This window comes from Podarcis tiliguerta, assembly GCF_965153285.1.
Source record: "Podarcis tiliguerta genome assembly, chromosome: 3".
Lineage (NCBI taxonomy): Eukaryota > Metazoa > Chordata > Lepidosauria > Squamata > Lacertidae > Podarcis > Podarcis tiliguerta.
Genome location: NC_139536.1, coordinates 41,285,687 through 41,429,865, shown reverse-complemented (window position 1 = coordinate 41,429,865; position 144,179 = coordinate 41,285,687). Strand labels below are relative to the sequence as shown.

The 144,179-nt window shown below is 40.8% G+C and overlaps 4 protein-coding genes and 1 long non-coding RNA gene across 9 annotated transcripts in view; 2 read left to right on the top strand and 3 right to left on the bottom strand.

The window, feature by feature from the left end:
• Nucleotides 1–35,212, top strand: part of CNST (consortin, connexin sorting protein) — a 41,903-nt gene extending 6,691 nt beyond the window's left edge. For 2 of the 3 annotated variants that reach the window (XM_083432178.1, XM_083432179.1), the window contains exons 3-13: nt 6,496–6,904; nt 10,353–10,534; nt 11,720–11,750; nt 12,793–12,879; nt 13,618–13,732; nt 19,238–19,259; nt 19,418–19,514; nt 22,814–23,691; nt 28,937–29,060; nt 29,880–32,469; nt 32,838–35,212. In XM_083432178.1, coding sequence (XP_083288304.1) covers nt 6,550–6,904; nt 10,353–10,534; nt 11,720–11,750; nt 12,793–12,879; nt 13,618–13,732; nt 19,238–19,259; nt 19,418–19,514; nt 22,814–23,691; nt 28,937–29,060; nt 29,880–30,085 — 2,097 coding nt within the window. In that variant the 5' untranslated portion in view covers nt 6,496–6,549 and the 3' untranslated portion in view covers nt 30,086–32,469; nt 32,838–35,212. The remainder of the gene's footprint in view (nt 1–6,495; nt 6,905–10,352; nt 10,535–11,719; nt 11,751–12,792; nt 12,880–13,617; nt 13,733–19,237; nt 19,260–19,417; nt 19,515–22,813; nt 23,692–28,936; nt 29,061–29,879; nt 32,470–32,837) is intronic. The other variant, XM_083432180.1, reaches the window with a different exon arrangement.
• Nucleotides 35,213–45,976: 10,764 nt separating this feature from the next.
• SCCPDH (saccharopine dehydrogenase (putative)) lies at nt 45,977–59,401 on the top strand. The gene is made up of 12 exons (XM_083432248.1): nt 45,977–46,443; nt 50,284–50,396; nt 52,050–52,130; nt 52,509–52,638; nt 53,330–53,379; nt 54,127–54,257; nt 54,492–54,609; nt 55,161–55,280; nt 55,363–55,419; nt 56,869–56,980; nt 57,643–57,724; nt 58,409–59,401. Exons 1-12 carry the CDS (start codon nt 46,257–46,259, stop codon nt 58,512–58,514), a joined length of 1,287 nt encoding a protein of 428 aa, XP_083288374.1. The 5' UTR covers nt 45,977–46,256; the 3' UTR covers nt 58,515–59,401.
• Nucleotides 59,402–60,726: 1,325 nt separating this feature from the next.
• LOC310673610 (kinesin-like protein KIF28) lies at nt 60,727–89,831 on the bottom strand. The gene is made up of 23 exons (XM_083432148.1): nt 89,649–89,831; nt 85,667–85,858; nt 84,415–84,618; nt 83,818–83,853; nt 82,179–82,403; nt 81,385–81,539; nt 79,396–79,507; nt 78,295–78,362; nt 76,946–77,088; nt 75,392–75,513; nt 73,392–73,482; nt 72,834–72,888; nt 71,631–71,754; nt 71,276–71,420; nt 70,323–70,441; nt 69,288–69,395; nt 68,680–68,954; nt 66,786–66,920; nt 65,805–65,971; nt 63,845–63,951; nt 63,070–63,220; nt 61,438–61,628; nt 60,727–60,908 (listed from the first exon to the last, which is right to left on the bottom strand). Exons 1-23 carry the CDS (start codon nt 89,700–89,702, stop codon nt 60,747–60,749), a joined length of 3,141 nt encoding a protein of 1,046 aa, XP_083288274.1. The 5' UTR covers nt 89,703–89,831; the 3' UTR covers nt 60,727–60,746.
• Nucleotides 89,832–90,320: 489 nt separating this feature from the next.
• On the bottom strand, nt 90,321–141,074 carry AHCTF1 (AT-hook containing transcription factor 1). Of its 3 annotated transcripts, none has more exons than XM_083432075.1 (36): nt 140,273–141,074; nt 129,344–129,470; nt 127,602–127,855; nt 123,005–123,185; nt 121,416–121,623; nt 121,084–121,200; nt 119,316–119,400; nt 116,979–117,129; nt 116,604–116,736; nt 116,328–116,509; nt 115,383–115,444; nt 113,682–113,810; nt 112,806–112,896; nt 112,629–112,718; nt 112,340–112,480; nt 111,673–111,777; nt 110,898–110,991; nt 109,882–110,005; nt 109,746–109,802; nt 108,149–108,295; nt 107,372–107,556; nt 106,936–107,080; nt 106,650–106,781; nt 103,761–103,908; nt 103,530–103,680; nt 102,994–103,095; nt 102,389–102,581; nt 102,080–102,280; nt 100,340–100,763; nt 99,152–99,269; nt 97,774–97,880; nt 96,711–96,880; nt 94,231–96,307; nt 92,703–92,836; nt 91,687–91,793; nt 90,321–91,168 (listed from the first exon to the last, which is right to left on the bottom strand). In XM_083432075.1, exons 2-36 carry the CDS (start codon nt 129,462–129,464, stop codon nt 90,967–90,969), a joined length of 7,068 nt encoding a protein of 2,355 aa, XP_083288201.1. In that variant the 5' UTR covers nt 129,465–129,470; nt 140,273–141,074; the 3' UTR covers nt 90,321–90,966. The 3 variants fall into 3 exon arrangements, with proteins under 3 accessions (XP_083288201.1, XP_083288199.1, XP_083288200.1); XM_083432073.1 differs by having other exon boundaries at nt 96,705–96,880; nt 140,273–141,072; XM_083432074.1 differs by lacking the exon at nt 140,273–141,074 and adding an exon at nt 139,642–140,139 and having other exon boundaries at nt 96,705–96,880.
• Nucleotides 124,251–125,058, bottom strand: LOC310673688. Its single transcript, XR_014509192.1, has 2 exons — nt 124,986–125,058; nt 124,251–124,548 (listed from the first exon to the last, which is right to left on the bottom strand). It is a non-coding gene; the product is annotated as an uncharacterized lncRNA (long non-coding RNA).
• Nucleotides 141,075–144,179: the final 3,105 nt, after the last annotated feature.

Here is a 144,179-nt window from a genome sequence, read left to right as displayed (position 1 = left end):
CTCTTCTATGTCTGCTATGTTCTTTGGGTTAGTCAGATCACACAGTGCAGGCCTCAAGAACAACAAATGAAAGTACCTTTGTTCCATCCCCCCAGATCATCACCAGTATTCTTGATGGCACAAAGTTTGCCTTTCAGTAACTGTGGACCTGTGCCTCTAGGTGCTCTGACAACTTTCGTTTATGCCTATGATTCCAAATCCTTGGATCATGCTGAAATTCTGGAAACCTGCTCTGTTTCTCCCTCTCCTAACATGTAATTATTAGTGTTTCGCTCCTTCCATTTCTGTGCCAATTTCTTAAATCTAACTATCTTTCAGCTCTCACATGGCCCAAGCCTGTGCCTTTTGCAATCAGGCATTCCCCAGGTGTGTCTAATGCCACTTTCTGTTTCCTGCAGCAGTAAGACTTCTCCACCCTATTTCTGTCTCTCTTTGTGAGAAGCAATGCTAGCAGACAAAGGGTAACCATGGGCTGGGGTCCCTCAATATCAAAGGACGCCGCATGTGCAGACACCTCGCACCTTCTGGAGAAGCTGGTGCCTCTGTCATCAGTAATTACTGAATTCGAGCAATTCAAGCTGCATTTCACTCCTTAAAACCAGGTTTTCTATCACGTGTTTCCCCATCTCTACCCCATGGTCCCACACAGGGGTTACATTATGCTGCCACTCTTGGTTCAATGATTGGGAGCAGACCATAGTATGATAATGCTCCTTCTTAATGAATTCTAATGTTCTTCCCTTGTTCATTGTATAGCATTGTGTCTGCATCAGCGATAATATCTACATGAATGATCTGCAGAAGTTGCACTTCTACAAGTGTCATGCAGTGTCTGTACTACGTTCATTAGGCACCACACTTACTTTGGAACTCCTAGCTGACATTAGGCAGGTGCCGTTGTTGTATTCTTTAGATACTTGCTGAAAATATTTGTGTTTTGGCCAACATGTTCAGACACATGATTGGTTGCATTCATTTATTTATGTGTTTATAAGCTGTATTTTGATTTTTTTAAAAAGTTTTGAATGGAGTATAACATGAAAATAAAATGTTTCACTGTGTTTGATTGTTTTTAGATGTTTTTATTACTAAACGACTAAACAACAACAAAATTACAAATATATTTGCTGCCTTTGGGAGGGAAGGCTAGGATGTAAATTTGATAGATAGATAGATAAGGATTATGTTTGAAGATCATATGATTTTCATAGATAAACAACTTACACGTTGCACAGTTAGTATAAAATGTATTGCTGCATATTTTCTACATGTTGAAGGGACCTCAGAATTTGTATGCTCAGTTCAAGCTCAGGAGAAGGGGAAGTGAAGAAATAAGGAGCTTACTTCCCAAAGAGCTTACAGAGCAGTATTTTTACTCTCAGCACATTATTTTGTGGAGAGAAAACATCCAGCTGACATAAACAGTCAAGAGGTTAGATTAAGGAGATTTTCTGATAGTGAGCCTACTCAGTAATGAGATTGTACATAACACAATCATCTCATGATGAGAGAAACTACTAATGAAGCCGCATTGTGGGGCAGTTGCACTGAGTGGCAATTATCTCTGTTGGAAAGTTGGGCTGGAAAGAGATTTTGCATCCTAAATACTTCTTCCTCTGTCTCTCCCCCGCAACCCTAAGCAAAAACATCTGGAGTAATTCCCATTGAATGTCCTTGTCTTTATGATGATGATCTTGGTTTATTGGTTGTTGAGAATTATTCTTAATTTACGAAGGTGGCATTGTGTGTTTTTAAATTATTATTATTATTATTAAACCAGTGCAAATGTTGTATGCTTCATTTATGTAGTGCACATGCTGTGCAATTTAGTATAAATGAGACCTTATGGGTTAATTGTATTTCAGATTATTAGCCAGAATAATCTGAGAATTTCCTCCTGAATCTCTAAACCAGTATTGGGCTAAGCAAATGATTTGTTAGTAGCCTGTTGACGATATATGGATTAACTTGCGTATATTTTTACCTTGATTTTGTTATGTGTAAAATAGGGACAGCACTTGATTTTTGTGGTCTTTAATCCGCATATGAAACAACAGGTGTCAAATGTTAGTCAAGCTTCAGCAGTTTTGCCATACAGCTGAGAGACCAAGAGCCAGATGTTTATTTTTCTCCCCATATACTCTCTTGGGGTTCCTTAGCCTAATCTGGGTTCAGAATGCAAAATTTCCTTAAATCCTTTGTGCACTTTAATCCATAATCAAGCTATTCCCATTCGTATAAAAGTGTTGAAAAGAGAGAAGGAGTTAAAGTATTTGTTTTAGTGAAACACACTTAATTGCAGGCCTCCTCAGAATACAATATCACTATTTTTCTTCCATCATATGAATAGCCCAGTAATGAAAAACCAACCCTGCCTCTTACAGAGCATTATAATGACTGATATTGTGGAGTTTAATTCTTCAGGGTGCAATGAAGAACTGCTCGGTATAATTAGGCTAAAACAGAAAAAGGTTCATGCCACATTGCAACCAATTGAAATATCACAAAGTAATGAGATTGTCTTCAGATTAGATGTGAAGGGGAGGAACTGAGAGGGTACTGGTGGGTGAGATTTTTAAAAAGCCCAGTCTGCAAATCTGCAGCCATTTTAATATGGAATAGAGGTGCTCTGCAGACTGAATTAGGCCGGATCATTCCCGATGCAAAAAGAAGTCTTGGGTCGCAGCTACTTATTTTATTTATTTTATTATTAGATTTATATGGCCATACAACAACACATGTTACCTGGGCGGTTTTACAAATAATTAAAATAATATTTTAAAAGCTACTAAATGCAGGGTGGAAATCTTTCTGGTACAGTACAAGTTACACATTAAAATGCAACTGATACAGTGAGATGTTTGTTTAAAATTGTTTAAAACCTCTGTGTGAATTGTTTAAAACCTCTGTGTGAATCAAAAGCCCTTCTCCTGGCACCAGGGTCAGCCCTTTCATAAGCCACATTGAGCCATGTTCTGTAGGTGGTGAACATGCCCTCTCATATATCGCCTACAGGACCATCTACCACAATGGATGTGGCACACTGGCCAGCAGTCAGGTGGGCTGGCCGCTGCTATTACTATTTTACTCCCCTCCCTCCCATTTCTCACATAATATCTGTGCCACCACTATGTGCCATAAGATTTAAAGGTAGTGAAAACATGTAAGTGACCTAAAGCAAAACACAGTATACCCATACCACAACCCCTCTGCTGGGTACAATAGTGAAGAGGTGACAAGTTCTTAGGTGGCACATTCCCTGGTGCTGAAAATAAGACATGTCAGACCACTCTGAATTCTTTTTTTCATGGAATCACAAACTTGGTGGATCAGGGAAATGCTGTGGGCATAGTGTATCTTGATTTCAGTAAGGCTTTTGACAAAGTACCCCATGATATTATCGCAAGGAAGTAGGCAAAATGTGGGTTGAACGAGGCAACTGTTAGGTGGATTTGTAGTTGATTGACTGACTGAACCCAAAAAGTACTCATTAGTGGTTCCTCATCAACCTGGAAAAAGTGCCAAGTGGGGTGCCACAGGGTTCTGTCCTGGGCCCATTATTGTTCAACGTCTTTATAAATGACGTCAAAGGAATTGAGGGGATGCTCATCAAATTTGCAGGTGACACCAAACGGGGGGGAGGGGGGATAGCTAATGCCGCAGAAGATAGAATCAGAATTCAAAATGACCTTAACAGATTGGAGAACTGGGTGCAAGCTAACAAAATGAATTTCAGTAGGGACAATCGTAAGGTTCTGTACTTAGGCAGGAAGAACCCGATGCACAAATATAGGATGGGGGACAGCTAGCTTACTAGCTGAAAAGGATCCAGGGGTCTTGGTGGACCACCAGCTTAACATGAGTCAACAGTGTGATACAGCAGCAAAAAAAGCTAATGGTATTCTAGGCTGCATCAACAGAAGTATAGTGTCCAGATCAAGGGAAGTAATAGTACCACTCTATTCTGCCTTAGTCAGACCACACTTGGAATACTGTGTCAAATTCTGGGCACCACAATTTAAGAAGGATGTTAACAAGCTGAAACATCTGCAGGGGAGGACAACCAAGAGGATCAAAGGTCTTGAAACTAAGCCTTATGAGGAGCGCTTGAAGGAGCTGGGTATGTTTAGCATGGAATAGAGGAGACTGCGAGGAGATAGGGTAGCCATCTTCAAATATCTTAAGAGCTGTCACATGGAAGAGGGAGCATGCTTGTTTTCTCCTGCTTTGGAGGGTAGGACTCGAACCAATGGCTTCAAGTTGCAAAAAAGGAGATTCCAACTAAACATCTGAAAAAACTTTGATAGTAAGAGCTGTTCAGGAGTGTAACAGACTCCCACGAGAGGTGGTGGACTCTCCTTCCTTGGAGGTTTTTAAGCAGAGGTTGGATGGCTATCTGTCATGGATGCTTTAGCTGAGATTCCTACATTGCAGGGGGCTGGACTAGATGACTCTTAGGTCCTTTCCGACTCTATGGTTCTATATTAATGTTGCACCAGCTGCTTTAGTGAGCATGTTTGCTGGTATTTGCTCATGCTCAATCATCCTTGTTAATAAGCAAAAGAAATTTACCAAACAACACCCAAGTAGAATAGCTTGAGCAAGTTCGCTTAGTAAGCTGCTAGTGGTTCAGCAGGAAATGTTAGTCTCCCTTAGCTAACTGGAAAGCTTTGCTGGAACACTACAAATATACTAGAGGAAGTAAATAGGAAGAGGGAGGTGAGTTAGATACAGTAAATCTAAAGGTACAATAGATAAAAGATACAAACTGGATACTATCAGCTTCAGTTTAGAAGTCAGAATATCGGTTTTTAAGTAGTGTAAAATGTGAAATAATTTAACTGAATTAAAAACTACTTCTTAGATCCAGACTAAGCTCCCATTGGCAGGAGTGTCCCATATCTGCTCATATAGCTCCCTGTATGCTGGAGTAATGTGTTTTACAGCACCGCACTGGTAACAGGCAGTTTGTCCCATTCTGCTGTCTTGTTTCCTGAACTAACAAGCCTTGGGTGGATGGGTGAGTCAGCAAATAAATAAATAAATAAATAAATAAATAAAGTTTTCTCGTTTATAGAATATATCCCACATTGATCATATTCAGAAAAGACCCACCAATATCTATTGCTTTCGGTAGGTTTGCTCTGAATATGACTTGGTTAAATATCACCCATTTCTATGTGAAGTAGCTGTTCAAAGATCACAGATGTTCATTTGTTTAAGTACAGTCTTGCCTGATTTCCTCTTTGTTAGGCAGTCATTTACCATAAGTATTTCTGCTTCATTTTCCTCCATTGTAAAAAAAAGGGGGGGGGGTGAAAGCCAATGCCTGCTTATGGTAGCAGTTGTGATGTTTAAGGTTTGCAAAGTGCAACACAAATGTGTAATTCATTTAATTGCTAAATGTTAGGGCTGGTAGGACAATTTTCTTAATTATACAGAGGCCCCTTTCTTTAGCTAGTCGTTTTGTTGTTAAATAGCAGATTTTCAATTAGTGGGTGGATATAGCTAATCTAGGTAATTTGTAGTTTTAACAAATATACATCTGCATATTTCTGAGTGTTGAGCTTTTATTTGAATTTACTACTCCACAAAGTACGGTGCTGGTATTTTACCACTGAATGCTACCCTTCTTGGATTAAATTGCCAGAATGATATGTACAGCAGAGGCGGATTTAGGGGAGCTCAACTGGTTCAATTGTACTGGGCATGGAGCCTTAGAGACGCCACAACTATGATATAGAATGACAAGCGAGAGGTGGGGACACTGAATATTCTCGTCACACAGAGCCCCACTGAAATATGGAAGCCGTAAAGTCTGCCAATGCACACAGTTTAGTTTACTCTCATAGAATCATAGAATTGTAGAGTTGGAAGGGGTCCCAAGGGTCATCTAGTCCAAACCCTTGAACCTCTTTGACTAGCCTTGTGGAAAAACAGAATCCACAAAAGTTAAAGGCCTGCAAAAAACATTGCTTGCCTCTGGAGGACAGTCAGCACCTGGTTTCCGTGGGCAACTGTCCTGTGCTGATGCCTGCCGTGTTCCCACTTTAATTCCCCCACAGCCTGGCGCTCTGAGCAGCACAAGACAACCCCTTTTTATTTTCCACAGTGTGCCATACAGTGTCACTCTGGGGCATTGTTGGGAATCAAAATGGTGTCAGTCCCCTCAGCTGCCTGGCTCTGCGGCCAGGTCAGCCCTTCAGGGCCCACTGACAGAGGAGGGAGCCCATCAGATATCACCCTTGCTGAGATCTCTGTGCTGCTTGTCTGAGGAGTACTGGAGGAATGACAGAGCTCTCGTCAGTCCTTTGCGAACCTGTTCTCGTTGCCTGGGTGGAATACCATGCACTCGTTCCTGATTACCTATCCTATGGAAACCAGGCCAGTGCTTAATTACAAGGCTGGACTATATAATCTAATATAGCTAGGTGGTCAAAACATGACTTGGATTTTGATTATTATAAATCTCAATGCCTTTTTTCCCCTTTCTAGAGCTGAAGATCATTTGTGCTAAGTGGATATAAAGTTCACCCTAGGAACGCTCTAATGGATGACAGGGAATCTCCTACAAATGACCTGCAGTTAAGTTTACAAGGCTCACTTCGTACCGACACACTTGTGGAAAAGATCAAAGCTTGCTTAGCTTCTTCACCAGATGAAAATGAAAATCAGCTTAATGGAAGCAAGCACGATACTCTGAAAAGCAGTGACGACACAATGGGAAAGGTTGAGCAGGACAGCATTAATAATAATGAGGACAGTGGAGACTACACGTCCTCCTGCCAAGAAGATGAAAGTGATAAGCCATCTAGAAGCTTCGCTGCAGATGAAATGCTCATTTTAGAAAAAGGTGACTCTGAAAAAAGGAGTTCAAGGAAAACAAAAAGTTCCAGCAGGAAAGGTACAACAACTTCCACAATATACATTTTGTTTGCTCATAGTACAGGCCTTTAACCTATAACATGACTTGGGTGTATCTCCTTCTATGATTACTGTTCTCAAAAAGTGTGGTCTTTCTATATCTTCTCTACAAGGCCACTACCTTCCCAGCCAATTCTGCAATCCTGGCAGGTGAAGCATGCACCTAGAATGCATTCACCTAGAAGGCAAATGTTAAGCCATTTTCTTACAAGAGAAAGTAGTGTTGTTTGAAGAGTAAAACGTAAAGGGACCCCTGACCATTAGGTCCAGTCGCAGACAATTCTGGGGTTGCGGCGCTCATCTTGCTTTATTGGCCGAGGGAGCCGGCGTACAGCTTCCGGGTCATGTGGCCAGCATGACTAAGCCGCTTCTGGTGAACCAGAGCAGCGCACAGAAACACCATTTACCTTCCCGCCGGAGCAGTACCTATTTATCTACTTGCACTTTGTGCTTTCAAACTGCTAGGTTGGCAGGAGCAGGGACCGAGCAATGGGAGCTCACCCCGTCGCGGAGATTCGAACCGCCGACCTTCTGATCGGCAAGTCCTAGGCTCTGTGGTTTAACCCACAGTGCCACCCATGTGTTTGAAGAATAGATGCTATTAAAAACTAATTTTTGTTTTCGATTGATAAAAATAATAGGAAGGAATTTCGCTCTGTCAGTGCAAGCATTTCTGCTTGCCAGGTAGAGTTTTCTGCCGGGAATCTGAGCTGAGATGCCCATGTAGCAGAAGTTGCCCCCAGTTCTAGTTGCCACACAGAGGCAGCTTAAGGTCCAAAATAGTTTATTTTATGGCCCAGTTCACACACCACACTGAGGTCTGTGGTTTGCTGCTCTCCCAACAAGCCACAACCAGTATTCAAGCTTTGTGACTGGTTTACAACTTGTAGCTCGTTTTGGGGGGTGGGTAGGCAGTGAGCCTGGATTCAGACAAAATGACAGGCCAAACTCTGGCTTTCTTTGTTTATTGTGCAGTGGCAGCAACAACAGGGGAAGTGTGAGGTGGGAACTCTTGAGCAGCATGCTCCAACACATTGTTCACCTTAAACCGTAGTTTGCTTTAAATGTGGTTTAATGTGACCTATAAAGCAGGCCATACAGCAAATATAATAAATGTAATGTGTCGAATACACCTAAACCTTTGATTTTGCCATCTGCAACTCCCTTTCACAATACTTCTTCCATGAAATCCGTCACACCCTCTTTCATAAGGTGTTAGTTAACCCTTTTTATTTTCTGCCTCTGTATGATTTTCTACACTGTATGAAATGCATTCTGTTGAACTTTTTTTTTTTTAATAGCAATCACTCATCTTCATCATCTGGTTAGATGGCATTATCATATTAAGAAGGACTGAACTTGCAAATACTTGGGATGTATAGAAATGGGTGTATGATAAGTTCATATTTCCATTTTGAATACTGTCTTGTGTATACTAAGTAGAAAGACAGGTAATAAACTGCTTAAAAAAGGCAATTTAGGTTTGCATAGTTGAAGACTGAAAAGATACTTTTCATACAGTCTAATCTCTACTACAGTGACAATTTAAATGTTAAATTTGTTTTTTTTCTTGATTATTTTAAGGAGATACAAACATGGCAGAAACACACAACGTAAGGATTTGTTGTGCAAGCTATTTCATGTAAAACAGAATCTAGCGTAGGCCTTTTTTGCTTATAATGGATGGGGAGCTTAGGTTTGTACTTTGCCATCTTAGGTTCACACTTTCCTTCCTACCACATGGTTGGTAGAAGGACTCCACCAGCATTCAGTTTCCCTGTGTTAGCTTGGCCGGTCATCTGAACTAGGAATCGTAGATTATAACAAATTCTGGTTAGTTTCAAAGCATGCCAACTTCAAACTGATATTTCTGAAGCTGGCTTCTTAGCCAACACAGAGGGTTTAGTTTTGCTCTAATTAATACATTCTTGTTCATTTCACCTGTCAATCTTCTTGTTCTGAGTTTGTTTTTCACATATCAGCTGTGGTTTCTGTGACCAGATAAAAATGAGATGTCACATTTATGCATGGAAAGGCAATGCAGGTTTGTTTTCAGGAATGTAGAGATTTCAAGGGAGGGCAGTGTTTGCACAGTGTAATAAATAAGTCAAGGGTTGAGCTGAGCAACAATCTTCTGTAGTATCTTTTCCTAAGAAAGAATAATAGTGTTGTCTTACAGATCTATCTTAGGAACCTAATTGGGTCAGTTCCATTCTGAGAATTCACGTTGACTCTTAATTCTTACTGTACCAAAAACAATTTTCGGCGCTGTTCAACAAATGCTGTATATTTAAAATGTAAATGTTTATGATGTGGGTAAAGAGAAACAGATATTTTAGTCTTCCAACAGGTGGAACAATCAAGTTAAAGATTAAGCTAGTGATTGCAAAGGGATTAGATGTAGAATTCAAAACTGGTGATCTGTGGTGTATGTTGGGAAACAGAAACAAGAAAGGAGGGAACTTAACAGGTTCTAGGAAAGAGTTTGTAATGATGAAATGCTTTCGTTCTCTGTATCAGAAAATGCCCAAACAATGAGGGCACATGTTCTTTTGTCTTGTGCTGTAGGTTTGTGTCTTCCAAGGGGAGGTATAGGTGCTTTTTGTATTCTGTTCTTTTTATCTGTGTTGGTAGTGGCTTTTATAACAGAATAATTGTAGTTTTATAATTGCATTGAAGAGCCTAGCTTTTAGGTAGTGGTCCTGAGTAAGGGCCATAAAGGTGGTACTGCTGAATTTTTTCAGCCTGAACTATATTAATTCAAACAGGAGCGACTTTGGGGAAATGGTTGTAGAATTTAGTCAATATTTGCACAACAACACTGTGAAATCAGTTTCCCAGAAAGTTAATTTTTCTCCCTTCCATTTTAAGTTGATTGGTTGGTTTGTTTGAATGCCACCTCCATTTTTATACGCAACACTCACAATTAGCTTTACGAATGGCTTTGGAATATCTTTCAGATAAGTGCAGGATCTTTCAGATAAGTGCAGGATAGCACTTTTAAACAAATGGTAATTTGGCATGGCACAAACATAGTGAAGGTCACACGTTGCCATGAAATTAACCAATTCTTTTGAAGGTAATCTTTTTATGCCATCTCTAATACAATATTTTATAGTTTATTGGAATAAATCCCGGCTCTTGTTGCTTTTGCCCCCAAAGGAGCATTAGTTAAGAAGTACTATTAAGCTATGCCCATTTTGTTGCCAATGTGGCCTCTTTTGCTACAGCCCGTTTCCCTTCCTAAAAGGCCCTTGACCCCCAGAGTGGCTTTCCATGGGCTCAGGGAGGAGAGATGGGAATCCCCCTCCCTGAGCCCATGGAAAGCCACTTTGTGAGCAGATGTTTGCTCATGCAATTTTGAACAGAACCCTATATGTTGAAATGTTTCTGAGACTCCACAACTGTTCTTGTTGAACACTTCGCAGCAGCCAAGCAAGAGAAGACTGGCATTACAGCAACAGGTTCTACATCAGATGAAGATGGAAACAAGACCAATGCAAACTTTCCCCAAAAGGATCCAACCCAGACTTTGCAGGCCCTCTTCTCTCTTCTTCGAGAAGAATTTGAGCAGATGGATTCAAGAGTCCTCCCCCTGTGCCTCCATGAGGTAGTAAAAAAAGACCTATCTTGGTTTCTCTGTGGCCATACTATGAGAGATTTTATCAGCTGAAATAATGAAAAGCTACTGCCAGTCATTATGAGCAGTACTGAGTTAGAGTGACCAGTGGTCTGACTCAGTGTAAGGCAGCGCCCTATGTTCCTAGTCCCATTGATTTATGTGGGAGCTAATTTAGTCTGGATCCAACCCATTAGATTATTGAGGCACCTTAAAAACAGGGAAGTCCATCATGCCATAAGCTTTTGTAGGTCAAAGACTGTGATGAAATGTGGATTGGTCCATAAAAGTTTATGGCACAATATATTTGTTAGTATTTAAGATGCCATAGTGGGACGCGGGTGGTGCTGTGGGTAAAAGCCTCAGCGCCTAGGGCTTGCCGATCGAAAGGTCGGCAGTTCGAATCCCCGTGGTGGGGTGCGCTCCCGCTGTTCGGTCCCAGCGCCTGCCAACCTAGCAGTTCGAAAGCACTCCAGGGTGCAAGTAGATAAATAGGGACCGCTTACTAGCGGGAAGGTAAACGGCGTTTCCGTGTGCGGCTCTGGCTCGCCAGAGCAGCGATGTCACGCTGGCCACGTGACCCGGAAGTGTCTTCGGACAGCGCTGGCCCCCGGCCTCTTTGAGTGAGATGGGCGCACAACCCTAGAGTCTGTCAAGACTGGCCCGTACGGGCAGGGGTACCTTTAAGATGCCATAGTAGTTAAATACCCCAAGTATTTGCTTTACAGGTGTGTGGGTATAGAAGGTTATAATCCTGAGGACTATAGCAGAAGTTCTTGAAGATGTAGAGCTGGAAAGTATATAAACTTTGTGGCTATAACTATTACTTCTCTGTCTGTATATGTGATGCTTTGATAAAATGAGTAGAAAATAAATTTAGTGCACTCATCTATACACATTTACTCAAAAGTGTGGTCCACTGTGTTCACTGGAACTTAATCTCAGATCAGTGTGCCGAGGACTACAATCTTAATTTATTGCATATATGAAACGTCCAAACATATATAATCTCGCTTCTCACAAATAGTATATTCAGCCATGGTTCAGGGTACAACATTCATGTACGTTTTTGGCAGGATATAGATTCTCAGGTGGTTTCTGGAGGATGATATAAAGGGTGATAATGGTATAATAAATATCTGAAAATGTTAGTTGCTTCTTTGCTTTCTGTTGCAGATTGCTGAAACGTATTTTCAAGATGGAGAATGTATCCTTTTTGAAATCAAGATTGATTTCTATGCCATTGCCCTCAGCATATGGCTGAAGGTTTCCAGCAACAGGTCTGGTTAAAGCCAAAGTGGAAAAATTATGATTATTTAAGTGCAGTTATTCAGATTTCTTAATTTCCAGGGGACACACTTATAAATATTAAATTGTTATCTCAAATGTGTAAAGAACAGTGTAAAACAGTGTCTGCAAGAACAGTGTAAAAACAAAAAACAAACCACTAAGGTATTGTTCATGAACCATAAGTGTACATGAGCTGGTTCAATCTAGCATAAGAACTTGAATCTAATATAGGAGGTGCTTGCATTTAGTCAGGCTTTGCATAGATTCACTGTGGTATAGTGGTTAGAGTGCTGGACTAAGACCAAGGAGACCAGGGTTCAAATCCCCACTCCGCCATGTCACATAAGATGTTTATAGCTGCTTTGATTTTCCTCTTTTGCACTTGCAGTCCGAAGAGATTGATTATGTTGGTGGTATTTGCTAGCTTTCGCCCCTTAATTCTAGATGTGCAATCAAAAACTGAGAAGCTTTTACCCTTGAAAGAGAAATTTATTTCATTTTTGAATTTGGTCATTTGAAGAAATAAGAGCTTCCAGGTGGTACAGTACTTGGTTGTATTTTTTCCATTAAACTGAGCAACGTTAAATGTGAATGGCAAATTACTGCTGGAAACACTCATCCTAGAGAATTCATTGCCCAAAAAAGGAAAACTTTCTGACTGCAGGGGGGAAAGATTAAGAGAGTTGATTATGGGGTCCATGTAGCACATACATGCCAAGTTTTGAGCACAATTATACATTATATCTATGCTGTGCTTTTTTCGGGGGGGGGGGGGGTATGCGCAGGGGTATGAATACCCCTAAACATTTTGTGAATCTAAGTTTGGCCTCATTGAGGGACAGTATTTCAATATGAGTAGGAAAATGAGAGTACCCGTAAACATTTTTTTTTAGGAAAAAAACACTGTCTATGCTCGACTGTCATTCGGTGTCTGCATTTTCCTTTAGTTTTTCATTCAGACGAGAAAGCCATGAAATTTATTCAGCTTGAACGGTTATATCATGAGCAACTACTTGCAAATCTTTCTTCCATACAACAACAGTGGGGTAAGTTTGTCATATAGTTGGGAAATCTCTTGTTTTTATTATAATAGAATAAGTTTTGGGTTTCAAAATAAAAATAGCTGCACATTTCCCTAGTGGTGACTGTTGTGTGTAGGCACAGTGATCAGTGGTTGTTATTTATTTTATCATGATATATTTTCTTTGAAAGGAGACGCAGGTGGCGCTGTGGGTTAAAGCCTCAGTGCCTAGGGCTTGCCGATCGAATGGTCGAAAGGTCGGCGGTTCGAATCCCCGCGGCGGGGTGCGCTCCCGCTGTTCGGTCCCAGCGCCTGCCAACCTAGCGGTTCGAAAGCACCCCTGGGTGCAAGTAGATAAATAGGGACCGCTTACTAGCAGGAAGGTAAACGGTGTTTCCGTGTGCGGCTCTGGCTTGCCAGAGCAGCGATGTCACGCTGGCCACGTGACCCGGAAGTGTCTTCGGACAGCGCTGGCCCCCGGCCTCTTAAGTGAGATGGGCGCACAACCCTAGAGTCTGTCAAGACTGGCCCTTATGGGCAGGGGTACCTTTACCTTTACCTATTTTCTTTGAAAAGGAACATCATTATTTTCAGTTAGGTTTCTGGCTTTTAATGGACCATTGCAGTTACTCTGTGCTGTAATTTTTGTTTTTCCATTATGTTGAATCCGCTTTGTCTAGAGACTATTCAAAACATTTTGCTTTTGAAGACACTGAAATATTTTTAATATACAAAAATATAAAATGATTGTGTGTTGTTGCAGAAAAAAAATGGAAAGCAGCAGCATCTAATGAGGTTCCAGCTCTAAAACGTTCTGCTAAAGTCCTGAATAATGAAGAGTTAGACAAACTTGCTAAACTTTGCACATCACATCAAGAGTAAGTAATAAAAATAATACTGGTTCAATTGGTTCAATTCTCTTTTTGTGTGTGTTTAGGTGCACTCAGGGATTGTCTTTGAAAAGCAGAATAAAGTGGTTGAAACTGTTCAGATTTTCAAAAGCCATTTGTCAACTTGGCACAAAGAGCTGATGTTCAAAGGGAGAAAATGAAAAAAAAAAAAAAACAACCAAAACACTAAGCATGAATTCTGGACTGTGACTGGATTTTTAGATTAATTACTTTCCTTTGTTTGCTTGTTATACTTGTGCATTGTTGTATTTCTTGATAAGAAAATTTAAAAATGAAATTATTAGAAAATGAAATTGCCAAAATCTTCATGGTCTCAATTCAAATATCATGTTAGGAATCCTCCAAAACAATGGTTTGGAAGAATAAGGAATATACAAGGGGCTCTCTTTTCTTTCCAAGGTTGCCTAACCATAGTTTTGCTGTGACAACTGAATAGTGCAAACTGTGTTTAACATCAACCATGGTTTGTACATCTTAACTGATTACTATGATTAGTGCTAACCAGAAAGGAGAAGATGAAATAGTCATGTGACAGAGGGGGTTGGATCACATGGTTTGGAAGATCATTTACCCAATCTAACCTAATTGTTTACCCAAATTAACTGCTGAAGATAAATGTTTTAAATTCAAAGTTTGGTGCCTGAAGTATTTCAAAGTTAATCAAACGTGAAGGAGACTTTCACAAAAGCATGCTTTCCTTCGCCATACGAGCATACTAATTTTATTTATTTTTATTTCATGTGTTCTTATACCACTTAAGACTGTCTCTGATGAGTTAACAAAATAGAAAATACAATATGAATATGTAAGAAACAATCAAACTGAGAAACTACAATATAATATTATATAATACAACGCACTGTAATACAACTACAATATAAAACAATAAGATGCTCCCAAAATAAAATCATAGCAGCACATTTTGAAAACATCTTAAGATCCAGGGATCCTTTTCCTCTTGTCAAAGGCACATTCTAGCTCAAAACACGCAATACTCCCCCCACAAACGTATCACACCCAATTCTGACTCATACAGGTAACTTGCAGCTTGCACACATTTAGCTTGTGAGCATTGCGATTTACATGCTTGGCAGGGAAAAAATGGAAAGGTGGGTGTGTCTGGGGAAAATGACTTTGGCAGTCCCACCCACCATTGAACTCAATGTGTTTTCACTATACGTGATTTTGGCTTTACGCACTATCTCCGGAACGCAACCCCCACGTATTTGAGAGTTGCCTGCATTTACAGAAATCATGTAATGTATGTTGCTCATTCAATATCATTCTATTTACACCCTCACACACATCTATTGGTACACATAAATATACCATCTACCCAGTTTTAATCTCTGTTCAGTATGGTTCAGAGTCGGTTTCCCATTATTTCAGCTATAATTGTTCCTGTTTCTTCACTGTCTTCTAGCCCAAATGCTTGCACCCAGAGAGTAAGAACTCATTGGAAGCACTAAGTTTCCAGGCCAATCCTAGAGTGGAGCAGATGATCTTTGCTCCAGGGGATGAGTTAGTCACCGGCACACAGTTCTTTTTACAGACAGCTGGCTTGAGGCAGTTGGAATGCTCACAGCCGCCAATGTCAGTAGTGATTCTTGCTGGCTGTGCCTGCATGGTGGTCTTGGTAATGCACACCAGGTCACACTCAAATCCAAGATCAAAGTGTGGATTATATTTGCTTGATCAGGAATTAAACAGCTGCAGACTTCATGGGTGACTGACAGAACTTTTTGGGTACAGTGAATTGAATGAAAAGCCAGAAGAGGACACAGGCACTAATTGTCTGCACAGTCCCCTTCTTACAGGTACCGTCCAACTCCATACTTATTACATATTGGATCATGTTACTCCTTTTCTGAGTCAGTTACATTGGCTGCCTATTAATTTCCAGGCCTATTTCAAGGTGCTGGTTTTTGTCTTAAAAGAATAGTTTGGGACCACATTATCTGAAGGATCACCTACACCTGCATGAACTTACGATAATCATTGGAGGCTCTGCTCACTGGCCTCCCAGCAAGAGCCATCCATGGTGGTCCCACATCTTTAGGTGTAATAATAATAATTTATTATTTATACCCTGCCCATTTGGCTTGGTTTTCCCAGCCACTGTGGGCAGCTCACAACAGAATATTAAAAACACCATAAAACATCAAACATTAAAAACTTCCCTAAACAGGGCTGCTTTCAGATGTCTTCTAAAAGTCAGATACTTGTTTATTTCCTTGACATCTGATGGGAGGGCGTTCCACAGGGTGGGCACCACTACCGAGAAGGCCCTCTGCCTGGTTCCCTGTAACCTCACTTCTCACAGTGAGGGAACTGCCAGAAGGCCCTCGGCACTGGACCTCAGGTGTAAGGCAGCTTCACATATTTAACAATGCAGAAAGGGTTGAACGCTAATATTGATTACCCCAATACCAGTGCTGGGAGCACACACCAAATTTGCTAAGGGGACTGGGCGGAGTGGAGGGTCAGTCAAATAGGCCAGGAGAGCTTATGACATTTGAGGAAGTAAATATACAGGAATCTTACTTCCACAAAGGGGAAAGGTTGGTACAAAACCTTTTCCCCACCTTCCACGTTTCTGCTTGACAGGTTGCCTATCATGTCTCCTATATGCCACTTTGATTTTGTTTCCTTCTATTACCCTTTCTCACCTCCATCATGTCCCTGTCCTCCCCTTATTACCTGCCACTGTTCCAGCCTTCCAACATTCCTGTTAAATTACCTTTCTCTACCCTAGTTCTCCGGTCCCCATACTTTACTCTTATTGCTGTATCCTTCACCGTGTCATTCATTTACTGGCTGAACCGTCCACTGCTGCCTTCCCTACTTCCCCACCCCCTGCTTTTCTACCATTATTAACACTGTCACACAAACCCCCAAGTAACTATTTAAACTCCAGCCCATGTTTAATGAGAATTGTATTTTTAGCTATTAGATTTCTGGCTGCCCCAGAAAGCCTCATCTTCTCCAATGTGAGGATTGTTAAATTGGGTTAAGGGGGGGGGGGGGAAATACCCTGTCTGGTTTTCTGAGTTCCATTCCCAATTGCATGAGCACTGGAGATTCTCCCTCTTCCACTCATGTCCTGCCTTCCCCGTTGAAAGCTGTTCTGGAAAACTCACGCTGGCCAAAATTATGTCCTTGGCATGACTTGGCTTCTTTTGTGCTGCTGCTATGAGGTAGACTTTTTCCACTGTTCTTTCTGTGCACTACAGTACTGTAGCATAAAAGCCTAAGAGTGACGTAATATAAATATCACCCTGGCCAAAAATTCACTAGGCGGCTTTCAGACAAACCACTCCCAACGCCTGTCTAAAGTGTGGGGATAATACTGGCCTACATTACAGGATTGTTGTAAAGTTTAATGGGATAGCATGTGTTTTTGGGAAATAAAAATATCCAGTTTTGAGCCTTCTGTAATAGTCAGTGTACTGATCTTTAGCTTTCTGTGTGTTGTAGATATCCACTGTAATGTGGCGGGCTTAGAATGGGGAGATGTGGGTTTAAATCCCTGCTTTTCCTTGTAGCTCACACACAGAGCAATCCAAACCCCCTTGTGCCAGGCAGGAATGGGGTAGATTGGGTAGAGATACCCCTCCAGCCTGCTCTCCTGGCCTCTGATGGCTTCATGCTGGCTACAGAGTGATGCCAGTGTCATTCTGCTGATGAGGGGCTCCCCTATCACCTGCCAAATGTGTGGGCTGACAGATGTGTCGCTGCCAGCATCCCCGCTGGTGGCAGGCAGCAGAAAGCCCCAAAACAGGATATTCCAAGGGTAAAGAGAAGGCAGGGCTGAGCTGGCTGGGGAACCACCTGATCCCAAACTGGCCCTCCTGCCATCACATGACAGCATAGAGTTCAATCTCGTTCTGATCGAAGGGCAAGCTGCCTGCCCTTCCACTTCAATCATTATGCACAGCAGGGCTATGGATGCAGTGCTGGTCCTGGCACCCCCATTTAGCTCTGCTGGGAAGATGGGGTAGTTGAGATGGCTCCCTTAGTATCTTCCCCAAGCTCACCATCTCATAAGTGAATCACTGTCACAATGCTGTAAGGATAAAATTGCTGGGGGGAAGAAGTTACGCATGCTGCTCTGAGCTCCTTGGAGCAAGGGTGAGATAGAGAATTAATAAATGAGTCAGTGTGGACGGGGCATTGTTATTATGGATCATAAAACTGTTATTCAGCTAGTTGCGCTAAGATCCAAGAGCATGGCTGTGTTTAATGTTATTCTACTTACCAGTCACAATACTTTAAAAGTAAGTGTTACAGGTCTATAGTTGCATTTATCACATCAGAGGCTCCAGTAATGAGAGGCTTCTTTGTCACATGCACCAAGAATTGCTTCCAGAACATTTAACTCCCCCACCTCCACCCCAAAAAATGAAATCTCTCTTCAGTGCATTTGAAGCCGCTTCCCACTGTTTCAGAATTTGCTTGTCAAGTGCCATCTTGAGGGAGAGAATTCTTAGAGTGCCAGTGTGGAGTAGTGGCCAGAGAGCTGGATGCAATCCAGAGAGACCTGATCTTACATAACCTCTTGGCCATGAAACTTATTGGGGATCGTGATTGTTTGAGGACGCTGTTCCGAGCTGCTTGGTGGAAAGGCAATGTAAAAATGTGATATATAAGTGACAGTAAAATGAAGGTGCTTGGGTGTCAGAAGCACTGCTTTGCATGCAGAACTCACCGTGCAGCTCTGGACTGCATTGTGGACAAATTGCTTCTTGTCAATGGTAAGAATTGTGTGCAGTTAACATTTTAATAATCACCTATGTTTGTCTTTAAGCTTTTATTTTTACTTTGTAATTTGTTTTATTGGAAATAGGCTCTTGAAGTATAAAGCACAACATTTAAAAGGTTGAGCTGTCCTGCCAGTGTTGTGATTTTTATGGTTTTATTCCACTTTTGATATATGTTGCTATTTCTGTGGAAGACTAGAAGATTGAGCAAAATGGGGAAACTGAGTGTGCTGCCTATGTGCTGCAAAATATTAGGAGAGGCTAGTTTTTCACAGCTTCCCATCCACTCCTAACTCTCTTGTGTCACTAGAAACAGGAAGTAGTGCTATTCAGGTGGTACTTTCAGTGATCTAAAAAGCACTGTTAATTCCTCTGAGTTGGTCGATTTCAATTCAGGACAATTTTTTGAAAGCTGATACGTTTGAATAAATACATTCTATAAGAGCACTTCTTGTATTGATTTCACCACTTTTACTGCCTTATGGGCCATTAAGTAATAATTGGCAGTTTGTAATGACGTTAGCATATGGTCTGGCTCTGTGCTTTAAAACTATGCTGGCACAGATAGTGTTTCAGTGTTGGAAACTTCTGTGCTAATATTAGAGCATGGAAAGAACTAATCTGATTTGTCGTCTAGTTTTGATGATGTTTTTTGTGAATAATATTTTGGTGGAAGCAGCTGTTTATTTTGTGTTTTCTTTTTTGGTTGCAGGCCGCTGGTCTTCCGAAGCAAGGTAAACTGTGAAGTTTTTTCTTGGCATAGTTTTACAAGTAAATGTCTGGGTGTTCTAGAATGTGCTAAATGTAATGTGTGGAGCTTACACTGCATGATAACCTGTACTGCATGAAATGAAACAAAATTCAGTAATAGGAATTCTGTTGTGTTTTTCAGCTAATAAGTAAAGAAAAATCCCTGAAACGTGAGAGTTTTGTAGGGTTAAGGATATCTGAAGATCTTAAGGAAAGAGGTGCTGCCGCATGTGATTCAGGTATCCCTCTTGTAAATCTTTTCACTTTTATTTTTAAAACATGTCAGTGTTTAGAAAGCTTTAATTTAGAATAGCACTAGCTAGGCAATTTTCTAACAAGAGTAATATAAGAAGGTGATTACGTTTTTGATGCCTTAGACTTCTCTTAGAAAACAGCAGAACATAGGAATGAGAGTAGCTCAATTGTTGCAGCATGAAACTCTTGATCTCAGGGTCGTGGATGCGAGCCCCACATTGGGCAAAAGATACCTGCATTGCAGGGAGTTGGACTAGATGATTCTCATGGTCCCTTCCAACTATATAATTTTATGCTTCTGTGTGAGCAGTGACTTCAAATAATAGACCTCATTTCCCTAACATTAAACGCTGTCCAACTTCAGTACATCCACCACTGTTGCTAAAATTAGCATGGAAATATAAAAAGAGGCTAAAGGTGGCTGTGGAGCAATCGGCTGCAGAGATGTTGTCTGCCTGGATGTGTACCTGCCTGCTGCCTACAGATTTTAGCCTTCTCCTTGCTGGTGTGTGGCATGCTTGAGGGTTGAAAAGACTGTATAATCAAGGAATCCTATACCCAGTATAAGAGTCAGCCTCGTTGCCGTCATTGGGATTTACTTCTGAGTACAGGACTGCGTGGTAAATCAGTTGTGAATTCCAACCACAACATGGGATCATTAGCAAACAGTGGTTTTCTGCTTGTGAGTATAATTAACACCTTTGGTAAAGGGACATGGCCAGTGTGCCTGTGATTGTCAGGTGGAAGTAAAACTGGAGCTTTTCCAGTTAGCGCAAGGAAGGCTCTGCTGATACCAAAGTGCCCTAAAATCAAATACAGTGGTACCTTGGTTCTCAAATGGCTTGGCTCATGAACGCCACAAACCCGGAAGTAAGTGTTCCAGTTTGCAAACGTTTTTCGGAAGCCGAACGTGTGACGCAGCTTCCGAATGAGTACAGGAAGCTCCTGCAGCCAACTCAAAAGCCGCGCCTTGGTTTTCGAACCGTTTGGGTGTCAAACGGACTCCCAGAACGGATTAAGTTTGAGAACCAAGTTACCTCTATAACCAGGGAGACTTTGTTGAATGCCTTGGTATCAACTTATCTTCATCAACACAAGCAAGTTGTGTTAGATAATTCTTGTTTAGATGTGTCCCTCTGCTAGCTTTTTCTCTGTGGCTATTTTCAGCTCAGCTAGTATACAGAAATCTAAGCTTCTCCCTATGCTGTCCTCCAGTACTGAGGTCATCTAAACAAAATGGTGGTGCCAGCAAAGCAGTATATTTCAGCAGGACAATGTATGAATCCTAATCAATCAGTTCACTAAAGATCAGGAACATGTCCTCTCACTACGATCACATTTCATCTCAGGCAACCTCTTAGCCTCTTTGACCCCTTTAGTAATATCTTGTTTCGTTTCCTTGTGGTCTGTGTTCTTCAGGTCCTCTCTTCACGCCTCATATATGTGCCCCCTGGTAATGTCATCAGCGGTTAAGTTACATATATTTGTCTCATCACATTAGCAGATGTTTGTTCCCAAGCAAGCTCTGATCTGCTGATTGCCACATTGTGTGCAGAAAAGGTTTTTGCTAGGCAGTGCATCCCCTTAGCATCCAGGCCTCCTGGATCCTACAGTCCTACTAAGGAGACCTACAGTCCTACTAAGGAAGTTTCTTTTGTCAGTGCCTTTTGGTGCGCTGAAGGAATGACTACTTCACACTATAGAGGCATGACCAATGATTTTGTTGTGCAGATTTTCAAGTTTCCACAACAAAGCTTCTAGTTGGAAAAGAGACTCTTCAAGTGCATTTTTATCTTTCTACATAGAAAATGTCAAAATATCTATTTGTTCTTATTAATAATTATGTTGTTCTGAGAAATCTTAATGGTTCTGTCCTCACGTGACCTTATAGGAAGGTAGCCAAGTTTTTGTGCCTGCATTTCTATGTATCTGTTGCTCTAAAACTTATAAGCTTTATCTAAATATGGTATGGAAACTGAGCCTAGCATTTTATTCCCTGAGGTTTCTGGTTATGCTTCGCTGCTGAATTTTTTTTTCTCTACATGAGAGATCTTTTTGTTTTGGTGGTACTTTTCATTCTATGAAGGTTGTTGTTTTTTGTTTCTAAAAAGTATTTAAAATAACCATGTGAGACAGGTTGCATCAATGACTAGGATTCTGAGCTGTTTATAGACCCCTTGGATGGCATGTATCTCCATCATCTCCTCCTTGTTCTGTATCTGTCGATGCTACACAGGTATCCTGGTGTGATGTACTACACCAGGAGCACTGCAAGCATTGGTTCAAAACATGAGATACTGTTATCACTTAAGATCATCCCCATCCACTCTATCAAAGTAAACTTTAAAGGAGCCATCCTATGGCTGATGGCCTAGTTGTAGCAGAAAGTTCCTCTGCCAATTCTCCTTCACTGCTGATGGCAATAAGAAGTGAAAAGGAACATGTTGGGTAGACCAGAAGATGCTGCCCATTCCCTTGACACACATACCTAAACCAAATAACTAACCACAGAGCTGGCGTAGTTAATTTGTTTAGAGTCAGTGGGAGGGAAATTAGGAAACATCTGTCAATAGCAGCAGGTGGGGAAAGAACAAGCAGCTCCCACCTGCAAGCTGACAGGGCTTAGGAATCAGTGGCTTCTCTGCCAAGAAATCTTCCTCCCCCCCCCCCTCCAACCTTTACTCTGCCCAATAACAACCCATTGCATAGTTAAATATAATTTTTTAAATGGTACCTATGCATACTTAGTGGTGCATAGGGCTGCAGCAGTAAACATCATGGAGATTTTATAATCTTTCATATGAAGGTTTTTTAAAAATTTCAGTAAACAGTATGGTTTGTACCTTTTTAATTATAGTTACTGAAGCTACCATTATATTTTTAGCAACCAATATTCATCACAGTTTCCCTTTCCTTTAAAATGTTTAAAGCAATTTGTAATTTCTGTATAAAATACTTGTGAAATCAAGCCACTTAGTGCCAAAGCCAAAGGAAAACTTGCAGATATGTAACTAATCACACCCTTGTTCAGCAGGGTATGTAGAGGTGTTCTTAAGTGCTCTAAAAGTCAATAGAAAACAAGTTAGCTGCTTCACTTTAACTATGATTTGCATTTTACACATGAAAATTAGTGGAGCAGAGCGACTGCTGCCAGACAGGAATTCAGTCAAAACATTAACGGGTAGTGCTATCAGGTTGCTGATTTTTCTTCTTCTTCTTTTTCCTACAATGCTGAAGTATTGAATCACTTCTAAATGCTTGAACTCTTTCCCTGTTGCATTAGATACTCAGACTTGGCCTGGCGCTGAACCAAAGAAAGAGAACAATCGCAAAGAGAGTGAGAGGTGTGAGAGCTTCCAACCCGAAAAGCGTCATAGGCTTGAAGAGAAGGCAAGTCTTCGGCTCTCTGTGGGGAAGCACCACATGGAGGAGGAGCGCTGCAGTGATGAATCAACACTGGAGCCAGCCACCCAGCCCACAGAGACACTGGGCACGCCTCAGCCAGGCTGTTTATCTACAAAGGATGCTAGTGAAGATGACGGTCTGCAGCCAAGAGAAGAGCAGTTCTCTGAGGATGTAGCAAAAATAGAAGCAGCTGCTGAGGAGCCTGCAGCAGAGTGCTCTAGTGAGCCAATGGTAGACACATTGGTTTTGACAGAGGCCGATTATATGCCTCCTGATCTAATTCCCTCAGATGAAACTGTTCAGTCTGAACAAAACTTACTCAGGTCAGCTGGCTCTATTGTGATTTCCAGTACTCCGTTGGGGAGCAACGTATTAAACAAGCACCAGCAACAGACAGCTTACGGAAGTGATAAGAAATCTGTGCAGGGCAGAACATCAGACATTACCGGGGATGTGCATGCTGAAGGTAACATGCCTGAACTGGACAGTGTTCCATATGAAGGGATGCAGGAGGAAACAGCAGTACTGGAAGAGGAAGGGGAAAATGAAGAACCAGAAGACCTCTTTGATCGGTTTTTAAATGGTTGCATAACAGACAGAGAGGAGTCCCTTAAATGCCTAGCAAGCCAAGGGGACTCCGAAATTCTTCCACATATGCCTCCTGAACAAGCACTTTATAGTTCACCGGAAGGTTATTCACTGGATGAAAGCTTTTCTTCACTTGATGAACTTGCAAAACGAATAGAGATTGCAGAGGTAAACACTGGCAAAAATAACTTCCAACACTGTTGGCACTATTTGTGGTTTATATTATTTGTGTTCTCTAGCATGAAAAAAGTAGTGTTTTTTTTCCTGAAAAGAAGCCATGTTTAGGAGGATGTGTTGTTTATTTTTCCTTTCCAAGTTTATTGATTAAGTTTTAGGTAAGTAAAGTTTTCTTTATGAAAAATAAGAGGATAAAATAAATAAACTTATGCATCTTAAGAGGCCAAACAGTAGCAAAAGTAATCATGAGGAGGGGGTGCAGAATGAAAAAAGCTCTCTGGGGCATTTGTAAAAAAATACTTGAATATTTCAGACCTTTTTGCTTTACCTCAAACTGAGGTTAACAATAACATTTCAGTTATTCTAGTCATGGCTGGCTGATGAACAATCGTGAGTGTATTTTATTCTCTTTGTGAGAATATATTTGGTTCTACCATTGCTGTTTTAAGTTGAACAGCAAGAAAATGGGCAGAATGTCTTAGCAAAGTAGTTTTAAGCTATTCTGATTGATTTAGGTACCGTTGGTAAATGAAAGGCCTGAGGATATAATGGCTTATCCTTTATACTGCTGTTCCAAAGCACATAGTGCCAGCATCAGAAGTCAGAGATTGAGACAGAACACACCATACTTTTATAGCTGACTGACATATTTGAGGTCACAGTGTACTTCTGGGCATGCTAAATGAATCATCTAGAATATTGTTCACCAAAGGCCATCTATTATGCACTGCTCTGTAAAAGGTTGAAGGAAGAGAGCCCTCTGTTTAGTTCTGCCTCCCCCCCTCAAAACTCTTTTGTAGGCAAGATTGATCCCTAAGGCTAACTGTCAGAAGTAGAATAAATAAACTTGTCTTCAGTAGTCAGTCATTTCCATTTTCGTCCAGTAGCAGTGACACAGTTTGTTAACTGGAACAGCACAGCAAAGAGATGTGTTTGAACAGTGTTTGTTTTTGAAGTTTATTAGCAATATTTTAAATATCCTTCTTATAAACCTTCAGTCTTAATACCTAGTTTATGGGTGAGGATTACAATTGGATACATTTATTATCTTCTCTCATTTTTTACCATGTCTCAAGGGAGTATTGTATACAGCAAAAATCTGCTCCAAAATTGCATCAACTTCTATATTTCTAAATACTTAAGAGGAAAGCCATCTTTCATGTTACACTTGCTAAACTTCAGTATCCGTAAACATAGTGAGCCCCGCACCCCATGTTTATTTATTTTTTGCATTTCTAAGTACCATTTGAATGCCATTTGTTCCTACTTCCCCTCTTCTTATGTTTACTGTAAGAAGGCAAAAGCTGATGATACAGTGTTCTTATGGGAAACATTATGTAATTCCTAACTTAGGTTTGCTGTTCTCTGCGCTCTGACTTCTTTGCAGGCAGACTTTGGTCTCTGAAGAGGGGACAGAGAGTACCTTGCATCATTCAATAGCAATCTCTCCAGGCCAAATATGGAGTAATATTGGCTCTCTCTAGAGGGAGTTTGTTCCCTAGGCTGTGTCAACTGGAGGCATGTGTTTCAGAGATACATAAATCAAGGAAAAGCAAGGGGGTGGTGTTGGAGTAGGGCTATATCATGTACTATGTAAGACTCTGTAATGTTCTGGCTTACCTGCCTTAGCTATGCATTCGCAGGGGGAGAAAGAGCAATCCAGTAGTTTTATTAGGTTTCCTGTTTTATTCTGATCAGATTTACAAGCATCAGGACTGGAGCTGGTGTAGTTGGGCACCCGCCTAGTTTCACATGACCCCCAAAGCCTTCGTCTCGCTTTTGCAGTCTGTTCACCTGCTCTCTCCAAGCATGTCAGCAGTGACAAGAGCAAAGATCAAGAGAAACCTCCACTTGCTTTGCTCTCTTTTACAGGCAGTGATGTGATTTGGGTACAGGGGGAGTGAGAGGGACAGCGACTAGGTAGGCCCATTTAGAGATGGGACCCCACTGAGGGAGTCTTAGCCAAGGACCCTCAAAAGCTGATAAGAATAATTGGTTGAAGCCTATGAGTGATCAGCTGTTCAGTATTCATTGTTTTTAGAATTTGACCTTTGCGTTGTTTAGTTCGTAAAGACAGGAATTTTCTTGACTGTAGCATTAAAAGTAATGTCAGTAAAGCTTCTGTTGACATTTTAACACATAATTTGACCTTTGACCCACCCTCATGCTTGATCTGCATGTGTGTTCAGCATGAAGCATTGAAATATGCTGTATCAGGATAAGAATAATGTGATGTACAATGACACCCCACTCAGCTAATCTATGGAAAATAGATTATTGTCCACATGTAATGTTCAGAAGGGACGCGGGTGGTGCCTAGGGCTTGCTGATCGAAAGGTCGGCGGTTCGAATCCCCGCGGCGGGGTGCGCTCCAGTTGTTTGGTCCCAGCGCCTGCCAACCTAGCAGTTCAAAAGCACTCCTGGGTGCAAGTAGATAAATAGGGACCGCTTACTAGCGGGAAGGTAAACGGCGTTTCCGTGTGCGGCTCTGGCTCACCAGAGCAGCGTTGTCACGCTGGCCACGTGACCCGGAAGTGTCTTCGGACAGCGCTGGCCCTTGGCCTCTTTGAGTGAGATGGGCGCACAACCCTAGAGTCTGTCAAGACTGGCCCGTACGGGGCAGGGGTACCTTTACCTTTAGCTTTAATGTTCAGAAAGCAAATCTTTGTGTGAAACTATTGGTGTGGGGGAAACCAAAAGCATGTCCATACATTAAAACAGTCTGCAAGATATATATGCACACCCCTTATTTGCTTGAAAGTAAGACCCATGATGTCCATGGAGGCTTACTCCAAGTTAGCAAGCCTTCATTATTTATATAAGTTATGGTTGTCTATTGTATGCATGCTCATGCATTGCACAATGCAATTCCAAAGTCAAGGCAGGGTAACAGCAAATTACTAGGAGCTGAAAGTTTATTTTCAGATAAATGATACATGTTCCAAGTTGCTTGGAATATGCAACATATTATGAAGCCTTTAATATTGCCAGTTGCCTCCATATCAACAGCTAATACTCAAGGTCGCAATTTTCCTGTTAGGGTTTATATTATTATATAATACAATCAAAAAAACAACGATCATTGTTTTGTTTCTAGCCTGACCACATAAAATTATAATAGCAGTAGCATGTGCGCAGCAGCGGCCTTGAATGTTGAATAATTCATAAAGTATTATTAATGGTTTTGCCAAAATAGCACAAATAACTTCTCCCTCTTCAGAGACAAGCTACTAACATCTCTGCTCTGCGTACTTGTGCTTTTAGAAGTTCAGCTTATTGATTTTCTCTTTTCAGATAGAACTAAAACTATTAATACCAGACGTATGCATTAGAGACATTATAAAAATGTGCTTTGTAATTGTGCGTTTTGCTTTCAAGATTGCGCCCATTCTAATGCTCTGTTACATTCCCAGCATCTGAGCAAGGGGGCACTTGTGGGGCGAAATAGCTTCCAACCTGTGCAGCAGTAGCCTGTATGCATCACAGAAGAATCAAACTGTGACTGAATTTATCCACACAGCCAGCTGAAAGTGGGCCCTTCACTGGTCTCGCTCTTTCCTCAGTCTGCCTCACTATTCTCCTTTTATTGCTGGATGATATACCATCATAGCAGGGAATGACTCTCACCAACTATGTAGTCTCAAAATAAAGTGTCCGGAAGCTTTTGAGCACGCCCAAGGCAGTGAGTCCATCTCAAGTCTCACTACAAAATCTGAAGGTTTGCTTTGTGGGTGGAAACTGAGAAGGGTTGTCTTCACACTTTATCATGAGACTAGTCACTTTCAACTCTTCTGTCAGCCATTTCTTTGCTTAATGAGCTTTGGTGTTAGTCACAGTGTGGTAGGGGCTGATGTGATTGTATCATTCATGAGAAGTGATGTTGTTAGCATTATCCAGTAAGGAATTGTAATACTCATGTGGTCATTTTCCAGACAGCAGAGAGTTACATTGTGATTTGAGAGTTGTAGTAAGTACAACAGCCCTTAAATCAGGAACCTATGCCCTCCTGATGCTAAACTTGCTGAGATGTACGCTGAGCTGAGTGTCTAACTGTATGTGTAAGAGAAGGAAACCCCTTTAGATATATAAAGAGATTGCAATCAAATTGAATAAAGGCAACTTTTCAGCTAAGAAAAAGCATAAATATTTTTCATCATAAATAAATAAAATAAAATAAAATAAAATAAAATAAAATAAAATAAAATAATAAAAAATATGACTATCCAGACTATATGTTACATTGTAATCACAGTATAGCACTACCTTTACAGTTTATGGTGATTTAGGGGGAAATTCCTTGCGAAATAACCCGTTAATTATAAGTTCCAACAATAGCAAAGTTTAGAAGCAAATGTCATAGTTTAGTAATATAAATTATATAATGCTGCATAATTATTGGAATATATTGGTGCAATTATGTAGCCAATGAAATGCAGTGTTACCTCTGGTTACGAACTTAATTCGTTCTGGAGGTCCGTTCTTAACCTGAAACCGTTCTTAACCTGAAGCACCACTTTAGCTAATGGGGCCTCCCGCCGCGTGATTTCTGTTCTCATCCTGAGGTAAAGTTCATAACCCGAAGTACTACTTCTGGGTTAGTGGAGTCTGTAACCCAAAGTGTTTGTAACCCAAGGTGTTTGTACCTCAATGTACCACTGTATATAAAGCCAAACATAGTGGCCTAATTTGCACATCAAGGGAAAGACAAACCACAGTTTACCAGGACCACACAAACGTGCCAACTCCTAGAGAGAAATTCACATGTGCTTTGCTCCTCCCCAGTTCCTTTAGCACAGCTCAGTGTACAGCTAAGCAGCACCAGATTTAGGGTGGTACAGGCGGTTCTCCTGCATAGGGAACTGAGCTGAAGGGGTGCAAAATTGAAAAGATAAATAATTGAGAAGATCCATTGGGGGCGCCAAATTTGGAACTTTACAGGGCACCATATTATGAAAGATTACCAAAGTCCGCCCCTGAGCTAAACCAAGGTTGAGGTCTCCTCATTAATCATGATTAGTAACCATAGGACAAAAACTTGCCTATTGGTCATAGGTAAGGAGGAGATCCCTTAACCATACAAGATGCTGTTCTTAAAAGGACCAAGGAGGAGCAAATAAGTATGAGCTCTTCTCTGGGAGCCAACAGTAAACCATAGTTTACTATATTGTGATGTGCAAGGCAGTCCAGTCACTTAATAGTCTGTCATTAAAAGCACCTCTTTAATCTTTCCTGTTAGACTGTTCCTGCGGAGGGGCTTGTGTCAATATTAAAGAAGAGAGACGACAGTGATGCTCAGATCCAGCGGAGAGAGTCTAAAAGAAGAGTAAGATTCCTAGAAATGGAAGACACATTTGACCAAGGTACCCTGCTTTTGTTTCTCACAACCCCCCGCCCCTGCGCCCCAAATTACACAATATGAGTTGCAGTCAACTAAGGCATACTTGAAATCTATTGAACAAGGGATCGTCGTGTGTCCTGCTTAAGGATGGACACAGACTAGTTCTTGTTTTCAGAAATGGAAAATTAGCCATTTTATGCTTCTCGTTCACAACAGGCACTGGTGCAAACTGCTACCCACATAGCCCTATATAGCATCCTTTGAATGTCTACTACCCCATTTCATTGTAAGACTGTAAGATACAGATTCCATAGCTTCAGCCTTAGGCAAAATATTTTTGTCCCTCTCTTCTCTCCCCACTCCATAGTTGCTGTGTTTACCATCTAGCCTGATGAACAATTCTGTAGAACTAAAAAACTTACACTGTATTCAGTGATGTTAGGCATTGCCCTACATTTTAGCTACTCATGACATAGATTATTATAAATTGTTCTCTTCCAATTTTGTTTCTATATTTTTATTCGGGGGGGGGGGGCGACATACACAGTACATTCATTCCATTTCATGCAAAGTTTCACGAAGAGTTTCCATTTCACGCAAAGGCATGTTGACCATAGTAAGGCAATGCCTTTGTTACACCAACCCACGTGTCATAAAATGGTGAGCAAGGTGCTTTTGAGTCCTCCAGAACTCATCATCAGGCTGGGTGGTAAACGGAGGGGGGTGGAGGGTCTTGTAGAAACAAGTGATCAAGCTATGCATCTTTATCTTGTAAGAGTCCAAAAGTAGTTCGGTTGCCTGCGATTTCAACAGCTGTGTGTTATGTATCTTATCTTTGCAGAGGAAGTTGGAGGTGGCTCCTGTGTTCTGCTGATCTTATTGTGCGTAGCAACTGTGTTCCTTAGTGTTGGAGGAACTGCGCTGTACTGCACGCTTGGTGACACAGAATCTCCTGTATGTACTGACTTTGCCGCCAATATGGACTTTTATTATACTCGAATAGTGCAGGGTGTAGAGGAACTTAAGCACTGGCTATCCTTCACATAGAAGAAATTGCTGACAGCTCACTGACAATTGTTGAAGAGAGAAAAATATTTCAAGCTGCTTGTACCATGGCACCTTCAGAAAAGTTACAGTGAATGACATAGGAAATACCTCTGCTCAGGAGATACTTTCCTGTAATCAGGAGTGCATAAGTGGAATTCATGCTACTATATCATGAGGCAGCATGACGGACTGATAAACTGCCCTACTGTTACCTTTGTGTGATGCTTTCAACAGCAATCCACCAACCTTAGGAAATGAAGAAGAGAAAAAGTTTTATCACCTACCCTACAGTTTCCAGTCCCCACATAATTGTATGCAATCCGTGTAAACTTAGAGCAGGACTATATTGTCTTTCTGGCTGATCATGCAAAGATGTTGTCTTCAACTATCATGCAATAAGTCCATATTTTATGGAAACGTACCTTATTTGGGTTTAATTACTGTTTGTCCTGATTTTTAATTGTCCTAGTGAGTTTTGTAATTTTATTGGAGTGGTGCAGCAGAAATCAGAGCCCTCAGCCTAGTTGTTAATTAATTTGTCTTGCATTTCAGATTGTAGCAGCTGTAATGAGTGGATGCCTCCATTGCTTCATATACAGCTTTTTAGTTGTAGATTCCTTAAAAGTGGATTTTTAGAAAACGTTTGCCGCAACAATAAAAAAATGGCATTTTAAATAATTTTTACAGCCAATAAATGGTACCATCTGCATCCCTTGTAAAGGGCTATGTCAGAAATTTCTTTTTTAGATATACAACTATTATGTTTTAAGTGTACATCTAAGAATGAAAACAACACTTTTGCAAACACCACTATCATGTCCAGGGAGCCATTATCAGCTACACTTCCCCACTGAGTCTATGCTCAGTGGCAAATATGGTTTCTTCTTTGTAGTGAGCAAAATAAGCCTCAGTATCAAAACTGTCTTAGCTTTAATAAAGCAATTGATTTCTCCTTGACCAAATTATGAAGGAAAAGGGAAAAAATAATTAAGAAAGCTCTGAAAAAGCTTGCATATCAGCTTAAGAATATCTGATATATATTCTCTCACCCATGAAAAAGATGAGCTTCAGTCTATCTTGTGGTGAGAGTACATTCTTAGTTTTCCTTTTAGCTGAAAATTTTGTTAATTCCATAACTGAAAATGACAGCAAACACCGGACTCATGACTGACACCTGCCGAAATCTGTTTGGAACTTGATTCTTATTCAGTGTCAGTAATTTTTTCTTTTTAAATATCCACTGCATGCTTATTCCTTCTAATCTGCATTTCTTAAGCTTTCTGATAATGATATGTGAGACTAGAGAAAAGTTGGATAAAATCCCCAATTCTCTCCCTACCAAGAAGAAATTGCTTATATAATAATCAGGCATAAGAGCCTGCTGGATTAGGCCAGTGGCCCATCTAGTCTAGCATCCTGTTCTCCTGGTGGCCAAGCAGATGGCCGGGGGAAACCCCCTGCCATTTCTAGCAACTGGTATAAATATACATTTGTACTGTAAAACTGGAATATAATGTCTATTTTTTAAATCAATGGTATAATCTGTTAGTTGATAATGAAATTAAGGGCTTGATTGAAGCTCTCAGTCAACAGTTATGCTCGTATTGGAGGAAGCAGGTGGGAAGGCAGTTTTTGCTAATCTCTCTCTCCCCTGCAGTCTTCTTTGTCCCCTGAAAACCTGTCCAGAGTGTTGTGGAATCCTCTGAAACAGGGTGGGAAGTAGCTTTGGGGGCAGAAGACAAAAGAGGGAATTGGCGAAAATCACCACCACCCCTTCCTTCATGGGCAGCCTCTGCTGGATCCCAGTTCCCTCTCTAAAAGGAAGGAGCCCTTCTGTTCACAGAGGGGCAAGTATGGATCCAACCTTATTTTTTTAGAAACCAGTCTCCAGGACTCTAGTGCATTCCACTAAAGGTGTGTGCAGAATATTCTAGTGGTGTATGATGCAGAGTGTACCAATATTAAGGCCTTGGCTGTGCAGAAAACAAAAGTGCAATGGCAGTGAGAGTTAAATCGTGAAAACGGTGTTCTGAATGTTAAACTTCACAAGGGAAGGCTTTGGGGCATTTGAAAGGATATCCATCTTAATGTGAATTGGTAAGAAAAAGATTCGTTTTTATATCACGCTTTTCCTTCAGAAGAATGACATGTTAACTACACTGGTAGTTGTCCCCTCTCTGCTAAGTGGCCGGTGTTATGCAACTAGATCCCCCCCCCCCCCGTCTCTATCTATGTGATGAGAAAGAGAGAGAGTGCACACTTGGCACACCTGTTTAATTAGCAGTCTGGGTATGTCTGTTGGATTGGATCTCCTCTTTCTTCCCAACCCTTCTTGGAGAAGACTCTTTTGCATTTTGACCTCTGGTGCACCAATCCCAATTACAGTGGTGCCTCGCAAGACGAAAAGAATCCGTTCCGCGAGTCTTTTCGTCTTGCGGTTTTTTCGTCTTGCGAAGCAAGCCCATTAGCGGAGTAGCGCTATTAGCGCTATTGGCGATTTAAGGGCTAAAAACGGCTTTTTAAGGCTTAAGGGATTAGCGGTTTTGCTGCTAAAATGCTTTTAGCAGCTTAGCGATTCAGAAAAAGGGGTTTTGGAGCGAAAAAACCCCCCGAAAATTTTCGTCAATTTTCGTCTTGCTAAGCAAGCCCATAGGGAAATTCGTCTTGCGAAGCGCCTCTGCAAACGGAAAACCCTTTCGTCTAGCGGGTTTTCCGTCTTGCGAGGCATTCGTCTTGCGGGGCACCACTGTAGTTCCATTGGCTGGCCAGCCTGCAATGTTGGCAAATCAGTTAGTTGTAGAGTTATGCTGGCATAGCTGTTGGTATACTCCAGCCCATGGTTAGGATCCAAAGAGCTCCTTAGCTGCCTATGCACAGATCTTTCCACATTAGTGTTGTCCTCTCTACCCCTCACCCCTACCCCGGCTACAGTTTCTCACACCTCGCCACCAGAGATTGCTCTTGCAGTTCTCCAGGGTATAGGAAGTCTTTTTGGTGGAGAGGAAACAGCTTTTGAAACTAAGGATTCAGAAGCACGCTTGTTCCCCCTCCCAACTATACTGTACTTGGATTTCTTGGCCTGAAGATTTATGTGCTGACAGAGCAAGTCTTACAATGGGGTAGTTAGCAATTTTATGTGTTTTGTGTCTAATTGGGGGGGGGGGACTTCGTTATGTCTAAACACAGTTTTCCATGTGCACTCCAAAGGCCTTTTGTGTTCCACTCTAGCAGTGCTTGAACCTTCTAAAAGGGAGGCATGAGTTTTAAACCTGATTACTGGCTGGTTCAGTACATCACTTTTGTCTGCTCTTATTAAGTTAGCTTGATCTGTAAAGGAATTTTCTTATTATTTTATTTTGTAATTTTCTGATGGATTGTTGATGAGCATGCCTTCTGTAGCTATAATGTTGTATCTATAATTATGTAGTTACTATATATTTTGGGGTTTTGTAATTTTCAGTTTGATGTTCTGTTGAATATTAATGTTTAAAGCAACCACGAGTTTCACCTCTGTTTTAAATGTTTGTGCTCCTGATCACCAAAAACATTGAGAATGATAACTTGAATTATTATTTTTTAAGTATGCCATCAAGAAGCCTTGTACTTAGGTTCATTTTGGCAGAAGTAATGTTAAAATTATTTTTATTGCACATTTAAAAGAGAAATACAACGCAGATTTTAAAATATCTCACTTTGCACTAGGGTTGCCAGATGCCCCTTTAAAAAAATATATAATTGTTTGATTTTAGATCACAGCAGTACCATAGAACAGAACTGATCTCCTTTATTTTGTAACACCCTGCTCCACCAGACTCTGTATATTTTTGAATTTTTACTATGGCAATCCTATCATTATACCACCTTAAACTGACATACTCTGCAGCCACAGAGCCCAGGCCACAGCACCTATTCTGCCCTTGTTTGAGGTGGAGGGCAACAGAATAGGCAGGTGTCCTGAGCTGGGTTTAGAGCAGTCTTATGGTTGATCTCATTTATTAGCACTATATACGGAAGCAGTCTCAAATTTTTGACATGTTGCATGTGCTGCTTCATCTCTCTGCTGATCATGTGATCCTGACCTGTAGCTAGATATTCCAGTTGGTTCATATAAGAAATTAAAACATCAGTAAAACGTTGGTACTAATTCTTGTTTGGTATGATAGTTCACATGCTGTGTGGTGACCTTTCAGATGGTTGGCTGCGTAACAAAATTTGCTCTACCTGGCCTTTAAAATATGCTGAAAGTTGCTCTCCATAGTATCTCAGGCTCTGATTCTGCAAACATTTTATGCAAATGTGACCAATTTGAAAGAGAAGGCTCTTGTATAAAGCTATGTTGGGTCTCAACCTCCATGTTGAAACCGCTCTAAATGAAAAGCGCATCTCCAAATTGCTGTGGAATTGAGAGGAACTAGAAGGTAGGAAACAGTTTTTCTCTTTCATTGTAATTCATGTATGCAAAAGGCCTTGAGCTATAACCCATTTCTCATGGTTGTTTCCTCCTAGTTGTCAATGGCTGGGTCTTGTAAATAAAGCTAAGTGAGAGAGAGCAGAAAGCTAGGACAATACAATTAGATTGTTCCAAATTATACATGGGATGTGGAACTTTTATAAATTTATATATAAAAACAATTGGCTGAATATTAAGCTACATTTGTTTAAAAGAAAATTCTAGTTGCTTCTACTTTAATAAGGCACATTTCGTCCAATCACTGCCTCCCAGCTTGCTAATCTTTATACAGTATATTGTACATGTGTGTGATTGTGCCTCAGTGGATGTGCAATCAGTTACTGCCAACAATGGGAATGCCTTAAGCTTTTTTCAGTAAAACGCAAGTGAAAATCCTAAAGCCAAATTGGGTATCAAGTTGAATTTTGTTAGTCTAGCTAGCTCACATACTATTGAACTTCCAATAAAAGGGCTGTTACACTTGTAAGAATAAGAAAACATAGCAATTTAACTTCTGCTACTGTGTAAAGTCAAGGCAAATCAAAGTCAATAATAGATGTGATAAATCAAACCTTAGCTACTAATAACATGGGAGGAAATTACTATTTGAAAGCATCATCCAAGCTTGTGATTTCTAAATATAACGAACAAAAATAAAGTGTCCCTGAGAAAATGCATTGAGTCTTTTGAGTGCTGTTATTAATAAAGGATGTAGACCTTAATAATGTGTTCTGGATAACTACTTGCCATTGTTCTCAAAAAGCATTTTAGTAACTCTGTTATTTTGCAGTGACTTATAAGGAATTACAAGCAGACCTACAACCAGGCCTTGGAATGAACTTGTTCATTTGAACAAGGTTCACTGAACTACCCATGAGATTTGTTACCATAATTGCTAGGTGAATTAAAGGTGAATTAAATTTATTTTGGGATAACTCTGTGAATGATTTCTTGTTCATCTTCATGTTCCTTCCCTTCCCCCACCCCCTAGCACTCTGCAGTGGGGAACTCTCAGACCCAAGCACTTACTCTTTAAAAATGAAAGTTAAGCTGTTTTTAACTACTTAATTCTATGGAATTGTGTGATTTCTCTGCCATTCCTAGCCCAGTGCTGCATGTGCTTCAGCCAAGAAATGGTGGCCCCATTCCCTGCTCCTATTGGAGTGCGACAAAGATTTTCCATACAATCACTTAAGAACAAAGTTGTGATTTTGTTCTAATTAAACTATTTATCTAATCTGGAAGATCATATTTTGTCATGTTTTCCAATATGCTGCAGTTTCTGAGAATTATTATTATTTATTTTATGAAGACATGTAAATACAAAAGTTGAACTGCAGCAGATAGTACTACTTCAACTTTCGTTTAAGATGCAACTCTGACAATGTGGGTGGAGTTCAGCTGAAATTGCAAAGGGAGTGTTACAAGAGGAAACTAGTGCTATGGAAATAATAATAATTGTTCCACCATATGCTTTAAATTTTCTGTTCCAGTATTTCCCCCCCTAGGCATGCACTTTGCAAAGCTTACAATCGATAAGCTAAAAAAATAAGGAGCCTTACTGCCTGGAAGTGGGAAATACAAAACCACACAAATGTTTTCTCAGTCTGCCCAGTGTTTTGACTGAAGCCTTTACTGATTGGCCTGGTTTGCATGTCTCATTAAACCATTGTGACAATAAACTATAAATATCCTTGTGTAAGGCCAACATATAGCCAACCCTATGAATACCTTCTTGGAACTAAGCACCACTGATTTCAACTAGATGTTTTAAAACCAAGTAAATGTGCATAGGGTTACATTTGGAAATGCACCTTCCTATAAATTAAGCCCACCTGGAAATTTAAGATCTAAACTAGCCCTGGTTAATCTAGTCCAGTACTAGATTGTTTTCTTCTATCTGACAATCCTTCCTGTATCTAAGGAGTACTCCCATGTTTTCCCTCCTCTTCTTCAGGTTAAATGTATCAGCTCCTTTCAACCTTTCCTCATAGGCCTTTTCCCCCACATCACTGGCAAACTGTGTTGCCCTCCTCTGAGTCTGTTCAAATTTGTCTCTGTCAGGAATGGAGAACCTGTGGCCCTCCAAATGTTTTTTTACTCAAACTCCCATAAGTCCAGCCACCATGGCCCAATGGTCAGGGATGATGGGAGTTGTAGTCCAGCAAGATCTGTAGTCCAGCAAGATCTGGAGGGTCGCAGGTTCCCAATCCATGGTCTTAAACATCTCAGGACCACAGTACCTCAGGGACCACTTTTCATATAAACCAACACAGGCTCTGCAATGATCATCTGAGGCCCTTTGTGTGCCTCCTCCATGAGAGGTCCAGAGGGTGGCAACATGAGAACGGGCTTTTTCTGCAGTGACTCTCTGTTTGTGGAATGCTCTCCCCAGGGAAAATTGTCTGGTGCCTTCACGATATATCTTTAGGCACCAGGTAAAACCGTTCCTCATCAACCAGGACCTTGGCTGTTTAATATTCTGCAGCCTTCTAAATGTGTTTGGTATGTGTGTGTGTTTTTGTTTTGCTCTTGTTCTATTATTTGTGCTTTTATCCTGTATTTTTATCTTGTGATCTTTGGGTGAAGGGTGATACATACATTTAATAAATAAAATAAATAATAAAATAAAATAAAATATATCCCTCTTAACTATGATGCCCAGTACAGTACTGGACATAGATGTATTCTGACTCATGCAGAACAAAGTATAATTATTACCTCTCATTTACTTGGAAACAATGTTTCTGTTAATACAGTCTAAGATCCCATTATCCTTTTTTTCAGCCAACATCACATTGCTATTATGTTCAGCTTGTGATTGATTACCATTCCAAGATCCTTTTCACATGCACTCCATTCTAGAAGTCTACATTCAATTTTTCATAATTATATTTTGCCTAAATGCAAAGCTTCTACATTTTTCTCCACTGTATTTCATTCTGTCAATTTTCAGACCAGATTATTTTTGGCTAATCTATAAATTAACCCCAGATACCATTATTATTATCTATTATTATCGAGAAGGTTCGCTTTGGCAAACAACTTACATCTATTTAAAAGCGAACGAAAGATATTAGGAGAAACTGCTTAAAAATAACATCAATGTCTTCAATCCAAGATGGAGGAACTGGAGTACCTTGTGTAAAAGAAAAACAACCACTACCCAAAACTTTGGAGGAGTCATTGCCTCTGAGTGGTGGACTTCCTCTTCTCCAACCACCTCAAATGGTAGTGGCTTTTTAAAACAATGTTAAGTAACAATGTGAGGTTTGCTTCGAAAGCAGCATGCAAGTATCTTCAGTGAAAAATGAATGCATAACATTTGTTCTCAAACTATTTAATTTATTAATGTGATTGCAAAATAGCAGGGTGCTTTATTCCCTCATGTTCTCAACTGCCGGTATCAGCATATCTATTTTCCCCCCAACAGAATTTTGCCTTACCTAATTTTCCCCATACGATGGGAACCTTTGTACAACCTTTTCCTAGTTGCATAAGAGGACATACCTCTTTGTATTTTAAAAAGCAGAACTCCTGAGAGGGTCAGAGGAATACAGTCACATGGTACTATCAGCCTTAGACACACATTCTCTGCACAATAAGTGAAAACAATGCCATAGTGCCACCTAGTGACTTTAATTTACAAAGTCACTGTCCCATCTCCAGTCCAATCTATGGTCAGTATTCTTGCAGTATAGAATTTCAAAGATGGATATGTCCAAATTCATTTGCCACAATGTCCCAGAAAAAAGAAGAATGCTGTTTGTGTTTTCCATATCTCATTGCCTGTCCTGTTCAGAACTGTCTAAGAACCCTGCTGGATCAGATTGAAGGCCCATCCAGCTCAGCATTCTGTTCTTATAGGGGCCAACCAGATGCCTATAGGAAGCCCACAACAATCATTTGTTTGTCTATTGGCTGTTAATTTAATTTAGAGGGGGAAAGTAGTTTGTATAATAAATAGTTCAGGGGAGCAAAACTGCATGCAACTGTTCCTCACATTTTTAAGTTTTGTGTATTTAGCTTTTTGGCAACGGATGTGTAAGTGTAAACAATACATGAATTCAAACATTTGTTGTGGCTTAATTTCTAAATAAGAGGTATGATGTCATTCTTTACATATATAAAATATTTTTAATCGATTTGCAACAAAATATGAACCAAACATTAAGTTTTCTCCAGTTCCACCCCCCTGGAACAGAAGAGTAGGAATTTATCAGATTTTACCATAAGCCTGGTGGGTGCCAGTCTTCCAAGTGTTCATTCAAATATTTATAAAGGGGCACCGTATTTCAATAAAATCATCTGCATTGGGTGTGTTGTTCAAGGCATGCACCCTTTTGGTCAATTTTTCATCTACGGCAATAATCTATACATTCTGTCGCCATCATGTGATATTGTAGGTGTTCAAGTCCTTTCCAGTTTCGTGCTATGAGTAACTGTGCTGCCACCAGGAGAAAAATGATGAGTTGCTTATGAAGTAAATTGAACTGATCTTCTTTAAACATCTTTAATAAATCCATGCTTGGATTGCATTGTACATGCTGATTTGTAATCACTTATTTCCACAAATAGTCTTTCCCGTAATGTCTGCACAAGTTCACATGACTGCCACCTATGGAAAGGCGTACCAACTGCCTTACTTTCTCCCCAGCACATTGGTAGGTGTTTCGTCTATGTAACTGTATCTTAAAGGTGTAAATGTCATGCATAAATTAACTTAAAATAATTCTCCCTTTTGCGAATTAACACTGATCTTAAAGGGTTTTTGGCCCATAAATTGTTCCAGTCCATCTCTTCAGTGCTGGCACTTAGGACTGTTTCTCATAATTGTCTGGTTGCTGAGCATCATCCTTTTTTTTTTAGAATGCTCAGTCGTATTCAAAATAAAATTTTCAAAGGGTGTCAATGCACAAAGACCATGGAACTTAACTGCTGAGCTTGAAATAAGATGAGCAACTAGAAAGACAAGTAGCTATATCACATTTCATCCTCCAATCATTTCCATAATTTGGTTTTGCTGTGAAGTTATTTTCAGTAAAAAAAATCATTTCGATTTCTTACAGGTGTGTAGAAGGAAGGGTGCAATGTGAGTCATTCTTGTCTGAAAATCAAACCTGGGCCCTCTTACTTGGAAGCTTTTTCTTTGTCCATAGCTGTTCAAAGAATAACCTTTTCAAGAATGGGAGAGACAATAGCATTCTGCACAGTGGCAGAGCTTCATGCTCCGGCACCGGGGGCCGGAGAGCAAGCAGGGGCATGGCTGGCGCACGTCTTGGGGGCATGGTGCCCAGCGCAGGCAGGGAATCAGCCACAATGGCACCCCACCGGAATCGCACTGCCAGGGGCGGTACGCTCCCCCGCCCTCTTCCTCCGCCAGTGATTCTGCACATGTGTAAAGGCATACTTTCCTAAGTAAGTGCTTCACAAGCCCTATTGTGATGAAGACAGCAAGGTTAAACACTGTAACCCTACCAAGTCAAAATGTTACCAGCTGCCACTGCCTGCAACCCCCACCCCACAATGTTTGGGAGAGGGGGCCAACCTTCCAGAGCACCCTTCCTCTGACAAAAGCATCCTATGAGTTTTGTTCACAGGAATTCTGAACCCAGCCCTATAGAAATAACAGTAGTAAATCGGTCTCTAAGAATACAGGAATACCTGTATGAGTGTTTTTGTATGCAATGTTTGGGAGGAAATAAGATGGCAAATAACAAACAACAAACTAAATATTGATGTATGTAATTTTTATTTCTTAATTATATTTAGTGGTAGTATGGCTGTATTGTTTTTTGTAACAAAATCATTCAATAATTATTATTTTTTAAAGAAGAATACAGGAATACCTGCAATAACCAGCAGAGGGTGTGGTTAGGCCTCCATAGATTTCACTGCTTATGTACCAGCTTTGACTATGCATTCAGGATTTACGCTGCTTCAATTTTCAGGATTAACTGCTTTTTTTTTTTACCTTAATCTCTTCTTTCAAGCTCTTCCACACATTCCTGTTCTTTATCAAAGTCTTCCCTGAACGACTCTAACCTCACCTTTCTGATCTCTCCTAAATTAATTCTTCATATTCCACTGTTCCTCTTCACTAATCCATGAAATCTCTGCCCTTCCCATGCCAGTCTTTTCAGTCAGCCCTCTGGACCAGAACAGTATGTATTAATGAGCTGTGCTGATTTGTCCCTGTTGGTGATAAACATTTAGTAATAGTAATATTGCCAAACGCACAAAATGCTGTATTACTGTCGAAATACTAAAGATATGTTAAATGCCTCTGGCTTCAGGTGTATCTTTTTCTCACACTTTGATATGTAGGAGTGAGCAAAGTCAAAGAAGATATGGTGAATTAAAGGTGAAGTATTTTTAAAGTATTGTTACACACTACCCCAATATCCAAGCGGTGTGAGATTCCAGGGATTGCAGGCATTTAACCCAGGATCTGTTTTCCCTTTGGGGCAATGAGGCACAACAGAGATTGTGATGTCTTTAAGATATATGGTTTATTTACACATATATACAACCTAAATCCAGTGAAGGGGTCTCCAGCATTACATTCCAAGGGGTTCTGGCTTCTCCCAAAGCCACAGCACTGGATTCAAAACAGACATCAGCATCTTGCTTTTTGACTCTCTCTCTCCAGCCACTGCTTAGTAACTCTGTTTCTTAACTCCTAACTGTCATTCTGAACTCTAACTTCCCTAAATACAGTGGTACCTCGGGTTAAGTACTTAATTCATTCCGAAGGTCCGTTCTTAACCTGAAACTGTTCTTAACCTGAAGCACCACTTTAGCTAATGGGGCCTCCTGCTGAATCTAAAGCTTATCTAAAGCTTAAATACTCACTGGGATTGGCTAATACACGAATCTAACACACATCTTAAGCCAAACAGGTTTGACATCCCCATTTACTGAAGTCAGGCATTTGGCACCCTCAACTTATAATAATATTAACTACTAGGCAGCTGGGGTGGAAAGAGAGGCTGCCTGCGAGGAGGAAGAGTCTGTAGTGGATAAATTTCCACTTCCTAAATTCTGCTACACTCACACCAAACAAGGTGGAATGGGGAAGGTTGCCTTTTTCTTTTTTCCCACCCATCATAGTCAAATTTTCTCTTCTTTCCTTCAGTTGAACAGTGTAAGTAAAGAGGGTGTGTTGGAGGAATGGGAGGGCTTCGGATCCTACCAATCCAATATTTCCTCCATTCAACCCCGAATGGAATCAGGGCAACTGGTGGCAGAGCAATAGCAGTGATGGTGTCCTCCCAGCAGCAGGCCTTCCTCTCCAGTCTATCCCTTGCTCAGAATTTTAGGATTGCTCTGTAACGATTGCTCTGTAAGCCTAAACAAATTTGATACTTAGTCAGTTCGTAAACGGTATTGTACTAATGTTTTAAAGAATAACTCTGAACATTATGTGTTAAGTACCAGCCGTGCAAAATTTTAACAACTTTTTCTGTGGTTGCTGCTGATATGGATTTGCATGGCACTTTTGTCCACAGTCTATTCCATGCCGCCTCCTTCAATTTCTAAATCTCAATTCAGCCCCCACCACCTTCTCAAATTTTGCTGAAGACAAAATCAAACCTCTCTAATATATTTATACAAAGATGATATTAGTCCTTTTGTTATAATTTCTTCCACTATTATTCTTTTAATATGTTGACAATTGTCTTGTGGCTTTGTTTTTAACCTGGGAATTTGTTTTAAAGGACCTTAACTGGTAGCCTAATAACTATGGTATCTGAATATTTTCCAATTGAATTTGCATCTCATTAGTGGTAAGTGGTTGTCCATCTTTGTAAAAATATTTCAAATAATACAACTATTTTATTTCCACATATCTATAATTATAGGCTCTATATTTATTTTTGAAAACCGGGTAGCAGTGTTTTCTATTACATACACATTACATGGGGTGGGAGGCCTTGAACCATAACCTATTCTCATTTTGTCCAAATCTTGAAAGTTGAGTGTAAATGGATTTGTAAGCCAGTGTAAAGAGCACAATTTATTTTATTTTTTTAAAAAAGTTATTACTTTTATACGGGCACCATCTATTTTCAAGTTCTCTGATGTGCTCCATTGAGTTCCCTTATTGCCAGACATTAGGTCTGTCATGTTTCTGAGTTGACATGCATTGTAATCAATGGTTGGGTGAAGATACAGCAAAAGTTATTTTAATGTGTGAGATAATAATAATAATAATAATAATAATAATAATTTATTATTTGTACCCCGCCCATCTGGCTGGGCTTCCCCAGCCACTCTGGGCGGCTTCAAAAAAAAAAAAAAATTAAAATACTCTAATACATCAAACATTAAAAGCTTCCCTAAACAGGGCTGCCTTCAGATGTCTTCTAAAAGTCTGGTAATTGTTGTTCTCTTTGACATCTGGTGGGAGGGCGTTCCACAGGGAGGGCGCCACTACCGAGAAGGCCCTCTGCCTGGTTCCCTGTAACTTGGCTTCTCGCAGTGAGGGAACCACCAGAAGGCCCTCGGTGCTGGACCTCAGTGTCTGGGTAGAACGATGGGGGTGGAGACACTCCTTCAGGTATACAGGACCGAGGCCGTTTAGGGCTTTAAAGGTCAGCACCAATACTTTGAATTGTGCTTGGAAACGCACTGGGAGCCAATGTAGGTCTTTTAAGACAGGTGTTATGTGGTCTCGGCGGCTGCTCCCAGACACCAATCTAGCTGCCGCATTCTGGATTAGTTGTAGTTTCCGGGTCACCTTCAAAGGTAGCCCCATGTAGAGCGCATTGCAGTAGTCCAAGTGGGAGATAACCAGAGCATGCACCACTCTGGCGAGGCAGTCCGCAGGCAGATAGGGTCTCAGCCTGCGTACCAGATGGAGCTGGTAAACAGCTGCCCTGGACACAGAATTGACCTGTGCCTCCATGGACAGCTGTGAGTCCAGAATGACTCCCAGTTTGCGCACCTGGTCCTTCAGGGGCACAGTTACCCCATTCAGGACCAGGGAATCCTCCACACCTGCCCGCCTCCTGTCCCCCAAGAACAGTACTTCTGTCTTGTCAGGACTCAACCTCAATCTGTTAGCCGCCATCCAACCTCCAACCGCCTCAAGGCACTCACACAGGACCTTCACCGCCTTCACTGGTTCTGATTTGAGAGATAGAGCTGGGTATCATCCGCATACTGATGAACACCCAGCCCAAATCCCCTGATGATCTATCCCAGCGGCTGCATATAGATATTAAAAAGCATGGGGGAGAGGACAGAACCCTGAGGCACCCCACAAGTGAGAGCCCAGGGGTCTGAACACTCACCCCCCCCCACCACTTTCTGAACGCGGCCCATGAGAAAGGAACGGAACCACTGTATGACAGTGTCCCAGCTCCCAGATGTCTGATAAAACATGAATTTGTTAAGTTTTGTTTGCCATTTGGACATATGGTCTGGTGGGAGCCAAACTGGTAATGTTTGAAATTAATACTTTTGGAACAAGTGTCATTTTAGTTTAGTTCCATAACAGAAAGTTTCATTTTGCTCCAGCGTTGTATGCCCATATTTATTGTTTTCCATACTTTCTTTAATTTGTCTGATATGATTTGTTTAAATTATAAGTAATCTGAATACCTGAAACTTTTTCTAGCTATTGGTAAAATGTTGGGAGATTTCCTAAAGTTGCAGGGGAATATGAAAGAACATTACTTCCAATTTTTGAAAATTTACGTTAAGTTGAGAGACATTTGAAAAACATCTTCAATTCTATACCTTCTAGCATTAACTGGGTCTGATTTATATAAAACAATACTGTCAGCATAAAGTCCCAGAAAGTATTCCTTTCCATTGAAAGTTACACTATTTCCTGGCAGAATTTTGTGTAATCTTGTTGCTGGGGGTTCTATAATTAAAGCAAATAATACCCTTAAATCTTTCTAAATTGTCTGAACGAACAGGCCATTCCAAAGTGAAACTTGGCAACTGATAGTTAACCTGACAGCTTTGTAATGTACTGTAATTCTTTACAGCAACCCACGCACTTCCCACATATTCATGGGCTGTAATTCGTTGCACCACCATCTTATTAAATATAGAGACGTTACCCCTAACATTGTAGTTAATTAGTCTTTTACATTTTGAAACTCGTCCCAAGAACACTACTGTGAAACTTGTTTGGACTTTCAGACGCATGGTGGATGTATCAGTACATTGCACTTACCCCTGAAATAATGTTTTGTTTACACTGAAGTAGAATTTGACTTCTTTGGCTCAAGATTTTAAAAGCACTTTAGAATGCAATTGCGTTTTTTATTTTGGAAAAAATGAGTGCAAGGTTATAAGTGTGCAGTTTCTGTCATGCTTCTCTACCCTTGAAATCTGCAGTACAGAGAATATCATATTGGGCAGGTTACTAATACTCTGTCCTCCTCTCACTGAGAATATGATCACTGGACCATGGCTGTAGAGAGGATACTACTCCTGCAAAGTGGATACTCTCACGTAGGAGTACAGTATTTTACTGTATTGTTGTGTTATTGAGGAAATTATTATAAACATGAGTACCAGACACAGAACCTCCTAGATGTGTGATTTTTGGGGGGAAATCCTCTAGACGGGATTTTTGGAAATAATTGAATGGAAAAATTTCCTACACAAATGATTTGCAGATTTATAAACTACTTCACAAACACAAGCTACGGAAGCAGTGTGTAAGGTAAATTAGGCTAATGCTGTCTGTCCCAGCTTGTTACTGAGTAAGTTAAGTAAGCGACAGAGGTTGCACCCCTCCACCAAAGATGTTTTGGGCTATCCCAAGAATACAACCCCCCCCCCCCCACTACTGGGAAGCTGAATCTCATGATACAGCCTGGTATTATATGTGGTCCAATGCTTCATTTTACAAAAGTCTTTACCTGGCCTGCTGCTTCAAACCCAATTACTGCCCGTGTGGGCCTAATTCCAAGACAAACTTGTAACATGGCTCTAGACATGACCCTTGGGCACACTTTCTGTACCATGCACCCGAGCATAGCTGCCTATTGGTGCATTAGCTTTTAGCCATAGCTGTCAACTTTTCCCTTTTCTTGCGAGGAATCCTATTTGGAATAAGGGAATTTCCCCTTAAAAAAAGGAAAACGTTGACAGTTTAAGCCCATATTTCCCGAGGTGTTTCCTGCAGAGGGTCCCCAAGAGAAGAGAACAGCTGTTGTGAATGCACTGTATTATTGTTGTTGTTGTTATTGCCCTCAGGAAGCGCAGCTCTTGCTTCAAGCCCAACATGCAGCCCTTTTGCCTATCGTCCTCCATTTCGCGCGGCTATGCCTTCTGCTAGGCTGGGCTGGCGAGGATTTGCAACCATGCGGCTCGGGCACGAGCACGCACATCGCCAAAGCCTGCACGTCGCCTCCCAACGCGTGGAGAACGAGACTCTGCGAATCCACTCCTGAAAACAGGCCTCACGGGGCGTGGCAGCGACGGGTGTGGAAAGAAACAGCCAGGACCAGCCGAGACTGGCGAAGACGCTGCGCTGGAAGCGTGCTGGGGGCGGGGGCCTCTCACGGCGGAGCCGCTGGTGGGCGGGGCGCTGGAAGCGAGTATTGGTCACGTGAGGCTGGCGCGAGACGGGACCGTTGTCCGCGGCCCCGCCCCCTCCCCATCGGCAGTCGCGGGTTGCCAGCCGTTGCGCAGCGCCTCTCCGCTTCTTCGCCTCGCGCTGTCTGAGCGCGGCGCCTTCTTCGCGTCCCCATGGCGACCGGGCGGCCTTTCGAGGTGGTGGTGTTCGGGGCGTCGGGCTTCACGGGGCAGTACGTGGTCCAGGAGGTGGCGCGGGTGGCCGGTGAGGATGAGCTGCGAGGCTCGCTGCGCTGGGCCGTGGCTGGCAGGAACCGAGAGAAACTGCAGGCGGCGGTCGATAAGGCGGCCGAGAAGCTGGGTAAGGGAGCGGGCGAGTGGGGGGGGGATTGCTCTGCTTGGCCCAAGGGCTGCTACTTCTTTCCCTCAAAATGAGAAGCGGAGTCAGGGGAGGCGTCGCTCCAGGTTGCCCTTCTCGGAGTCAAGCCCCGCCGCGTTCAAGCGCGCGCGAGAGAGAGAGCGCCCAGGATGGCGACGTGAGACATTAACTCAGCGACGTGGCCCCGGACCCTGAGCTTAGCCCGATTGCTTCTCTCCAGGGTGGTGGAAGGGAGCGAGCGATAAGGGTGTTCCTAGTGCAGGCGTGTCCAAAGTCCGTTTCGGGGGCCTAATCCGGTCCGCAGGTCGGTTTAATCCGGCCCCTGTGGCAGTTTATTTCTTGGGGTGAAATCCAGAAAAACCTTAACAACTCCAACCCTAAAAAAAGCTCAAGGATTTTGGGGTAAAATCATAAAAAAGCTCAGCAACTTCAATCCTAAAAAAAAACTTTGGTTGGCCCTTATGGCCCTTCACTTCATCAAATCTGGCCCTCTTTGAAAAAAGTGTGGACACCACTGGGGCTAGCTGCTCACTGCAAAACGGCCAGGTTGCCCATGTCAGCAGCCTGTCAGGTGCCAGGAAGAGCCCTGCTAGACCAGACCGAAGGACCACCTAGTCTGGTTGCATCTTGTTTCTCTGCAATGGCCGGACAGGTGACTGCAGAAGCCCACAGGCTTAGAGCCATGACATTCAGCTGTCAGGACCAGAACTGTAGCTAGGTGATCTTGCACCCCTGGCAGAACCATCCAGATTGCGCCCCCTAGCCATGGACAAATTAGCTCTTCTTTTCGCATCTCCTCCAACTCCCCCCCCCCCCCATTCAATTCACTCTCTATTTAAAACCATTTCTTATGAGGCAATAATCAATATTTGTATTTATGGACATATTTTTAGCTGATTTCGTGCCCCCCCATCACCTTCGCCCCTGGTGGGGGCCCACCTCACCACCCCCTTGCTATGGACCTGGTCATGACCAGTAGTTGCTGATAGACAGGATGGGCCCATGCAGGATAGGCCTAATTCTCTTTTGGAGCTATGTGAACGAGTGGTGGCTCCTCCCATCTTACTGATCCAGGGCAGGTGAGTGTGTAGGGAGCATATCACTGTGCAGCCGTTCTCTCCCGAGTTCAAGCAAGCAGGAGGATTTCCATCCCATTTAAGGGCAGGGGTGATGATAGTAAACTATTACAAATCTGATCTAGATAATAACCCTTCCAAGTCCAAAGGGCTTTACAGTTTTTATTGTGTTTATTCTCACAGCAACTTTAGCTGGGAAGTTGCCATTGTTTGCAGAAGGGTATTGGCAGGGCGACCCTAACCCCCAACAAAGAGGCCTGTGTATCTCCTGTGTTTCCTAACTGCTTCTAGCAGGGGTGTGGGCAGGGTAAGCCTTACTCTTAGATTTTTGTGGGGTGAATTAGTTACACCTTTATTTTTGGTGCTGTAAGTTACACTGAGCTCAAGCTCCAAGCTCTATGAGCGAGACCAAATGAATTAGGATGCTTTGCAATTTTCCACCCTTAACATACTCCTTTGTGCCTTCCACACCAGCTTTCCTTACTCCAGCATAGCTTTCTCAGTCTATGTAAATTGTTACTCCAGGGTAAGCCCATCAGGCTATAGGAAAGGAAGAGATGGGACTGCACAGTGTTCTCATCAGCTCCTAAATAAACAGCAACTTCCCTCCCCCAACTATCTGTCAGGCTGTGAGAGAGAGGGGGAAATGTAACTGCAGATCCTCTCCATTAGCTCTGCTGAAAGAACAGCAACGTTTGACTCCTCGCCAAATGTTTCAATTCTTGCTGCTCATTACAGGGTCTCTGTAACTAAGAATTATTGCCTGAGCTTTTTTCCTACTCCTTCCCAGCCCCTTTTCCTGTTGTGTCATGTCTCTTTGATTGCGAGCCTGAGGGCAAGGACTGACTTTTCTTTGCAAGCCACTCTGGCATCAAGAGAGTAGGATAAATATGCTTGATAATAATAATTTATGCTCATTTATGGCTGGCAACTGGGGTGATGGGAAGATGCACAATGTGCTAACCTCTCCCACCCATTTTACCTGTGGATTAGGCTTGCACTGTGAAATCAAGAATTTGTGATACGGCCATAGAAGAGGGGGATATTGAACCCAGGTTTGCCAAACCCAGATGGATGATGCTGTTTGTGATACATACCGTATTTTTTGCTCTATAAGACTCACTTTTTCCCTCCTAAAAAGTAAGGGGAAATGTGTGTGCGTCTTATGGAGTGAATGCAAGCTGCGCAGCTATCCCAGAAGCCAGAACAGCAAGAGGGATCGCTACTTTTGCTGCGCAGCAGTCCCTCTTGCTGTTCTGGCTTCTGGTATTCAGAATATTTTTTTTCTTGTTTTCCTCCTCCAAAAACTAGGTGCATCTTATGGTCTGGTGCGTCTTATAGAGCGAAAAATACAGTATTTTTCACTGCAAAGGGTTTTTTGTTTCCTTTCCCCCCCTGACTAATAACTGGAATGTTTCCATGACTTAAAATTGTAGCTTCAGGGAGTAATTCTAGCACCCATCTGGGAGCAGCAGGACTGGACTCGGCTGCAAAGCCATAACCACTTCTGCAGTTCTGCTACTTATGTTCGCAAGGGCAGAAGCAGCTTCATTACATGTTTTCCTCTGTTGTCTTTAGGCAGGCATTTCAGTTGGGCGCAGGTAAGGTCTATTGCCTGTAGCTGGACCAGCTTAAAATCTAGTGGATCATTGGCCAGCACAACCAGTCCTCTTTCCCACTCTAGAAGAGTTTGTTTCAGGGGTTTCTGCTTGTTGGTGCTAGCAGTGATTTCTGTCCAGCCATGGTTTTGATAAGGACCTCTGCGGTTGTGGAAGTCCCCCACCAATGGAGCCAGGCAGCGCTAAGTGGAGAGGCACCTCTGCTACATCCAAACATCCTCCGCAGTGTATTGGGGCCTTGTATCACCATGTTAGTTGCATACATGGGCCCATTTCTTGTTTAAAATGTCAGCTTTTTTGTGTTCTTTGTCATTTTGTGATAGTGTGAGTTCTTTAGTTCTTGCTGTTTCAGACATTGTGCTTCTCCAACTATTAATTGTTACTTTGTCCTGACTTGTATATGCTAGCCTTTTCTAGTTAGAGGTTCCCACGCTTGGTCGGTATAACTGAGCATTGTTTCAGATTTCTTAGCCCACACAATTTTTATTGTGAAAATGCTTGTTGGTTCATTAATGTGTTTCAGTTGACACTTGTTGCATTCTTTTGCTTTATAGCCCAAGGCCTTCTGGGGCTGGGAAAATGTATTGGTTCTGATATTGCATGAATAAATGCAGTCTTGGGAAAAGGTTGTGTGGTGCTGAGGTTGCTAAGTTAAAACGTGCGTAAGGGGGTAAACCTTATTGAAACTTATCTTTAAAACCAGAGTTGTTGCTCATTCTAAGCCAATGACTAAAATAAAATGTCATGGTGATAATCTTGTGACACGCACTTACATGGTTGACTTGCTGCATTGTATTTCTCTTAAATAGTTTTCAATAATTTCTTGAGATTTTTCTGGTCATCTTTTGTGGCAAGAAGTCCCATCTTCGGATTTGCACAGTTGTTTTATACTGAAAAAGCATATTTGGGGGGTGGATGTTTGAATTCGTATCAGAACAAAGTAACCTATTTTGCAAATGTACTGTAGTTGAAAAAATAAAGGATTTTAAAATGGCCTGGGTTTGATCCATTCATCTAATAATTCATAACTAAATAATGAAGATTAAGAAAAAGCAATGTGTATATTAGAGAGCAATTATTATACAGTGCCAGGCTTCTTTTATAACATTTCTCTTTTACATTTTCAGGAAAGACAGAGCTGAAGTCAGAAGTTGGCATAATACTGTGTGATGTCAGTGATCCATCCTCTCTTGCTAATATGGCTAAACAAGCTGCTATTGTTCTGAACTGTGTAGGCCCAGTAAGTATTTTCCTCTTTTGGAAAATGAATAAGTAAAAAATTCCCATGATACTAAAAGCTTTAAAAATGAAGATTCAATATATTGCAATATTTTTATTACCTTAGCAAACATTGAAAAAGAAATCTTTTCAAAGTATGTAAACCAAAATATTTTCTGGATGAATAAAAGTTAAAGGGGCAACTCTGCTGTCTGCCATTGTGAAACAAAGGCATATATTAATCCTAGATTTTTACTTATTAATTTATAATGTTTGTATCACTCTTCTATAGTGGTGATCAGATATTAAAAATAATTATGAGGCAGTTGTTATCAGAAAGGGTTGTAATTTGATAGTGTTGTTTGGCATTTGAAGTACAGTAATCTCTCAGTTTACACAAGGGGTCAGTTCCAAGGATTATATGTGTAGGCAAAAATTGTGTATAGTCAAACTCATGGAGCTGCCCCACAGCTAGCAGGTGAGAGGGAGAGGGAGCGCACCCCCAGTACTCCCAGAGCCTGCACACTGAGCAGGTCTTGCCCAGCAAGCAAGGCCAAGTGCTTAAAAGCTCTTTTCATGTCAGAGTGCTTGGGTTATTCAGTGTGAAAAGAGCTTTCAAACTCTCTGCCATGCTTGCTGGACAAGACCCGTTCTGTGTGCTGGCCCTGGAAGGGTAGTTCATGCAAGATTTTGCGCCTGCACGCCCAGCAGGCCTTGCCCAGCAAGCCAGGCAGAGAGCTTAAAATCTCTTTCTGTGCTAGGTAACCCAAGTAAGCCTGATGTGAGAAAAGCTTTTAAGCTTTCTACTTTGCTTGGAACTTGACTTGCGTGATTTCACTCAGCCCACCTTCAGCTACAATGGTTGAAATTGTGCAAGTCAGATGTGCATAAAATGAGGGATTATTCTAGTTTGACCTTGTGAAATAGGCTTATGCCCAGCCCTCATTAGCAGATATTAAGACGGTGAAGTAACTTCATTAAATAGGTTCGAATGTGGGCAGAGTGATTCCTAGTTTCACCATTCCACCACTACATATTTGCAAGCTTAGAAATCAGCAAGAAGGGCCTGGCAGACCTTCGAGGCCATTGTAAAATGTACAAGACTGTATTAATAATAGCAGCTGAACCAGTTCAGTTTGTTTCTTGACTCTTAACCCAGTGTGTATAGTGAACATCTAAATAATTCTTGCCATAATTAATTTCCCTCTATTTATACCAATTATACTTGCAGTTATTAAGTAAAGCAAATAGCTGACAAATTGCTGTATGTGGAAAATATGCTGCTGCTTTTCCCCAAAACAGTGCCTATTGCAGCTGTGTGTGGTGAGGCTGTGGGAAGGCAGATGAAGAGGAAGGCATTGTTGCTTCATTCTCAGTTGCAAGTTCTGCCAGCTCATTAAATCTAGAGCAAAGGTTAATAACTGAAATGTGCATGCTGTAGTTGTGGTAGAGGAGGTAGGAAAGGATTGCATGCAGAGGGAGATGTTTCTTAAAATCTGAATGCGAATTAAATAGTTTTAATCATTGTGTTTATTGATTAAAATTTCATTAGAAATTAAAATTGCTTTACATAGCCTTGTTCAAATATGTAAACATAGTGAGATAACTTACTGTCTTTATTAAAGTAGCATAGTATAATTTATGAAAGTAGTAATTGTTTTATTTTTTCTTATAGTACAGGTTTTTTGGTGAGCCTGTGGTAAAAGCTTGTGTTGAGAATGGTACAAGCTGTATCGACATCAGTGGAGAGCCTCAGGTATGAGAAACTGAGAAAACAAGCTAGATTCGCAATTGTATTAAGATATTATTCATATTTGCACATCTTACCATCATGCAGGATTTTATTTTTTGTGTGTCCAACTTTGTGATACTGCCCTTGAATAGCAGCTCCTTCACCATCCTAAGTATCAGCAGTCAGGGATGCTGAGTTTGCTTGTGGTGGGTCCCCCTCCCTGTCATCCATCTCAATAAATGTTTTGATAATAATATAATAACCTTATGTAATGTTGCAAAATGGAGCATCAGCCACTGAATATAGCACCAGTGACACGGCTATGAAAATTATCATCTTTGCTTGAACATTGAGAGAGAATATTATCTATTTTTCAGTACAATGTTGTTTCATTTCTTTCAGTTCCTGGAAGGAATGTATCTGAATTACAATGACAAAGCTGCAGAAAAGGGAGTGTATATTATTGGAAGCTGTGGCTTTGACTCTATCCCAGCAGATATGGGAGTATTGTACACCAGAAACTCTTTGAAAGGTGACTCTTAAACTTAATGACAATTTTGATATGTGGTGCAGAAATTATTTTCCTTGTGGAGGGTTAAAATGATATTTGAGTGGTTAGGAACAATAATATGCTCTGCATTCTGCTTCTTCTGTAATTCTTCACAAGGACTGATGTTGCTACAAAATATTTGTTATAGTTACCAGAATCCTGCTGTATTAAGCTATGCAGTTATAAATATCTTCAGTTACCATCATCTTAAAATAATGTACATCAATCAGTCTTTCTGTTGCATTAGCAAAAAACAAAAACTTGGAGCTTATGCTCTTTAATGGAATGGAGTACGGAGCTAGAAAGGGATGTAGAAATAACACAGACCGCTCCATTTCTGTAGTGAGTTGCTGGCACACATCCCAAGTAGAAACAGGGCTTGTTATGGCCTATGGAGATTTTTCCCACGTCTAAAGTGTACTTGATTAGAAGTTGCATAATTCTGGAAATACTATCATTAAAATAGGTTGTATGTGACTTAAAACTAGGTGGCAGGTTCAGTACTGATAGAATCTCAAATGAAATGATGAGCAAGCTGTTGCTCCTCAGTACAGGATTTCCAATGTGTCCTGGTATCTTCATTTATCTGATGCCATGACAGCCTGAGTATAAACTGCTGTTTAATTCTTTGCTACAACCACACTTAATGATTAATTCTCCCCCCCCCCCAAAGGTACATTAACTGCAGTTGAAAGTTTCCTGACTGTAAAATCTGGACCACAGGTTGGTTGATTTCTTGATTAGCTAAGTTTATTGTAGGTACTTATCATATTATAGGCAATATAAAAATAAATTATTACATTGGCTGTTGTATTGGTAGTGGTAGCCTACAAAACTGTCAGACAGAAGAACATCACTCTTGAATGCTTGTTCTGTTATAGCGCTTCTAGTACTCAAGTAATGCAATACCAGTTTGATAGCCTTACCTAAGCATATGCTTTCTGTTAGGTGGTAAGAAATTGCTTTATTGCTGTTGTTGGGTAGATAGCTGATGTTGGGTAGATATTGCTGATGTTGGGTAGATTTTTATAACACTGTTGGAGGAGGAGTAGATGCAATATTAAACTCAGCCCAGTCTAGTAAGACACATCCTTGAGCAAAAACAGGTTACTTTCTGTCTATGCAAACGGTTTTTGTGGGGTGAAAATCCTGCAGACATACATGCTGTGTTCTCATTAGTTCTTCACACAGCTAGCCAGATTAGTCTAGACATCACTAGAATGCACTCACACTCCTGCTTCCTACAGCAGACGATAAATGCCATAGGAGCAGACACACTAATCTTTGTGAGGGGACAGGAGAGGTGAAGTGAGAAAATGGTCATGCTTAGGATCAAGTATATAGCTTTCAGCTGTACTTTGATTTAGTCACTGAATCAGGTGTATAAGTAAGGCATGTTTTCATTATTGTGGCTAATGGTATAGATGTGTTGTGAGTATAGTATATTGAATTAACATAACATTTTAACAGGGTTCCTGCATTCATGATGGGACCTGGAAATCAGCTATACATGGCTTTGCAGATCAAGGCAGTCTGAAAAAAATTCGAAGGCAAATAGGACACAAACCCCTTCCAGTGACTGGAAGAAAGCTTAAGAGAAGGTATACTACTTTTGTGGATTAGAATTTATTGTTTACGTAGCTCAGAAGATGTTTCCAGAAGGAATGTAAGGTAAGGAAAATTGTAGGTGCCTTACATTTTCATGAAAGGAAGCATTCTGGTAGAATTTCTTTATACAGATTTATGTGCTTGAAAGGACAGGTTTTAGATAGTGCCTTGTCTGAAACACACTTTGCCAAGCTTAGTTTTAATTGTCCTGGCTTCTGTTTTTGCAGAGGTGCACTGTTTTACAGTAACGAACTTAAGCAATATTCCATTCCGTTCATGGGATCAGATGTCTCTGTAGTAAAACGAACTCAGCACTATTTGCACACAGACCTGAAAGAAACACCTGTAAGTTTACTTAAACATCTATTTTAAAGAATGTCCTATCATCAGTGAAATCTTTGAATCTGATAATGTGAAACTTGCAATAATATGCATAGGTGCCTGAGGGGAAATCATATTGAATTCATGTGCCTAACACTGCAAAGATTGCAGGCCCGTACTACTTTATGAGCTTCTGGAAAATCTTGTTACTGCTGAAAGTCTGTCACCACTGCCACTTATGTGGGAATATTCATGTAGCTCTCTGAAATGGGGAAAAGTGTCAAACAGCAAGGCTGTCATCACTCCTTCTGCAGTGGTGCCACATGATAACGTATTTGTGTTACTGTAATTGTAGTATTAAAAGAAAATTGTATTTCTTTTAATGCCTCCAGCTGCTCTTATAGCGCCCACAGTTAAAGCTAGCAATCATATCTAGCCTATTTCTGGATTTATTCTTTGTCACCTAAGCAAGGCTTGGTTGTTTGTGAATTGCTGTTCTTTAAGATCCGTATTCTGGAATAGTTTATACATAAACTGACAGGTTTTCATTGATATAACATTTCTCTTCTTTTCAGGTGCAGTATGCTGCTTACGCGACTGTGGGTGGTCTTGGAACTGTTATTAAGCTAATGTTTGCTGGCCTTTTATTTTTAATGCTTGTGAAATTCAACTTTGGAAGAAAGCTCCTGCTAAAAGTAGGTTTTGTTTTAAATACTTTGGAAGTTTGATTTTTTTCTTCTATTATTCTGGAATTTATTATGGGTTGTCTTATTTCAGTATCCCGAATTTTTTTCTGGGGGACATTTCACAAAGGAAGGACCAACAGAAAAACAGGTAACTACTTTTGTTCTTCGGTGATTGTATTTCTGATGCGACCGTTTTCTACATAATTACAGTGTCACAGGAAAATTTCTATATGTGTAAGTAAGAAGCGGCTGTTGTTTATGTATCTTTTTATTATGCCTGATATCTTTGTGTGTATGAGTAGTTTTCTCCTGTTTTTAGTATTGTTTATATTGCATGAGGTACCGTAGTATATTGTGACCTGTGGACTAGCTTACTAATTACAGCAATGGAAAATTCCTTAATTCTATGTGAGATTGTAGTTTAAATACTGGGGAAATTGTGGAGGAGGAGGCATCTTGGGGTCTTTCAAGCGGAATGGGTAAAGGAAAGGGTGATGGGTAGTCTGATGTGGAGTATAATAAGCCCACAATTTACGCTGAGGTTGCATTCCAAGGATCGTGCATGAAGCCAAAATAGTGTACAGTCAAAACCCATAGAGTTCAATGGTGGGTGGGATTGTCAAAGTCATTTTTTCCAACCCTGCACCCTTTTCATTTTTTAATAATTATTTTGCCAAGCGCATAAAGCTGAATATGCACAAGTTTAATGTGCTTAAGTTGAGGGCTTACTGTTCTAATATTGGGACACTGTGAATATTGAAGTAAACGTTCAGCAGACATGTTTAACCCATGTATAGCAATAAATTCTCAGGTGAGCACTAGGAGAACAAGCGAACAGCAGTTCTGTTGCTTGAAGGTAGGAAAATGGTATCACTCCAACAGAATCTTTGACCCACCCTTGTCTTGGGGTGACATTTTGTTTTCCTTCCTTGTTTGAAGTGGGACCTATCTTGCTTGTGCTATTCTGGCCTTCCCTTTTTGTTCAACGGCTTGTGAAATTTTGTGGAGTGTATGTTGGATGAGTGTGTGTGCTGTGAATCTTTCCTTGTGTTGGATCCAGTGCTTACAGTCTTCAATGAAAGTTGACTGGAAAAAAAATCTCAGCTTAAATCTGAAACCCATATCTACTCTATTCAGACTATGAACCTTTTCTACCTACTTTTGCAGTTTCTTATTCAGAAGCTAGCTTAAAAGCAGTATTTGAGACCAAACATGTGGCAGGACCACTGAGATAATTTTAACTTTATGAAGGTTAAATGACAATATACGAGTGCTGGATTGGATTATAGCAAAGACAGTCTGAAACCTCAAATTTATTTTATGGGTGGTAAATACCACAATTTTTGCAGTGCAAGTCACACTGTATTCAGCCAAATCCACATTAGTACTGTGAAGTACTAATAACTGGCTTATTTTGCATAACATTTTACAATGGGTTTTTTTGTACACAAACTAACTACTCCCTCAACTTTGGTTGTAGTTCACTGTAGTTAAACTGGGCTGAAATTCAGTGGTATAAGCAGTAATGTGTGTTTGATAGAAACTGTGGCATTGCTAGAGATTTGATGCTGTTTCTTTCTTGTCTTTTGAATTACAGATGGAAGAGTCATCCTTTGAAATGACTTTTTTTGGTGAGGGATACAGAACACAAGAAGATTTACAGCTGGGCAAACCAAATGTTAAAATCTGCACCCAAGTAAAGGGACCAGGTATAGCAAATTTTGTTTAACAATATACCTTTGCTCAGATGCCCTTCCTGTTTAGGGGCTTGTTGAAGAAGGTTTGGCTGCTTTTTATGAAATGCTTTCAATTTAGCTGAGCACATAGTGGTGCTGTTTGATTCTGATTATACTGTGATTTGTGACTGAAACAGGCAGATGATTGCTTTATGTACTGCTCATAAGGTTATTGGGAGATTTAAATTGTGTGTTACTGTTGCATGCTTATTTAGTTTATATACTTGCTGAAAATAAAGCAAATGGTACATACATGTACAGCCCTGGGGGGCATGCTAGCTAGATGGTACTGGCCCAGTGTTTAGGGAGATGTTTAATCTTGAATCAAAGGTAATTCTAGAAATGATAGAAACAGAAGTAATTTTATTTGTATGCTGCCTTTCCACAGTTCAAACCACACTCAAGGCAGCTTACAACGTGAAAAAGTATATAACTGCAACATAACAAAAGTAGTAATAAACAATAAATAAGCCTTGCTGAACAATTTCCACATTATCTCATAAGCTCTAAAATTAAGATAGAGAAAACCAACAGCAACACCCCCCCAAAAAAACACTCTCCAAACAACACCCCAGCCCAAGAGTCAAAATGATGAGTGTAATTGAAGTGTTTCCCCCTCCTGCATATTTTTATAGAGGCTGGCTATGTTGCTACACCCATTGCAATGGTTCAGGCAGCTGTGGCACTTCTGAAGGACAAGTCTTCTCTTCCTAAAAAGTAAGTTTTAATTTTCTTGATGTGAAATAGCTTACACTTTCAGGGTTCCTAGCAGCCTTTAAATTATTTGGCTGTAACAGTACTGTATCTGATTGCTTTCTTTTTTAAAAAAATCTTTGTATTCTTACCATTTCGTTTGTTTGCCATTCCCGACTCTTTGGGAGGAAGGATGGGATACAATTGAATAAATAATATATTAGCATGAAAGTAAGCATCAAAGTGATTGAAAGCACTGCACAGTTCTATGGTGTAGTAACTTCCCTTTCTCTCACTTTGTCAGCCAGCATTTGCATTAAAAGCATTAAACTTTCTGTCAGTTGAGTTATTGCAAACATGTGAAAAAGTGCTTGAGTGATAATGCCATTATATCTGCAAATGACCTTAATTCATGTTGTAAGGTGCAAGCTTTAGGTCATTTAATGGTTTGTAAATCACAGTATTTACTAAGAAATAGTAAAATTTCATCTCAAGTTCAGTATTAAAAACTATAACCAAGTATTTCAATCAGTTACATTATTAAGCTTTTCTATGCAAAGTTCATGAATTAACTTAAACATTTGTTGAAGGTTCACAGTGGGGAGTGGAACTTAGGTATCCCATTTTCAGTAAGTATTTGTTCATAATAAGTGTTAAGCTTGCTTGCAGCTACATGTCACTAACCCCAAATGTGTGGCTGTTTTACAGGGGTGGTGTCTATTCTCCTGGGGCTGCATTCTCCAATACAAAACTTATTGACAGGCTCAAGCAGCATGGAATTGAGTTTTCTGTCATTAGCCAGCCTGAAGTCTGAAACAAGAAAAAACATCCTGAAGGCTGCATGACCAACAAATCTTTGTATGGTACTTGTATACCAAAAAGATCAGCTACAAATGGTTGCTAAATTTAATAAAATACTGACATAATCTTATGTAATGTGAAAACATGTTTCATATTGTTGCTCAAAATGGAAATAAGACTGAACTTTTACTACTGGAAATGTGCACAGTAGCACAGCAATAGTTAAATGAAAAGAAAACTATATTAATATTAATAGTGCTAAATAATAGTGCTTTTTAGAATCAAGGGCTTGATGGAACTAGCTGTGGTAACTAAAAAAATCAGTAACAAATTACAACTGCAGTATTTTTATTCAGAATTGTGAAAGTTGACTTTACTATAAAATCTGTGCCTTAACCAATTAACTCCCTATGAATATCAGCAATGAGAAAGCAAACTGAAAAACAAAAGGGTGTCTTCAGTAAGTTTGAGTAAGTTGTGTGGGCATTCCTTCAGACAGGTTTCCCTAGCCTTCTATACCTTGTCACAATTAATACTGTAATCTACACTCTTAAAGACTGGGATCAAGTCCCCTTGACAACTGCAATTTCTGTGATTAAACATAGTTCTCTTGTCACTAATGGAACCAATTCATTATGCTTAAGTTAGGTTTCATGGTACTTAGCTGGACTCTGCCTGCAATGTTTTTTCAATATGAACTTGGTGGAGGGGAGCGTAGTAATATTTTTGCTTGAATCGGTAGCTTTATTGCATACCTGATCAGTTAACATTCCTTTCCTGTGTACTGAGACATCCTCAAGGCAGGGGAAATATGTCATTGTGAAAGGAAGAAAGATTTCTAGCACTTATTAATTCCCTTTGTTCTCATTTTTCAGTGTAATAAAAGAGGGTTATAAATTTGCTTGGTTTCTGTTTAACTCAACACAGATCACTGTACTTAAAAGCCAACCATTTTAATAAGCATTATCTAATGTGTTTAGAATAAGCTATGCCTTAAGCAGTAATCCACTGTCATTTTTAGTAGACCATGGAATGGAACAAGAATACAAGTTAAGTCCCTCTTTTAAGCCCAAATTACAGGTAGGGTGCTAAGGGTATTGCATGTAACAGCAAGGGCCCTTCTGTGTAAATGAGTTTCTGCTTTTCCCTTCTAGATGCTCTAGCCTCCCCTCCACACATTGCTACTTTCAGGAGTGTGGGGCTGTTTTAAGGAACATAAGAGGACATCCAGGTGGCGGTTTGTTGGAGGACTGCCCAGGTATTTTTAGAAACCAAAAAATACTGTGATTTTTAAATGGCTCATGCAATTTGTGAGTTTGGACCCATGACACCAAAAATCAGGTGAAGTCATATTTTGGCCCAATAGTTGGAACAAAATTGTGCACAGCACCCAAACAGTGACAGAGACCACCATCTGCACCTCAGGAACCCTTGTGCTTGAATTTTGCAGAAAACCTAGACCAATAAATGTCACGCCAAAGTCACATTTCAGTCCGCCACCTTGATTCAAAATGGTACCTGATGTCCAAATAACCTACCACCCCCCCCCTCAAAAACCCTTGTGCCACGTTTGGCACCCCTATATCGAGAAGCGTCCTAACATAGAGAGCAAACAAGTGGACAAATGACTTTTCCAAATACTGATCAGTATTCCAACGCTGATTATTCTGAATAAGGCATTAGTGCACAAATTTGAAAAAGTGTATAAACATTCCTGATGGAACAATTCCTCCTATGTCAGTGTGAGAAGAACAGTACAATGGTCAATGGAACTGTCACTCTCCTACCACAGACACAGTACAATGCCCGAAACTGTCCAGAACTGGCAGACCCATAGCTGTTTCCCATCTACTTCCTTCTTAGGAGTTACAGCAGGAGTAATTTACACACAGGGAGCTTAGGAACACTTTTGTAGAGGTATCAATGATACATAATGACCAGCACATTCTAATACTCTCATGCACTGTTACTTCTTTTCTTACATTTCTACCCCACCTTTCTTCATCATGGGTCACCCACTCAGCACTGACCAGATCCTGACCTGCTCACCTTCAGCAAGGAGACTGCCTCAGGCGCCTTCAGATCATACCCTGGAACTAGATTATTCCCCTCCTGCGGCTGTGTCCAGGGTGGGTCTGGTAAATACATAAGTTGTGCTCTTAATTTGTAGTGACACAAAACAACATATGCTTTAGCACAGTTACAATTATACTGAAACACTACTGTTTTATTTCGTACAATGACTTTATGGTTTGCTGCAACCTAGCCTCTCCCGTTTCTTTTTAACTATCAAAGCAACATCATTTTTCAGTTTACTTATACTTGACTCAAGTTGCTCTCCAAAGTCCTTTAACATGTGTGACTGTCTCTCAGCAAAATTTCGAAGTAGTTGCACATTATCTTCTTCCTGGAAATGAAATGAAATACAGAAGCTGCAATGTGAAAAGGAAAGAATAGCTTACACCAGCAAATGGGCAACTTAATTCAGCAAGGAAGAACACACCCGAGCAACAGTAAATCCTAAGTGGGAGGTGAACTATGAAGACAGTTCTACAGCTTTATTCAAAAGCTCTTCTAGTCTCGACAATGGAAGTGAAAGCAGAGACGCACTCTGCATTCCTGTGTCCCAGTTTCAGCCTTCGTAAATAAATAAACCCTCTCACTGGACACAAGGTGCATGTGCCCTGCAATAAAATAAATTTACAAGTTTGGAAAACATTAAGTACTTCATTATTTGGTTCCTCGGTGTGGGGAACACTTGGGCATTCTTAGAGCTGTACAATTTAGAGAGCAGCAAAAGAGGAAAGTTACAGTCCTGGGAGGGTTTTCTCCTGGTTCACTAGATATTTTCAAAAGGATTGCACTGATTATTATTGGGGGGGGGATTAAGGATAGATTCAGCCTTTCTTTTTAAGAATCAGTTAAGATATATATACCGGAGCTCTGCAGTGCTTTATTTTCAAAAACTGGCCTCTGATCACATTCATATTCTGGTAGAAGGCTTTGAGGGCTTTAGCAAATTCTGCATCGCAGCTCATCCGAGAATTGCAAACTGGGCGAGAATCCTTTGATGCTGATTGAGTTACCTTAGCAGCTTGAGGTTTTGTAGGAGATTTTAAGATCTTACCTAAAACAGGAAGATGTGAAGATTAGTATCAACAGACAGAAGGAAAGAGCCACTTACGGCCAGAATTTTGGTGTTCTTGCTGGCCCCCTCCAGCAATCTGTACAAAAAGGTATGCGAAAGCTAAATGCTCCATACTCAATGGTGCTGAGATTCCTGGCTTTTAATTGCAGCTCTATTCTCATTTTCACTGCCTCTTAAAACTTTTTTAAATTTGAAGTTAGACTTTGGCAGTCAGGGGCAATGCCAACTTCCTGTCCTGAGTTTCAATCAATAAATGTAAAAAACAACAATCCTGTTTTTGATCAATTATAATAACCAGAACATCTTACACAACAAGTGTAAAACATTTTTACATAGATACATCAATGCATGTATTAATGCAAAATTTGTTTGAGACCTTGAGGTGGGCCACTACTACAATAAATCAAGCATGATAATCTCACCTGAAACCTGCCAGCTGCCACCTGTCCCAAAATGTATTAAAGTAAATATGAGCAGTTAATGCTCTACGGCTGCAATTCTATGGCCCTGGGAGGGCATGCAAGAGGACATAGTATACACTGGTAGTCCCTTTCTCTACATAAGGAAGGGGAACGTCCCTGCCACCAAGGAAACCTCCAACACCCTGAGCCTACCAGCATTGGAGCTCTGACATCTGTAGGCCCAGTAGTGAGCATGTCACAGGGAGAGGAAGAACCAGATAATGGCTTGAATTTGAAGGATCCAAAGCTGCCTCAGCCATCTGACATATCTCCAAAACAGAAAGACACTTAAACTAGCTTAGGAGCTGATGTAAATATATGTCCCTTGTATTTCCTTCCTATTAGAACCAAACTATAGTTTCGTTTATAGTTTAAAAACAAACTATAACATGGTTGAGGTTGAATATAATGGTTGAATATAAGAATGCTCCTCCGTCCTCAGTTTGACCCTGTTGGAAAGAGCCCAGCAGGTCTCAGGGTATGGAATTAAACAGCCTTCAGTTCCCCCTCTCCCCCCCCTCAGGATTGCAGCCAAAGAGGGTCAAATTCAACATAATTAAAGCAGAAGTAAAAGGGGTTGTGTGGAGCTGTGGTCTAAACCATTGAGCCTCGGGCTTGCCGATCGGAAGGTCGGCGGTTCGAATCCCTGCAACGGGGTGAGCGCCCGTTGCTCGGTCCCAGCTCCTGCCAACTCCTAGCAGTTCGAAAGCAGGTCAAAGTGCAAGTAGATAAATAGGTACCGCTCCAGAGGAAAGATAAACGGCATTTCCATGCGCTGCTCTGGTTTTGCCAGAAGCGGCTTAGTCATGCTGGCCACATGACCCGGAAAAACTGTCTGCAGACAAACATCAGCTCCCTTGGCCAGTAAAGCGAGATGAGTGCTTCAACCCCAGAGTCGTTCGCAACTGGACTTAACTGTCAGGGGTCCTTTACCTTTTTAAAAGGGGTCAGGTGCTTACTTTTATGGGTTTCCATCTCGCACGCTTTCAATTTATCCTTCAGAAGTACATTTTCTTCCCTTAGAGCTCTGTTAATATCTCTAAGCAGTTCAGTCTCTTGTTCTAGCTTTAACAGCTTTTGGTAAAGTTCAGCAATCTGGTTTTCTGTGTCCTAAAAATACAAGAAATTCTTATCACAAACAATTGTGTACATATGCAATAATGTGTACATATGGAAATGGTATTGGTTTCATGGCACATTTGGCCATCATATGGCTGCATAGCCTCCAGCTGTCCCCATGTACAAGGAAAGCCCCTATTGACTTGAATTTGTCCCTAGTAATAGTTATCAGTTTTTTGTCCCAAATCTGTTTCTGGGTTTTTAAAGATCTTTTTCAATTCTCAACAGCAGCGGAAAAGCAATTCATGTTAGCAGCAAAAAAACACTTGCCATATAAGCTACAGTGGTGCCTCGCAAGACGAAATTAATTTGTTCTGCGAGTTTTTTCGTCTTGTGAATTTTTTCGTCTTGCGAAGCACCACTGTGTATTGACGGTTTCCCATAGGAATGCATTGGCGGTTTTTTAAAAAAGGCGCAAGACGTTTTCGTCTTGCAAAGCAAGCCCATAGGGAAATCCGTCTTGCGAAGCAACTCAGAAAACGAAAAACTCTTTCGTCTTGCGAGTTTTTCGTCTTGAGAGGCATTCGTCTTGCGAGGTACCACTGTACGTGAAATTGGGACACTGCTTGGTTATGATCTTTGACCACATGCAAGAATACCAAAAAATACACTTACCAGACTGGTGTGTCTCAGAACCTCAGCTCTGGGATTATCAATGATAATAGAGCTCTCCCTTGTTAACGCCATGTCTTGCCGAGAGGAATCCAGTTGCGCACATCCTTCTGTATTATTGGGAAGATATTGCCATTATAGATTATACCCCCCACATTCCCATTCTATATCACTTTAAACACTGATAACAAAGAACAGCATGTTCCTAGAAAGAGCATCATCAGCTCCCCTTAATTACACCTCTTTCCCCTAAAGCTACCTTATTCTGCTGCTTCAGGTGTCTGCTGCCACTCCACTCCTGTCTAACATGTGCCATTATGATACTGCACATGCAAGGTATCCTAGGGAAACAAGGGAGCTGGATACAGGCGCCAGCATCTCCTGGGAGAACAAGTGCACTAGACTAGTGATTGGTCCTAGGTGGGGTTAGAGTGTGGCTGCTGAGTAATGTAATTAACTTTAAATGCTTTAAATATAAGATACAGTAGGGCAAAGCCTTGTAGCTGCCGTGGTCTCACAATGAACAAGCAGAATCGGCCAGCAAGAGTTCAAAATGTTTTGTGTCAATAGTTCAAAGTGTAAAGAAGAGCCAGGGGGGTTTAAACTCAAGGTCTGCCTAGCATCTCACATAACTGAGCACTCTTTATTCCTATCATAAAGGGCCCAACCACACATAATCAAGGTACAGTGGTACCTCGGGTTAAGAACTTAATTCGTTCCGGAGGTCCGTTCTTAACCTGAAACTGTTCTTAACCTGAAGCACCACTTTAGCTAATGGGGCCTCCCACTGCTGCCACGCCACGGAGCACGATTTCTGTTCTCATCCTGAAGCAAAGTTCTTAACCTGAGGTACTATTTCTGGGTTAGCGGAGTCTGTAACCTGAAGCGTATGTAACCTGAAGTGTATGTAACTCGAGGTACCACTGTACAGGGCTAAAAGTCAGCATGACCTACTTGCAGCACCACAAAGCTGTCCAAACCTTCGATTCAGTTACAACACATACCATTAAATCGGGGTATATGAAATTAACATTAAATCAGGGATGAACTGCCAATCACTTGATGTCAGATGATGTGTTTTCAAGCCTTGATTGTCAGGACTTCAGAATGTAGCATGGGACTGTTTGAAAGCCCTTTTACAAACAGCCCCATACTGCTGTGTAAACATGCAAAAGCTGGAGGTTCAAGGAGAGGTGCAGGGCAGCTTGAAAGACCTTTTGCTTTCACCATGCCATAGTCTGCTGCTTGTAATGCAGAACAGCAACTAAGAGCACAGGTTTGGTTTGACAAGACGGGAGGGTCAATACACAACAGGGTGACTGGTGAGTAGGGAAATAAAGCTGATAGGCTGTGAAGAGAGGAATGGAAATAAATTCTGTAAAGAACTTCTCTCAGCCCTACTCACTTCACAGAGTGTTTGTTGTGGGGGAGGAAGGGAAAGGAGAATGTTAGCCACTTTGAGACTCCTTAGGGTAGTGATAAAGCGGGATATCAAATCCAAACTCTTCTTCATGGGGCAAGGAAAGGGAGTTGGCTGTTGATTACAGCTGATTAAAAACTTCAGGAACATTTCCACACACTGTCCAACAGGAATGGGAAAAAGGAAGTGCCATGAGTTGGCCACCACAAAGAATTTTGGGATAGTAGGTAGAGAGACAGGAGATGGTGGAAATAGCCAGGGGGAGGAAATGACTCAAGGTATGATGAAACAAAGGTTTGCTTGACTGTCCGTGGGGCAGCTTATGGCTTAATAAACTATTACTGAACTGTGGTTTAATGAGATGTACATGCCATGCCACCACAAGTTGGAGGAAGCAAGCCTAGGCAAGAAGGATCAATCGTGTGACTTTGTACATGGCAGCTTTATGTTATCTTTCCAAACAAAAGCCATGCTTTTAGATACAAAGTACTGAATATAAAGGTGTATACATAGCTTTATCAAGATAAAAAGTCAAAAGCATACCTTGAAGCCCCCACAAGTCAACAATTAGAGCATTTTTCTGTAGATAGTTCAAAAAATCATGGGACATATTAAGGGTTGAAAATTTTACTAGCTCTTCTATCTTCGGGTTCACATTTTTCCAAACAGGCTTTGTGTATAATGAGCATGGGAGATCATAAAATTTATATCTAAAATAGTAAAACAAACGAAGACCCAATTAAAAACTAAGGTCTGTGTCTAAAGAGATCAACTGCTTGAAATAACAGAAATATGACAATCTTGAAGCAACATTTCAAGGTTAGATTTTCCTTCCTACTTATTAATTTTTAAAAAATTGTCTGGCATGCCCAATAAATTTCATGAAATGCTTTCTTAATTTCTTTATGGCAGTCATTTTTAATACTGTTTTTCGGCCAAAAATGTCACAATTTCCAAAAATACATTTCCCTTGAAGATATCTACAACTCAGTTCTAATCTTGACTACTTGACCTAGCAGGCATTAGCATCCACTGGACACAGTTCACTAGGAAGTTCTTCTGAACAAGCTTCATTGAAATCAGGGGTGGGGAACCTGTGGCCCCTCCAGATAATGTTGGTCTCCAGCTCCCATCATTCCTGGCTACTGATGATGAGAACTAGAGTCCATTAACATCTGGAGGACATCCTATTGCCTACTCCTGGTTTGCAGTGCTGTGCAATACTAGGAGTTGAAAAAAGCACAGGCTGACCCTGAAACAACCCATGGAGTTGCCGTGGAGATCATTATAATCTATTATTTATAAAGCTAAATTATTTACTAAATCAGCAACAACAGGAAAGAGACCAGCAAGTCAAGAATGGATTTAAGTGCATAACTGAAGAAATTCAGATACCCAACATTATCTGAAAAGATTACTATCTTGGGTAAAGTTTACATGCAAAAGAAAACTCAGTTGTGAAATTGTTATTTACTCTGGAGCCAAACTGAGAATATTTCACAGGAAGCTTTAAACTATCAATACCCAATCTGAATCCCTCTCTGTGCCACTTCTTTTATCCATTTGACTCCAAGGCATTGTAAAATGTGAATTTGGAAATCAATTCTTTTGCCCAGCAATTCCAAAGGATCAATGACCATATCGTCCTCTCCAAAGGCTCTATTTGAAAATAAAATGGGGAAAATGGGAATTAATATGCAAGATGGTAGTGATTTTGATCTTATTTGGATGTAACTCTAAACCAGCACTGGTTTAGTGCTCTGGACTATAGAGCTAGTTAGGTCCAGCAAGGGTCCCAATCTAACTTACAATACAGTTTCTCCCCAAACCATACCCATTTCTCCCACACCTGATGTCATACATGTCATCAGATGTGGGGCATGTAAAGATCATATTGGAACTTAAAGTATACCTTGAATTAATCAGCTGATTAGTGCTGCCCAAGCCCCACTGATATCAGTGATGCTACAGAGTTGCTGCACAGCCAATTGGGTTTGCTCTCAGCTTGTCAGCTGATCAAGTCCAAGGCTAGTTTACAGACCAACAAAGTCATAGGGTAAGAGATGGCAAACCTGTGGCCTTCCAGATGTTATTAGGCCCTATCTCCCATCAGCCTTAGCCAGAATGGCTGATTGTCAGGGATTATGGGAGTTGCTCCAGCAGCATTTTGAGGGCCATAATTTCCCTATCCCTGGACAAGGTTAAAACTGATCTAAGTATGACCCTGCTCTATGACTTGGAGTTGAAAAATGCTGCACAGATGTCAGAGGCAGGACATTGTTGGTGATGGACTTGCACTTGTGGGTCTCATTCCTTGTGGAAATCCATATGGCTCCATATTATTAAAGGTAAAGGTAAAGGGACCCCTGACCATTAGGTCCAGTTGTGGCCGACTCTGGGGTTGCAGCACTCATCTCTCTTTACTGGCCGAGGGAGCCGGCGTACAGCTTCTGGGTCATGTGGCCAGCATGACTAAGCCGCTTCTGGCGAACCAGAGCACCGCACAGAAACCCGTTTACCTTCCTGCTGGAGCGGTACCTATTTATCTACTTGCACTTTGACATGCTTTCGAACTGCTAGGTTGGCAGGAGCAGGGACCGAACAACGGGAGCTCATCCCGTCACGGGGATTTGAACTGCTGACCTTCTGATCGGCAAGTCCTAGGCTCTGTGGTTTAACCCACAGCGCCACCCGCGTCCCATTATTAGCTTTGTTTAAAATAGATTTTTATTTCAATCTGCAACTTATTCATTGCCATTTTGGATCAATTTCTACAGTTTAATGGGTGAATGTTTTAAACAGATGGTTTTGTTTGTTTTATTTCACAGCTGTGCACCACTTTGTGAGGGCTATTATGCCCAGAATAGTGGTTTAGAAATATTTATAAACAAATGTATAATTAATTTATACCTAGTCAGACTTCAAATGTTCTCTGTCAGTTAAGAATTTTTATCTGCAAGCTTCAGAAGAGGCAGTAAGAAACAGGGTTGTCAAGTTTCTGCCTCCAAGTTGTTAAATGTATAGGCATGTTTCCCAGGTAGTAGGAAAGATACAGCCCCCCCTTCTTCTGCCGATTGCTTCATCAGCCTCTGCCCATCCTAAAGTCGTGTCTGTTGCACAACAAATGGGAGAGGAAAGTAAGCAATGGGGCTGGTAAATCAGTGAGGGAAGGGGAAGGCACAGCAGCTGCATAATTTCTTGGTGCATCACAGCTTTTAAAGCAGGCGTGGCTGACCTATGCACCTCCAAGTGTTATTGGACTACATCAGCCCATGGCCAATAGTAGAGGATGATGGGAGTTGTAGTCCAACAATGCCTTAAAACCCACAGGTTAGCAACCCCTGTTTTAAAGGTACAGGCATAAATCTTCAAGTTAAGCCCAAGTAGCCTTTCAAGAAAACCAACAGCAGATGCTCACCTGCCATTTGGAGAGCATGGAATTATATTGATAAGAATGATGGCTTCCTCCATTCCTTCAGAATTCAGGAGTTCTGTTTGTTCCTCAAGTTTCATGCAATAAGCAAGGGACTGGAGCCAGATGTGAGCAGATCCTAAATGGATTACTTCCACGGGATCCCAGAATGGATCGCTTTCTTTGTCAACCTGCACATCTTCTCCATCTAAGAAACGCTGATAGAGCTCTTCCATTAAAAACTTTCTGTTGATGAACTTGGGTTTTGACCAAACCCATATCTAGAGAAATGAGGTAACTTGAATTATTCTAATCATAAGGTTCATACTGTAAAAACTAAGTTGTATTTCCAAAAAGCTGACTTATGGGCTGCACATGTCTTGAACAAAGAATACAAAGAGAAGGGGACAAACTTGGGAGACCAGATCTCGGGCTTTGGCAACAGAACCAGCAGCCTCCCTTGTCAAACTGGAACCAGCCATTGAGACAGTAGCAGGGAGGACTTTGGATGGGCAGGGAAAGCCCAGCTGGTGTAAAATAGAGTAGCCTGTGAAGTGCGCACCATTGTCTTTCTCAATACAACTTGCCATGACTAATGGTTGAGACTACTTTACCTGGTTTGTAACTTTGTGCGCCACTTTAACTATGATCTCCTTTTGCAGATCATAGCCTCTAGAGTCAGAGGAAGCCAAATTTTTCACTTTCAGTTCCAAAATTAGGTCCTGTTAAAAAAAAGAAAAGAAACCACACCTTATCAAAAAAGTTTTTTTCTGTAGCTGACTAGGTTTCAATTTAGAAAGCTAAAATAGAGAAATGTCTCAAGAATCATTAAAATTGGGTATATATGCAAAACACTATAATGCAAATTCCTTTTTAATGGTATAAGAAGTAACTGACATGCACAGTAGGTGTTACTAGGTAAGATAGATAGATAGATAAACTCTCTTACAGTTTAAAGAATGGGACTAAATCACAGCAAAGGCAGTTATCTTGCAAAAAAGAAAAAAGGGAGATGCCAAGTAGTTCTTGTGGTTGCCTTCTCCTGTCTAATAATGTAGTTTTATTTTCTAGGAGAGACAAAATCATAAATTGTGATCTTTCAGATATTTCTGAAATTGGAGAAAAATTCCACCATCTTCCACCAACGGACTTCCACTATCTCCCCCTCAAAAAAAGAAAAGTAGGCCTCATCCTGCAACACAGTACAACGTAGTACACATTGAACAATGCAGGCAATATAACCCATCAAGGGAATGTAGCTATGCAGATAGCTGCAGCACCAGCACAGGCTGGAGACCCAAACGCAGAGAGACAAAAATAATCAAAGGCACTGGACAAGTTAGTCCAACCCCTGAACACACTTTCGGGAACACATATTGTTAAATGCAGCCCCTCTCTATTGTAAGAGGCATTCACTTTATGTATTCCTCTTGTTTCACCATGCAGTACAGGGTTGAGAATTAGGCTTGCAAGCTGTATTCTCAGCCCTACAGGAGGAGCCTTTTCTCCTGAAGAAAATAAATTTGTTATTTCCCATAGTTCCATGTGATGATCTCTGGTTTGGACACACAGAATTACCCCACAGGTGTAATCAGTGGACTATCAGGATGACTTTCGCCTGCAGTAAACAATGGCACACGCAAACTTACCTTTCTCAGCTCCACACTCATTTGATTGGCTTCAGCAACCAAAGGCATTAACTTAAGATAATCATGGAACACAGCAAGGACACTGGGATCTGGCTTGCCATCCTTCCTGTTTGCAGCACCTGAGGGGGAAAAAAGCACCTTATCATCAAGTCTAGGCAAGAGCAGTTTTCATGGTTATGGCAGAGAAATAAATGACTAGGTTATTGAAATTTCAGCTGCTGTGCAACTGAACATAAGTTGGACTTGTGCATTGTTGAAACATACAATAATCATGCTAGATGAAGATTGGTTGAAGTCTTGGAACTGTACTAATTGGCAGGGTTGGACTACCCAGAAAAATATGGATATTTATAACACAAAGATACATCACTCTGATTAAAGGAAGCAAAATTTGATGCCTATGATGAAAGCACTAGGTCCCCTTTTGCAGTCATTTTATGCCTCCTCCTATATCTGCAGAACAGTCCATGTGAGCTGGTGACCAACCCGTTAGGAAGTGAGCAAAAACAATGAGAAGTTTAAAATATGAAACTGCATGTGCTTGAAGTATTTTATTTTTTGCTAATTTTATTAAGGGGTGTGTGGGTGTGGGTGGGTGTCATCCACGAAATCTTATACAGTAATAAATGTGTTAGTCTTTAATATATTTCAAGATGTATTCTCGGATACCAGTACTTTATTTCTTGCATTCCTTTTTGGGGGGAGGTAGGGGGTGCCTTCTTTTGGGAACTGCATTAGTGGCCCCAACCACCTTAAACCAGATTTGTTCATAGCATATTAATTGAGCACCATGTTTAATTTGTGTTGGGATTAATATGTGAACCATACCTTTCAATCAAGTTATCAGGGTAGGTAGCTTACCATGAAATATTAAGGTGTAATAAAATAACAAATAAGCCAGGAGCAACAAATCTAGAAAATCAACAAGAAAACTAATATATTATAGTGCTTACCAAGTTTATCTACACTGAAACCTTCTGCTGCTGCCAACTCTGATTGAATGAAATCATAATCGTATCTGGTCAGGTCCTCGCTGGTGCGATCTGAAGGTGGTCCAATGTAGAGATATGCACTATTTGACCCCAAAATAATACGGTCCTGAGGGATTGAGTATACAGGGCTTGCTGAAAGCCTTTCTACTGCACAATTGGTTGTTAAGCTTTATATTTAATTATATTTTCAGAGCCTGAGAGCTGTCTTCAGAAACCTGGTCTTTACACAACAAGAGTTAGTGTAATAACTAAGAAACTGAGCTATATACACAGTACACCAAAGCATGGGGAAACGGTTAACAAACAAAGAACTTACCAGATGCTGCAGTTTAGTTTTCACAGCAATGGGGACACCATTAACAATGACTTTACACTTATCCCGAGGTGTTATAGTAACTTTACCATCAGCATTTGTGAATGTTGCATGCTTATCCAAAATGCTGAAAGACAGTTGTAAAGCAAGCTATTCAAAATCGTGGCAGACATCTTTCACCGCACCACCAGAGTAAAATTAGCATTGCTTCATTTCTAGTAAAAATAGGGAAGGAGTAGTAAGGCACCATTTGGAATAAGACGCAAGGAGAAGTGGATGGAAAGGGTCTCAAGCTCCAGCTGCTTTCCAAGACACAGGTCCTAAGCTGGATCCTTCATTATCTCCAATGAAAAGATCTCAAGGTTCATTAAAAAATCTGCCTAAAACCTTGGAGAGCCCCTACCATATGGAACAAACAGTTAAATGGGTTAGATAGACAAGTGGTTATTAATATTATTAATGCAAAAGTAGGCATTAAATAGGTGTAAAACCCCAGTTACAATAAGCAGAAGAAATGAGGTCCCTTGTGTGTTTGAGGCTGCATTCAAGTTTGTTTGGCATTCCCACTTCTCAACCGTGTAAACACAGTACTGATGCCACGGTGCTTATATGACCCTCCTCACTCATAGAAAAGGCCAAATGATCCAAGACAAACTAAGAGAAAGCAATAAATTAAACCCACATCAAAGTTTTGAATGAAATATCTTGCAATGTTAGACAGAGCCTTAGTGACAGAGATAGGTAATAACTTTAGTAAGCATCATCTAGCACAGGGGGCAGCAACCTTTTTCAGCCATGGGCCGGTCCACCATCCCTCAGACCATGTGGGGGGCCGGACTATATTTTGAAGGAAAAAAGAATGAATTCCTATGCCCCCCAAATAACCCAGAGATGCATTTTAAATAAAAGCACACATTCTACTCACATAAAAACACCAGCCCCCCCCCCCAATAACCCAGAGATGCATTTTAAATAAAAGGACACATTCTACTCATGTGAAAACACGCTGATTCCCAGACCATCGGTGGCCGGATTTAGAAAGCGATTGGGCCGCATTTGGCCCAGGGGCCTTAGGTTGCCTACCCCGATCTAGTAGCATATTTATTGTTTCTATCTCCCTCCCAACTAATTATAATCAAAACCAAAAAAAGTTACCACATTGTTGATGAAGTTTCCTGCAGAAAAGGAAAAAGCTCATCTACATACCCTAAACCTCGGAGAGTTATTGCATTTGAGGATGACTGACCAACATCCGAAGAACCTGAAATAAAACGTTTCCTGTGTAAACTTTGTTTTGGAAAACTGTGGTGAAGGTCTTTTTTACAGTGTATATAAACACGATTCCCTGTGAAATGCTAAAGACAAGAACAATCTGGGTGGCTAGCAGTGAGCTTATTTGGGGGATATAATTGCAGTTGGTTAATTTACAGAAAGAAAAAGCTTTATCAATATGCTAGACAATAAACTAGAATAAGGTATACATTTAAAAGCATGCGTAACTGAAATTGTACATATTAATCTCATTTTATTTTAAGCATTTGTATGCTGTTCCATAACTCAATATTCTGTGGGTAAGCAAATACGCTGCCCTATTGAATTACACTTTCCTCCCCTCCATCTTGTCTCCCCAGTGGTAAAAGTTTTGTTTGCAAACCTCCTTGGAAAAGGACTCACTTGTTTTGGTTACATTACTCAGATGTGTAATAATATAAAATGGATCACCCAATGGAGCAACACACATTTAGCACTTAAACAAAATAATACCGTCTTGAATGAAATATTTGAGAACGCCCGACAGCTGAGGGTCTTCGTTGATATTTACAAGATAAGGACATGTCTCCATCATCCATCTTTCCTGTGGAATTAATTAAACCTTATTTCAGCACACTCTTCCCACTAAATGACAGCCAACAGCATATGTGACATCCCAAATAACTAGTCTCTTCTTTCCGGAGACTGCACCTGCTATCATAAACAAGGCTAGCAATTCTTCCTCTGATGAAAAATCTAGCTACTTTAATAAAAATGCTCAAGGTTAAATGTAAGAATAGGTAAGAATTCATACAGGACATAGCATCTGTGTGGCTATCTGTAACCATAGGATGCAAGAATTCCTGGACACCTACCCGCCCCCGCCCCCGGTCATTCTGTCACTATTATGTTTCTCAAGATTAGATAGTAATTGCATGGACTCCTTGTTCCTATATTTGTGGTTCCTGATAACTGATCACACTGCCCCATGACCAAATACATGTTCCTGTAGCTATTAGAAACATAGAGGCCTTTTTCGCAATTGCTCTTTCCCATACGCCTGCATGCATTTTTCATTTGTTGCACACAGTCCCCATATGAACTGACCTGGCGCCTGTAAACATCATCTGAGGCCCGTTTTCATGTGCCCTCTCCACGAGAGGTCCGGAGGGTGGCAACATGAGAAAGGACAAAATCAGGTGGTGGCTACTTGTTGGTGGAATGCTCTCCCTAGGGAGGCTTGCCTGGAGACATCATTCTATATCTTTAGGTGCCAGGCAAAAGCTTTCCTCTATATCTAGGCCTTTGACCTTTAACTATCCATGTTTTTAATGTATTACTTTTTCCTCTTAGTTTTAAAGTATCTATGTGGAGTTTCTTCTTTTTGTTTGTTTGTTTGTTTGTTTGTTTGTTTGTAAGTCACTTTGGATTGCCCTGGGCAAGATACAGAGACTAACAAATTAAATTAATAATATTAATAATAATCATCCTTCAACACTAGTTCTACAGAACGATATTTTCTGAGCACACACACTGCAACATTTTATACCCCATAAAATGTGACACATTCCAATATTTATAATCATTATAATGAATGATTTTAGAGTGCTGTGTTGTGTTGTACTGTTGTACTGTTTTATTGTTGTTAGCCGCCCTGAGCCCGGCTTCGGCTGGGAAGGGCGGGATATAAATAAAAATTTATTCTTATTCTTTGCTGCTGTGGTGGCTGCTATAAGAAGCATAGCTCAATCTTATTAATATATCAGCCACTGCTCACCACAATCCAATAAGTTCTTCAAGTGGAAGGCACCAACCTGTATTGTAGTACCTTACTCCACCAGCAAGAGCTCTCTCACTCATTTCAATAAGAAACGAAGTTTTGAGCAAGCATCCTTTTCTGTATGACGGGCTGCCCTCTCCCTTGAAATGAATGGGGAAGCCTGCTTGCAGAAGTCTCCCAAGTACATGGTATATAGTCATGCTAATTAGGTACATATTGTTTTAAAAACATTCAGAAGAGGATGGCCTTTCTGAACCACATCAAACGAACATTTTGGGCACAGCTTTCCAAACTGTGCGTTGCGACACATTAGTGTGTCGGCTGCAGTGTGTTGCGCAAACACTCCCCGCTCTCCTCCCAGAGCTGGAAAGGGGTTCGTTTAACCTCTGGTTTGCTAGTAAAAATGATTTACTGTGTCGCAAAATGATGCATGTCTAAAAAGTGTGTCACCAACATGAGAAGTTTGGAAAGCTCTGTCTTGGGGTGGATGCACACCATACATTTAAAGTACACAGCTTCCGTCAAAGAATCCTGGAAATTGTAATTTGCCTCTCAGTGCTATAGTTCCCAGCACCCTTAACAAATTACAGTTCTCAGGATTCTTTGGGAGGAAAAGCAGAATTTAGCTGTATGGTCCAGCACTCTGCTCCAACAATTGCTACTTTAAAAACACGGGAAAGCTCTCAAGCTGAGGAATGATGGAGATGGGCATCCAGCGTCCAGACGTCCTGACCTGAGTTACTGCAGCATATTGCTGCTCCCATTCTTTCCGGGCTTCTTCCAGACGATATTCCCAGGTAGCCTGAATGGCTTGAATCCGCAGCTCATTTTCAGCTAGCAAACAGCGAAGCTCTTCTGGAAAGAATAAACAAAACTAAACTAATTACGGATGCAATATGAAAACAACAACAATAAAAATCCAGTTTATAAACAGCGTTCACTCTTTCTCTCTCCAAATGAATTCTGCGGTCCCTTCTTCAAGCCACCCTGAAATAGCAGGCTTGAAATACTCAGATATTTATTATTCTTATATATTCCGTAACTGAAACAAACAGTTCTTAAGCACTAGTGAAATATTTATAGCTAGGAACTTTAGCCATATGTTCCAGTGCTTCTATCCTACCAGAAAAACTGATGAAAGGTTTCTGGATCTATTTTACTACCCCTAATTTATGCATATTGGAGATCCTTGAAGAAACTTGGCTCACATTACCTATGTCACGTAGTAGGCACTGCATTACAAATGTTGTCTACTTATAAGGTCAGGTGTAGTATTTTATATAGTATTTCAAGGTCTGCACTGCTTGCAAAAGGAATAATCCTTTTTAGACTGAGGCTCAAGCAGCACCGATCCTGTGAGGTTCAGCGTGTTTTTAGTTATTGGGGGTGGTGATGAGGCCATTTGCTTCAGGCAGTGCATCTGACCGCCTACCCTCCCCCACCACTAGGCTGCTGCCAGCCTTGCTGGGGGTTTGTCTATGCTGCCAACCCAGCCCTGTTACCCTCACAGCTGGCGCTGTTGCGTTGTAGCAGCAGCGCAGGCACAGCGACAGGTGAGGGTACAATGTGTGGTGACAGAACTGGCACCAGCGCTGGCACAATCGCGGGGCAGAAAGGGGGAGGGGACCTGGAACTGCAGGGGGGCATGAGGGGGGCTACACTGAGGTCCACTCACAACCAAGCACTACAGGGATGGTGGAATAGCTACCAGACTCAGGCTCACAAGCAAGCAGGCTTACTTGGTGTCAGTTGTGTTGTAACGGTGCATTACAGCACTGCTGCTGGGTAAAGCCCGTGAGTGAACCTGCGGGAGAAATGGGGGAGCTGGCAGCTGCAGGAGTGCTGCCACAAGGGGGCAGGCAAGATGCCAACCCCAGTGGGCCCCAAATGCCTCAGCATTTAGCTCTTGCATGTGAGTGACCTGTTTCCAAGGTAGGTATAACACACCTAGCTCCGTTCGCCTTAATACACTCCCGATAGGCTCATTCCCTTAAAAACAATGGGTTGGATTCCAAGGACCGATACAGCCCTCTCCACCACCTCCCTGAAATCTGCTCCTGAGGGGCTAGGTGACCTCCTGAAATAGATGGTAGGTCCTCTGTGGGGCTGTAATTGGAGGGCAGGGTGGGGGAGTGTGCTAAAGAGAGTGTGCTTGAGCTAGACGCCTCAGAACCCAAGCCTCACCACTTTGTGTAAGTCTCTCAGAAAAAGAAAACAGTAGAAAAGACAGCAGAATGGTAACACGAGGTCTTCTAATACAATAATTGTTGTTTCTTCCTCTACTTACTTGTTTCATCTGCTACCGTTTTACCAGAGTTTCCAAGGCCTGACAATCTGGACAACAGATGACAATTTTCTGCCTTCAGCTCATTTATCAGTTTTGCAGTTGGACCTGCATTTATCACAGCTTTGTTCTTTATCTTTTTGGTTCTTTCAGATTTAAAAAAAAAAACAGGGTTGGGGGGTGGGGGACAACGACTATTATTGTGCTGTATAGCAAAAGCAAATGACATAATCAAATGAAACATACCCTCACGAAGCTTCAGTGGCAATTTGGAGGATGCAAAAACAATAGTCATGGCAACATGATATGTTGTGTGCTATAAGGCCCTTGTTTCCTCTTGTAAGATAATAAGCAGCCCAGCCCAGTTCTCTTTCTCCAGACAGTGAGAAAAAACACATCCCAGTCTCCCTTAAATTGCTTCCCCTCCTCAACACTCCCTTTTCCCTGGGCTGCAGCAAAGGATTGACATGAGATATAATTAAAGCACAATAATGACTTAATTTCCAGAGGGGTTCCCATGTTACTTTTTGCTGCAAGACTAAGACAAAGTCTTGTGGCAGCTTGAAGACTCACAGATTTATTATGACTTAAGCTTTACTGGAGTATAGTTCACCCCTTTGAATGCACGAAACATTATTATGAGTTGCAGATAAATATACACACAGGATTGAACAAATGCACTTAGAAATAAATGAAATGTAGAAAACTTCAGATGGTAAGAATTAAATTCTTAACAGTGGCCATTCACAAAAAAGTAGTCAACCCCATATAAATCCCCTAAATGTGTTCTAGAAGTTAACTTGGTTTGGAAAAAGGAACAGGACCTCTAATTCAGGAGTATGCATTTAAAACTAACCACAGAGCCTAGGGCTTGCCAATCAGAAGGTCGGAGGTTTGAATCCCTGCGATGGGGTGAGCTCCCATTGTTCAGTCCCAGCTCCTGCCCACCTAGCAGTTCGAAAGCACGTCAAAGTGCAAGTAGGTACTACTCTGTGGGAAGGTACTGCTCTGGCGGGAAGGTAAACGGCGTTTCCGTGAGCTGCTCTGGTTCGCCAGAAGCAGCTTAGTCATGCTGGCCACATGACCCGGACGCTGTCGGCGGACAAATGTCAGCACCCTCGGCCTATAGAGCGAGATGAGCGCGCAACCCCAGAGTCGGTCACGGCTGGACCTAATGGTCAGGGGTACCTTTACCTTTACCTAACATTTCTAGAGTGACAACAGTGGATCAGATCTTGAACAGGGTAGTATGTGCCCACACAAATAAATAGCAGCTAATGATTATTTAATTTCTTGCTCTCCTTTGAAATTGATTCCAATCACTTCTCTTACAAGATGTGAAAACAATATACCTCTCAGCATATCGCAAAGTTGACAGCGTCTCCTCATAACACATGTCTGCTGGACTAATAGCTGCAATCTGCAAATATGTTAAAGGACAAGTTTCTTTTCAGCAATTTGTTCTCTACTGTGACTACTACTAATAGAATATGAATTGGTAACTGGCAGACCTCTTAGCCAAATAAACCCCTCTCAGATAAATGTTGAGAACAGATTACTGTACACAAAAACAAAAAAACAGATAGCAAGCCATGCTGCTCCATTGTGAGGGTGCGTGGGTGGAGAACCTCCAAAATAAGAAGTAGATAAACGTTTTTAGGAACAACCAAACTAGCAAACAAACTTTCTAAAGCAGAAAGACTTTGTGGCTTTAATTTCATGCCAACTTTTGATTTGCTCCCTGTCTCCCCCTGCCCTGTTTTTCTTCACATTCAACTTAATTCGGAGTTCTGAAAAACAGGAATGCTTAACACATTTTTGTGTGACATATGGGCTGGTAGTAATTGCCTTACTGCATATTTTGGAGTTTGCATTAATGTTTCCACACAGCACCTGTGTTCCAAGAATGGCTTTGACTGCACATATACAGGAGAAAGCGGTTTCACGAATCACTAATGTGGCCTTCGGCAACCTGTTGCCTTCTAGTCGTTTTGTACTACAACTCCTATCCTTCCCGGCCAGTATGTGCTGTAGTCCAAAACATCTGGAGCTTTACAGGTTGCTGAAGGCAGCACTAACATGACAAGACACAACAGCCTCTTTATTTCAGATGATATACCTGCCCAGATAATAGCTTAAGAGAATCTGGCTGTGAAATTCTAAATATCTCAGTGATTGAAATTGGGGATGGGGGAGGATAAGATATGCAAATACAGTTCAGTAGCCAGAGCTGGGGAAATATTTCTCATTCCTAGGTGATGTAATCAGCATCCAACTCCCAAGTAGCCAGTGTCTCAGATTTTTTCAGTCCTTTTTACTACACCCAAACAGCAAAGAACACAGAATTATGTACACCGTCTCAAATGTATTTACAGAACAAGAAACTACACATTTCATCTTCTAGTGGGGAAAATTGCTATAATTTAGCAAATTTACCCAAAAAATAGCATTACCATAATAGTTCTGCTGTTTCCTCCCAAAGCAGATTGCAAGAGTTTTGTAAGAACTGAATCTCTATATGGGACGTGCAATACTTTCTTCCCTACAGCAGCCTCAGCCAGGGCACTAGAAGAACAATAAATGATAGAAGGGAAAGAGGGTGGACAGGAGATTTATTTCTTTAAAATAAATAAATAATATATCTGAATACCATATTCTCTGAATATGTTGCAAAGCTAAAGAGCACAATAATTTCTATTTGTTACTGTTACATATGAGAATTAGTCATTTAAGGTCACTAGATGGGATGTGGGCTGATGTTCAGGAAATGCTAAAAAAAAAAGTGGCAGTACTTAAAAAGTTTAATATCCCAAATAATACATTAAAATGTTTGTCAACAACATCCCTTAAAGGAAGTTAACAGAAAAGTGAGATTCTCTTATTTCTGAAATAATAATAATAATAATAATAATAATAATAATTTTTTATTTATACCCCGCCCTCCCCAGCCAAGGCCGGGCTCAGAGCAGCTTACAAGCAATAATAAAAACAAGATGAATGATTACAACTTAAAAACAAAAGTAAAATACAACATTAAAATAATGGAACATTAAAATATTAAAATGTAGCCTCATCGCAGGAGGAGAAGGAAAAGAAAAAAGAAAGAGAGGGAGGGAGGGAATCAAATTGGCTCCAAGCCAAAGGCCAGGCAGAACAACTCTGTCTTACAGGCCCTGCGGAAAGAAATCAGATCCTGCAGGGCCCTGGTCTCATGAGGCAGAGCGTTCCACCAGGCCGGAGCCAGAGCCGAAAAGGCCCTGGCTCTGGTTGAAGCCAATCTAACTTCCTTAGGGCCTGGGACCACTAGGGTGTTGTCATTTATGGACCTTGAGGCTCTCCGTGGGGCATACCAGGAGAGGCGTTCCCATAGGTACGAGGGTCCTAGGCCGTGAAGGGCTTTAAAGGTTAAAAGCAGCACCTTAAATCTGACCCTGTACTCCACCGGGAGCCAGTGCAGCTTGAAAAGCACTGGGTGAACATGCTCCTATGGCAGAGACCCCATGAGGAGCCTCGCTGCAGCATTCTGTACCCGCTGGAGTTTCTGGGACAGCTTCAAGGGCAGCCCCGCGTAGAGCGAATTACAGTAGTCAAGCCTGGAGATGACCGTCGCATGGATCACTGTGGCCAGGTCGGGGCGGGAAGGGTAAGGGACCAACTGCTTGATGCGGCGAAGGTGGAAAAATGTCGCCTTGGCTGTTGCTGTAACTTGCGCCTCCATGGAAAGGGAGGCGTCAAGGATTACACCCAAACTCTTAACGGAAGGCAATGGCACTAATTGGGCCCCCGCAAGAGAAGGGAGTTGGTCCCTCATCCCCATGCCATCCCGACCTAGCCATAGGACCTCTGTCTTCAAAGGATTTAGTTTCAATTGGCTCCCACGAAACCATCCAGCCACAGCTTCCAAGCATCTGGTCAGTGTGTTCGGGGCCGAGTCGGTGTGGCCATCCATCAACAGATAGAGCTGAGTGTCATCAGCATATTGGTGACAGCCCAGCCCAAAGCTCTGGATAATCTGGGCAAGGGGGCGCATAAAGATGTTAAAAAGCATCGGGGAGAGAATTGCGCCCTGTGGCACTCCACACACCAAGGAGTGGCGCGACGACATTTCCCTCCCTAGTGCCACCCTCTGTCCCTGGCCAGAGATAAAAGAGCACAGCCAGTTACGGGCTATGCCCTGTATCCCCACGTCTGCGAGGCGGTGGTCCAGAAGTAGGCGTACTACTCAGGGAAGTTTCTAAGTTTGGATTTCTAAGACTGGAAGCTTCGTATATATATATTAACTATAAGGATTTTTTAAAAAATATCTTATGTACCTGGTACTTTAAAGACTAATGAGCAAAAAGACAGGAGCCTGCCCTAAGATGCTTATCATCTAATTGAAAGTTACTATTCATGCAATACCCAAGGGATGGTTAGGTCACTTCACAAAATCTATTTTGTACCTGATAACATTTCCCAAGGTGGTCAAACTTAGATTTACACGTGACCCTTCCCTCAGCCTGTCTCCTTCGGATCCTGATGATTTTTGTCTTTCACTTCCAGCCAAGTCTACCAGATTTATAATGGATTGCTTAGTGATGTCTTCTCTAAGAAAAATCTACAAGAAGCAGCATTGGGGAAAGGAGAGAAGGGGAACTTCGTCAGTGCAAGTCTTTTAAGTTCTCCTCCTCTCAACCAGCATTTGCAGAGGAGACATTACTCCTGGACTCAGCACATCCAGCTATAGTACATGCTTCACAAGTTGATAGGGCTCTAACCAATCAAAGCAAAACTCTGTTGGCTCAAAACAAAATAAGTAGTATCCCAGATTTCAAAACATGCAAAACCAATTCTTGAAATTGCAAACCTAACACAAAAGATGTTGCAAACTGTTTAGTGGTTCTAGAATCCCTCTTCCCCCAAGTCATTTTTCCCTCTCTTGTCAACCATGGCAGGGGCCTGCTTAATGTTATTGCTTAACATCTAAGCCAATGATTTTGACAATGGTGCGCCACAAGCCAAATCCACAAAATACCAGATAGCAGCTCCACTCTCAGGTCTTGTCCGCCATGTGCTAGAAACTCTTGCATGTGCCACTCTTGCCACAGGACACTATGCGCGACCTATTAAAGTAGTCCTTTGTTTTGATGGTCTACAATATGTCCATGGAAATAGCACAAACCTCACAAGGAATCCAATGCTTTAAGATCTAACTCTCTGCTTACATTTGGCCACACCTAAAGTGTTTTGTACATACCTGTTTGAACTGAATGGTGATGACCATGTGAGAGCGACTGCTGGTGGCATTCATGCTGGTTGAAGCAGTGGTTCTTATTTTGGTACCTTGTTCCATTAGCCTCTCAATTTGTGCATAACTGTCGCAGGGCACCAGTTTCAAGCCATCCACATAGAAGCCTTGCTGTTGATCTTCTCGTAACTTGAGCCCACCCCGCTTCTTGATTTTAGAGAGCAAGTCTATAACCTTGGATTACAAACAAAAGTGTCTTATTAGAGTATTTTTTTACTGAAAAGAAGGGGAGATCCTAACAAGATTATATACCGTACACACACACACACACACACACACACACACACACACACTTATGTATATAGTTAGGATTAATTGGCCAAAGAACAGTATATTTCAGAAGTATTTTTTAAAAATACTTGCAGTAATGCCACAAAAACACATCAAATAATCTCATTCATGGACAAAAATAATTGCACCCTTGGTACATGTAGCTAGAACACAGGCCCATTTCATGGTTTATAAAACAATTGCAACTCTGTAGAACTGACAAGTTGGCAGGACATATGGATACTCTCAAGGAGTCATGTGATCTAAAGTAAACATGTGCATATACATGAGAAATAAATACAGTCATACCTCGGGTTGAAGTAGCTTCAGGTTAAGCATTTTCGGGTTGCGCTCCGCGGTGACCCGGAAGTAACGGAATATGTTACTTCCGGGTTTTGCAACTTGTGCATGCGCAGACGGTCAAAATGACGTCACGTGTATGCGCAGAAGCAGCAAATCGTGACCCGTGGACACGGGTTGCATTCGCTTCAGGATGCGAACGGGGCTCTGGAATGGATCCCGTTTGCATCCAGAGGCACCACTGCACAATGTTTGCGCATGTACACTGTGTACATATGATTCTTCCCACATGCTTCCCAAACTATACAGAACATTTACAATATACATATTTTTAATAACAACATTCCCAATAATAGCCATCACACTTGTAGGAACTTGAATATACTCAATACTTTTCAGCTAAATGCACATGACGGAGACTGCCAGTTTGCTGTAAGGTCAATTCATTACTCAGCTAACACAAGATGAACTGCCTACAATGCATCTGATACTAGCCTCAGAGGATGGAGCTTGTAGATTAAAGGGGGAAATATTTTGGTTACGTATACAAGCCTGTGGAAGCAGCAGTACTTGAAGAATGAGAATCCAGCAGTTTAGTATAGAAATGGTTTCTCACCTCTCACCCAAAGTGCTATTAGTCTGGCATTACTTCTCTAAATATGAGACTACAATAGTGTTGGCCCACAAAACATTGAAGGTAGGCTACTTAATACAGGTGTTTTCCCTCCCCTCGCCAAAACCTGCTTCTGCAAGCAATTATTATTATTATTATTATTATTATTATTATTGTTATTGTTATTGTTATTGTTATTATTACCCCATCCCATCTTGAATATGCAAGATTGGTGCAGTGTCACATGACCTGGGTGTAAATGACTGGGTTTATTTTTGAAATGTTAACGTCTTTCTGAACAAATTTCAAGTTCTCTGCTATTAGAAAACATCCTTTCTTGTATAGGTTCTAGGGGAGAAACACTGAAAAATAAAAGAATGAAATAGTGTCATTTACAGCAATTACCTGTTCATTGTAAATTTCCAGCATGCTAAATGTAACCTGCAGATTGAACAGCAAAATACAAAAAGTCATTGTTTCTACTATGAACAGTTTAAAAATCAATTTAGCAAAATTCAGCAATTTCATGGGTCAATCTGCATTGAGTGCACTGAGCCTACTCAGGTATAGTGGTTTTTTCAACTCCCTCCACACCCAGTTTCTCTCTTTCTTATCACATTTTATTCACACTCTTGAGACTCCAACAGCTTGAAAAGTTGCTTTTTAAACGGGTTTTTTTTTTAAAAAAAGATCAACTCTCAAGAACAAACTAATACAGCTTATAACTTTGTGATTTCACACACACACCCATAATAGAAATTATGACTTTTTTTGTCACTAGAATCTTTATGTGATTCATCTCTATGGGTTTAGCTACTCAGAATCGCTCCTTTTAGGGCCTAATCTGTATCATCCTTCAGCACCATGGCAGAATATGTTTAGGTTTACATACATACACCCCTGAAACAAAAAAACTGCAATTAATATTGCCCAAATATAGAATATGTTTTAGGCATCCAGCAATGCTGGCATTTACAAACTTTTTATACAACTTGAACCAACCTGATATTGCTTGTTCTGCTCTTGGTTTTGAATTGTTTTAAAGAGCTCTTCACACACCACTGGGATGATGCCTCTGTTTGCACCATATCCAATCATGGAATAACTCTTCCCTGAGCCAGTCTGACCATAAGCCAAGAGGGTAGCATTGTAACCTTGCCAAGCGCTGTCTAGAACTCCCTGCCCAAGGTCACGGAAAACTTCCTTCTATAATGGGGTTTACAAAATAAATAAATCTAAGTAAGAACACACAAATAAGCTGTCTAGTGCACATCTACATAGAATCTTACTTGCCTGCTCCAGTGCTGCCTTAATATGCAGGCTCAGAAATGTAAGAAAAAGGGTGCAAGATAACCGGTAGAACTTTTCATGTGCATGTGAGTTAGTGCACCTATTTTGGGAAAGGTATTCACAGAAATGAGTAATATCACAAACCAGAATGTACGATGGAAGCCATGCCTAGGTTTATGAACAATCTTCAACATAACCTATTACATGAAGAGCCTATCACCTTTCTTCTGGTAGTTGCAAAAAACTGGAAAGGACACAATGGAAACAGACAATTGTTTTATCTGAGAAACTACCATAACTAATAGAGTACAAGCCCTGAATGACATATCTGATATGGATTATTTTAAAAAAGGCACTCCTTTATAAAATATTCAAATGAACACCCTGATCGCTGGCACCCACTGACTGCACATTAAGAGAACATTTGATGCATTAGTCTTCTGTTCTGGCGGGAGGGGAGGGGAAGGCAGGGGAACAAATTATTTTGATAATGCTTATGTTTGTGTTTTCCTTGAAAATCAGTAAAATATTTGAAACAGAAATGTGAGGAAAATAGTCCTCAGCACCAGAATAGATGCCAATGTGTGTGTACAGTGTTCGCTATTGCACACACTGGGAAAGACATTTTACTTCTTTTGGCGGCAGCCCCTTGGATATCATGAAGCACTGCAGGTATGGATAGGTTGGTCTTGGTGCACTGACCATATCAGATACTCCAGGAAGTTCAACAATAAGGTGCTCTAACACTGTGCTCAGAGCAATGACAGTTGTAAACATGCAACCCAAGTGCAGATGTGAAAATCTAGGCAAAGGAACTGGGTTTTTAAATTCAGAACTTTAGTTTTCTTACTGAATCCAACCTCTGCTTTACCACCCTGTGAACTGGTCTTAGTGCAGAATGAGTAGTTATGCTTTTAAGCATTGCATTGTGAAAGAATAAATCACTGTATGAAATGCATTTTACCTGTCCCGCATATTTGCTGTTTGGCCCAGCTGAAATTAGCTTGCCGTCTTGGTCCTTTAAAAATCCATTGTGTGACCAATACGCCAGGTCAAAGGTAAACGTTTTTACATGGCTCGGATTCCTGGGATCATGTATGCTTGTAGTGCTGCAATTCATAGAAATCACACATCTGCTGCCTGCATTCTTCTCTCTCTATTTAAATTTAAAAATTCACATTAATATTAAAAAATTAAAATTCACTCTCAGGAGTGGTTCAGCAATTAATCCCTCTTCTCATGGAGCTGAGACTTGTAGCTTTGTGGGGAAAATAAGGGTTTCCTAACAAATCTCAGCATTTTTAACTACTGTTCCCAGGATTGTCTGGGGGAAACCGTGCTTGTTTAATGTGGCATGATACTGCTTTAAATGTATAGTACAGACAGGGCCTTATTCAACATTTCATCTATGCTGCACATTTCAAATGGCCATTTATAATGTATCACACACTACCAGAGTTCTTTGAAAGTGATATTCATATAATGCAGTACCTCCCATCGCTATCCACATAAATACACCAAAGGGTGTTGCAACACTACAATCCAAAACCCAGTTGGGCAGTAATGGGGCTGCCATTGCATCTTTGCTGCTCACTCTGGTATGAAGGCAGTGGGGTGCTCCAACCTGGAGCTAGCACAGCAATTGGGCCTGATGACATCAAGTGATGACAGTGGGCCCAACTCAGCCCCTCACCTCTGGAATGCCCGGTTTCAGAGCTCCCTGATGGCATTATTTCTACCTGTGGACAGAATAAAGAGCTCTGTGCCATCAGAATACTTTCACATCAGAGGCCAGCAGGGCAAGACAGTGGGATGCCTCTGTCCAAATCTCCCATGATAATAGAATCATACGAATTGCAGAGTTGGAAGGGACCAAGAGGGCTATCTAGTCCAATCGCCTGCAATGCCAGAATCTTTTGCCCAGTGTGGGGCTTGAACCCACAAGCCTGAGTTTCAAGCTCTACCAACTGCGCAGTTCTCAGACAGGGGGTTTAGATGGTTTCCCAAAGAAGATTGAGGGCAAAAAAATCTTCACATGCTAAACTATTCAAAAATGAAACACATCACATTTACGTTCCAATCTTCAAACAAATTTACTTAGAAGTTAGCTATACTGACTGTAATAAGATCTATACATGCTTGAAAATGCAAACTTAAGCAGCAATTATGTTTGTTTCTTATACTCACAATCTTTTAAGTGCTGCTAAAAAAAATGAGCAATTTAGAGGAAGTTCAAGCTTAAAGGCTGCATTAAAATGTTGTGAGGTGGGGAGGGAAATACACATCACCACATCCTTATGAGACCTATTCAGGAGTTCAGAATAAGGCTTAAAACTTAAAAGTAATCACGCCAGGAGAGTAGAAGCATGCATGAGCACAGACTTGGAAGAAACAGTAAAGAATGGATTTTGGACATTCAAATATGAAATGCTTTGGTGGTATCAGTAAGGTCATTTCTGCTGGAGAAGACCTGGGGATCTTTGCCTCATGTGAAAAGCTGCTTCCAGATTTGGTTGCTGATGAGACTCAAGATTAATTCAAGCTGATGCAAAGCAGAGAAAGTAGAAGTGTTGCACTGCTAGAGTGGCTAACTTTTCTTGGATCAGAGGTCTGAATTCACTCTCGGACAAGCCTCTGGAGGCCACATGCTGGCTGGCACTTTGAACATATGGCGGGCAACGTGAATATAGGAAGTGATGTCTAACCATTGGGTCCATCTAAACCCAGCTAACAGCTGCCCAGGGTTTGTAGGGAAGGGCTAGTGTGCTCATGCATACCCTCTTGCCCCTCATATGCTTACTTAAGCCTTGGTCAGAATGCCTCAAGACAGATTCATATTTGTATTCAGTCTGGAAGTATCTCCATTAGTGAGTCACATTTGTCTCCTATTTTCCTCTTCTCTTTTTTTTTTTTTATATATATAAAGTTTTTTATTTATACAACAAGAAAGACAAACAAACACCGAACACAAATACCAAACCATACACTAATCACAAAAACAACCATAGACACACAATACTCCTTGCAGACAATAAAACATCTATTGGTCTTAACACTAAAGACCCGACCTCCCGTCCATTCCATACTTCAAATTCATATTACTTATTGCCCATACACATTTTTTCTTATAATTAAACTTATTCTCATTAAATCTAATTTCTTATATCTACCTTACAACTATTACTGAAGTTCCTCGAATGCTGCAACAGAATTTAAACTACTATATTTATTTTTCAGATATTCTTTGAAAACCTCCCATTTAGAAACAAATTCCTGTTTTGATTTATTCTTTATTTTTTCTGATAAACCATCTAATTCAGCATATTCTGTCAGCTTTTGGATCCAATCTTGAATAGAGGGGATTTCATTACTCTTCCATTTTGTCCATTTTGAGTCACATTTGTCTCCTATTTTCAAAGCTTTAGAGGACTGAATTGCTCTAGAAAACTGAAGAGGTTCAGTACCACACATGCTATCAGCCGAAGTGAGGAAATCAACTGTAAAGGTTGTTTTGTTTAGGGATTATTGGCTTGGCAGCAGCAGAGACATCTCTTTCCAGCTTCCACCCGCCCCACCCCCAGGCAATATCCATGTTTGTTTACCTCACTTCAGACAGCTGAGACAAGCTTTTAGAGCAGGGGTCAGCAAACATTTTCAGCAGGGGGTCAGTCCACTGTCCCTCAGACCTTGTGGGGGGCTGGACTATATGGGGGGGGGGGATGATCAAATTCCTATGGCCCACAAATAACCCAGAGATGAATTTTAAATAAAAGCACACATTCTACTCATGTAAAAACACTAGGCAGGTCCCACAAATAACCCAGAGGTGCATTTTAAATAAAAGGGCACATTCTACTCATGTAAAAACATGCTGATTCCTGGACCGTCTGCGGGCCAGATTTAGAAGGCGATTAGATCCTTAGTTTGCCTACCCATGTTTTAGAAAGCCTGGCTTTGTCCTCTTGAAAAGCTGAATGACTGGTGCACAACAGGTGCAGATTGGGAAAAGCTGCAGCTGTTTACACAGTTGTCATACACATTTAAGAAAGCACAGAAGCCCTGGTAGAATGAAGTGGACGACTATCAGGCCCAGGACCAAATGGATCCATTAACTGTGGACCAAAAAGTCATGTTACTCCCCCACCCCACCCAGTCCATGCAGTAACAGCAGCCTCTTGCAAATATTAAACTGGCTTTAAAACAAAACAAACACACAAAGGCAGAGGAGGAGAGTTCAGGGTCTTCAGGAAAAATCTGGAATCAAGGGACTACGCTATAAGAGTTTCCAAGACCAAGGGCGAATCTACACTGGTTAGTTTAAACGTTAAAAATGTGTAATAAAAAATGTGACACCAGAAAGCACTGTAGAGTAGCGATCTGCCGGCAATGGGAAACTGCAAAGAGAGCTTTACTACTTTTCTTTTTTACAGCATTTTTACATATCAGTGTAGATCCAGCCTAACTCTAAAAAGGTTCCTTCTCCTGTTACTGTTACAGTAAGATAAGAAAAGCAACCTCAGCTAGATTCTTACTTTTATAGGAAACCTTAAGGACCTATCAAGGCCTAACATGAATACGAAGAGACATTTTCACAAACCTGCCTGAACTAGCCAGACATGCCTACCACACCCAGAGAAAGGCACACCGTGATCCAAGCCAGGCCTGATTTGCTACATGAAAGACTTACAGTACTGTGTACGAAGGACTGGCAGCAGGTCAGCTGTTCCAAGCATCACTCTCCCCTCTCTTCACCCCCTCCATAGCAGATGTTTTGCCCTCTAAAAGGTGCCACCATTACCGGAAGGGCTCCTTCTTCACCTTACCAAGTGACACTTCTTCCTCTTTCCTGAAATGTAGTCCCCAGCCTCTCCCATCACCAACCACTCAGCTGCCCCATCGTGATCTTAGGCCTGATAGTTTCAGTGAAGGCAAAATAAGTGACTAACCTTACTGAAAGGTCTTACGCGTACTGCCACTTTCACACTGTCCGAACCGGGCATGCTTCTGCCGCTTGAACTCTTCCACGGAATTCAGAAAGAAAACAGAGTGCATCGCTCAAGTTTTCTCTTTAGGACCTTGTTTTGGAAAAAGAAAAGGGTAGAGTGGATCCTAATACAGCTGCTGCTTTGTTCCTCAATTATTTATGTGTCCACTCATTACCTGAATGTTACCTGATACATTATGTCTAAGGAACTCCAGAAGGTCACATTTGCCAGCAGTGTGTACCGTTTCTAAAAGAGGCAACTGAATATTGGGCATCCTTTGTGAAACTTCATTTAAAGTACTTGCCTCTTTCAGCTTCTCTCTCAATTTGAACCACAAATCTGATTCAACCTGACTCCACTTTCTCTGCGCTGCAGTGATATAGGTCAAACACTACAGGAGAATGTATATTTCCAGACCATTTTATTTTACCAAAATTGTGGTAGCATTTCTCTAGTAACCACAAAGTCTATAAAACATGCATCATTTCAAAATATCAAATTTGGGGGCAAATTTAAGGAGGTGAAATCCCTGAAAGTGTTGAGTCCCATGGTGAGTAAATGCGAACATATAAATATTTCTAATGTTAGAGACCCTTCTGCTGATGCAGCAAATTGAAAGAACAATGAAACATCTGAGGTGAGATTTTGTTTTATAAACTGAAGAGCAGCTTTCCCAAGTTAAGACAAATACAAAAAAATATTGCACAGCTTCAATACAATTGTTTACATTCCGACTTCAATAAGGTACATGTTCAACCAGGAGTAAGGAACTTGTATGCAATGGATAACCCCTTTTACCAATTCCCAAAAGGTCAAAACATTTTCTATAAATTCTAAAACTGCCAAATTTTAATTTTCAAAAACATTGCAAGATCAAACTGTTAAAAAAGAGTAGCCTCCCATTCGAGAAGCACCAACAGTGACAAGCCATCATTAAAATCCTCTTTAATTTCTTTGCACCACACACCTCTTTTATTCTTTCTCTCTCTCTCAAAAATCTAGTGGACAATAATCGCTGTTATGTATACATTTTTATTTAACATTCCTAAAATAAGATTATTTACATATTATATAAATGTATGAAGTCTTATAAAATAGAAAACCTGCATTGACTGAAGAAATCACACTCCATACGGAGTTACTTATTGAAGACCTTTAGTTTTCTGAAATTTTACAATAATTTATATAAATTATCTTCCAAATTAATGATTTTTTCTTAATATCCCACACAATGATGACTTTACAAGCATTGGTGTACAATACACATATTTAAAAACAGTTATAGCCTCTTCTTCTGAACAATTGGATTTGGAAAGCTAGTTATTCTCTCGTTCCTATGAAGAGTCTTACGAACAGTCTTTTCTGCTTTATCCACAGACTCCTTCTGTTTGCTTTTTGCTCCATCTACTGGCGTGCCAAAAGGAGAAATGAATTGAATTTCCATGTGTGGCGTTGACCAACTGCTATCTTTCTCTAGGACTCTGCAAGGAAGAGGAATGAGAGGTTACACTGACAAGTTATGTTTCTGTTCAGATGAATGAAGACTGAATAATTAGCTGTAGGCTCAGTCATAATTAATTAATTAATTAATTTTTATATCCCGCACATCTGGCCGGGCCTCCCCAGCCACTCTGGGCGGCTTCCAACAGCATATTAAAAACACAAAACATCAAACATTAAAAACTTCCCTGACCAGACTGCATCCTTCTCCTCTTTAACTTGGTATAAAGTATTTCTTATGCTTTAGGGCAACAGAACAGAGGCACCTTTAGATGTTGTTGACCCCTACTCCAATCACCTCCAGCCAACATGGCCAAGATAGTGGAAGTTGGGAGTCTGGCAAGATTTGAAAGGCCACAGAAGACCAAATTAATGTTTTTTTTTATTACGATACCAAATGCCAAATGCTTTACTGTGATAATTTCTGCACATGACTGGTTTTGAAATAACAAGTTATTTTTTTTGGGGGGGGGGGGGAATATATAGAATCATCGCATACTTGCTTGCTTTTTTTGCTTTTGACCTTGTAGCTCTGCTTCTCTTTACTTTTGGCTTCTCTGAAGTTTCTATTGAGACTGCATCCTTCTCCTCTTTAACTGGTAATTCCTAAAGGACAAATGTAGAGTGGTAAACTTGCACAAAGTGAAACTGTTTCTCTGATATCTCCTTTTTATTTACTTTTTAAATTTATTGCCCACATACAAACACGTAGGCACTAGTAGTGACACTGTTAAACCAGTGCCATACAGTAGTAATTTAAAACATTCACACTCAAAATCTATTCCCATCTTTCTTGCCTCTCCCATCACTCATAAACCAGCTTCCTTTCCTTTATGTATGGACCTTCCACACAGACAAGATGGATAGAGACCATTGGTTCCATAATGATATATGGCTTCCAGTCTTAAATTGGATAATCCAATTTATCAATACAAACTCCTTGCTTTTCCATGTAATTACTCATATTGACTAATAAAGATAAAAAAAGCAACATAACTGCCCTGGGTTGCTTGCTGTCAGCAGTTCTTCAAATGCTATACAATGAACCTGAAAGCTTGCTTTAAGTGTGTTAAATATTGCGAAAGCTGGCATCTTTTAATCTTTGAAACCATTTGTCATTTGCTGTATAGAAAAGGGGTGATGTGTATATTGTTTTCGCTTGTCATTTGAGTTGCCCTCCAATTGTTGTTGTTCCATCAGCCCAGCCAGCATGATCGTGGAGAACCACAGTTTTTCCATTACATTTTAAAACTTAAATAAAATTAATCACTTTAAAAAACAGTAAAAACCAATAAAACCAATTAGGTGCCCTGGACACCCAAGAAGCAACAGCTCAAGCTGGTTCTAGCAAGCTGCAAAAGGTGTTGAAAAGGTCCATTGCAATTATAAACATGTGGAAAGCTTGATCTCCCAATCATTACATCATGTCAGAAGGGAGAATCTGGCTCTTTCACTAGAAATTTGCTGGCTTGTTCTCTTCAGATCTTTGGAGAAGGGATCAAAGGTTTTACTTACCAACTCTTCCACAATCCTTGAAATACTGGACACTTTTTTCTTCCTAGATCTCAAAGCAGGGGGCGAGAAGACAAACTGAGAAGTCAAGTCTGCCTTGAAATCTTTGAGTTGCACAGGCGTCACTGCTTTCTCACCTAGAATCAGAAATCATGTGTTTATTTTTGAACTTGAAACTAAGCATTCCAGGCATGCAACTCTATCTGCAATCCTGAATAAGCGGAAAGCAGGGTGCAGAGCAGCTTTCCATATACCCACAATTTAACTACTCTTTGTTTAAGCTTCTTAGAACACCTGGCATGGCTTTGTTACACAAAGACCCTTTGAACCTTGTACGCCATGGTAGCCAACATGTCATAAAGCACAGCTTTGCTCCTACCCTTTTTCTGAGAATAGCTGGGGCATTAGGGGAGATGGAAGCAGGTCTCCATTTAAAGAAGTGGGGTCTTCATTTAAAGCAGGTGTGGGAAACCTCTGGCCCATGGGCCATACTTGGCCCATCAGGCCATTTTGGGAAAGCCACGCCCAACCTCCCTTAACCAGCTGTCATACATAATGTCAGGCACACAACAGGTAAAGGAACAATCAGGAACTTAAAGTGAGCTCTGTTTCTTTGCTAAGCAAGGCATGCTTCCGCCATCCATCAGTTGCACCTTGCTCCTAGAGAGGGAAGCAGCTTTCATTGAACCTGCTTCTCCCTCTCAGCAATGCTTCTTGAACTTCTAAAAACTGGAGCAGTGATATTTGAAAGTCCTTTGGCAAGCAGCCCCATGCTCCTCTTTGACCCTCCTGCTTCAAAGGATCACTTGGCAAAATAGTGACATCAGATGATTGATAGTCTCACCCACCTAGCAAATTTGGTCTGGGACTAATGGGGAGATAAGTTTCTGGCCCTCCCTGATTTAAAGTGAATGGGCAGTTAAGCTGCAGTGCTGTCATTACAGCAGTAGTGTACCAGCTGACAGCAAATGGACAAGGCAAAGTAAAAACTAATGTCTTATGGAGGGCTGCTCCACACCCTATTGCACTAATTGTGGTCTATGTCCTTGGAATGTTTTGTTGCAGAAAGTCAGCTCATTCTAAGGCTCTCTTCACATTTTACAGAACAGATGAATCCTAATGCCTCCCCGGCACATGAACTGGGTCTTTTTGTAATGGATGAGACAATACATATATGCAAAATGCTGAAAATGCACTCAGAAGTCACAACTGGGTGAAACTTTTGGGTACACAATTCCTATATATGTGCCGATGTCAGGTTTGTGAGGGTTGATTAAAACGGCCTGGTGAGCCAAATAGGAAGGCCCAGCAGGCCTAATTAGGTCCATGGGGTAGAGGCTCCATACCTAGTAGATGGCATACTGATATCGTGCAGTAATGTGGGCAGGGTTATAGGCAGTCTTGCTTTAAGAAAAATCCCCAGTATTTATCCTGCTCTGGTTTTGTTTTACCCTCAATGGAATTCATGCATAATAAGCAATTTTAAATAAGCAAAAAAGCCTTACACAGCCGAAGGCAACATTTCAAGTACCTTTAGATTTTTCTGTCAGTTTGGTAAGAGGAGGTGAAAAACAGAATGTCTCGTTTGTATCCAGGGTGGGACTCTGTTTCGTACTCTTTCTGCTGTATCTGGTCCTTTTCACAAGAGTACCACGATCTGCCAAAGTTTTCCCTGTTTCACTAAGCCTTTGTTTGGTCATGTCTGTGGAATGCAATCCTACTGCAATCTCAGCTGCTTGTGGCAAGTGTTCCTCCTCCTCCGTACCTTCCTCAGAAAGAGATGGTAACTGGCTTCTCTTTCTGATTGCCGTCATCTTGGACTGCCTCTTTTTAGAACTCCTTGCTAAAGTCTCTGCCTCACTTGGTTGTACAGAATGTTCTTCTAGAACATTTTTGTCTGCATCCATTTTCTCTATACTTGTATTTGTTTTTTCTATTCTTACGGATGCAATTCTTGCAGATTTCCTCTTTGTGGTGTCGACTGGAGTCTTTTCTTGAACAGATCCTCTCCTAGTATTTCTTCTAGGAGTGACAAAAGATTGACTAGGTGTTGGGGGAGGAGACAACAGAGACAACTCCAGTCCCAAATCTGCTGACACATTCAAAGGATTCTTTCTTGGTCTGCCTCTTCGTCGCACAGGCAACTGTTTAATAAGCCCAGTCTCTTGATCAGAAACAGTTTCTGATATACTTGTGCTTCGCGCCCTCTCCTGCTCAGTTGATACAGGTAGCTGTGGTTTACTTGGCTGTATGTCATGTTCAGAAATGGCTTCTGGTAGACTTGACTTTCTATGTCTGCCCCTTCTAACTGGTGATGGTAATGGCAGCTTCCCAGCTGCAGTTTCTGACTGGGCCATCACTTTCAGTTCACCATGCTTTCTTGGCCTTCCTCTTCTTGGTTTTGTACTCAGCTGCTCTTCACGAGGTTCTACCTCCTGATCTGAAATCACGTTCTCTGCCAGGTGGAAAGCAATGCTTTTCAGTTTTCTTGCACTTTTAGGATTTACCATCATCTGAATTGTATGGTCAATGATAAACTGACTACCTTCTTGATCCCCTACTAAACTTCTTGTGCTTCTAGGAGTCCTTCTGCGAGCAGAAGGTAGCTGTTCACTTGGATGCTTATGAAGCTCTGATGCAAGCTCTTTTGGTTTTCTAACCCCTCTTCTTGTAGCAATGGTTGCCTGAAACTCCTGTGTGATGGGATGAACATTTGTTGATATTTCTAAGTCACACTCCTTTGTTTCCTTAGTATCTAAGCCTGGGAAAGCAGGAACCTGTGTTGTCTGTTTCTCTTGAGGTTCTTGTTCAGAACCAAGGGGAAGGCTTTCGGGAATGTTCAATGTTTCTTTTGCCCGTCTAGCACTTCTCCTTGGAGTTGGTGGTAGTAGCAGATCTGGTTTATCCATCTGTCCCAATGGTTGACCATCAGGTAATAAGTCATTTACATTTTGTGCCACCTGTTCCACAGTGCTGGTGCTAGACATCACTGAATCTTCAACTTGACTCAATTTTACATCTTTACTTATTTCAGTAACATTTTGCAGAGGTGCCTGTGGTGAACTTAATACCTTCTTACTTATGCTTTCATGAAAAGACTGGTCCACAACCTCACTTGAAAATTCTTTACTTCTTGTGTCTTTGATTACATCCAATAGGTTCTCAGCAATAGCCATCTGAATAGGTTCAGGTACATAAGGCAACACCTCAGCAGTATTCTGTGATATCTGATCACTAGTTACAGTGGACACTGTATTTGTGATGAATTCTGGGTTGTTACTTCCAGCACTATTTACACAGGCACCCTCTAACTCGCTGGCTGATTTAAGAGGCGAAGTATGCAATGCACTAGAATCTCCTATCTCAGCTTCTTCATCCCCTTCTAATAGTAACGTAAAATTGTTTTGGGACATCAGCAGATCTCCATCTCCTCCAGTAAAGTCAGATTCACCAGCATCTTTCTTGAGTAATTCACATGTGACTTGCTGCGCCATAGCATCACTGCTGTACTGATATTTCAGACTGCTTGAAGGACATAGCTCATTGTACGGAAGTGCCTCAACTACAGCTTCTGAGATGTGTACTTCACGTGTTCCATCACCAACAAGCTAAAAACAAAAAGTATATAAATTTAATTCCAATACACATATTTCAATAAATTTAACGAATGAAAAGAGTTCTTCCAATTTTAGAGGAATATTCAAATGGTTTAGTTAGCTATTGTACTCAGCTATTTGTACACTGCTCCACACAGTACAGCTCTAGGAACACAGCCACATGGAATTGGTTTTTCAGCAGTTGCATGCATGCAAATAAATGGTCCCTGGGAAGCAGTATCTGCATCTGTGGGTGCTCTGGGACAAAAACTGCCTTCTCCTGCAGCTGCTTCCTTAAGCGCTGTCCCACATGTGAAAGTTTACAGATATCCAAGGTATTTACACTGGCAAACCATTAATTCCAAACAGATTTCAAAGAAAGTTCCAAAGTGCTAAATGAAGCCCTTACATTTACTTCTTGACTTGCAGGTTCAATAATAAGTGGTGTTTTCTCTTGCAGGACTGCTATATTTTCTTCGCTCTCAGCTTCTTTTGACCCATCTTCATCTAATGCTTCTCTTTCTTCAAGTTCATTTTTGGAATGAACACTGACAATGTCTTCACTATCAGGAATACTTATGACAGCTGAAAAAGGATTGTCATCTCATTACTATTCTTATTTTATTGTTTCACATTAAAACCTTTCAGTGATGAGACCAATAATATTTAAGGAACTGTCTGGACCTCTGCTCACTTCTGCTTTGCAGAATCAGAAAAACTGAGGTTTTTCTGAGCTACTGTGCCTCTCGGCCAGCGATACGAAGCTACCAATGTACAACAGAAGTTTGCAGTTGGATTTGTTCTCCCATTAAATAAGCAATTAGTGCATTTAAAATCAATGAATAATTGTTAGCACAATTGGGCCTCCTAATCCAAAGGAAAAACATGTCACCAGTTACAGCTTTTGCAATGTCTGAGATCATCCCGCATATCCCCATTACTTTTTTTAAAAAAGATGTTAGTCTTTTGCGAAAATGTATCATATGCTAAAAAGTCATCCCAATCTGCAATTTTAATTGGCTTATAAGACAGCAGTGCTTTAGTCCAAAGTTAATTTAATAGCTTAGAATGACTCCTAAGTCCTTTTTAAATAAAATAAAAGCATATCCAGATTTCCAATTACAACCAAATTTTAAGTTTGTACAGGATTTGGAGGCGTTATCACTTCCCCTACTGTAGAGTATACCAAATTATACAACAGCACTGCAGAATGTGAAGCACAGACCTTAATAAGTAGAGGAAATGTTTTTGGGCTATATACTTATAATTAAACATTTCATTTAATAAAAAATGGGATCTTGAATAGTTCAGAAGTTACTATATTAACATAAAAGTAAATATACCAGGCTAAGAAGATTTTAGCACACATGCATCAAAGCCACACAGTGAGAAGCAAGTCACATAACTGGCTTTTCAATATTATTTTCCTTGTCTGTTTGATCATTTGAAAATTTGCTTGATTATTCAAATATACATACATTCAGCATCTGTTCCTAATGGCTCCAAAGCTTGGGGACTTGCTTCATCAAGGAGCTGGTTGTTTTCCAACAATGGCAGCATGCTGGACTCTAGGACATTTGTTTGACTTTATAAGAAGAAAGTAAGGGACAGTTTCACTTACAGTTTTTAAATAAAATGAATTTTGAAAACGTTTTATGAAAGCTACTAACACATTTTTGTCAACAAATACCTTAAACCATTCCAATTATTATTGAGCTGTACTGCAAGAGATACTGCAAAGCCAGTTCTGTGGAAAAGTCTGGAATCTACCCCTTTGTTATATGCAAATTATAAAGTTCTGCAGATGTGGCTAACTAAAGTCTAATTTTTACTATCCTGTTTGATTGATTAACCATCAAACAAGTATTAATGTGCATATTATCCTATGAATATTTCCTCTGAGTACACTTCACTCAGGGCAGTTGGTATGCAAAATCCAAATGCACACCACTGTCTAAGAAAAAAAATAGTTTTCCTTTGTGTGGCAAATTTGGCAACTTGTCAATTCCTGCCTTAGAGTGGGACATGAAAAGAACTGACTAGGGCAGGGGTGGGAAACCTTTTTTACCCAGTAGGTCAGATCCTTATCTGTTCCCACCACGCACAGGCAAACCTGGACAAGTGGATAGGATAACTCACATATCAATCATCATAATTTTATTACGGTCAAAGACCCAATTGCCATTATGATGTCAGATGATTGACAGGTGGGTGGGACAAAGGTCCTTAAACTTGCATTTATACTAGTCCTATGCTCTGTGTTTTGGAAGCTCTGTGCAGAGTTCTATGTAAGCCCTCTGTCTAGTGCTTCCCATGTGCTGAACATAAAGCTGGCAAAACTACTTTTTGCAGGGACAGGCTATACAACCAAGTTCTCCAGCAGAACTCAAGTCACAGAGCCAGTGTAGCAGGCTTGAAGTCACCACTCATCAGCTGATGGAGTATCTTCAACCATGGTTTCTGCAGTGACCTAAAGGGGGGCTAGGGAAAATGGCCTTGTGTGTAAATTTGGCACACATGCCAGGCTGGAGGTACCCCCATTGCTGGGAGAGAGAGAGAAAGAAAGAAAGAAAGCTGAACAATTGATATTGGAATTTGTCAATCTATCTGGGGATCAAAATAGAAGCTTGCAACTATCAGCATGCTGTTTGGGAGATAGTTGGTCACAGAAAACAAACACTACAATCAAGGCTGTGAAATGGTGCTCCAGCTGTGTTCCTTTTTTTTACTAATAAATATATAATAAATGTATCATAATCACAGTACTCAAGAAACTGAATGCAAAACAATGTAAAGGGATGAAGCATGATACAACTGTGGGTTTTTTTAAAAAAAATATGTACTTGACATGTTCACCTTTCATTAGATGGCATAGAAGAGACCGTAGTGTCAGGAATAGCATTTAAGTGATGCATCACAAATTCTTCATCCTCAGGAAGTGAGCCATAGTCTTCACCTTCTCTTTCAGGTAGTCCTATGAATGGGAGAACCCATAAACAAATAGACAGATTGCATCCTTCAATCTAATTTTTAAAAATTAATACAGTATAGCTGCAACAAGTAAGTCTTGATTTTAGTAGCAAGAATTTACAATTTTGGCTTGGCTATCACCAACTACAATTTTTGCTGCCACCCCCATCATTCTGCCCAGACACCGAGGTCCAGTGCCGAGGGCCTTCTGGTGGTTCTCTCGCTGCAAGAAGCCAAGTTACAGGGAACCAGGCAGAGGACCTTCTCGGTAGTGGCACCCGTCCTGTGGAACAAGCTTCCACCAGATGTCAAAGAGAAAAACAACTACCAGAGTTTTAGAAGACATCTGAAGGCAGCCCTGTTTAGAGGAGCTTTTAATGTTTAATAAGTTATTGTATTTTAATATTCCGTTGGAAGCCACCCAGAGTGGATAGAGAAACCCAGCGAAGATGGGCGGGGTATAAATGATAAAATAATAATAATAATAATAATAATAATAATAATAATAATAATTTATTATTTATACCCTGCCCATTTGGCTGGGCCTCCCCAGCCACTCTGGGTGGCTTCCAAAAAAATATTAAAATACTGTAATTAATTATTATTATTATTATTATTATTATTATTACTACTACTACTACTACTACTACTACTTCCTCTTTGTAAGCTTAACTGCCACCAGTAATCTTTAATCTCACAGGTTGTTATTTGGCAGTCCACACCCCCCTCTTCTTGTGATTCACAAACTATTATACTTCTGCATACCTTGGATGGCCCCCAAATATATAAAGCCACTGTTTCTTTTCCAAATTGATGTGTCATCCAGCCACCTGAATTTGCTATTAGAGGGTATCATAGAAAATTTCTCCACACCCCCCCTTTCCAGTATCTGCCAGATGTACTGTTTCCAAATATGGTGGCTGTGTTTTGGCTATCTCCATCATGCCCTATTTGGGAGTTTGAGGATCTATTTTAGCAGAGTTGGAGAACCAATGCTGGATTAGATGAATCTCTCCTATGTTACAGCACGCCCTGTTTCTTATTAATTCATTTGCATATCTGTAGATCACATACCAGCCAACTGTTCTCCATCTGTAGATGTTTGCTGTTCCATTTGCAAAGGATCCCTTGCTACTGCCTCACTGCTTTCTCGCTCAGCTGACACTTGTATGTTTACAAGATCTTCAGGGGAGAAACCCGCTGGCTGAGAGATTCTGAAGGAATCACTGTTGTCACCTGGCGATTTTGCATCTTGATAATCTGAATTAGTTTGATCTGACTTTACAGAACCATAACTAGTTTCTTTGGAAGGTTCAGCTTTATTCAAATCAGTGCCTGGTACGCATTCTGATGACAAGCCCGCTTCTTCATAGTCTTCCTGAAGACTGCATACTGAAAATGCAGGAGTTTCTCTAGTCTTAGACCACGTATCTTCCATGTGAGCTTCAATAATGCATTCAGATGAAACTGTGTTGTGTTTTGTTTTACTATCTGTCATCTTAAAAAAAACAGTCCAAGTTAAAACAAGCAATACCATTTCCCCAGTGAGCAGAAAATTCTGACCATGCAAGGCCTTGATCCAGAAGGCAAACACTGAACTCTCTTCTCGAAATAGTCCATGTTTTTACTTCTAAAGACATGCATTTTTGAACAAGCAGGCTCCAGCTACTAAAATTCATTGACCAATCCACACATGCATACAAGGGCTTTGCACATCTGGAATGGTAAAGGTAAAGGACTCCTGGACGCTTAAGTCCTGGCGGTTGCAGCACTCATCTCACTTTCAGGCCAAGGGAGCTGGAATTTGTCCACAGACAAATTTTTGGGTCATGTGACCAGCATGACTAAACCGCTTTTGGCACAACGGAGCACCATGATGGAAAACAGAGCTCATGGAAGCTGTTTACCTTCCCACCGGAGTGGTACCTATTTATCAACAGAGGAACAGGAGCTCACCCCATTGCAGGGATTCGAACCACCAACCTTCTGATGGGCAAGTACAAGAGGTTCAGTGGTTTAGACCACAGCGCCACCCACGAATCCCCGCAACAGAGTGAGCTCCCATTGCTCTGTCCCAGCTCCTGCCAGTCCAGCAGTTTGAAAGCATGCCACTGCAAGTCATCGTGTTCCATTGCGCCAGAAGCAGTTTAGTCATGCTGGCCACATGGCCCAGAAAGCTGTCTGTGGACAAACGCCAGCTCTGTCGTCCTGAAAGCGCGATGAGCGCCGCAATCCCATAGTTACCTTTGACTGGACTTAACCGTCCAGGGGTCCTTTACTTCATATCTGGAATGCAGATACAGCCATGAGAACATGATGTGGGCTTCCTGAATTAAAAATGTTAACTTAGAATACATAGAAGACTGCAAAAGAGGCTATATGCCTGGGAATTAGCATGCATCAAAGTACACAAAATGCAGTTTTAAAGCTCCAGGAAGAAATTCAGTAACAAATGGTATATTAAGGGACTCTTATGCCTGTATGTGTTGGCTCTACACATTTGGTCATCATTGGAATAGGACAGTAAATGCATGGGTGTCAGCAGACCTGGAAACGAACCCAATCACCCACATCATTATTATTATTGTTGCTGCTGTTTTATTATTTATACTTCATTCCAGAAAAGTTAAATTCAAAGTGACTTACAAAGATGAACCTAAAATGCACAACGTATGCATATATATAAACCAGATTTAACTAAAGCCCACCTTGCCAAAAGGTAAGCAGAAAATTAAGGTCCTTTGCACAACTATCAACTTGTCTGAATATGGCTCAAAATGTTCTACTTTCCAGCATCTGTTTCTTCCAACCTACCCCAGCAGTCCATCCTGAAGCTTTGCTTTCTTCCACAAATGATATTTTTGTTTCTTTTGCACGCAGAGGGGGTGTGATAGACCTTCCTGGAGATGCAGTTGGAGTAGCTAAAGGAGTAGTCCGAAGGCTGGATCTCAAAATAGATTGAGGAGTAAAACCAGGAAAGCCAGAGGAAGATGTCGATGTCAAAGCTTTAGCTCTCTAAGAAGAGGAGGAAACATGTCAAAATGGGAGGCAGAACCCACTAATTACATGGCACTTCAGCCTCTGCACCAAACAAGTTCATGAAACCTTCACAATTCTACATACCCTAACAACCAGAGGAGTTTCTAGGAGCTTTAATTCAGGTGCTCTTCTACTGCTCTTGTATGGGGAGTATCGAGGGCTGGAATGCAATGGACTAGAAAGCATACAGGATGCAGAAGCTCTTGGCGACATGTGCAGATTGCTTCGAAGGGAAGGTGAATCAAGAGGAATAGGCTGGACCACCAAGTCAAGCAATCTGCAAACATTTCAAAATGTTTAAGAATTAAGTTGTATTAACAAACAGACCACAAATGTAAAATGGTGTTGCCATAAACAGGAGGATATTTTAGCCATCTCTGCCCTACCACTATGATTCGTCTAGGCTTTTCTGATTTTAAAATCTGAAGTTGCTTTATGCTTTTATCAATAAATTATCACAGCTTACCTGTCATTTTAGTTTAGTAATTAAAAGAAGAGGCTTTATTGAACATGGACACTGTGAATATATTTTTAAAATATATGTGAATTCCATTTTTAAAAAGGCCCACACAAAAAATATATAATTCAAGGCAACTGTCAAAACTAATTTTCACTCATTACAACTGATGTTTTCAACAGGACTGAAAAGCACCAAAGAATACAAACAAACACCTATTGAAAAAATTTACCTGGAGCATTTTCTTAAAGATTTAGTAGCTGGTGTCCCAACAAATGGATCTGGTATCTCTGTGTCAGTGCAAGAATCCACTGTAGGTGGTTGTTCTTCAGTTCTAGGATTTGAAAACACAAGAGTGACAAGCTCATAAAAACCACTAGATGCACAAGTACTGTCTTCCAAAAGAGGGGAAAAAATAAAGCACACAGTCAGTCAGAAGCCAGGTAATTGTGTTTACGTTTGGGTGAGGAAGCAAAGGTTAAGCAATGAGTTGCTGCCTTTTCAACTCTTTTGGCTCAACCTTATTCCCCCTGCTTGTCATTCAAAACAATTATAAAAGAGCAGCACACTGCTTAGTATGTTACGTAATGGTGGGGCCCTGGTATCTGTCAAAGTTTCTACCCTAAAAATTAACAAGTTAAAAAGTAACAACACCAGGCTATTCATTACGGTCAATGGAAAGCAGGTGAAGAATATGGACAGCTCCTATTTTAGTACTGGGCAACTTAAGATGCAGTAATTTCCTACGACAACAAAATGAATACTTACATATCATTTTGCAACGACTTGTTTTTCTGTTCAGTTCCCACCCACACCTCTCCAATTTTGGATAGCACATTATTGATTAAAGTTGCTTTTGTGATGACATTTCCTGCAGTAACTTTCTTTGCAACTGTTGACAGTGGCTTTGGCCTTAAAACTTAAAAAAAAGGAAAAACAGCATTAAACACTTAAAGCAAGTTTTGAAAGGTTTCACCACAACACACTGAAAATACTTACTTTCCCGCCGTAGTGAAGTTGGCAAGTGGTAAGGCTTGGCTCGCTCTACAGCAAGCTTCCTTTGTACTCTGGGTAGAACTTTCCTATACTGGTCTAATATGGAATTTCTGGCAACTGATCTCTCTCGCCACCGGGGATCACGATCATTCTGTTTAAGAAAGGAGTGATAAGAGGAATTTAAGTTAATATTTTACAGAAATACATGAAATAGTAAACCCAGGGTTAGGAGAGGCAGTTCCATAGTAAAACTGTATAGAACTGCTTATTCGTGGGCTCTTAAAGCTGGACAGGAAGATTTTTCTGACAAATATTAATAGATCAACAGTACACTATGCAAACTATATATTTAAAAAGGTAAAGGGCCCCTGATAGTTAAGTCCTGTTGCAGACGACTCTGGGGTTGCGCTGCTCATCTCACTTTACAGGACGAGGGAGCTGGTGTTTGTCCGCAGAAAGTTTTTCCGGGTCATGTGGCCAACACGACTAAGCTGCTTCTGGCGAAACCAGAGCAGCGCATGGAAACGCCGTTTACCTTCCCGCCGGAGGGGTACCTATTTATCGACTTTTGAACTGCTAGGTTGGCAAGAGCTGGGACCGAGCAATGGGAGCTCACCCCATCGCGGGGATTCAAACCGCCGACCTTCTGATCGACAAGCCCAAGAGGCTCAGTGGTTTAGACCACAGCGCCACCAACCTCCCATGCAAACTATAATCGTGGATAAACCTGGATGCTGAAAGGTTCCAGACTAATACTGTACTAATACTACACCACATACCCACAGTCTATTTTATACAAGCAGTTCTGCTTATCTTGAGCATTGAGGGTAAAACAACCTTTATAGTGTGTCCTAGAAGAATTCATTCTAGGGCACATATCCACACTGATGCTGCCTTGTCTGGACCAGTCAGCACTTCATGGCTGCATAACAACCATGGAGCTGTCTCAATACAGCATGTGCCCGACATACTTCAGGTCATGATCAAAATCTGTTTCTTGCTATAGTAGATATTAGAATGAATATGGTGATCGGGGGTGGGGGTGAATATTACCTTGTTATAATATACCCTATTTTTTCTGTGTATAAGATTCCCTCACGTATAAGACGGCCCCTATTTTTTGAGCCCAAAATTAAGAAATAAATATTTTAAACACCTAACAGAACAACTTTGATATTTTATTAAATATTCAATATACCAGTATATTTAGTACCGCATATTGAAACAACAAACAGAACAACTTTGCCGATATATTTGGTATCGTAATTACGGTAGGTATATATTTTTTGGAGTTAGTCAGCATTATTATAACGTGCAGTATAAGAACTGGAATGGCGGCAGCACTGGAGCAGAGCTGGGAAGCTGAGCTGGAACGAGAGCATGTCCCCGACGGCCGGGAACTGGTCAGTGCCACAATGCAAGAATCATAGCTAAAGAACCCTTTAAGAGGGAATTCGTATGCTGCAGAAGTCAAATTGCTTTTTTCTGCTCTACTCTCAAGCACCCAGGGTAGCAAACTGAACTCTGCCCCTTTGGCCCAAATGGTCCGCCTGCTGCCTCCCCCCCCCCCACAGCTGTAGGGCGGCTGCCTATAGGCAGGCAGACTCCGGAGGCCCCGCGGTGCACCCCACCCCTATGGGCAGCTCACGCCGCCCCAGGCGCCGGAGCGGATTCCTCCACCACTGCGAGGAGCTGCGACTGCCAGATCTGCCTGAGTGAGTGTGCTTGGGGAATGGGGGGTCTGGGAAGCCAGGGAGCGACTGAGGGAACCAGGTGGAAAGCACAATGTGGGGGCTGCTGCGGGGGAGTACCAGACCAGGGTTTGTCATGAGGTCACTAGTGAGGGGAGGCTGGGGGGAAATAATATGGATGGCTGCATGTATTTATTTATATATTTAATTGCAACATTCCGTGTATAAGACGACCCCCAATTTTAAACTTGAAAAATATGAGGTTTGCATTAACTGTGAATGACTCCCTCTGCAGAGGTGGGGGACCAGCTAGATCAGAGCTGTCATCTGTGGATTTGGAGAAAGGTGACATCAGCATGCTGATGACACACAACTCTATCTCTCCATTCCATCAGAACCAGGAGAGGCTGTGAAGGTGTTGGTCAGGTGTCTGGAAACAGTGATGGAGTGAATGGGGACCAGTCCTGATAAGGAGGAAGTGTTGTGGTTGGGTGGTTCCTATGTCTGCAAGGTATGTGTACATCCTGTGTTCTTGGATAAGTCGCTCCACTGAAGGATCAGGTTTGTAATTTGGATCCAAACTTCTCAAGAACTAGCCTTCTGTGGCTAGTATGCTCAAGCTTAGGCTGGTCCACCAGCAACCGATATTCATGGACTGGAACAGCCTGGTCTCAGTTGTCTATGCTCTAGTAACCTCCTGATTGTACTACTGTAATGTACTCTATGTGGGCCTGTCCTTGAAGACAATCTGGAGGATACAGCTAGTGCAGAATATAGCTGCAAGCAGGGCACTCTGAAGAGACCACTTAACACCAATCCCGAAAACACTGCACTGGAGATTAGTGATCTACCAGAACAATTATGAGGTGTTAGCACTAGCATATAAAGCCCTAAATGGCTTGGGACCCAAGTACCTATCAAAAATTTCAGGCCCCAAAATTGGCAGGTGAGGCCTTGGTGGTAGTTGATGCTGACCTGTGACATGGCCTTTTCAGTGGTGGTTCCCTGGTTGTAGAATGCCCTCCCTAGTTCAGTGTTTCCATCACTATTAACTTTAAATAAATGGGACCTGAAACAAAATGCTGTGGCATGGAGTGCTATGGTTCAGAATTCCAGCCATTCCATGCCACTCTTCAACCCACCTGAGATTTTAAGGGAAGCAATTCATAAATGGAATCAATTAAAAAATATTAAGGCTTACCATGTGATTAGCTTTCAGTGATTGATTCAGCTGTAGCGCAGGAACATAGTTGGCACGCTGAAGATGATGAACTAAGAGGAACTCATGATTGTTAACACCAGCGCTTGTCCTCAAGAACTTCTCCAGACACTCCTAAGGGGAAAAAAGGATTTTGAATATTAAGCTTCCTTTTCTGGAGCAATAAGGGTCTAATCATGCAAACACACATGTACATAGTGTCAATGAGATTTCCAATCACTTTTGGAGTAGAATTGTACTTTCAGAAGTTATTCATCCCCAAGATTACCTGTTCAGTTTCTGTGAATGGTAGCTTTAGCAAATCTTCCATCAGTCCCAGCCCCTGACAGGTTTCGTATACATGTTTAAGCATATCTTCTACATTTAACCGAGTAGAATGCTGCCGCAGCACACTCCAAGCTTCCACCATACAACTGCAATCAATTTTTGAAAAGCAGATTAATGTTGAGACAGATATTTCTGCTACAGGAAAATTGCATTAAAAACTAGTATTACAGATGTGCCAAGGATGTAGGTGTTCATCCAATACATGCTATCATGGCCTTTATTTTATTTTATTTTATTTATTTACTTATTTATTTAAAAGGCACGACAATACCATAAAAATGAGTATTAGTATCTTATCAACTGGGGAACATTTTTCTTCTTGAATACAGTGATATCACAAAGAGTATATATAATAATAAATGCTGCACTTTTTTCACCTGTTAAACAGCAAGACAGTAAGGTGAAGTGTTACTTCACTGTTGCTCATCAATGATGGCTTCATTGTTTGTATGTATCGGAGGGCTCGCCTATGCTCTCCTTGACACATCAAGAACTGAATTATCCTTATGTGCTGCCAAGGCAATTTGATTGTAGCAGGATGAAACAGATACGTCATAGAATTCTGCAAGAGTCCAAGACAATATTCAGAAACCTCCTGTGCACTTTCAATCTATTTTCTACTAAACAGTTTTCTACACTGAAATGAAATTATGGAATTCAACATATACAGCAATTCTATAGGACAGATAGATCTGTCCTATAGTGCCTCCAGTTAGTTGTGCTCCCACTAAAGCAAGTTAAACAAGACATTGTAAGAAGGTCAGTTAGTGTTAGTATGGCTAGTGCAGTGATGCTGAGAACTGACAGCTCAAAGCCAGATGATTTCTAATTCTTTCCCCATCTACACTGAAAGGGACTGTTACCAGGGTAATAGTCATGTCCCAAACTGGCAGCATCAGCCCACTATGATCCTGAAGAGAGAGCTAATACAGAAGCCATTACACTAGAAAGCATTATAATTTTATTCAATTAGTATGCCATTAAATTGAAGAAGGGCCATAGCTCAGTGTCAGACTATTTGCTTTGCATGCAAAAGTTCCCAGGTTCAATTCTCAAAATCTCCAGCTAAAGGCGTGAGAGACCCCGTCTGAAATCCTGAACAGCCACTGCCACTGAGCTAGACAGACCAATGAATTATCACTTTATATACCCACCTCAAAGTCATTGTGATCCAAACACCAAAAACCTTGGATTAAGTTAACCAGACCTATAGGAATTGCAAATGCGGTTGGGAAGGAGCCTACTGAAGTATCAGCCTTGTTTGGACAGGAATGCATGATGTCCAATAGTAAATAAATTGTCTAATTATAAATATTAAGGGCAATCATCATTTGAGTTTGTTTTCTATGACATGCTAGAACACACATTGTACAACATAAAACCATCTATCCTGCAGCTTCTTCCTTTGTTTTTTTGTCTCCAATAATTAATATCTTATGTTGATGATTTGCATGAGAACAACCAAAGTCCAAGTATACTGTATTCTTGTTTGCTCAACCACTTATTTGAGTTGAAGCATCCAAGCTGCAAAGGAACCTGTTATAAAACTGCATGAGTTCCATTGAAAGCCCTTGTGGAACAGCAGTAGCTGTTATTTTCATTTTGCTTACACATCTTTTAACTATATAACTATAACCTTATGCTTAAGTAAAGTAGATGTATTTGTAACAGACATCCTGACTGAGAGAATACAGTGCTGCATAACAGTATTATTTAACATATACAAATATCCCACAATTTTTTTGGAATGCAGCAATTATTTAACAACAAGAACTTGCATTCCAATGGAGAAAAATGCTAGAATTAAGCAATGCTTGACATAGGTAGCTGACAAACCTTAACTTTGTGTATGAAGCAAAAAAAAATTAAGAGATATCTAAAGAATTAGGATGCTGCCTGTAACAATGAGATTTACCAAATATTTAAATTTTATATAGTGTCCAACTAGAGGTCTGTGCATTTTGCATCACCTTGATAGCCAAACAAAATTTGTTGATGCAACCAACCCAGGTCACTAAGCTTATTTATTGCCTATTACACCGTGCTGAGGATTAGCAGCCAAGTGAAACTACAAAGACAAACACTTGCACCTCCCCCCTAAACAAAGAACTGAGCCTCAGAAAGACTTAAAAGGAGCTACACTTGCAGCACAGCAAGATGTCGTGCTTGCTTTATAAATTCCTCTGTGGTTCAGACTGAGGTCTGGGAGATCTGAGGGTTTCTCACCAGAGTAAGAGAGATGCAGAGTAAAGTGTCCAACATAAAAAGCTGGGGGTGGGTGAAGAGAATCAACTCAATGTTATTCCAATAAGAATTGAATCAGTTTATGTAAAAGAGTTATATTTCAAGAAACAGATTATGCTTATGGTTATGTGAAAATTATGAGGTCCCAAAAATAATATATACAATTAATTTATATGGGGGGAGTAGGAAAAAGCTAAAACTGTAAAGCTTTTAAATAATGATTTCGTTTAGTAATTTGAGATCCTTGGTTATGGTGTGCAATACATGCACAGGTGACAGGACTGGCGGTTCTGTTCTTCACATTGTAGCACAGTCCTCAGGTTGCTAGTCTCTAAGCCCGTAAGATGGCAGATACTGCTCTTTTTTGCAATGCCTTCCTTTTGGACATCATAAGTTTTCTTCATCATACGCCTTAAATTCTACACATTCATGAATTGCCAATAAAAGGCTATTCTCTGTATGATGTATTTTAAAGACAACATTATATTTAAGTCTTTGAAAGGATACAGTTGCATGCTTGTAGAGATCTTCAATATTTTCCAGTAAGTAGAGATCAAGTAGTGCCTATAATGCAGAACACACTGAGTCAAGTACAGTATTCCATTTGTTAAAATATTAGAAAATCTTCACCAATCATACTTACATGTAATGTAGGAGGAGGGTATTTTCCTGTTCCTCCATCATCTCTCTGCCACAACTTCACTACGGAATGGCCTAACTGGGAAATCAATCCATCAATCATCAAACAATCAGGGTTCCATTTGCCTCTACAAATAAAAAAAAAGTTGTTTTTTTTAAAAAAACTTATTTCCCAGATGTTGAAAGCATATTTACCATTTCTATTAAATGACTGTGCAATTTAGATTTCTCTCATAGAGAACGAGAAATCTGAAACAAAATTTGAAAACTTGAATGCATTGGTACAGGGATCTCTGTAGGAAACCTTTCAGCCTGGCAGTGATATTCCCTTCTGTATAACCTTCTGGGAGCTGCATGCCAGTGGTGGGTGGGGCCAGAGGAAAAAGTGGGTGGGAGAATGAATGCAAATTTTACCTTACTAAAGTAGCCGAGTTTCTATGCACAAACACACACATACCCTATTCTTCCATCTAGGCAAGCAACAGGTATCCTCAGAGTTCAAGGACACGTTTCAGTCAAAGAGAACATTCAAGTGGCATTTGAATCAGGGTCAGGGAAGGGTAGAGCTTGGGAGAGGGCATGTGGCTAAGAAGAGTCCCAAGTGTCATACACAGTGGAAAAATGTATTTGGTCCCCTGGCCTAAGGCTCCTCACTCTGACTGTAGACATTCCTTCTGTAAAGTCATTAAAACCAATTTAAGCTTTCCTGAATATAGGAAGCAGCTGGATTTTATTAGGCATAGATTTTTATTACATGCTACAACAGATCCTGAGAGAACAGCTTACAGTTGGACAATATAAAAGAAGCGAAGAACAAAAACTGCAGTTATAGTGCTTGTAGAAGTAATGTTTATATAAGTATTTTGCAAACAATGAGTGTCCACAGGCAAACATTTTGCAATTTTTGAAATGAAAGCGAGTCCCTTAAGCAATCTTGCCTACACCTTGGTGCTTATCTCCCTGATAATGAAAACCCATAGGCTATGACGTAATTTGAAACTTCATTTACTAAGAGATTACCTTGATAAACGTTCCAGCTTCTGACGACACCCAGCATAAAAATGTTGTATATGCTGGTAATTATAGAATGGTTTTGACAACTGAATATCTTCATCTACCAACAAGAGAGAAATGCTCATTTTAAAAACATTGTTAAATGAAAACAACTAAAATCAGAACACATAGAAATGATCGTCTCTGCATTTTGAGAACAAACGGTCTCAGCCCATTATACCTAAAGGAGCATCTCCACCCCCATCGTTCAGCCCGGACACTGAGGTCCAGCGCTGACGGCCTTCTGGCGGTTCCCTCACCGCAAAAAGTGAGGTTACAGGGAACCAGGCAGAGGGCCTTCTCGGTAGCAGCACCCGCCCTGTGGGACACCTTCCCATCAGATGTCAAGGAAATAAACGATTATCTGACTTTTAGAAGACATTTGAAGGCAGCCCTGTTTCGGAAAGTTTTTAATGTTTGATTCTATTTTTAATATTCTGTTGGGAACCGCCAAGAGTGGCTGGGGAAACCCGGCCAGATGGGCAGGGTATAAATAATAAAATGTTGTTGTTGAAAACAGCTGAACTCTACTGAAGCAGAGAAACTACTAGTGTTACCACATTTTTTGAAAACTGCCTTTGCAAGCCACTTGACTACTCAAATCACTGAAAAATATAAATGCTGTATTAGTCAAATTTTAGCCAATGGGATTAGAATTAAAGATAGGCTTGTTCATGTTTCAGGTTATTTTGATGCGACTGAGTTGTGTCCGTGAACTGAAATACGATTTTTAAAGGCTTACCTAAACTTTCTGGAAGAAGGTTGGATCGGCAGAACCAGATGACCACTTGCACATACAGTGAAAGGAGACTGGTTACAACCTGCTTATTTGTCAGATCTGTAATGCCTGAAAATAAAGCAACAAAGTTGTGTCAGCTTTTAAGCATAATGCATCCTTTTGAGAGCACTGATAGATCACAGCACATCATTCACTGGTAAACTGTTACTATGACAAACTGTCATCGTCTATCTACTTGGTAGATTAACAGTCTACTTGGGTATGCATTCCTTCTCACATCTTGGTGAACAGAGTCGTCAATTCTGGCTCTACTTTCCTCCAGACTGATTTTAAAACATACTACTCCCATCCGAAATACAACCATAAAAAGATACCAAGCCAACTGTATTAGAAGTTCAAGACCCAGAATTAAAAGTCTAGAAATTCTGAAAAAGCTTTCCTTTAATCTTTTTGGTATAAACATCCTATGATTTTGCAATCAGACACCAGTTATTATTATTAAAATAAAATTTAAAAATAGAGGCCCTCTCTCTTCACCAAGGAGATGAAATTTAAAATAGCTGTAAATACACATACATAAACTGCCTTACAGGAAGGGGGGGGGATAACATTCCTATTCATTAGAAAGTTACATAAAATGTGCACCTTAGATTGGATCTCATTTACACACCTTTTTCTGTGAGTTCTTGTGCTTCCATTACAAAACAGCTCAAAACAGTGCTAAGGTTGCTAAGAAGTAACTCGCAGTGCTGCAAAGACTGTAGAGTTTGTGGACCAATAAAGTTAGATGACCCATCAAATAGTGGGACACCTTTTAAAACAAAGACAAAAATTATGACAATATTAGTTTGAAGTGAGTTTAAACATGCTTTCCCTTATCACTAGATGAACAAGTAACCCAGCCCATTTACTAAATATGCTCAACAGAAACTTTCATACCACCAAATCATACTACTTACATAGTCGAACAAAGTCTTCCTTAGTGCTAACCACTTTATTCCATGTCCATTCAAGAACAAAGCGCAAATTAGGAGCAGAATCTGGTTGCTCTTAGAAAGAAAGAAAAAAGCAGAAGTTATGATAATAAGTTTTACGTGCTAGAGGAAATTTTAATCAAATTGTAAGGCTTTATTTACCTTCAGAGGTCCACTGTTTGATGAAGCTAGTGAGAAGTCCTAAGGAACTAGTTTGGATAGCAGCTGACAATACAGCTTCAAATTGCTCTTCCTGAAACAAAATAGTAATAAAAATGCATTGATCACTCCTAATGCTGGTTCAAGTATTCTCATGCTTATAACAGGTACAGGTACAGGTACAGGTAAAGGTAAAGGACCCCTGGAATGGAGCAATGTGACTGGGAAAAGATGAAAAAGGGAGAAAAACATATCAAAAGGATCCTCACAGTGTCTGGATAGGTCAGTTCTTGGTTTACACTGAAAAGCTATTTGAAAATGTGTCTCTAGCCCATAGATATGAATGGAGAAATCTGGAATCTCGAAATTAAGTGCTTCCCTTCATAACATTTTGTGGCAGCGCCCCATTTATAAAGTTTTTATGCAGATGTTAAAGTCATGAATACTATACAATACAGTGGTACTTCGGGTTACATATGCTTCAGGTTACAGACTCCGCGAACCCAGAAATAGTACCTCGGGTTAAGAACTTTGCTTCAGGATGAGAACAGAAATCATGCTCTGGTGGTGCAGCAGCTGCGGGAGGCCCCATAAACTAAAGTGGTGCTTCAGGTTAAGAACAGTTTCAGGTTAAGAACGGACCTCCAGAACGAATTAAGTACTTAACCCAAGGTACAACTGTACTGGTCAGAAAAGGATGTGCATCACCAAATGATCCAGAAAGTCAATTAAAATGAGTCCTGGGTGCACACATTTAAGCCTACTTTCATGCATGCCTAGATCAGGAACAATATCTGAATTTAACTAGATTTGGGTGTTTAAAAAGAGAGGCATTGTGAAAACACTACATTTTCTTTTCCGTATTTATCATGGACATACCTGGCTCAGACTTGAAGGCTGTACATCAATAAATCTTGGAGAAAGCAAGCCAGCGACAAGACATCTGTTATAACTATCAGGAATGGCTTCATTTAAGGAACCACCAAATTTTTTTAAGAAATGCAATGTCTGTAAATAACAAAACACTATTTATTAAGACAGCAAAAATTAAGCTGTCAGCAGTAAACTGCAAAACACAAGTCATAAAAAAATTAAGCACTCGCTGCCAAAACAAAGGCTGATGAGTAGTAGTTATACTTATCACTTTTTCCTATAACCATAAAGGGAAGATTTATAGAATTCATTGTTTTCTTTCTGTGGATAGGAAGGCTAGTAAGAATCTTGGAGCCAGGAACTACTGTGGATTTTTTTTGCAAGACTGTGTGTTACTGCTCTTGAGTACCATTTTGGCAGCACTCCATAGAGATTCATGGACATTTAATTGGTCTGTACTCAGGGTGCTGCTCACTGTTGAACCTATGTACTACTGTTGTTAGAGATATACTGGATACAACTAGAACTACCTGGGGACTGGAATCCAAAGAACCTTGTGCATGCATGGAAAGCACTCTGAGTACACATAGACACAGGGTACTTGTTTTCTATTCCACCTACAACTTACATAAACTTTCACAGTGGAGGGTCTCCTTGAATAGACTTTCAAGGTTAGAGGGAAGGATGCATCAGGAAAACCCTATTACGAAGCAGGACTGCTTGCCTCTTCTGCATAAAGCACTCTTATGCATCCTGTTATTCATCTACCCATCATCTTCCAGGGGCAGTGTGCAGAAGTATGAAAATTCACAAAACATATAAATACAGTACAGCATTTCTTTTTAAAAATTCAGGCTAAACGCATAAAGCTAAACAACAACAAAAGGCAGTTTCAACTAAAATTCTATTTAAAATGCCTGGGCAAACAGGTCAGTCTTAAGTCATGAGCAGGCTGGTATGGGAAGAAGCACTCCCCTCAGGTGTCTGGGTCCCTATTTAGGGTTTTGAAGGTAAGGACCAGCCTTTAAATTGGACCGAGAGCTGAATAGGCAACCACTAAAATTCTTTCACAACAGGTATAATATGGGCCACCCTAGCTGTACCAGCTGGATTTTTCCACCAACTGAAGCTTCTGGATCATGTTGAAGGACAGCCACACATATAATACATAACAGTAATCCCACTCAGAGGGTAACCAAAGTGTGAATCACCATGACAAAGCTATCCTGCTGCAAAAATAGTCAAGGTTGGCAAAAGCACTAAAACAGATAAAAGGTGCTCTAGGCAACCAAGGCCACCTGAGCCTCATGTGGTAATTATGGATCAACTAGTATAAACTGCGTATCTGGTCTTTAAGGAGAAGGAAAAAAACCTGCCTGAATACCAGTTACTGAGAGATGAGAGCTACCTACATACACTGCCTTCTCAGGATTCAGTTTCAGTTCACTGACCTTCATTCCAAGTCATTATTAAGTGCAGAATTGAATGCTTCTGATAAAAGTGTATAGTGCGGTCAGGTAATCACAATCTGACTTTTGATTAGGAAGGCCTTTGCTTGCTTTCGGTGAACATTCTCAGACACATTAGAATAAAACTGCCATGGTTGAACTTACTTCTACCAAATGTTATATGCTGCTGACTGCCAAAATTAGTAAAAATGTGAACAGGAAAACATCATAACAAAAGCAACAGAGAATTAAAACTTACATCCTTTTGAAATCCTGTGCAAGTGACATGAACAACCCCAGTGTTCAGCAAACAAGTGGCATCTAAAGAATAGAGAATTTCATTAGATTATATTGATACCAGCAACATTAAATAAGTATACTGCTCAATTAGCTGAAAGGTATGACAAGTTCCTTATTTGCTTCCTATTCTGACAACTTCCAAGCTTTTCTCTAGATACGATTTATGACACAAATTGTGCAAGAGACCCAGAGCAATACAGATTAACTATTTTGTAGAGAGATTGGTTAGAAATGTGCAGATGTGCTTGCAGCCTACATGCTGGGTGAGAGACTGAAAGGGTGTCGAACTTTGGAGCAGAAGCACTCAACTACGTAAGGACCTCTGCTTATTATATGCAGAACAGAGGCAGGCACAGCTCATGTTCAGTAAGGCCCCTCCTTAAGTCTGATTGCATCTTCAACTATCTCACTTCTCCCATTTGCCTACATACAGACTACATGATTGCCTTTTCTGAAATAGTGCAGGGAAAGTTATAAAATACTAGTGCAGTTCACAATATAAAAACACATAAAAAGTTATACAGCCACTATACAGAAGAGTTCACTTTTCCCACCAATGATATTATTGGTAACAACCAATAAGTACCCTGTGACACTAAGACAACCAATTCCATATGAAAGCGCAGCAATGTGTTGTTAGCTGGGGGGGGGGGGGGGGGGACTGGATTTTTCTACCTTAAAAATACCAAAAACGAAATGAAGAAAAAATGCTTTCCCCTCAAACAGACATTTGAACTGCCTGCAATAGAGCAAGGGCTGTGCATTTTCTGCCTAACAAATCATCTAGACATTCCCATCAAGTAGTAGCAGTCCTAATTGCTAGAAATGATACACAGAATACAAATTTCATCTTTGAATGTCTTACTGAACATGTTCCTGTAGAAGTAATTGACGGTACACATACCAAAGTTGTAGGTGCTTGGGTTAAAAAATTGTTCCGGTGGAGGATACGAAGGAGGTACACCACGACTTAAGCTTCGCTCATGTACCAAGACATCCAGAATGTGATGTGGAGAAGTCATGCTCACTACAGCATCCAGGGACCATAATGCAAAATAGGGGCAATTGTGTAGAAATTCCCCAGGCCTTAAGAAAGCAGACCAAAAAAATAGTTAGACAAGCTGTTAACATATTAGATATTATTTCTGAAAATCTATGAAGAGAAACTGCCATTTCTTACCTTAATGAATCTGGCATTTGAGCATGATACCAGCGATTTATGTCAAATATACCTAAGTAGGTAGATGGATTGCCTTGACCATATGTGTTTACTTGCCAGCTGAAGATTGATACACTTGTATCAGGTGATATAACTAGGAGGAAGAAAGAGATGGTACTGCTATAAAAGTGCTGGAAGCTACCAATTACACAAATACAGCTCAAGAGCAGCAGTTCAGAAACCTTTACTTTATCATTATTTGTTGATACAGCACTGAAATTATTAACCAAAATGTTATTTATCACAGAATACTCAATGCAGAATTAGGAGGTTTTTACACAGCATGTTCTCATTCTTAGTTCTAATGGTAAGTTTTTTAATACTTGCGGTACCAACCTTCATTAATACCATCTTCTCTGTCAACATGGCTTCGAAATTTCTCTACTGTTTGACAACCGATCAATTTGGTGTTGCTAGTCTGCCCTCTTAAAGAGAAAACTCCACCTGTGAGGTCTAGGCTGTACCTTTCTTCACAGTATTCTAAACCCTGAGGGGAGGGAAGTAATCACGTTTAGTCAATGTGCAGTCTACAGGTTAGTAAGATATTAAGAAGTTCTGTTTTAATAAAAAAGGAATGATTAAAATTAATATCCCAATTATGACACAGAAGAGTGAGATTAATACAAGGTAAAGTGCACAAAAAGGAGGGAAAGACTGATGCCAGTAGCAGTCTTTTTGCTTCAGTTATACATGTTGACAATTTTCACATTTTTTGAAAAGATGTCAAAGACAAAACTGGTTCCACCAAGCACAAGAAGCATATTTAAATATGAGAATAGCCTGCAGGAGCATTCCAAAAACGAAAGAGTTCTCCAGGAAAGCTATCCTATGGAGGTATTTTAAATAAAAAGTTGATGTTCAGAGTTGCTTTAGGGACAAAAATATCCTGTCTCAGAAAGTGGAGCTGTTATTGTATGAGTTCTCATATCCTGTAAAACATACCTTATAAAGGTACACACTGCAGCATTCCATGAAATAGAAACAGTTTGTGACATCCAATATTAGTCACTCAGAATCCACCCACTGAAATAAATAGGGTCTATTCCTAGTATGACCTACATCAGATATCACTCAGTGAAATTTGCTATATATTCTTAGTAAGTCATAGACAGAATGATAAGACAAAATCCTGTTGGCATTAACCAACTGGATCAAGTAAACAGAACTAAAAACCGTCAAATAGAGTTAGAAGTACGGTAATTTCATTTTTTGACAATCAAAGAAAATTGCTATGAAATATAAATGTGAACGTACTTTTTCCTATATCTTGAAATGTTTAATCAAACAAACATTTAATTATTGCCAGAGAATGTAAAGTTAGCATAGCTCTGGAGATAAACAGGAGAAGGAACCTTTGCAACTCTTCAATATATACTGTGAAAGTCATTGAAGGAACCAGTATGAAAAACATGCAATGCAAATGGTAGCTGAAATATCAAAAGTAATCTCAAATAAAAATAAGACAGAGGAGGTGTCAAGTCTGAAGCAATACTTAATCAAAGTTAGGCCTTTCTGTGATGTTTCAACAGTCCATATGAATTCATGTCAATTTGTTAGGCAAACTGTGCTTGAGCTGTCTGAGTAGTATATGAATGTAACAGTATTATGTTTAAATTAAAGCAATATTAAAAGAGGCAAACCCCCCAAAAAATCACTTTATAATGACAGAATGTCGAAGCACATGACAAAGCATCTGAGGAATTAAGCCCGGGGGAAGAAATAAAACACAAGCATGAAAGTTCTTTGTAAGCTAGCCAGAACGCTTGGGGCACTGTTAAAAAACAAAACCCAGAACTCATACAATCAGTGAGTGACAGGCAATAAAAATACCTGCTCAAAACACTAGTAGATAAATCCAGGAATTTGTTTTGGCTTTTTATGACAGTACCTGAGCCTCAAACAAACTAGAATAGAAGTAATGACTTTTGCATGCAGGACAAATTGATCATTTATATGAAGCATTGTTAGACAATTCAAATCAATATAAAGACATCACTGAAACTGCTTCCACGTGTTTGTTCTTCACAGGTGCCTTAAGTTTAGAAGCTGTTCACCAAAAGAAAAGTCTTTGGCTAGTGCAATGAGTTCCATTTCATGCAGTCTAACTGACTACATACACTTTTGGGTAGTATCCTAAGGATTATTTTTCACATATTTGGCTTCTTATATATTCAATGCCAGGAACACTGACAATGGGTGGCAGGAAAGAAAGCTAATTTACACCTATTTTTAAGTGAACTGCATGATGTTACTGTGCATACAAGTTTCATTTTATCATTTCATTTTTTAAGAATGCAAACTCAGTAGTGCAAGCACACTCCAGATTTGTTAACTAGATTAATAACGAGCAAATGTAGTGAACATTTAAGAATAAAATCTGAGGAAATGTCTTCTGACAATGAGAGAGAGAGAGAGTTGAAACTAGACTCAAACTGAATACATCAATTTTATCAGTGCCATTAGGACATCTCTACATATTTGTACATCTGTAGCACATCTGATTAGATAAATACTATCTAATCTCTGAGATGAATGGAGTAAAATCTTAAAATCTAAAGTATTCCCTATTAGCAAGATTACGGGTGGACTACATATTTAGAACCCAGTTGTAGTTTTAGAGAACACCAGTTCAAGTAAAGCAGTATTGAATTTTAGTATATACAAATACTTTACCTCATACATGATTTGTCCTGATGCCAAACGCCTTCTGTCACTGAAAGCCAACTGCAGTAGATGTAAACTAACAATATCCCCTTCACTAGAAAGAAACAAGTTAAGAGTTTAGTATAAAACCTAGGCACCTTTGTTCTTTGTCAGGGAATACTACTTAATATAGTTACTATAGGATATTTTAAAACACAGCTGCTATATAATAAATATTCTTAATGTTATGCTTTAAACCAGAAGAAATGCCAAGTCTCTGACCAGAAAAACTGCTGAAAAACTTTGTTATGCAACTGTAGCAAAGAGAACTCTGATTAGACAAATTTTTAAAGTCCTCTAAAACAACCTGCAGTGTAAATGGAGTAGAGGTAATTGGATAGTGGTTTTGTACAAAGGTAGAAACAACAGTAAGTCTACAGACACCTCTTTAAAGCAACAGAACCATTTGTAAGCAGTTATTAAACTAAGTATTGTTATGTAACCAACTAAGTACTGTTATATAACCATAGCCAACCTGAAAATAAACCTATTATTTTTTATCACAGTAAACTTTAGTAAGCTTTAACAGAATTTGTTAACTTTCAAACCATAGCCTCCTAGTTTGCTCATGACATGCCTATATTGGCATGGCCTCTGTGACATATGCATAGAAATAGTCCAGTCTAATCTGTACGGACATTTTGTTAATCACATAGATTCATTCCAATGAATTGATGGAAAACCCTTGCATGCAAGAGAGATCTGCAGGCACTTTTACATCCCCACAGCAATCAAGAATCAGGCATATTATCACTGGAACACTTAAAATCTAAAGTAGTGTCTAAAACATTCCGCAAAGACTGTAGTATTCCATTTGTAACAAATCCAACTTTCCTAGTATACAGGTTCTCAGTAACTATGATGAATCATTCATTATTAAATGATTCTAAATATTTTCTGCAAGATTCACAGATTTAGCTAAACATTTTGAATCCAGTTTCCAAAATAATTATTCCTTTCAATCACCATCAAATTATTTTATCATATTTCACAGGCAGAAGTCAAACACATGAATCTTACCATGGAAGTTCCCTAGCTTTTGTTACCAAGACCTTAATTCTGGACTTGTATTTCAATTTACTTCTGGATTGAAAATAGTTATTACAGAACATGGGTGGGGAACAGAGACCTGTGGGGCTGGTTACAACCTCTGAAGCCATACAAATGTTTTTTCAAGCCTAATTGTGACAGGGGGGTCTATCTCATAGCTAGGGGTGGATTTAACCCCTCTGTGTACTGTGACCACCTGGCAAAAACAGCCCCCAATACTGCAACTAACATTGAAAACAGCTTTTTACTGGTGCAAATGGAAGGGTTAACTCTTCCCTTTCCTGCTGTAGTCTCCATAAAGATCATCCCACTTTTTAAAATCTTGGGGAAGGGAGCAATGAGAATCTGTACTGCGTGAGTTCTTGATAGCAGGAGAGTGAGATTATCACAACCACTCTTATTTTGGCCTCTGTTACTGTTGGCAAGCAGCCCCCCAGATGGTTGGGTCAAGAGACAATGCAGCTCTCAAGCATTAAACGTTCCTTACGCTTGCTACAGAAAGAAGGCTTTGGTAAAGGATTTCATTCTGACCAGAAGATTAGGTACTAGAATGTAGAACAAGATTGACCGTGCAGGAATAAGCAAAGCGATGCAAGCAAAACAAGTTAAGACTTAACTTACATACAATTTATTATCTTGACAATAGCCAGCTACTATTTTCTAAATTTGTCAGAATGCCTATACCTACCTTTCTTGTGTTGACTGAACAGCCCACAAGTAACAACAATTGCGAGGATCATTTTCAGGTTCTTGAAAAGTAACAGTGTACACAGGAATTCTACCTCCTTCTAACTGGGAGTGGTATCTAAATGGATAGAGTAGAAAGGTAGGTGGATAAAACTGTGTAAATCCGTTGATTGTTATGCATTTAGTAATTTAACCGCTTTTTGTTTTGTATTGAATATGCATCTACTTTTATTCCATAATCCAATATTTTATGATCAGTACACAAACTATCAACACATCCATTCAGTTTATTTCATTAATGAAATACTGCACTTTTCAGATACATATACTCACTCTTTCTTCAAACTTTTCATATTCCACAGTGAGAGATATCCATCAGAAAACCCCACAACTAACTGGTTGCTCCTGTGTATGTATGAAAGAGTAGTCACAGGAGTTCCTGATGGGTTCAATAACTGGAAACAAAGATGGCGACCTTTCCTTGTTATAGCTTCCCTTATTTGGGGGATTTCAGGAGGGATTCCAGTGATGACTTCTAGATCTGTATATGAAAGTATGCAACACAAACACACAATGCCATGCTTTAAAGTAGCTAGCCTTTAAAATGTTGGTTCAGAGTGTCAAGGAGCCACTACACAATTAGTTCAATTGAGGAATGTACATCTAAAAAGTTCCCTATCCCATTAGTTTTCATTCATACTGTATTATTTATTTTGTTTTTCATTTGTCAGAACTGTATTTATTCATTAGCTCATTTGCTTTTCCATATATTTCAAATTGAAGATCCAGCCATTATTATATATAGTCTAACTCTAGATGCATACATCTACTTAGTTTTTCTTACTATACGGACAGTTTTTGATCATTTGTGCACATCAATGCACTGTTTCTTACTCCAATATCTGAATAAGCACATACCACAAACTGAAGGTTCACAATATAACAATCCCAAAATAAACTTTTAGCTAGGTTCTTGAAAAAACAAGGCGGTCACTGTATTGTGCCCCCTAATTTTGGCATAGGTTTCAGCAGCAGCAAAAAGTGTTTGCTTAGTAAGCCAACCAAAATTTGTGGAAACTCCTCCCCATGAATGCAAAAGAAGATTCCCAGGTGCTTTCAGTGCCAACAAAGGTTATACATGCTTTAGATGAACTTCAAGTCAGTCGTACTCTGACTTGACTATTCTACTGCAGACAAAACTGAAAGCCTAAATCCATTCATCCAAACATCCAGCCTAGAGAACTGATACAGTGAACCGACTGTTCTGCCCCACCATCTATGGCAACTGCAGTGAAATTACCAAAACCTCAGGTTTTCTATAGGCCAAAAGGATATGCACTTTATAGGTTGACAGATCAAAGCCAGCCATCCTATTGTAGATCAGCAGAGTCTGAACTCTAGCAATACAGGCATACTGTACTTCCTAGCCCACTTATCACTGGAAGTTGTATTTACTAAAATATGTGAAATGGCACACACATTGTGATCAGATGCTAAGGCATGGTATGTTTTAACCATTATTTAAGCAATCCAAAAGTCATCTCATATATTAAAAAACTAGTCATGTATTGCTTCTCCAAAGCTTGGCTCCCCCCACCCCCAGTGTCTCTGCAGCTTGGCAAACATCTGGAGCAAGATCGCCAAACAAATGAAAGTTAAGCAAGATTGCTGGATCTGGATATTATACAAAATTATGGTTTAAATAATTCATGGTTTGCAAGCCAACAACAAAACATAACTTAACATCACATTTGGTGCCAGAAAACCAACTATATTTAGATTGATTGGCTGAATTTGGACATTCAAAGTAACTGCTTTGGCTGGACATACCATGGATTGGGTGAAAATCAGGTCACTATCTAGGAAACGTATCTCTTGTTTTTCAATAATCAAGCAATATTACAAGGAAAATTTGAATTTACCAGATGCCTCTATTTCATTCTGGCTACATGATAAGTCATCCAGACATAGATCAATCAGGAGGACATGCCCAACATCTGTAACCACAGCAGCCACACCGAACAGCCACCTGAGACTCTGGTGCAAGTGCTGCGTTGTCAAGCTGGCTCCTCCATGGTTAATTATGGGTTCAATGGCAGTAACCTAGGAAAAAACTGAGTATTACTTAAGATATTTGACAAATTGCAAGGTAAGCAACAATTCCATTTAGTTTTTGTATTTAGTCCAGCTCTACCACCCAGCATTGAAATCCTAGGTATAAGGATTTGATCATGGCTCCATCCATATTTGGCATTCCCAGAATTAACTTTATCCCCCCCCCCCATTTTATTACATTTATACCCCCCTTTCCTCCAAGGAGTTCAAGGCAGCAAACATGGTTCTTGCTCTCCCAATTTTATTCCCACAACCACCCTGTGCTGAGAGACAGTGACTGGTCGAAGGTCACCCAGTCATCATGACCAACCAGGGATCTGAAACCTGGCCTCCCAGGTCCTAGTCCAACACCCTAACCACTACACTACACTGGCTCTTTCTGTTATTCATACTAAGGATTTTTGCCCAGCAACCGGGTATTATTGAATTGTTCCATCTCTCATGTCAAGCAGAGGATGCAACTTCAGTCACAGATGCATTAATAAGTTCTGGAAAACAATTTAAATAAGTTTTTTAGTTTATCAGTAAAAATGTGTTATTGGTCAGGTAAGTATCATCCAAGTAGTTATATTAAGTACTAAATTTTTAAAAGCTTTTAACTCTGGCCAACTTTTAAAAGGTATTCATGCTATGAGACTATTTTACCATCCTAGGTTATTGTCTGAACTATTATATGCACCTTTTCAGTTAGCAGAAGAAAAGCTGTCTTCAAAGGAAAGAAAGTTTTCCTGAGTTCCAAATAATTTTTGAAGCTAATGAGATTTGATGCACTGTTAAAACACAAGCCATTGTACTATAGAGAACTCTTTTTGGACAGAACACAATTGCTCATTGAAATGCCTCACAAATTCAACACTATCTGTACTCTGCTTGTCTTTGAAGACCTGAATTAACCCCCTCCCTTAAAAAATAAAAGCTTCCTGATGTTGGAGCACAGAACTCTGCATAAAAGCTTGGACATTTCTTCACAGAAACATTTCTATTTAAAAGCCTTTACACACAACTGCTGCTTTAGAAGATAAAACCAAGGAGCATAAATGACCAGAATAAACATTTTTACACTTGTGAGAACTGTAGCCTTTATTCTATTTTATTAAGATTATTCAGAGGCCCTCAAAGTAGGATTAAGACCGTGTCTCTGGCTCATTGTAGAAAAAGTGCAGAGATCTCATATTTGAAAGTGAGATCTCCATGTCCTTGCATGCAATATCCCATCCCAACAAGACAGACTATTTGAGAATTACTTGGATTCAGGGGAGAACATTATACTGCCACAAAGAAAATGTATCCTCAAAGTACTACTGACCTATTATTTAAGGTTATTCGGCAGAAAAGTACTGTATTTTTCGCCCTATAGGACACACTTTTCCCCCTCCAAAAATGAAGGGGAAATCTGTGTGCGTCCTATGGGGCAAATGCAGGCTTTCGCTGAAGCTTGGAGAGCGAGAGGGGTCGGTGCGCACCAACCCCTCTCGCTCTCCAGGCTTCAGGAATCTATCAGCAAGCCTGGGGAGCCCGCGGGAGTTCCCGCAGGGCTCCCTAGGCTGCGGATAGCAGCCTGCTGCACGGAGCGCGCTGAAGCAGAGCGCCCCGCACTTCGGGCAGCCCCACAAGCTCGGGGGACAGCGGGGAGGCGCAGTGCCGTCATCCTGCTGTTCCCCGACCTGGTTTGGATTCCCCAACCTGGTTTTGGGGGGGAAATAAAGGAAATTTTTTCCCCTTTATTTCCCCCCAAAAAAAACTAGGTGCGTCCCATGGGACGAAAAATACGGTACTTTTCGTACTTACTGGTGTTCTCCAGCATTTTAATAGCTGACAAATGCTGGAGATATGACAGATTTCAAGTGACAGCAGCAAGCACTAGAAATGGATTATTTTGGGATATTGAGTAGATCAGGTCATTATAAAATACTGCAGCCCACTGAACCATGGATTAAGAGTATAATTAGAGTCACAGAATGATAATGACAAAAATGCTTAGGATCAAGCAAAAAGTCTGAAAATTATTATTGACAAAGAATATGGCTAAAATTCTCAGCACTCAGGCCCAGAGATTGCCACCAAGAGATATTTACTTCCATTCCACAAGGTTAAAACAGATTACTGTAATCAATAAATTTACAAGTTTCCACTCTGACTTCTATCAATTCTTCCCGAGCCTCAAATGAAAAATATTTGGATGTGCCTGGAGATAAGAATTCACCCCATTTGACTATTTGGCTTCATATTTTTGAAACCTCTCTGAATATTCTTTATTAACACCTTCCCAGTCCTTAAATTTATATTGATTTCCTTGAACACACACATGAAAAATGAGCTTAAAAGAAATTTGGTCCAGAAAAATCTCAAAAGAACTATGATATGCCACTCAAAGTCTGGCTTGCAGTTCAGAGAATTAAGGAGAAATCACAAACAAAATTCATGTAATATCAAAATGAAGCACAGTACATTTTTGCAGATTAGAGATACACAACCATGACTCTCTTGTAAGTGGCTGTGAAAATGGAAAATACCATGTGCTTGCAGATGTTTGCTTACTATCTGCAACAGAAACCTCCAGGCTCCGAGCCTTCAGCATCAACACTGTGGACACAATTGACCTAAATATATTTGTTCTAGAAGCTCAAGTGCCAAGAATGCCAAATATTTTAATGATCAGGTTTAATACAAATTTGGACTGCAGATGACCAAATATACACCAGAGAACAGCTCACCATTTGAATTTTGTTTTCCATTGCCATACGTTAATGCTTCTCTGCTCATAAATTTTTACTTTGGTCTCTGAACCCAAATATTATCTAAACTAAGTATATAGAAAACAGTGCATATAAGATATTTTACCTGTAGCATAAGTTAAGAGAACATTGTTTATGCAGGTAATCCCAAACCCAGGGCAAAAGATAGCATTCTCATTTTGAACAGGCTATGCAAATAAAGCAATGCAGTACCAAAGATATACTGGGTTGCATCCAACCTAGTACAACTATGAGGAAGTCTCATGCTCAGGAATTTTTCAATGCCTATCCACACTGCATAGCAGCGTCCCAAAGAACCTCTTCTTAGGGAAAGCATGAGAGTTGCTATGAACTTAGGAAGTTCCTTAATACAGAGTAAGGTCATCTATCCAAACAGTTTAGTATTGCCTATGCTGACTGGTAGCAACACCCCAGGGTTTCAGACAGGGTTATCTCCAGTCCTACCTGGAGATGTCAAGAGAATGAACCTGGGACCTTCTGCATCCAAAGCAGATGCTGTACCACTGAGCTACAGTTCTTCCATTAGAAGACAGGAGAATCACCCCAATTCAAGTATAAGGCTGCATTCAATTCTGGGTGATTCATTCCTCCTCCAGCAGTCCCCACAACCCATTCCATGTTTTTGCAGATAGTCCCCCTGACCATCAGTACAGTCTTTTTAGGGTCTAAAATGGAGTGTAGCAGCAGCAATGGGAAGTAATTCCCAAGTGTGACAGATTGCTGTGCTAACATCAGAATGGATACAACTCACTATTCTGACAATACTACTGTTGATAGGCAAAAAAGAAGCAAGGAACACTCCAGATACTGGAAATAGAGTTTATCATATGCCCAATGCTTTTCAGAAAACTCCTTTAGGGGCATGTTTTTAACATTTCTCACATCCAAGATATGTGATATAACTCTTGTTCACTGGGAATTGTTGTTAAAAATGTGACCACAAGGAAGGAATTTTCCAAAGTACAATGATCTTAAAATAAGCTACTGTTCTACTAACTTCTTCCTCTTTTCTGTGTTTATCAGTTGTGCCATCCCAGTTTTCAATATGCTTGATAGGCAGTAGGAAAGTTAGAGCAGCAGAAAATAAACCCAAAACAAATCTGAACTCTTTCCAACTGACTGAAAAATAAGTTCAAGATGCCAAAGTGGCAAATGGTTGGCTTCACACACAAAAAGCACTTTTGTCTTCTGTGAAGATGAGAACATACAGCAGAGAATGCCCATCAACACAAAGATCCCAGGAATTTCCACACACCTTTTAACAACATTTTAGCCTCCCTACTTCTGCAAAGCATCTGCCTCCTCTTATTCCATCTGCCTCAAAACTATGTCCCACCAAGAGCTGCATTTCCAGTTTCACTAAGCGCTTGGCCTGCTTAATGCCCTCATCCTTGATACTACTACACTCATGCAATTGATTTCACAAATCCTATTAAAGGATCTTAAACTGCCTTTCACTTGCTGAGAAAAGGGGGAGTTTGTCTAATCACTATGAAGATAAGACCTGGATTTCAGTTTTAAAGGGTATCACTAATATGTAGGGGAGAATTTGGTTTGACTGATACCAACAGCAAGAAGCAAAATATAATATCTAAAGTATACAACAAAGCAAAAATCTTGATTTTTATATTTAAAGCCATGTATGTACCCTTCCAGGAAGAACAACTGCTTTGACGACTCTTGATATTCCAAGGTCATACAAACACAGAACACTTCCTTCTGCTTCTTCCAAGCCAATTAGTAGTCCAGTTCTTTTTTGCCAGGAAAACTCTTTCACTGCAAGGATAGTGGGAGGCTGTTCAGTCACTCCACTAAAATGGTATGCAGACAGCCTTTCTCCAGTGACTGGGTTTACTACCTCAAGCTGAGGCCCACAAGCCAAGCAGGCCAGTCCACTTCGTCCTAGGAAAAAACAGAAGAAATATACATAAGTAACAGGAAAAATGTGGAGGCATTATTGTAAACCTAGTGATCTGGAAAGAAGGGCTGAAGAAGAAAAGTATCTTTCTTAATAAACATACTCAAAAATAATGCATACATTGCATCTGCTGATGAAAGGTGTATATACTACTACTACTACTATTATTATTATTATTAAGCATCTTTGTGTGTATATATCTATGACTTTTCCAATGTTTTTTGACACATTAAAAAAACAAGTTCCTGAATAAACACAAGAAACTGTCATACAAGCATACCTAGCCAGTTTCCATCTTACTACCTATGACAGCATTTCCAAAGAGTTGGGACACTCTGCAGAGAAACATCCATGCATATTTACAAAAATATATGCAACACTGCACACAAGCACAGTTGCTTCCCAAGGGACCACTGTACTAGCCCTGAAGTTAAAGAGGACAATGGGACTAAAAATAAGAAAGGGGCCAAATTACAAGCAAAAACTTAAAAACAAATGTCTTTTGCCTGGACACAAAAACTCAGTTCCAGGCTTATATTGACTCAGGTATATGGGAAACACAATGCCAATGAATATTAAAGGGGAGAAAATGAGTTCTGATTCTAGATCTACTCCTGGCAAGTGCATACACTTTCAGTCAATGAAAACCCTTCATACTGAAAACTCCAGTGAACAGCCAAGCCTTCTTAACTACAGTTTATCTGTTCTGAAGTACAACATGGATTTTTCTGAAGATTACTGCATTTAACATCTCAGTCGGTAGAGCATGAGACTTGTGAGTTTGAGCCCCACATTGAGCAAAAGATTCCTGCATTGCAGGAAACTTGTCCCCTTGAGTTAAGATGAACCAATGCAAATAATCCAGGATAGGAGTGATTTGTTCTTCTCTTCACATGAGTTTGGTTTGTTTGGTTGCTGCACTCTGTATTAGCTGAAGCTTCCAATGTTCAACAGCAGGCCAAGATTGGACATTTTATAGAAACTAATGAGAAGTTACTGTCGCATGTGTTATATATGAAAGAAATCAGCTGGTGCATCTACCCAAGCTAGTAAAAAGGTGTCCCTTAGCCCATTGCTACCACCTAGAAATCTAGTATCAGAGCAGGACAAAATTGCTGTTCCAAGCAGTGTATTTCTCTCTTCATGGGCATCACGACCCTGCTGTGAATGGGCAATATTTGACAACCATTAGCAACTCCATCCTGCCAGAATTTAGCTTCAGTGTCTATGAAGATACATGTGCTGCAACATTAAATTCAATTCCTGCATTTGGACTCACACAGATGACCAACTGCTCAATGTCTTCATTGTGGGTTCTGATAAACTGTTCCCTACATGGACCCAATTTGTTTTCCCCAGTTAAGGGCATTCTTCTTTGCTCTAGTGATCATATTACTGACTATGCATTTATACATTAGAACATACATTTAATGTTCCTAACAGATAAGAAATGAATTCTCAAAAAGTTTTACCTCCAGTGAATTTCCCATGAAGTACCGAGTCTATCATTATTTCATCTTCCCCAAGAGCTTGTATAGTCACTTCTGGAAATTGCAGCAGGCTGCTGGTTACGTGAGCTGTTAGGTCTCGCATGCTTCACTGTAGAGACACAATAGGAAGTTTATTCAGCAAGCAGACTGTTCCAGTAAGTTATTACAGCTACTACAATACTCATGGTCTAAGGGAACTCAAATTCTGCAGTCAAAATAATTGCTTTTTCTGTGTAATTTACTCCTTTTCAATTATCCTTAACTGTAAATACCAGAATTTTCTAGCAAAGCCTAAAGAATATTAATCTTAGGTGATAACCAATGTTACTCACACTCAGAGGAGACCCATTGAAATCAAATGATTTAACTGACTTAGCATTCGATATCACCCTTAACTTTAGAAGATGGTAATCTGTAGGGATTACAGATGAGAGTCAATAGTAATGGAGCTATACCTGGTTCCAAAGTATATCTTATGTAACAAACACATTTCCCACAAATTGTAAACTTTCATCGGAAGCCAAGAATCAAGTTTACTAATCACTAGTATTACTAAGGTTCATTAAAATAAATGTCAACAGCTTCAATATGTCATTGCCTATGCCAAACACTCAATGTGTAAGACACACAGGTAGCACACACAACCTTAAAAAGGTAAAGGAAGAGGACCCATGACAGTAAAGTCCAGTCACAGACGACTCTGGTGTTGTGCCGCTCATCTCGCTTTACAGGCTGAAGGAGCCGGCATTTGTCCGCAGAGTTTTTCCGGGTCATGTGGTCATGACTAAGCCACTTCTGGCGAAACCAGAGCAGCGAAAGGAAACGTCGTTTACCTTCCCGCTGGAGCGGTACCTATTTATCTACTTGCACTTTTTGGTGTGCTTTTGAACCGCTTGGTTGACAGGAGCTGGGACCGAGCAACGGGAGCTCACCCCATCGTGGGGATTCGAACCACCAATCTTCTGACTAGCAAGCCCAAAAGGCTCAGTGGTTCAGACCACAGCGCCACCAGCATACCTTACTGATACTGATTTAGGAGGGAGGGAAAAGATGGGAAAACTAAAGCAAGAATGACAATTAAGATGGTTTCCCACCTCTTTTTATAACCAGGTTTTTTTGAATACCATCTTGACTTGCAAAGTTACAGCAAGAAACGAAGTACGCTGGGGGGGGGGTTTAGAGAGATGATGGAAGGACATTTGCTATGATTTCTTTTCACTTTAGTTGTCCTACAACAACTTTTTAGAAAATATGAGCACATTGTATGTAAATAAGAGACACTTAATACACATTGTTTACATATTCATTGCCATATAATTACTGCTATCCTGACAGTGGCCTCGTTGCTTCACTTTTATTCTAAAATATTGTTCACTGACTGTGTGAAAGCTGCATTCTTTAAATCATGTCTACTCAGAAGTAAATCCCATTGAATTCAATGGAGCTTTTCCCCAGGTCCCGTATTTTTCGGCCCATAGGGTGCACCGGCCCATAGGGCACACCTAGTTTTTTGCGCGGGGCTGGGGCAGGGGAAACCCGAGCTTCCCCTGACCCCAGCCCCCAGAGCAGGCTGCTCTGCGCAAGCCATGGGAGGGGTCCCGCGGCTTGTGCAGAGCTACCCGAAGCCCAGGCGCGACTGCTCAGCGCGCCCGGGCTTCGGGGTGCAGGCAGCTCTGCGCAAGCCATGGGAGCCCGGCAGGAACTCCCGTGGGCTCCCACGGCTTGCGGATAGCTTCCTGAAGCCTGGAGAGCGAGAGGGGTCGGTGCGCACCGACCCCTCTCGCTCTCCAGGCTTCAGCGAAAGTCTCCATTCACCCCATAGGACACACACACATTTCCCCTTCATTTTTGGAGGGGAAAAAGTGTGTCCTATAGGGCGAAAAATACAGTAAGTGGAGCTATGATTGCAGCCTTAATCTGCTTCCTACTGTGAATTTCAAAGACCGATAGAAGGAATAATTCATTATTGTTATTTTCACTTGAAAAGAAGTGACCTCTTTTGTTAACTGCTGACTTTGTGCCTGTTCCTCAGTTGAAGTCTGAGGCTACCAAGCTGTAAAACAAAATCATGCTTACTGAGAATATTCTGAAACATACATTAGTTGAGGCATTGTTTCAGCAGATACACATAGAACCAATTTCAGTATAAAATGTGCATTTATGAAATAAAGAGCTGCATTACAAAAATGGTTTATAAAAGTGGCATTACACTGGCACTGGAGAGACTGTTAAATGTTTAATATTCCCACAGGAATTCATATAACGCCGAACAGAAAGAGCAAAATATCAACAGGGTACTAAACTATCACTCCCTGATGTCTGGGTGAGGGGGAGTCAGAACTAAGTTTATGCCGACCTGTAAAATCAAGTTAGCAAGGCTGCAAGCCCAACCCTGCTTTCCTGGGAGAATCCCCATTGAATTCAATTGGAATTACTGTCAAGTAGTCATGGGTAGGCTTGCAGCAATAGGTGGCTTTGTGATAGCCCATTAGCCACTTTATTCACTTTGTCTTTAAGCTGCCACAAGAGTTTGTTCTTGCTACAACTGATAAATAGGGATACCCCTCTGAATAGTCATTAGTTTTGAAGGGGAACACATAGGGAAGGGAAGATTTGTAAATATCTACAAATGCACATCCATCAAGTTCTGTGATATACAGTGGTACCTCGGGTTAAGTACTTCATTCGTTCTGGAGGTCCGTTCTTAACCTGAAACTGTTCTTAACCTGAAGCACCACTTTAGCAAAAAGATTATGTATACTTCTACATCAACAGACAACAAAATGAAATATACTTGTGCAAAATAAACCAATTGCAGTATAACAAAGGAAAGGTAAAAATTAAAGGACCTCTGGACAGCTAAGTCCACTCAAAGACAACTATAGGGTGAAAGAGCCAGTGTTTGTCCAAAGACAGCTTTCTGGATCATGTGTCTCCCCACATGTGTCTGCCTCCCTTGATCCCCAGCCACCATGCTGTTCGCTTGCACCCTGTGGTCCGCCGCCCTCTCTGCCGTGGCGCACTGCCTGATCCAGCCCTGGTCGCTGTTGTCCTTGCAGCCCAGTTTGGCAGCCCCAGCCGCCACCTTCTCTGGCCAGGCTCGCCTTCCGTCTCCTGCGCCTGTGGCAGCCTCCACATGGATAGTGAGCTACGAGCAGAGGGCAGGTGAAGGGAGAAGAAGGTCACTCACAAGGAACGCAGGGCTCTGGGGCTTACTTGCAAGGAAGCCCCCCTTGGGGCCACTGGGGATCGCATCCAAGGAAAAAGATGGCCACCATCATCCTAGGGAGTTTTTGTCCTGGGAAAAGTGCTTGGGGGCTGGGCTGCGATCCAAGGTGTGCTTGCTCGCGAGGAATCCCCTTTGGCATCAGGTTGCTCACGAGTAAACGTCTGCGTGCCATCCAAGAGGAGCCCACGTGGACGCAGGCTTTGGGGAAAAAAATGGGTATGGGTTCATCCGAACCCCCCCAGAGCGGGACAGAACAGTTACTGAATTTCCATCCCACATTTTTTCTCCCAGGAGCTCAAGGTCTGTGGTTTTCACCCTCCGCATTTATTCCCCACAACCCGCAATGAGACACGTTCAAATCAAGCAGCCTCACTAATTTCTATGTATCTCTCCCCTCTGAGACATATCTTAACCTCAGGAACCATGCACTCAAAATTGCAACCGTCTTTGGAAGCACCTATGTCTGTGAACAGACTTTTTCCCAAATGAAACATCTGAAATCTCCAACAAGATTCAGACTAACTGGTGAACACTTGCATCACTTGCTATGACTAGCAGTGACAAATATGGAACCGGATATTGACCATCTCATTAGCCAAAATCAGGCCCATACTTCCTATTGAAATACTTATAAGTTTATGTTGATTAAAATTGTTCTTCATTTTAAATATTGTATTGTTTTTCCTGTTTACACTACAAATAAAATATGTGCAGTGTGCATAGGAATTTGTTCATTTCCCCCCCAACTACAGTATACTCTGGCCCCCAACAGTGTCTGAGGGAAAGGAACCAGCCCTGTTTAAAAAGTCTGAGGACCCCTGCCCAAGAGGGTAAGTGGTTTAGACCCACATCCCACACAACAAAGAACAGCTGATGAATGCATGAATGAGTACTGGAATGGATTAAGGCATATTCATACATCCCTACTAGTAGTTCTAGGTATGACACAGAACTAGTTACTAGGCTGCTGCTGGTCTGTGATACAGTATTAAGTGTACTACTGTGGCTAGGAGTGCCTTCTACCAGCTTTGTCTGTTCATTAGTTATGATCATTCCTGGACAGGGATAGTATGACCACTGTAGACCAAGTGCTGCTGGTAATCTCAAAACTAAATTAATGTAATGCACTCTATGTGTGTTTGCCTGGTCTGGAACCTCCAGGCTATGCAGAATGTGGCTGCTAGGCTATTGATAGGATCAGTTAGCCAACAACACGCAACTCCAATGTTAAAACATCTGAACTGGCTGACCTGCTGCCAAGCTAGTTTTAAGATTCTTGTATTAATTAATAAGCAACATAGGTACAGAGTACATTAGGGACCAGCTGAATGTACTCATTGAATGAACGCCATTATTTGCATTTTTCTAGAAAAAGTACATATCCTATTGATGTACTCTTCCTGAAGTATTTGCACACACTTGCACACACAATTCCAAGGGCAGGTAGTAGATAGCTCAATGGATTTGTGACTCACAATTTTTCAGCCGAAGTCTTACCAAAGGAACTTTCTTAAGTCAAAAAAGAACTTTAGTGCAGTCCAAATCTAGAATTATATCTTCTACAGGCAACCTACTCTCAAGCTGATGAAGAGTCTGATCTGTATTACATAGGTTCAAGATGTGGAAGTTAATAGTCCCTCTTCGTCCTGCCCTGGAAGCTGGCTAGATATCCCTTTTTCTTCCCCTGAAAGGTATTAAATCTGGATGCACACATATTTATAGAGCAGCAGTACTTGGTTGCCAGAATCTATTAACTGCTTTTTCTGGCAATTAAAATATTATTAGTCTATGAAAGCTCTGCAACTTTACTGTTTAGTATTTGTTCCACTTTAACTGCTTAATATATTGTTGCATGCTGCTTCCTCAAAAACAAAATGGGATTATGTTTCACAATTTTGCAAACCTTGATAAAACTTTTTTAAAGAATTCATCAAGCTCTTAATAAGCTTTTGGTCTGGAAAGTCACAAGTTGTGCAATAAGCAAGTTGAGCAAAACATGGAAACATAGCCCAAACATACAAAATGTGCATTATCACTCAACATTTGCAAGGCCAGGAACAGACCTGGTTAGCAGATAGGTTTCTTGGCACCTCAAACATTATAGCCAATTAGATCCTGAATGTGAGCGCTAGCACCATCCAGCAACATAGGAACATTTCCTTTAGAGAGTGAAAAGACTTATCACACTTATAATGGTGTGTGTGTGTGTGTGTGATGTGTGAATATAACCTGCAATCTCAGTATTCTTTTTAAACTCGGTTTAATACTAGAGACTCATTAGATCTACAAGAGAATTATTTACACATGCCAAGTTTTGCAAGTGTTCCGGCACAGGTGCATAGCAGGATCTGATGTGTTCTAGTGAAAACAGACTGAATAGTTTCATTGAGCTTACCGTGACCGCTAATTTTACAGAATGTCCTCAACGGGCATTTGCCTTTACCAGATTAGAGCCTGGGGTCTATGCCCTCAATTCTCCACCACCAAAGTTAAGGAGGACATTGTTGTAAGTTTCAGAGACTGCCAAATCTGCATAGCCCAATTACTCCTCCTCCTCCCAAAAGTCAAGATACATTTCTTCTAAGTCTCTGTTTTCTAGTTAACATTATATTATCTGTAGGAGCAACATGCCATTTAGTTAAAAAAAATATGTGCCGTACAAATGGAGACATTCAATATCATTCCATGTGTCATAAATCAACAGGTCTATACAAACTGTTTTGTAGTTTTTAAAACAACAGCAACTCAATATGGATAGCAAAGGCTTTTTTATTTTAAGCAAACTACTATTAATCTGAAGTTTACAAACAGGCTACCAAACAGTGGAGAATATTAAAGCCCAAGGCCTGCCAAGCACCCTGCTGCTTTTGGAACACCTGGAATACCTTTGTACAACTAAAGGATATGATAATTAAAAATGTACCAAGATATTCAGAAACTAATTCAAAAACAAAACAATATTCTGAAAGTATGTTGCCAATGGCAAGGACAATAGGAAAGACAACATTACCACAGTCACTTTTCCACTGTTTTGTATCCTTTTTCCACAGCATGTGAAGTGCATCAGTACAAGCATCAAACATGGCAAATGGAACAAGAATTGGATTTTTTAAAGTAACTTTTCTTTACAATGTTTTCCTTAACAGGAAAGCTAATCTCTCAATTTTCTTTAAAAGCCATGCACACTCTGTCTACATTTGTGTTTACTAATCAAATGAGTTATCTAGATAGGTAGTTCTCCTTCTCAGCACATTAAGGGCACATTTTTTGGTCTGTAGGGAAAGGGAAATGTTAGTAAAGTCACACCCACACCTTAAAGCACATGGCTTCCCCCAAAGAATCCTGGGATCTGTCGTTTGTAAAGAGTACTACAAATTGTAGCTCTGTGAGTGGTAAACTAGAGTTTCCAGGCTTTTAGGGGAAAGCCACGTGTTTTCAATGTATGATGTAGATGCAGCTGAAGGCTACAATTTTATCAGTGTTAGACACTCAGATATATAAGCTAGGTGCCAAATTGCTCCCTAAACCAGGGTTACTTGCCAAAACAGAATACCTAGTTGCCATTTTGGGGCCAGACAGCTCAAAAGTTGAATTTTTCAATATGACTTTTTGGTTCCTGAAATTCATTCTGGTTGTGCAAAAATATAACAGAATTCTACAGGATGTGTTCCTAGTGTGTGAAAACAGTCAAGATCCAAGGATCCCAGGCATGCACCTCCAAGTGGTGGACCATCCTTGCTCCTGGGCATCTTCACTTGGTCGCAAATGGCCTATACCCATGTGCAAAATGCGCCTGGCAAATTTTGAACACTTGATTTTATATACATTTACTTGAGCATAAAGACTACTTAACTTTGCAGGACTTCCTTCTCAGTTACACAGGATCCCTAAATGACCAATGTTTAGAGGATCTCTACTTGGAAGGAATGTACATCTAATATAGATCTATTCCTCTCTAACTCTGCTTATGGAAGCAAATCAGGATTTCCCCTTCCATTTTTAGATTGACTTGCATTTGAACAGCTATTCAATGTTAAAGAGTAGGATTTTTATCCTGAAGACCACCATCCAGCAGACTGATAGATCACTCATTTGTGGCTTGCACAAATTTCTGACTTCAGGCTACCACCTTCTGAAACAGTTAAACGTTCACTATTTTTCTATTTTTATTTAAGGCATTTATATCTCACTCTTCAGTTCTGGATAAGTTGTTCTCCTTTCGCAGCTACTTAGTTGTTTCAAAACATTTTAGAGTTGCAGTAGGGAGTTAAATTTGATGAGTGCCCAGAAAAATCATAAAATCTGTGGCATTAGGGCTGGTTGCTTTTCTATTCACATTGCAATGGGGTCCATGAGGCATCTATAAATTAACTGTCCATTCTATTAAAATCAATTTTCTGCTTCCCCACCCCAGGATATTTTTACATCTATTTTGATTCCAATCACGCTGTGTGTAAGACTATTGCAGTGTACAGTGCTACCTCGGGTTACATACGCTTCAGATTACAGACGCTTCAGGTTACAGACTCCGTTAACCCAGAAAGGGTACCTTGGGTTAAGAAGTTTGCTTCAGGATGAGAACAGAAATCGTGCTCCGGTGGCGCGGCAGCAGTGGGAGGCCCCATTAGCTAAAGTGGTGCTTCAAGTTAAGAACAGACCTCCGGAACGAATTAAGTACTTAACCCAAGGTACCACTGTATTCTATGTGGGGCTGCCTTTAAAAATGGTACAGAAACTGAAGGTAGTTCAAATTACTGGGACTGGACATTTGATTATAGAAGAGTTCTACCAATGCTGATTTTAATCCATAAAGCCCTAAACAGCTTCAGGCAAGGTTACTTGAGATACTGCCTCTTCCTGCATATGCCTAAATCCCCTTCAGGCTCTGCTGCAGATGCACCCACCAAGTGAAGTGAGGTAAGTGGTTACCAGGCAGAGGGCAGTGGTACCCTTTTACAGAATAGTCTCTCGAAAGTAGCTTGGCTGGGACATTCTCTATGGTCTTTTCAATGCAAGGTCAACACCTTTTTTTTCAACCAAGCTTCTTAATTGCATTTTAAAATTGACTTCAAGCTGCTGTGGCTTATCATGGTTTTAATTTGAGTGGCATACCACTTATGCTGTCTCCTATAAAGGAAAGTATTTGCTATCTTATTGCTTTTTGTTGATCAAAATTAGTTATTTTTAAAAATACTGTCATAATTGTAAACTACCCAGGGAATATTTACTGATATGGAGCCGTACGTATTTAATAAATGATAAATAAAATAGAATATATTCCAATGCCAGCTAAGGGTAGAAATAGATGACTACCTTACAGGTTCCAAAATCACACCCCCCGTTTCATCCTTCAACTCCAATCCAGGAAGGTTCACCAGGTGCCTTCATTATACACCTTTTGGCACCAGGAAAAAATGTTCCTCCTTAATCAGGCCTTTGCCTGATTAACATTCAATGCCCTTGGGGGAGGGGAAGGGTTATTGGGTTGGTTTTGTTTTTATTTTGATTATGTATTTTGTGTTTTTATCTTGTGAACGATCCTAACACCCACAAGTATAGGGTGGTATACAAATTTAATTATAGTAATAATAATAATAATAATAATCTCCCTCGCTTTCTCCTGCAACCTATAATGAACACTAACTACCACAACTGAACAATGATGATTTCCAATAGTAAAAACTTCAAACTGGTAAGACATTTTCTGGCTTACAGACTCAAACTCTTCAGCTGCCATGCTTTCAAATATGTTTACTACAACATCTTCTAGGAGATAAGAAAGCTCAACTCAGGAATGCCTGACAATATAAATCATTTTTATTTGCAACTTTAAAAGAACAGGAGACCTAGTCATTACAGATACCTTAGGTTCTTTTCCACTGGGTTATTACACTTCCCTAAATGAGTCATAAGCAGAGATCCAAGTGCTGGTACAGAAGAAAAACAAGCGGGATGAGGAACACATTTATACAGGAAGTTCATGTAGGGTGGTCATAGTGTTCACTCCATATTGAACTGATTCACAATTTCATCCAGCTAATGAGCAGGACAAGTATTGAAAGAAAACGGGATTCTACTTGTTGCGCACCTTCTAACTTAAAGGAAACATTTGACTGAAACACACAGTAAACTGTTTTAGATTGATGCAGATGAAACATTTGAAGTTATGGACATATTTTTGTTGAAGTGAAATACTTATTTTACATTAAAATTGTAAGTGGGGAACTTGTGGCCCTCCAGACATTTTTATCCTCCAACTTCCATCAGTTCTAGTCAATGGTCTAATGGTCCAGGATGGTCCAGAGTTAAGTCTGAACTGAAATAATGAAAGCCAATTTTACAGTAAACTCAAGGATAGTAAACAATAAAATAAGGACCCAGTACGCTTATTATTTGGGGTATTATTTTACACCAACCTCTCTATAGTCCTGCCAAATACAGCATGCATGTTTTTAAAACACACCAAGAGACAGGCACTAAAAAGTTACATGGATTTCATGGCAATATTGAACAACATCTACATTGTAGTCAAACATTCACAAGAGAAGACTGCTTATGAAGATGGCTGAAGTTCTCTGCGTAATGTATTCTGGTACTGTATGGTTCTTATCAAACACTGAATTCAAAGCAAGATACCAGTCACCTATACCCATCCATTGATACAATTTGGTTGTCTATGCCCTATGGGATCCATCAGCATCTGCCACTTCTCAAATCTAGATCTCGTTCTATCATTCAACTCTAAAATGATCAACTTTTGCACACTAGCTAAGACTCAAGAAACAAAAGAACATACGATGGTTTTCTCTAGTCCCCATTCATAAATGCCATCTCCAACCTACAGCCTTAAGAGGCGATATCCACCCTGACTCAGGATTCTACCACACCTTTCCAACCCAATATCATGATTCTATGATGCCGAGTTAGAACCAAGCCCGGGTTATTTCAATAGTACTTACTCCCAAGTAACTAGGGCCTGCAATGGCACGCACGCTTCCTTGCAATCAAGTCTAGCTTTGCACCCAGAATCGGGCTGCCCACGTGCCCTCACCTCAAATTAAAACCACCCAGCCTGCAGAACCAGGAATCGGAAAGCAAATTATAACTGTACGCAATGGCCCTCGAGGGGGGAAAAATGGCTGTTCCTCCACCGTTTCAGTTGTTTGTCACGAACTGTCACATGTTCGCCGTGTTGTAGTTTTAAGAGCGCAGGTTCAAAGCGACAGGATCGCAAGCGGAACACGAACCGGGGAGCCCTCTCGCCTCAGCGGGCAGGGGTCGGGCGGAAGAGCCCCGTCAGGCCGCCGCCCCCGTCCAGACACGCTCGCTTAAGGCGCTCGACAGCAGCACGCCGCACCCCCCCCCCCTGCAGTTGCCGCCTTGCTTGCCTTCCCCAGCCCGACGGGCCGCCTCGGCGTCCCCGCGCTCGGGAGGGCAAAGGGCGAAGGAGAGGCCTCGCCCCCGTCAGCCTCCGAGGCTGGGCGTGTGCGAGTGAGGCTTCCCCGGGGAAGGCAGGCGCCTGAAGCGCCCGGCAGAGCCATGTGCACCACCCGCAGACGCTTACATAAGCAGCCTGGGGGTGCCCGCCTCAGGCCGCCCGGCCCAAAACAGGGCCTACCAGCCTGGTCCGCCGCCGCCCGCCCGCCTACCCGCCCGCCGGCCTCCCTCTTCGCGGGCGGTACCTGCTGCTCAGGCGGGTGTCGCCGCCTCCGCCGCCTTGCCGCTCGGCCTCCCGTCAGAAAGGCGTCATCTCTCGTACCCGCCGCAGCGGTTGGGGAAGGCCGGCGAACGTGCGCCTCTCCTCGGGCGGGCTCTCTGCGACGGGCCTGCTCAGTCGCCGGCCGCCGCGCGCGCTCTCGCTCGGTATCTGTCTGCGCAGCAGCAGCCGCCTCGTCGTCGTCGTCCTCTTCCTCACCCCCACCCGCAATCACTCACCGGCAAGCAGGAGGAGAGAGGGGGTGTGGGAGGAGGAAGGCTGACCTCTCGCGAGAACAAATCACAGCCGCCGCGGGAATTTTCAAATTCTTGAGCTCTTGCTGTTGTTTCTTTTAATTGTTCGCCTTGCGAAGCCTGACGAAGCAGTAGGAGCGGAAAGCACCCGGCCGCTGCCTTCGCCAAACTACAAGGCCCAGCATGCACCGCTTCGAACGTAGCCGCGGAGGAGACAGTCTCGGGCGTCTTGAAGGCGGGGTTTTTCCTTGAATGTTTAAAAGGCGCCGGTGGCCTTTCCGTTGGCCATGTGCTCACGTGGGCCACGATCTGACGCGTGTTTACTTAGCAATAAGGGCAGCCGTGTACCATAGGAATTACTCTCCTTTTCTTTTTCTTCTATTTCCTTTCTTCCGGCTTCTTTCTGTTTCTTTTCCCCCCTTTTTTGTAGCTGTTTTTAAAAATTATTATTTCCATTAGTTTTCTATGTCTTACCGTATTATGATAAAACTTTAATAAAAATCTTAACATACGCAGGGCTTTCTCCCAAGTCAGTCCTCCTAGGGCATTATTATATTTACATTATCTTGTCAGGTGAGCAGCTCCCAAGACTCTTGTGAACCCAGCCGTCGTGAAGTTTTATTTGTTCACACATTCAAGGTAGCTAGAGTTGTATATTGCTGTCCCTGTTACATAGGAAAGGCCTACTGTCAATTGCAGTTTTCACTTGGATGGGGGGAAAAACATGATTTGGGATGAAAAACAAATGCACAAAAAGATTACCGGTGATAGAATGGATGCCTATTGTACTATATTTTCTTAGTGTTCAACTGCAAACAGAATGCATCATAGTTGTGCATTTCCATCTGCTTACAATTACACATTTATTTTTGTTAATTTTCGGGGGGTACTAATAACGTTGCAGCAGTGGCTATGTTTGTTAATAAACAATTTCCAAAAACATTTTCCAACTTTACACAGCATTGTAGGGTTGCAAAGGACCCCGGGAGTCATCTAGTCCAACACTCTGCAATGCAGTAATCCTGCCCACAGCTATCTCTGGGTGGGTTCGAATCATAAAAATGCATTGCTCTGGTGCTGCTGAAGGACTGCCAGAAGCCATTTGAAAACAGCAACCTGTACAGAATGTCTAGCCATTCCCCCACTCTCCAATTCAAAACCTATGTCTCATGCTATGCAAGTGGAAATCTCTATTGGTAATAACTTTCCTACTGAAGTCTATTACAAGGGCAGCACTGGTAGGTGTGTGAATGTTTTCCTGTTCAGTTAGCCCATGATCACTCCAAAAGTGAAGATTGTAATTGGCATTAGTGCTGTTCTTAGGACCTGGAGTTTTTGCCAGCCCATACTGACTGGCTGTATTGAGTTGTATGCAGTTGCAGTCACATGAAAACCAGGAAGTGATGAGGTCCAAGCTACCGGTACATATTACATTAACTGCATAATTTGCCTTTTTGTTTCTGATTTTTTCCTTTCACGAAAGAGCTCTGAAGGTGCAAGAACTGGGTTGGAGGAGCAATATGAATGCTTGCCTCTTGTGCTGCAGCCCCTATGAAAATTGCCCCTCAACCCCAGCTAGTATTTGATATTGTTGGGAAGCTGTTACTGCAAGCTAGTACAGTGGTACCTCAGGTTACATACGCTTCAGGTTACAAACAGTTCAGGTTACAGACTCTGCTAACCCAGAAATAGTACCTCGGGTTAAGAATTTTGCTTCAGGATGAGAACAGAAATTGTGGTGCGGCGGCAGTAGGAGGCCCCATTAGCTGAAGTGGTGCTTCAGGTTAAGAACAGCTTCAGGTTAAGAACGGACCTCTAGAACGAATTAAGTACTTAACCCGAGGTACCACTGTATTTGGAGTTGCCAGTCAATTTGTTTATCAAATCTTGCATGTGTGAAATAAGCTTAACTGAATTAAGTGAGATTTACTTTTGTGGGATATCCAGCTTTGTATAAACAAGATGCTTAAGTCTAATTCAGGGGTAGACAACCTAAGGCCTGGGGGCCGGATGCAGCCCAATCGCCTTCTCAATCTAGCCCACGGATGGTCCGAGAATCAGACTGTTTTTACATGAGTAGAATGTGTCCTTTTTTAAAAAAATGCATCTCTGGGTTATTTGTGGGGTATAGGAATTCATTCTTTCATTTTCTTTTTCAAAATACACCACCACATGGTCTGAGGGACGGTGGACTGGCCCACAGCTGGAAAAGGTTGCTGACCCCTGGTCTAATTAATGCACAAAAGGGTTAAAACCATAGTGTAAGCTGTCCTGCCAAGCTTAGCTCGCCTTGGGAAGGGACTAGGTAATCAAGACTTTGTTACCTGAGAAGTTCAACCTGTGATGAAGCTAAGCTGGAGCATCCAGTTTAGTTGCATGGCTCTCACAAGCCATTCTTGTTTTTCTATAACCAATAATTTAGGAACTTCCACTGCTTTGAAACTAAGCCAAGTTTTACTGTCTGTGCAACTCTCTGAAGCACATGAATCTGACCTTTGAAGAGTTTGTATGTAAACCATTTTAAACATAACTAAACGGATGGTAGGGGAAGAGGGAAATTCTAGAACTTACAAAGGCATATTTTAAAGGTCTAACAGTCTATATTTTCACATCTTACTTTGCTGCCAACAAAGGTCCGTATAGTAAAAGCTATGGTTTTCCCAGTAGTGATGTATAGAAGTGAGAGCTGGACCATAAAGAAGGCTGATCGCCGAAGAATTGACGCTTTTGAATTATGGTGCTGGAGGAGACTCTTGAGAGTCCCATGGACCGCAAGAAGATCAAACGTATCCATTCTTAAGGAAATCAGCCCTGAGTGCTCACTGGAAGGACAGATCCTGAAGCTGAGGCTCCAATACTTTGGCCACCTCATGAGAAGAGAAGACTCCCTGGAAAAGACCCTGATGCTGGGAAAGATGGAGGGCACAAGGAGAAGGGGACGACAGAGGACAAGATGGTTAGACAGTGTTCTCGAAGCTACAAACATGAGTCTGACCAAACTGCGGGAGGCAGTGGAAGACAGGAGTGCCTGGCGTGCTCTGGTCCATGGGGTCACGAAGAGTCGGACACGACTGAACGACTCAACAACAACAACACTTTGCTGCATATTTTGTGATTTTAAATCTTTGCTGGGGTTCTCTCACCAAAGATTATTTGCCCCAAACTTGGATATTGGCCTGGAATTCTTCTTTTGTATACCAATTTTTTCCTTGAACCAACAACTTTCGAGTAAGTGTGCATAAACAGACTTGCCTAAAGTGTAAACTCTAATGCAGCCACCACACTCATATGCTAATATAACAGAATATTTTACAAACATAAGAATTACAGCACAGGCAGACATATACAACCTAACACATTCATCCATACATACCTAATGATACCTTGTTGATAGCTCAATGTTTTTCATGTATGAAAAACTTCTCCCTCTCTTTGTGTCAAGAAAGAATGCCACAAACCTCTATGCTTCTGTGAGCTATGCTTATATGCTTATATGAGCTAGTATTAATTGTGCGTGTGGCCTTGCCTGCCCCCCAAATGTTACAATCCACTTTCTTGATACAATATGCGCTTCCTGACAGCATTCATAACCTTTATGCTTTTCAGTAAAACAAAGAACACTTATTAGGCAGTGCACAG

Coding starts and splice junctions, on each gene's coding strand:
- SCCPDH (XM_083432248.1), top strand. CDS start 46,257: ATGGCGACCGGGCGGCCTTTCGAGGTGGTGGTGTTCGGGGCGTCGGGC. Junction 50,397..52,049: donor TTCTGAACTGTGTAGGCCCA/GTAAGTATTTTC, acceptor TTTTTCTTATAG/TACAGGTTTTTTGGTGAGCC. Junction 54,610..55,160: donor CAGACCTGAAAGAAACACCT/GTAAGTTTACTT, acceptor TCTTCTTTTCAG/GTGCAGTATGCTGCTTACGC.
- LOC310673610 (XM_083432148.1), bottom strand. CDS start 89,702: ATGCCCGGTTCGGACAGTGTGAAAGTGGCAGTACGCGTAAGACCTTTC. Junction 77,089..78,294: donor ACTTTGCGATATGCTGAGAG/GTATATTGTTTT, acceptor TAAATCTGAAAG/AACCAAAAAGATAAAGAACA. Junction 63,221..63,844: donor TTCTGAGACACACCAGTCTG/GTAAGTGTATTT, acceptor TTGTATTTTTAG/GACACAGAAAACCAGATTGC.
- AHCTF1 (XM_083432073.1), bottom strand. CDS start 129,464: ATGCGAGACCTAACAGCTCACGTAACCAGCAGCCTGCTGCAATTTCCA. Junction 111,778..112,339: donor ACAAGAACTCACAGAAAAAG/GTGTGTAAATGA, acceptor CTTTATTTTCAG/GCATTACAGATCTGACAAAT. Junction 110,992..111,672: donor CCTTCTTCCAGAAAGTTTAG/GTAAGCCTTTAA, acceptor TCTTGTTGGTAG/ATGAAGATATTCAGTTGTCA.